Genomic DNA, 107944 nt, shown 5'->3' on the forward strand with positions numbered 1-107944 from the left:
TAACCATGTTTGAGTAAACTGTGAAGTTCCTTCAGTTAGAATAGTTAACTGATCACATAAGACATTTATTTTTCATGCATTGAAGCCCAGAATGAAAATCCTCGTCTTGCCTGAGCATTAATAATAACAGTAATAATAATTGGCACATGCTAATGATGTTAATGTCAGAGTAAAAGCACTTATTTAAACACAACTTAAGAAATTCCTGCCAGCAGAGATGAAAGTCTCCTTTAAAAGGTGAAATGAACCACAATGCAGAAATACATCCTAATAATAGTGTCTCATAATCTCATACAATCCTTATGGTGCTATTTCCTATTGTTCCTGGTTGGTTTTATAAATAGATTTGTTTAGCTGATAAGTCACTGGAGAAGAATGTTCTGGTCAGAATCATTGCTGCTTTTACACTATTTCTAAACACCTTATTTGATGATGCAACACCAGTTGTAAAGTGAGGAAAGGCTGTAAGAAATACCTGAATTTTTCCACACTTTCTTTCCAAGATGAAGTATCCCATATGTAGTTTCTCTCATTGGTGAAAGAGCATTTAGATGTTATCTGTGTTCCTTTTTTAACTGAATTTTCACACAGTCCTACAGAGTTTGGATGCAACTTGAAAAAGGTAACAGAAAACAGAACTAGCTTAATGCCTCTGTAAACAAAACCATTGACCGATGCTGTGAAAAGTTTATGTAGATTTGTGTTATGTAAGGTGAAATAAAGTAGCTGATAGTTATGTAAGGAAGACTTGTTCTCCTGCCCAGCTGAATTCTGCTTTTTTATAAAACAGAAGAAGGGTGCAAGTGCCTCATAGTGAGCATTTTGGTCTGGTGCCATTCCCTGGTTCTTTGAGATACAGCTTTCAACCTGGACATCTTGCTTTTGTCATCTTTAATTAGGCTAGTATTTTCTCAGAATACTCTACCTCCATTTCTCCTGCCTGGAAGGCACGGGAAGCGTTCTGGCTGCAGTAGGATGGAGCTCTGCATGTGTTAATATATTCTGCTGAGCAGCTGACTGCAGTGTAGACTTTTGGAAACACGAAAACAAAGTGAAAAATTTCAACTCAGAAGTCTGAGTGCCTAAGAAACTGTTCTCTTTTTTCTATAATTAAATTGTTATCTAAGTGTTCCAGTGCCTCTTTAATGTGCAGATAAAACCTTTCTCCATCTGCTGGAATTTTGACCCTGTAATCCTCCTAGTTTAGATCTCTGCTGGGAGACTGGTTCCTAACATGAGGTTACCTGCTTTCCATTTGTAACCTTCTCAGGAAGAAGCCAGCTGTTTAGAAAGGGACTCATTCGATGTGGATGTAACATGCTGTACTTTCATATAAAGCCTCCCAGATACCTCTTAAACAACAAATCCGGCGTACGGAAACTGATACAGAGAAATGATCACCTGTTTCCACGCATCAAAACACACCACCATTTCACTGCTGATGTGTTTGCTTTTATGTCGGTTTAATTGAAGTTTTGGCTATTTTTATTTTTACTACACTCCTAAGAGTGAAAATGTTTTAATCACTTTCATAGGTTGGATGCTGACTAAGCCTTTATTAAGTTGTCCGCTTTAGCTTCCAAAAACGAGGCTTTTTGTGGATTACAAAGATGAAAAGAAGTAATTTTTTACACTGTCTTCTTTTGTAAATTGCTCTTTTAAAGTCTTATTTAAACATGGAATTTTAGAAAGTGTTTTCTCAGCTTAAACTGATTTAACAATCATCTTGTAATTAAAGTCACTTGAATGAACTTAGCCTTATCCACAGTATTTTTTTAGTTGTGAGTCTAACTGTATTATTTTATTTAACTCAAAGGCAATTTTTGCTATCCCTTTTCCCAGCCTCCAAGTATGAGAGAATTACTTGGAATTGTTTCATTTTACCCAAATTAAAAATATTAAGCCAAAGAAAAGAAAATGTGGATTGAACTGTGTTTACTCTTGTATCGACTGGTCAGAATACTTCTTCTAGAAAGGGCATGATTTGAACAACTTCCAACAAAGATTTCTTTGAGGAGCTGATATTAAGCTGTGTGAGCACTAGATTTTCTGGCTAGTGGCAGGATGTAGGATAAATTCTCTTGCTTGGCTGTACAGTTATGTTGTTTCATGTGTATCTTTCAGTTGTAGCCTGGTTTCCAGTTGTTGATCTGGAGTTTTCTTTCTAGTGTCTGGTAGCATTTTCCACCAGCCATTTTTCTCCATCCTAGCCATGCAGCTTGGGATGGATTTCATGCTGCTTCACACCTGATCGATGGGGGAGTGCCCACTGAAAGGAGCAGCTGCTCATGCAGACCTTCACTCTTCCTAGCAGTGGGTTTGGCGATAACTAGCCCAGCTCAGTGAATCAACTTGCTAAACTGTCAGGAGGTTTCTTTTCTGCTGAGTTCTTGTGTTTTCTGCCAGGCAGGTCTGTAGAACTGCATTACTGGCCATGTGAGCATCAGAGCCAGCTCAGTACTAGTTGGTGTGGTCATGACCTGGGGGACATCAGGGAAGGGTGATCTCTTTGGCAGAGGTAAACATTGACTTGGCTTGCTTTTGAAAACTTACCCTGACCATACAGAAAGAAGTGAATAGTTTTCTAGTGGTATAGCTGCCTGAACTGGCACATTGAAAAGTCATCTGTGCCTTGAGGTGGTGCAGGGGAAAACAGAGGTGGAGCAGGACAGATCCTGTATATGGCAGCAAGTTTTAGCTCAGCTCTGATACGAAGCTGCAGCCTGAGGAATGTGTTAAACATGAGATGGTGACTTTCCTATGAAGTCATGGGTATTTATTTCTCAGCCAGTAGGCACGAGGTCCTCGGTGTCAGCCCATTCCAGCAGAGTGCTTTTGTTTAACAGATTTAGACTGCTAATCAAGCTCCCTGGGTGGTGTTGAATGTATAGAGATTGTTAGATGGGAATGATTGAGAAGATGATTTGTGTCTGATAAATGTTCTTTCAATTTTTTCTGTGAGAGGTTTAATGTCTTACACTCGTGAAACTTCAGCAGGCTATTCTAATGCTCAGGAACTTGCCTGTGGCTTGACTTGGAAATGCTTCTTTCAGAGCAATGTGACTAATACCTACTGTTGCCTAGTGATGCCCTTTGACTTGAGCTGGGGTTTTTTAATACTTGTCTGGACATGAAAGAGCTGCAAACTGGTATTGATTACTAGCTTGTATCTTTAATTGCTTTAAAACTCCTGGGCATTCTGAGGAATTATATAAGCTAAGTAGTTGGGAAAATAACATAAAATTAAGTATGCTGAAATGATTCTCTGATACAAAACCTTTTTATTTAAAAAAAAAATCCTTTGGTAAGATTTTATTGTTTCTTAAGGTTGTTGGTAGTTGATTTTAAAGGATATTTTTATGCTTTAAAAGCCTATGAATCTTAGTTTACTGCGCTGATACTTGGAAGAAATCAGTTATTAAAGTGGAAACTTAACTTCAGAAACTGTTTTTTGTTATGGTTCTGTGTTAGGTTTTTTTTCCATTAAGGCTTAGTCTTGAAAAAATGAGAAGTGGTAGATCCAGTTTACCAACAAATGTAACTTCATGTCTCTGGGTTATGTTGAAATTTTCTGGGAAGCAGTAGCATTCATGCAGTTATTGTTAGTCATGGAATCATATCCACGTTGTATTTTTTATTTATTGTAAATTAAATAAAATCTTACAAAACAGTGGAGTATTAACTAACATACCTTCTTTTTTATATCATATGACTTAGATTATATCTCATATTGTTTCATGCTTTTCCTGTTCTTTGCAAGATACCTCACTTCAGAATATAACTGTGGAAGTGAGGTGCTAATCTTAGCCTGGTAATTTGGCAGTTTTCTGATTTTTTTTCTTTCATCGAGTGTAGAGATGTGTGATAAACATTCTGTACAGGACAGGTTCTTGCAATAAGACTCATTGATCTTATGATAAATCCATTTTTGGAAAATCTACATGAATGCTGAAGGAGCACTCTCATTTTCAACATGTAAAGGAAATAAACATTAGGGTTTTGGTAACAGCAGTACCAGCCCTTTTGTTCAGGTGGTTAGTATTTAGGGTTCGTGTGCTTGGTTGGGGGGGGTGTAATTTTGAGCTCTAGAATCATGCTATAGCTGTTGATCCCGTGTTGGTTCTGATCATGTTTACTGCCTGCAGCTTTGAGGTTTGTTTATTGGTATAGAATAAGATAACTGTATTTAAACTGCATGAGCTTGCTATCTCCTAGTCTTTGTTTTCAGCTTAAAATAAACTGCTACTTGGACTATGCTATAGTTGTGAAGGGAGGAGTATGTCCCAGAGAAGATAAAGAAGAGTCAAGCCAAACTGTTGGGGCTAAAACATGGTTTGTTTGGGGTTTTTTTCCCTTTTCTTGTTTTTCCCTCTCAAAAGTAACTGGAAGAAGCTCAAATGCCAAAATCACACTTTTGCAATTTAAAATTGACCCTGGGCAGCTTGTGCATTTCCAGATTCACACCTGATAACGTTCAGGGGTTTCTCCTGTCTTGAAGGCAAATTAATCTGTGTTGATTTAAGGGAAACTGTTAAGTTAGACTCTGAAAGGTATCTTTCTTTAAGTAAAGATAGATGTTTCACATTTTTCTTAGAGGATATCTCAATGTATATTAACCATTAACACAACTTGAGTTATTACTCCTCTTCTATACCCACCTCACTACACTATGTATGTCAGATTGGTAATTTGTCTTTTGGATTGAATTTTCTGTATTGTTTCTCTCAGTACAGGTTTTCCTGGTGATTAGGAAAGGAAATGAGAATATTCTTCCTTTGGAAAAAAATGCAAAATGCCTACTGTCACTGTGAGAAGCATTGGTGATCATTTACAGCATCATGTCCGATGATGAAACAAGAGGCTTAAATAACAAGGACAGAAATAGCGGAGTGTTAGTTACTGACTAAAAATGTTTGCGCTATTCTTCCCAACAGTTCTGTGAATTGCCTTGGGATGTAGATGGTGTTCCTCTTTGCTTCTTGGAACTTATACCAGTGCTTTATTGAACATAGATAGTCTAATGTAAAAAGTTCATGGTTTCATAGAACTGCAGATTTTTGGCCCAAATATGTTTGGATTCTTAAATCAGCCTTCTGAAAATGACTGGGACACGTTCTTATGTTGGGACTAACTACATCTAGATCAACCTAGTGGGAGAACATAGGATACAGGCTCTTGCAGTACCTACAGTAAATACATTTAATCCCGTAGTAACCTCCTATATTTTAAAAAAAGTTAAATTGATGAAGGCTAAACTTTCAAATTATAGTTTCAGGAAAATATGTAAGTTTTGTAACAGTCCAGCTATGTATAAGTGGGCCGATATACCGAAGATGTACATTGCAGTGGTCTATATGTAACAACGAATGGAAATCAATGTAGAGGGGAGCAACTTTCAAGTCAGCAAGTTGACTTGACAGGCCTGTGGTTTTTAAGGAGGGTTGACACTTTCAGAAATGTTTGTGCTTATGGTGAAGGATAGCGAACCCAAACTAAAGTGTTGTAGAGATAAAATGGTCAGCTTCCAGAATAAACACACGGGATCCTTAACCCCCATGAACTACAGGCAGTCAGTCTAGCGTGAAATCTGTCTCAAGCAAAAAATCTGTCTATTCACCCAATGAGGGTGTATAAGGCCCGTTATAGTCCCTGTGAGTATTTATGGTAGGTTTGTAAAAGATTCCAGAAATGTGTTGTACAGTGAAAACACTAACTCAGCCTTGACCTGTCACTGTGTGACTAGGCATTGCTATAAAAACAAAGATTTATTTGTTTCAGGTAAAAGGGGGGGGATCAGATTCCTTGAGAAAATAAGTTTGCTTTTTCTTAAGTAGGATGTGCAACTAAAGCATGCTTGGGAAGAGGAAGATGGACAAGTATTTTCAGTGAAAATAAAGGAATTTGTTACTAGCCGTTCTCTTAAAGTTATCAAGACAAATTGGTCTTCATTTCAGCACCCAGGGAAGTGTGCAGTTACAGGATGTGCCTGGTCACTGTCAGTATTAATTTCAGGTCTGTACTGAAACTTTTCCAAGAATTTACAGAACGAGCCAGCCAGCAGCAACACAGCTGCCATATGGGCAGGTTTTGAATAGGGTCCATCAGAGCCCAGAGCGAGGAATGCAGCATTACAACAGGTAGCAAATTCTGGCACCCAGTCCATTTCTGTGAGCTCGTTTAACCTTCGGTTTAGGAAAGAGAAGTCCAGCTGAGCACAGCACCCTTAAGGCATTGCTATCTGCTGAGTCAAAGTATTCCAATGTGGGATTATATTTTAGCTAAACTCAAGAGCACTTCCTTCTCTTGCAGTCATGTTTAGTCATGGATGGTGGGATATACATAGAGAATATATTGATTTCTATCTTGACAACCAGCTGACTTGATCTGGCTGCCCTTAACTCTGTAGACATGTTGGATAGGATGTTGCTGTAAATAAAAAAGTTTGATGGGTATTAAAATACCCATGTCTGAGTTTAAATATACTTAATTGCAATGGGATGAAAAAATTATGGGGCAGGGGAATGAATATTCAAGGATAGCAGGAGTTGTCCTATATTGGCTGAATGAGATTCAGAGTTTTTTGCAACTAACTGCCCCTGTTCTTATCACAGGAGTAACATCTGTGCATCTATTTAGGTTATTTATGGTGCTTGTCTGGTTGATAATTAGGTTTGTGTCTGCTGTAACCATTTAGATAATGCTTTCCCACGATCTCCACTGCAGGTGGCTGGTTTTCTGCTTTTGGAATAGAATGCAGTAGAAAGCTCCTTCAGAAGGGTCCCTTCCTGCCCTTCAGGTGATGGTGCTGCAGTCAGCTCAGTCCCCTGAGCTGTATTTTCCCATGATCTAAGTGGACTACATTTTCTTTTGGAAGCAGCTCATTCACAATTGCCTTGGGTGGAGGCTTTTCTGTTGTGAGCTGAATGATACTGCTATTTGCATAGTAGTGGCAGAGCACAAAGAATTCAGAGCGAAGACCTGGAAGTTTCATATCAGAGCTATTGTTAAGGACCTTGTCAACAGCTCTGGGAAACTCTTCAGAACTGTTAATTGCTGTAATTGCAGGTATGGTTAGGCATATAGCTGTGTGCTGGGTTGTAAGACACTTGCATCAGTGCATCATTTTAGATTCACTGTGAATTAACTGGAGATAATATCAGCATGGACTTTGCTTAAACAACCGGCATTTTGATAGTATTTTTAAATACTTTCTTCCTTCTGAAGAAAACCTTGCTTAGATTACTAGAGAATCAACTAGAGAATATTGATGGGCTTTTCTTTGCTAAGAAAGAGATGCTGTGCTCTGTTGATGAGAACATTTCACTAATCTGTGGATATGTTACCCTTTTACAAATCCTGTTTGATCTCTCGGAACTAAATAGGATTATTCTGGCTCTCAGACTTTCTCAGACACTAAATCTGGAGTCGCTGCTGGCATGTAGCAGGCAGCACCGTGTATGTGGTTGTCTGTCTTAAGATTTAGTCCTTCCATAGCATGACATTACTAGATCCTGGGGAAAACTAACTCTGTGAATGCTGCACTGCCAGTTTGAAGACTTGAGTAATTTTCTAATTTGGCACTTTACTGGACTTTAGGGCTGCCATTTTCCGTAGTTATTTACTACCTCTCCTGTATTTTTAAATTTTAGGACAACTTTCCGTTTAGTTAGCCAGCAAAGTTTTTGAGTAAGCAGGATAATCTGAGCTTTTTCAAGTCACTTAAATGTCCTTAATACATCTGACAATGACATTTGTTAAAGGCAATTCTGGATTTACATCATGTGAGTTATATAAATGTGTAATGTGTTGTGGTTGCAGTATGTTTATTAGAAATACTTACACCTCTGCATAAGTCACGTAGCTCTGTGGAGCAGCGTTTTTAAATGTGATTTCTGTCTCTGAATTTATTTGCAAGGGATTCACACGATGTAACTAAGAAAAGCTGGCCGGTTGTGAATAGGCTTATGTCGGATGCAGACGAGCTAATACTGCTGTTTAAGAATTGAGGCTGCAGATTGGAAAAGGTTGAGAGCGTGGACTTGGACGCTTGACACAGTTCATAGTCTTGTCTGTAGTACTGGATATCACAGTAATTTGCATCTGCAATACACTTGGCTGCATAGAAAGTACAATTCTCAGATAAACGGGAAGGAAGCCTTTTTAAGGGAAGAAATTATTTTGAGGCATGTTTCATAAACTCCTTTTGAGCCTATCTTTATCCCCCTTCTTTTTGCCTTCCTTTCACTACATCTTACTAAATCTCTTCAGACGTTCCTAGGCCAAACAGGTGGTTGTTGTTACACATCATCCAAGGTGTGCTGGCAGATCAGCTACTATTGCGGGGGAGCTAGAAATGAGAGCTCAAGTTTTTTGACACAGTTAATCAAACAAGGTGTAATATTTGAGTTGAGGATCTCTGGGAGCAGTTTAAGACATGCATTGCATGCTGCAGGGCCGAACTCTGAGCAAACACGCTTTTTTTTTCCGCAGACTGTGATTTCAAAAGACAGTACAGCTTTCAAAAGTTATTAGAGATTTTAAGTAAATTGGCTTTTTGAAGGCCTTTGATCTTGAGGGGGTCCGGCTTTTAGATGTTTCTTAAATCAGGTTGTATAGGTGTTTCAAAAACCTGAAAAGCTTTAAAATTAAAGGAAGTCTGAAATAGATGGAATAGATGGAAAAAAAAAATTCTGTTGTTTTGCAAGCAGAGAAATGGCAGAACTCTTGGCAGATGTTCAATCTAGCAGAGGAGCTCTGTTGGATGAAGCTTTGGCTGCCTGAATCTGCAGGGCTTGCAGGCACTCTGCCTGTCCTGGGAAGCCACCTCCCCTGGGGCAGAGCTGTGCGGGACCACGCAAAATGTGCAGAAGGTGTAGGGGGGAACGAAGGCACAAGTCACAGTCATTTGTAGCGTATCTTGGCCTTCTACACAAGGGTTTGTTGCAGCTGAGTGTGAGGGAGGCAGAACGTTACTTCTTGCTCTTTGGGAGATGTGGTAATTAAGAGTGGGCTCACAAATAAAAAAAACCCAATCATGCCCTGTCTTTCTATAAACACCCACTAATTACTCAGAAGTACACAAGTTGTCTGCCAGAAGGATGTGTTTTTCAGGACGTGATTCCAGATGGTTCTTTCTAAACCATATAAATATATGTATTTTAAAACTGGTAACAAAGATGACTGTAAAATAAACTGAAAACTTGCATTAAAAAGCCCATTTAGAACACTGTTTCTGCTCTCGCGAGACAGGGCTGCACTTTTCTACGTATGAAATGTTTGGCTGTTGCATAAGTTACAGTATTTTCACTGTTTTTCAGACAAGGTGCAATTTTATTCTGCTCCAGGATGGTCAGTTTATGGGAAGAATCCTGTGAGTGTGCGGCTGTTGATAGCACTGGGGTTTAGCCTGCGTGTGAAGCCTCTCTGAGGCTCGGTTTGTGAGTTTAGGGTCATGGTGTGATGTGTCAGGGGAGAACCAGGTGGTTGGTTCTGTTGGATGGATGGGAGCATAGCTTATAAATCCTATAAAGCGTTTACTTTTACATTTAGAAAGCAAGAAAATGTTTGCTGAGATGTATAGAGTAGCAAATATCTAAAGCCAAAATTCTGACGTACAGAATACTGAGTGCTTTGGTTCTTGGGTTGCTTGTCATGAAACACCAGTCAGTTTAGGTTCATAGAAAAATAGGTTTGGACATGGACCTCCATGCTCTGAGACAGGATAAACTTGATGTAAGCCTTCCTGACAGATTTTAAGCTGTACATTCCAAGTGATGATTGTGCTGCTTAGCTGTCTCCAGTTTTCCAAAGGTTTTCTGAGTCTCAGCTCACCTTTTGCTACAACTTCACTTGGTACATTTTCTACTCTTAGTAGACAAGCACAAGCTGTAGTTTTCATAGGTGCTTCGTGGGCTTTTTTCCTAAATGTGGTGGGGTCTCTCTCATTCAATTGTGGACCACCAAGCTCTTGCCAGCTCCCATTTGCTTGAACTTCTGGATTATTCCTGTTTCTGGAAAAAAAACGTGTCTTAAGGCCTTACAAGTTAAAGGTTTGTTGTCAGTCTGTGTGGGGGGAGTCCATTTTGTGAAGATGAAGCAAGGCTGCACATTGCGTGAGGTCATTTGGAGGTGGCAGGTGAAATACCTTTGTGCTTTGGTGTGACCCTTGATAATGCATTGGCAGAGCTTTGATGTGAAAAGCTTAGATTGCTGCTTTGGGCTGGCTGTAACTAGTCCACGTCACCGTTCATCAGTTTTAAGGTTTCAGAAGGGAACAGGGCAGATTAGGAGAGAGCAGCAGACGAAATTCTTGGTTTTGGGCAGCTTTTTGGTTCTTGTGACCGGTTTCCATAGCAGGAAAATATGCAGCTTTGGTTAAACCTGTTATGTGTGACTTTGTTGTTGTGCTCTAAAATGGTTCCTGTATTTAACAGCAGAGTTGAGCAGTGTAAAATCTGCTGTTGCCAGATAGCGAGTGGGTGTTATGGCAGTGTGGTTGTGCAGATAGGAACTGCTCCGGCAGCTGAAGGGCAGCTGGCAGCTTTCCTGCCTTGTCATGCGTGCTGGCGCGCTCTCCGCTGCCTGGTGAACTGATTCACCACACCAAAATAATGTCCTAGTCCAGGGCGTTCTTGTGAGCCCTGCTGGCATCTCAGCATGATCAAGGGTAGAAAATAAAATTGCCTTCTGCATGCAGCTGGTAGTTGGCAGTTTGTGTATTATTAATACCAAATATGAGGAGAATTTGTATTTTGACCTGAAGATCCCAGCATATGCTGGGATTCCTCTTGTCCAAAGCCACGCACCTTTGCGAAAACAAACTAAGCAGTGATATTTTGCTGCCAGATCTACCAAGGTGATCCCGCAAGTGTGTTTCCATGGAGTTTGGTGTAAGTATGGGGGCTTGCGTACCATGCGTGATTTTCCACTAGCAAAAGAAGTCTCATGATCCCAGTGCTGATCAAATTGTCATCTGTTCAACAGCAACGCCTTGTGGTGGTTTTTCTTTATTTTTCTGAAAATCTGTGGACTCTGTACAACACGAGTGGTTCACAGCTGCTATTTGGAGAAAGGTGGCGGCAAGGAAGGATTTCAGATTTTGTAGGAGGGATGTCCCCGGGGAAAGTTTGTAGTAAAAACCTGATAATTTCCCCCCCAGCAAATCCCTGGTGCTACATTCTGAAGTGGAGGGATAGCTCACATAAATCCCATTCCCATGTTGGACGTGGGCAGCCTGGTGTGCCACACCAGCTCTCTGAGCAGCCTCGGGGAGGTACCAGGGCAGCTGTGCAGACCATCCTCTTGACAGGGCACTTTCTGTGCTTCACTGCTGCATTGCCCTCCTCTGCTTTGGGTCCTGATATCTCTACAGAAGTCAATACTGTTGTCTTCTTTCTGCTTGCAGTAAATTCTGAATCGAAGTCTGCATTTAGCAATGGTTTTAATCTCTTAAAAAAAAAATGTTGTCATGTTTATTTCTGATTTCAAGAACAGCTAAACACCTTGTTTCTCTCCAACCTTCTTCCATTTCCCCAGCCCTCAGTTGCAGGCTGCTGAGGTGCAGAATCGCTCTGTCCATGACTGCTTTTAACCGATAATAGTTAATCATCACCTTTTGCAAAATGGCCTGCAATGTATTTTCTTTCTCTTGCTCTTCTGCTGGCCCGCTCTGTTTCATTTTGATTTATAGCTCTACACGTGGGTATGTTAATGGAAAAACCTCGAAGGGACAGATTGTGTATGCTCAGACAGCCACTTCAGGAAGAGTACGCATTTAGCTGCTTGGATTTCCATGTATGTACTGCATTATGGCTTAGCGGAGCAAGTGGGGTGTGTATTTAATTTAGTAAATGTCTTTCCTAACCTGTCACAGTGTTGCTTGTTTTTGCTAGAGCATATGCTCTGATGGGAGCTGTCGATTCAGCAAAAATAATGATAGCCAGTAGAGCTGATCAAATGCTCCAGAAATGGTTTATCACATAAATTATTCAGCAACCGTTGCAGTTTCTTATCACATAATGTGTTTGACCACTTGCCCACCAGTTGGACACTGCAACAGTTGTGCTTGTAGAAGGGATCACTGAACGTGCACTGGGTGGTGACGGGAGGCAGCGTGGCTGGCTGTGCCTGAAGCTGGGCTTGCACAGCCTCTGGGGCTGACGGAGCCGTGGGAGGGGTAGGTAACCTCCCGCAGAAGCCAGCGGGTCCACTGGTTGTTCAGGCAGCAGGCATCTGGCCATGTTGCAGCGTAGGGTTGCACACAGCTCTGCCAGCAAACAACCCGGTTTAGTAAGTTCTCATGCACTCCAGTAATTCATTCTTGCCCCTGCCACCGCAGCTGGAGATAACAGGAAATTTAAGTTCAAAAGTGTGGCATGTCTTTTTGTTTGGGTGAAGAGATTGTCTGTGTCATGTTTTTCTACAGAAAGTTCATTTGCTGTCTGATGTGACACATTTATACTTGGGTCAGGGCTTGAGAGGGGTTGTGGGTTTTTTTGTTTTCTGGGCCAGGTAAGTTATTCACTTAATGCTTAGGTTAATTGTACAAGTATAAACCTTCTATGATACCTATAAATGGATTCTATATCACATACCGAGGGCACTGTGTAAAACTGCACTGAAGAAAGATCTTTTGTTATCTTCCACCTGTGGTTGTCCCTGTCACCTGCCTGATTTGACATGGTCTCCCCATGGGAGCAGCCTTTTCCCTTCCCCAGTGCTGGAGTCAACTTGCTGGGGATATTGAACATCAAAACACCTTCTGATGTTGGTGGGTGACTTGGGTGTTGATCTTGGTAAATGTAGGCAGTAACAGGGATGAGTACGTTGGCAGTGGCAGGGAGACCCCCAAGCCTTTGGATTTTTTTCCAGAGAAATCTTTGTTGAATTGCATTTGAAATAGTTGGCTTATCCCTCCTCTAGTAGTAGACTGCTGGGCAGTGCTTTTACTGCATGAACATCAGTGGTGGAAATCCCAGTTTCCCTTTCAGAAGTGAAAGATCAGGCAAATCTGTCTAGGCTGATAATGTGCCTGTGCACGGTCAGTTTGCATTGCAGGTGTGGTTTCCTCACAAGCCAGGGGCTGGAAGGCAGGCTGTTCTCCAGAGGCGTCTCGCCGTCCCCACACCTATCCTTGCCTGTTGTGCACCACCTTGTCCCTCAAGCACTACAGCTTCTCTGGGCAGCCTCTGCAGTAATTTAACCCAGCGCTTCATGGGATGGTGAGTGGCCAAAGCAGCCGGTTAACCCCTGCTCTGCCAGCCCAGCATGGTTTCATTGGTGCTGAGATGCCTCCTAGTTGGTGTCTGGTGGAAATGTTGGTTTCTGCAGTAGATAGATCCACTCTTGCATCCTTTTTGAAACAGTCATTAAGGAGGTGTAGGTCCCCTTAGATCTGTGAAGAAAGGTTGTGGCAAACAGAGAACTTGAAGCTGTGATCCTGGCCACGATCCAGGATGCTGTTGGCGTGCGCAGCTTAGGAGGCACCATCAACAGGATCACTCCCCGTGATGGTGTTCTTTTCCATGGCCACTTATTTCACGTGGAAGAAGAGAGGAGAGGAGGCTTCCCTAGAAGGGGTCTGGGATGTGCTGAGGTCTGAAGGCTTAGCTTCACTGCCCAGCTTGGGAGGGCTCTCAGGGTTCTTGTTCAGCAGGGGACCTGCGAAGCAGCCTGCTCCTCAGCCTGGTCAGTACTGCTGTCGTGGTGGTTCAGTGGGAAGTTGTGGGGTGACGGACAGAGCTGTTCTTGCAGTGGGCTGGTGTGGGTGTAGTTTCATGGTGCAGGCACTTTGGTAGCAATGTTCCCCACTCCACCCTTGGCTTCTCATCCCAGCTTCTGGAACTGAGTGAACCTCCCCTCGTGACGCAACTGTGCGTGGGACTCTGCGCCAAGCAGGTCTGCATTTAAAGCAAACACAAAACTGATTTTATCTTTCTTGCTTTTAATATCGTTAATTTTAAGACCTAGGTCTGTTCCTCAGTGAAGCTCCATAAAAAGCTCTGTCACTGACAGCCCAAGGGACAACCTGATGTGAGGTGAGAAGGAGATGTAAGCTGCTCTGCTGCCCGAGTGGGCTGAACTCCACCTTGCTGCAGAACCAGGCAAGATTTTAATCTTCTTCGGGACTGATCATCCCTAGGTTAGGTGGACCTCATGGTAGGTGGACCTCACAGTGCGATTTTCTGTGGCAGTTTGTGCTGCTCATGCCATCCTGTGCACCGAGAATTCAACAAATTGTTTGGAGAAGGAAGGATTTAAAAGTCACAAGCCAAGAGCTAAATGTCTCCTAATGTTATGTCAGTGCCTGTAACCACCACCCATCACATGCCTCTTGGCTCTTAGTGGGGTGGGATTCAGCCTGCTCTTAATACATTGGCCTGTGTAGGGAGAGCAAGGGGGAACTGCAGCCTGTGAGAATATTTCACGTACCAAAATGTGACTCAAGGTGCAGCTCAGTGCCATGTTTTCTTTAGCGACAAAACAAACCAGTCACTTGACAAAACTATTCATGCTCCAACACCCTGGACTTTCCCTCATGCCACTTTGCTAATAGACCTACCTGTGAGGCCACAGTGTAAGTGAGAGTACCAAAATAATCAGAGTTTATTTTAAAAAAAAAATCCTTTAAAAAGAGGAAGATTTGTTCCTGAACTAAAACTCCTTCATTTGTGAACTGCATCATCCCTCAGCATCTGGTAACACTGTAAAGCAGTAGAGCACCTTACTGGTCTTGCAAGTGTGTGTCTGAGGAATCTCTCTCCACCCTGAAACTGGGGGGGAGGAGAGGAGGCACTGTATTTTTGGCTAAGGTCCCTTCACATATTTACATTTTCTGCTGAGACGTGTTGCCTGTAATGGCCAAATCTGAGTGATTCTTTTCATTTGGGTTTGTTGTTTTTCCCTCCAGCCTTGTGGTAGTTCTGCAGTGCTGCCCAGGGATGTAGATCTGAGGCTGTTTAAATATTGCTTACTTTCACAGCTTATCACAATCCTTCTTAATCTTTCTTCCTGCCAGTGAAGCGATGCTTAGATATGTGTCACATGGCAAGCATTCAAGTTAATTGTTATGGTCAATTTGTTGTTAATAGCTGAGGAGACCATGCTGGGCTACCTCAGCATCCTCAGAGCGGTGGTACTGTGTTGGTCATACTACAGTTGGGAAAACCCCTCTCAAAGGCAGCTGTGATACCAGTCTATCCTTGAGAGTGGTGAATGAGGCAGGTAGGCTTAGGTGAGCACCACGGTGGTGGTTCATCAGGGCTGGAGCTGATGCCCTGCTTCCTCAGGTACAGTCTTGTCCCACCCCGCAGTGCCAAGTCTCCCTCTCCCAAGGCAGCAGCATGTGTGGAGTGAGGGCAGTAGGTGCATCAGTGGTTCTCCTCTGGTTCCGCTGGCTTCTCCCACAGCCTTTACATTAGGGTGGCTCAGCCAGTCCCAAAGGCTGCCCGAAATCAAACGCCTGGGGACAAAGCGTGACGCGTGGAGCGCAGCAGCACGCTGTGCCAATAATCGATGTGCTGTGGTGGGTTAAAATAGCTGATGCCCCTGGGGCTGCTTGAGGAAGGATGGTGCTAGGAACCTGGGCTGCCTTCCCACAAACCTTCCTGCTGCCCAGATGTGCCAGGCGAGCCGGCGTGGAGGCTCCTAAGCGGGATTTGGCGCCTCGTGAGAAACCGTGCCTGAGGAGAGAGCTGCTTGCAAGACTGGACTTTACAGGACTAGGTGTGAAGCGCATTGGCAGACATCATTGTAGACGTCCAAAGTCATGCTCCAGAAGGTATGTTGTTATTCTGACTTGCAATTTACTTCCAAGATGTTACTCTGACCAGGATTTTATTTTTATTTGCTGAATGAACATCTTTGTCTCACGAGAATGTACTGTAGTAGGCAGAAAGGAGTTACCTCTCTGGAGTGATACTAATTTGGGCAGTGCCAGGCTTTTCATTGCCAAAGCAAAGGGTCTTATGTGGCATGAAAGAAAGATGAAATCTGCTACGTTCCCTGTCATCAACTTCAGCATCCACCAAGGACTGCGAGTCCTGGCATTCATTCTGTGAAAAGTGGTGACGCTGCAAGGCCATACCAGATAGGTTACGCACAGGTAATTTAACCCAGCAATAGTAAGGGGAAACTGGCTTGAACATGAGAAGGTCATGTTGTGCTGCTTCTCTGGTTTCCCAAGCTAAGACCCACTGTGTGTCCCTGAAAGACCTAGGTAAAGCTAAAATTAAGCCAGATAAATATTTATAGTAGATACGTTAGGATATAATCCTCAAGGGGTCTGATTGCTCTCTCTGTACTCCAAAATGTACTAAAGGGGAAATAATAGCACTATAAATACAGTCATGTTTAGCTAGGTCATTACCTTAGGGGTGTTCATGGTCATTCTCTAGGGACTAGAGTTGCAGCAGTGAAAAAATTACCAGGGAACTGAAAAACCCGTAGAGGGTGATCCCTTTGCAAACGGTACTTTGGTTGCAAGGCTTCAGTTACGCAATGATTCATCGTTACAGTAGCAATCAGGTTGAAAGTCCTTGTATGTGCAAGTCATGGCAGCAATTATTGCAGCATTTGTACAGGCTGGTCAGACCATTTTGTTGCAGATTCCTTTGGAGAAACCTCAGCCATCAGCTCTTTTGGTTTGTTTGTGGTGGGGTTTTTTCAATTTCTTTTTCTTTACGTTAGAAAATAGAACACTGCACAAGATTTTGAGGATTTAGACAAAAATAATAGAATTATGTTATTTTTCAACTGTCAGTTTTCCACACCAATTTACTTAGACATCTTCCAAAGTATTTAATATCTATACACAGACAAAGTGCAACTTTCTGTAGTAAATGAGTTTCTTTGATTTGGTTTTGTCCTTTCCCTTTATAGGAGCAAAACTTGGTGCGCTGCTGAGTTTGTGCTTCCCCTGGAACAGGTTGCTCCAGTAATGAAGTGGGTAGAGTTCACAAGAATTAAAAACGACTTGCACAGAAAGTAAAAGGACCTAACTTTCATAAACCCACAATCCCCAGCTTCTGTGGGAAAAAAACTTCAAGGTTAATGTGCTGCTCCTTTGACCAAGCAGTTCCTGGTATGTGAAAGTCTTGCTGGGAAATGTTTAGTCTTTCATTTGGTCGGATGATCCCCCCACGGAGGGAGGGAGGCAGGCTAGCTCCCCCCGGTTAGGAATGTGCGGGTGTGCCTCCTGCCAGCGGCTGCACGAGCCTTTCTGCTTATGTATTGGGAAGCGTTCTCTAGAAGTCAGGAGGGAGTTGTGCAAAATGATGCTTGCTTTTATTTTCCAGGGGAGAAGCCAGCGTACATGCAGGGTCTCTTTATCCATCCTCTTTCCTGTCTGGTAACTTGAGCCCATGTTATCTCCTTAATGTCATTTAGTCTGTACTTGTTAGACCTCAGCAACCTCGACACTTGAATTCCTATTTCTCTAGAGTTAACTCTGAAATTACATTTCTGCAGTATAGCAGCCTTTATAGCAGTGTAGCAGTTTTGGATAAGCATGTATTGCTTATCCTACATGACACCAATACTGAATAAATCTGTCTAGCTGATCCATGCATAGTGTTTTACCCTATACAGACAGTACGTGGGGTATATTTAGCATCATGACTATACTTAGTATGTTGTTCTGAAACATCTGACAGCCGAAAGGTCTGGGTTGTGAGGACTTTGGCTTTTGAGTATCAACAGCAAGCTGAAACTTTCTCCTGTGTCATCGGTGTTTGGGCAGTAATGAATTGGCTCCACTTGAATTTATGTCATTGCTCTGTTGTTGATTTTCAGCTTCTCTGTGACAATAGGAGCTCTGGAAGAAAAGGAATAAAATCTCTTTCCTTTGCTGAATGTAGTAGCAATGATGTGGAAGAAGTAAGTGGACAAAGTGTGCTGTGAGCTGTGTTCCGGCCTGGGATTCCTGGGGTCTTCAACCAGGTGTCTCAGTATATGTGAATATGCATAGACCTGTGATTGTCAGCGTGATGGAGAAGTACCCTGTAACAGGGACCAGTTGACTTGCCCTCACTCAGAAAGACAATTTCATTTCTCTACTGTAAATCATGTTCAGCACAAGTTTTACCCAGTTTTATCATTCATCTTCACACATAACTTCCTACGCTCTTTTTCCTTTGACCTCTGTTTCAGATCTTTCTCTTGTGGTTGTGCATTGCTGTGTTGAATGGGTGGCTGCAGTCACTCCCCAAACACCTGCTGAGCTCTGGAAATTTTATCACAGTTCAGTCAGCATCACGTGGTAGGACTAGATTATACTGAAACAAAATCCTCTTTATTTATCTTTTTTTTTTTTTTTCCAGGTGGATAGCTGAAAATAACCTTGTTCAAACAGACCTCCCACAGAAGCCTGTATGAGTCTGCCAGACACTAGAGATTGAATTAAGTGCTTCATGATTTGGTTTTGACTTAATAGTTCATATCAGCATTAAAAAAAAAAAACCACAACACTATCCCATCTTCACTGAAGAGCTTTCAGCTTTGTGCTTGATGGCTGCGTTTATCTGATCATGTACAAGGAGACTGATTTTCGTGCGATTTCCTTCTAATGTCAAGCCATACAGCAGCCTGGAGTCTGCTCCCAGAAGACCTTACCCAGCACTGTCTGCCGGCTGCAGCAAACGGTGATTTCTTGTGAATAATTAAATCCCTGGGGAGCATCAATAGCTGGTTGCTAATATTGCATTTAGATAAGAAGGAGGAACTGTAGGTGATGCGGGAGAATTACTTTGAAGAATCTGCTGTCTCTCTAAAGCACTTTCTAACTGAGGGCAGATGTCTATCAAATCTTCCTCTTGCCAATTAAATTTAGGGCTGAAATTGCTGCAGCTATAGAGCTTCAGGAGGTCCAGCCCTTCATGAGCACATCAGCTTGTTGCTCCAGTCGTGTTCTGGATCGGTGCAGGCTAAGGCTGTGATCAGACATGTCCCAGAGTTCCCCAGGCCTGGCGTGTTCTCCCCACTCCTGGCTGCCTTTATTTGCAGGTACCAGGGCAAGAGCTGGAGACAAACCTTTCTTGGCAGGTGCAGCCTATTCCCATCACTGCTCAGGGCAGCCCCAATCTCAAAGCCCGTGGACACGGTGTGTAACAGGCTTCCTCGAGCATGTACTTGCACTTGTCCCTCACATCAGGAGTGGAAACTTACTCGATGCATCTTGAGCCTTCAGCCGAGCAGGGGTGCTTAGCCCCCCTCTGCACATCACACTGTTGTGTTTCAAAGAGCTAAACACTCACAGCTTCTGCCACAGCTAATGGGAGCTGCAGTAAGAGCTCAGCAATCATGGAAATCAAGCCTTCAATTGCTCTCTTGGGAATGAGAGGAGATGGCTTATCCTGCCATGAGCCTTTAAAAGCCCTGGTAGTACAGTGGAAGTGGTTTGTAATAGCAGGAATTCGTTTGTTAATAAATTTCCCCTTGCTTGTCCTATCACTAATTCAGCAGGCTTCCAATGCGAGCCTCTGTTGCAAGGTGGCTGATGCTCAAGCTGGGGAAAAGAGCTCAGTGCTTCAGAGATCTTGGTAGTATCATGGTTCTGAAAAAAAGCTTCCTAGCTCATTTCAGTATAGATGGGGCAACAGATGTACCTATTTACTAGCTTGATTAGCAGCTTGTTTCCTTCTGGAGTATATGCTGTACATAAAGAATGGCAACTAATATTTTTAGGAGAGTAAGTTTAAAGAAAATACATAGGAAAGAGGGATTGACTATATAAAACACTAACAGGCAACAGCCTTGCACTGGCAGGGAGAAGAAAAATGTTTTAATGTGTTTCCCTGATGACTGAGAAAATCCCAAATTGTGTGTTTTGCTATTTTATATATCAAAAATGCAAAGGCATGGATCTGGAAGGCAAGAGGCCCACTGGCATTCTTCAGCCTCACCCATGCCTCCAGGAAGAGTGCTCGTTGCTGCTGCAGCCCAGTGCTCAGTGGCAGTGTCCAGCACGTGTCCCCTCGCGCTCGGCACCACTGCCCAGGGCCTCGGGCTCCAACTCTGTGCAGCTGCAGCTGCACGGTGCCACCTCGGGCCATCCCTCGGGCTTCTCGGGGCAGCAGGGACGTGTGTCCACATCTCGGGGACTTCAGTTCCCGGGCCAGTGTCGTAGTGCAAACCTGTCTTTGGTGGCAGTTGCCTGCTGAACTGGGAACTGAGCTGACCCAGCTGCAGACCCACGAGTGGCATTTTCCAGGAGGGACCAGGAGGTGGCTAAGGAGGGTAACGTGTCTCTGTGGGGCTGCAGCCAGCTCTGCTGGAGCTCATCGGCTGGAGCCCAGTCAGGCTGCTTCCCCTCACTTCTGGCTCCTGCTGCTGCACCTTCTGTTCTTGAATTTTCCTGTAACTTATTTCTCCTACCTATTTTTGGTCTCTTTATCATGTGCCACAATCCCACTGCAGCCTGGCTGTTTGCCGCAGGGGGTCCCCTCACCTAACCATCACTGCATTTGGGAACATTGTGGAAATTGTTTGCTCTGGCAGGAGGCAGAGTTTGCTGCTTGGTCTGTCACAGTGGTGGCTTTTGCGCAACATGAACGATGGCTGGCCTTTCTGCTCTGCCACGCAGCGCGGGATTGACTGGAAGTTGCTTTGTAATTGTAAAACAAGACGTGCCATGTGTTTCTGGGTAACTGAAACATGCTGTGGGTGATGGGAGTTCTGAGACAAAAGGGTAAAGCGACTTCAATGTAATACCTGAAGTGCGTTGCCAGAGCCTGCAGTATTTTTATAATAATCATGCTTAATGCTGAGTACTTAGCACTCTTCATCTTCAAAGCACCTTGCAAGCATTAACTAATTAATCGACACAACAGCCCAGTGAGGGAGGCGAGACCAGGGAGAGGACGTTAAAAGCAGAGCGGGTCCTCAGGGGGAGAATTAAGTGGGGAAGAGAGGTAATGTTTTGTTGCACAACCATTTTAGCACAATGGAAGAACCCAAAGTGAAATGTGTGGGTGCCTTTTGCATGTCACTCAGGTAGGGAGGAGAAGATCCCCGTTCCAGGAGGGCGAGCTCTGCCCCGAGTGCCAAACCATGGAAGACCACCCAGCGCCACCGTCTTTGCAGGCTATCACTCCAGGGCTGTTTGTGCACATCAGGGCTGTGTTTTATAGTGCGCATCTAGAACAGCCACAACATAAACAGGTCTGTTTACAAAATGAGGCTGTGACTTTCACTGAATTCTGTAGCTCTTCTGACTTGGTAGAACCCTCTACTTAATGAGAAATAGCTGGTCTCCTGACTTTAGGAGTGACCTAATCATGTCATCTTTGCTTGAGGCAGAGGAAGGTAGAGCAGGACTGGTGTTCCTGGAACAGGTGGGGGTATTCAGTTATTTATGGTTAAGTCTTTTGAAAGAAATGAAACGGTGCTATACCAGAATAAGTTATTGCATCTCACCTGGTTTTTATCCCATCCTGACAATAAAAAGTTAAATGTGTAATCAGAAATTTCAGAAGTGGTGTTTCTTTTGTTAGTATTGAGTAAGTCTTGCTCTTAAAAACTAGAGAGGGTTAGGAGATTGGTGGTGTTTTCAGAATGGTTTGTCTATTTGAAATATGGAGAGGTGCTGCAGAGCCTCTCCAACAGGCAACAGGATCCCTCTGGGAAAGGATGGCAAGGCAGAGGCACTGGCGTTGAAATCTTGTGCTGCGTCATGGTTGCAAGTGGAAATCAAGTAAGTTTTGTAAATGGAAATCAACTCCAAAGCAAAGTAGGGCATAACCCTGTTTTTCCTCATGATTTCTGTTTGTACAGAATTAGTGCCAGGCCATCAGACCAGGGCTCTGTCACACACGGAGCGCTGCAGGCACGACTGCAGGGCTTTGGCTGGGGAGAGCTGTCAGCTGTGCCTGATTCAGGTACAGCTTGTTTTCATGATCCACATTCAAGAGAAAAGCATCAACATCTTTTTTTGTTGCTGCGATTAGACTGCTGCCATGTGCTTTATTAGGACTGACCTTAAATTTGGCTTCAAACAGCGCCTTCTGCTCAGCACCACTGGTGCCTGCAGGGCCAGGTCTAAGGCAGGGGCCGCAGCCAGAGCTCTCTGCCGCTGGCTGAAGTCCAGACACGGTGCAGCGTGGCCCTGCCAGTGCCCGCACCGGGGCTGCTTTGCTGCCTGTAGGCAGGGAAAACCGGTGGCGTGATTTCTCCAAAAGGTGTCAGAGTGGGAATGCAGCACTTTGGGGGAGAAAATACGGGGATCCTCCTGACATTAGGGAAGTTTTGCAAAAGTCACCTCTGGTGTGGAAAAGAGGAGAGGTGGTGAGGAGGGGTGTACATGGGAGAGAACTTGGTGTTTCACAGTTGATCTTGTCAGTAAGTTCCTGTGTGTGCATGATTATTAGTCAGTATTTACATTTAAACATTGACGAGATGGCTCTTACAGTCAAAGAAAATGGAATTCTCTGCAGGCCCTTATGCCCAGCACTTCAGAAGCCCTTTGGCCCTGGGTTCTTTACACAGGTGAAGGAAGGTAGCCTCCCACATCCCCTGCAGTCAGACTTATGGTTGAAGGGAAACACCAGCATGGTTTGTCCATGCAGTTATAGAAAGTCCAGAGCTTCTCATCTTGGAGTAAATCCAAGAGCTCTTGTGCTTTATGCACAAGCCCATCCTTGGAAAGACGTGCTGTTTCCTGATACTCCTGGAAAAGTTTCCTGCTCTGAGATAACCAGAAGTCATTAACCTTAGCTAGGATTTATCCAGACATCCTATTTACTACCAATACCCATGCGGGAGTTGTGGGAACAGATGAGGCTGTTGATGTGCCAAATTCTTCCATGGGGCTTTTCAAGGCAGAGTAGGAGAGGCAGTCTCTGCTTAGCTCGTGTTATTTGAGGGAAGAAAGGAGGAAGAGGGGGAAAACAGAATGCAAAGTCTGTGTTTTTTTCATTTGCATGTATTTTCTGGACAGATTTTCCTGCTCTGACTCAACATTAGTAAGCCCTTGTTTCCCAGTGTGTAATTGTTCTCTGCTGATAGAGGAGGAAGGCGGCTGTCGTCACATGCAGTTGGTGAAATGGCCTCTGACATTTCTGTTAACTTGTTTAAACAAATACATCTCAAAACCAGTTCTGTTTAAGAGGGCAACGCACAGATGTTAACTCTGTGTGTGCTAGTAAGTACTTGTATATGATGTTCGACTTTTTCAAGGAGGCATAGACATATTTTCATAGAGCTTGAGCTCCAGGCAGCAGCTAATTTTGGGTTGTTTAGCAAGATGTAGCTCCACTGCAAATAAATTAATGTGAATGCATTTTCTGCTGGTTGTGGAGTTTATCTTGCTCTTTAGATGAATATAATGAAAATATTCTCTTTGCCTATCCAGGCTTTCAGGTATTCTCTTAAGTGTGGTCTTGTCCATGAAACTGGTAAGATTACATCATGATAATATTTTCTGGGTTTTAAGAGGGCTACAACACAGAGCTATCATGAATAGACAAACATTACCAAAGAAGCCTGTGACAGTGTTTAACAGCCATCTCTTTATGGCCTTCATTACTGCAGGCATGTAGTCTGCTTTTTCCCAACAAATTCATTGCATCCTTTGGTTAATCCCTTGGACTGCACACGTTTTAGTCTCATGTTCATGCATGTCTCAGAGGGTGAAAGAAGCACAGTCTGTGAAGAAGCAGCTGGAAATCAGGAGGGATTTTGAGTTGTTTTCCATCATTTTTGTTTCACTGACCAGTTCCAGTCTACCCAAGGGAGCCGCTGCCACCTCTCCAGGACCACATAAAGCCTGGATGTGAGGAGCAGTGTGCTCTGGCTGAAGCCCCCCATTTTTCATGCTCACAGAACAATGTGATGAGTTTCCAGATGACTGGCAAAAGGTTTCAAAGTGAAATAATGCCCAGACTTGTTCTGTTCCTGACATCCAAACCCCCACTTCTCACTCTGGCATCTCAGACATTTTGTGATATTCAGAAGCCTGTACTATACCCTGTGTGCAGCAGGTTTGCCGAGGGCTTTTGGAAATTCCCTGACAAAGACCTTCGTTGGTGTGCTGAGATAGAGAAGTCTTTTAAGGATTGGGGTTAGCTAAATTGTGATAAGCTGCCGGAAGAGATTTTTAGGTTGCGTTGAGCTCAAAGGAAAAAACTTTAATCCACAAATCATACCTCCTGAAGGAGGTTTTGTTTTGTGTAACTGGTCAAATGGCAATTTGTTTTAATTTCTGTTTAGAGCTTAGGAAAAGCACTGGCCTATTTGGACCCTGGAAAGGGTTGTACAGAGGCTGACAAAAGGAAAGACCGTCTCCCTTAGAGCAAGGAGCCACCAGAGTTGGAGCTGCATTGTGTGAAGGACAAAAAATGACCCAGTAAAGGTGTGAATTCAGCCCGTGAATTGGGAGCTGGAAAAGAAAATGGCACAGAGAGCTGCTGGTGATAGCCAGTGGTCCAAGAGGAGATTCCTGTCCAGGTTTATGCTTGCTTTTGGACTAAGAGTATTACTAATCACTGAAAGTCCCACTTGCATTTCCACTGAAGTTCCTGTCCTTGCTCCTCTGCCCTCAGGGGAAGCCCGCAGAGATGTGGGTAGCAGCTGTAAATATCCCAGTGTTCAGGGAGACACTGTGGGAAACACTCTCCTGAAGCACATCAGACAGTGCAGGTGTCCTTAGCCTGTCACCTCTCCGCTGAGACCACCAGTGTGAATCCAGTTTCTGAACCCAGCATGCTAGTGGCTATGTGGCACATTGCGTAGGTCTTGGACAGGTTGTAGTCAGCCTGTGGGCCTTAGAGAGCTCTAGCTTGCATTTTTGCAAATGTTTAGCATTTAGCAGCTGTGTTTGTGCCCATAGGATCCATTTAGGTAAAGTGTTCAGCAGTCAGCATGCTTTGCTCCTGTAGGAATCTGTCTCTTTGATTCCTCTCCAGTGCCCACCGGCATAACCGGAGAATCTATCCAGCAATCTCCTTGTGTTACCATTCTTTTTAGCGCTAAATTGCACTTTCTTCTCTGTCAGTTCAGTAATCCTTCCCAGAATGCATCCTCATTCTTGCTGCTTTTTTTTCCCCCATGCAAACATGACCAGCAAGCTCTCTAGCTAACAGACATAACTTAGGTGGCTTCAGATGACCTCAACATCAGAAAGAAGTGCTTGTGTTGCTGGTCATCGTGCACATAAGTGTTTGACACAGTTATTCAGATGTTTGCGATTAGAAGAAATCCTGGGAGTGGAGCCTTTGTAGATACAGTTTGGATAAATTCACTTCTCTGCAGGGAACTGCCTGGGGGGAGCTAGGCACATCTGCAGAGATCTCCTCACCCCTCAGTGGTGCACCTGAGGTGGCTTGCTGACGAGCATCAGGCAGGAGCGATGCTCCTGTCCCCGTTTCTGACTGCGTGGTGTCATGCAGACACTTGAAGCTGATTATGTTTCACCACCTAAGCGCACTTCCACAGTCCAAACCTCAGCTGATGGGAACAGGCTTCAGTTCCATGCATGTGTCTTCCCGTTCCCAACATGATCTCTGTGCCAGGGTTGGGAGAACCACCCTCAGAAAACTGGCTGCTGGCTGACAGTCATCCCTGCAAACTGCTGGTGAAGATCAACCCCTCTCTGAAGCAATATGAGCCCCATGGAGATTTAGATGAAGAACAGCTGACCATCAGGACCTGGGCAGTCTGCTCCTCATGGACACTGTGAGGAGGCATGCTCCTGTCAAGGCTGTGCCTGTTGGGAACAGAAATTGTGGGGGTCTAAAGGAGCTTGAAAAGCCCTGGGTGCAGTTGGAGGAGCTGGTGTGGAGGTGCAGTTGCAGGCTGTACTCTGAGGGCTCCTTGGCAGCCCTAATAACAGGAATAAGGCAGTAGAGCTTCAGGGATTAGGAGTACCATCTTCCAATGGAGCATGGTGCTGTAAATCCCAGTTTCCTGGCTCTTCAGGTGAAACTGCACTTTAGAAATACTTTTTCTGAGACTTGACCTGCAAACAGCTTTGCACCAGTGTAGCTGAAAGAGTGGCTTTAAACCAATACACCACCAATTGTCTCTGGTCACTCATCTATTGAGAACTGGTATACTTCTCTTTGGCTTGGACTGGGAGGGGCTTGGATATGGTTCATGAATAAATGCCTTCTCTCCAGCTCCTGCCTTTATAGCAGAACCATCTGCTTTTGCAGAGGTTTCCTTAGATCTGCTGCTGGAGGTACCCAACCTCCTCCAGTCAAAATGAATTTATTTTGAAGCTACTGTTTATATGTTTATACATATAACTTCTGTGTACAGATGGATTTGTAAAGTTTACAGCAATGGTTTTCCTATAAATGTTCCTTGAAAGCTTCTCTAAGAAAGATTAATCCTTGACAAGTGTTTCACACCCCCCTAATAATATCATAGCTTGAAGGGCCACATGGTGGAGGCCTCTTCTGTGGCAACAAGTTTTGAAATTTGTGCTTTAATGTCTCATTTCTGGTTGCTGGAATGAGGTTTCCTGCTCAGTGCCACAGGAACAATCATGGCTTGTATTTGATCCACGCTTCAAAGCGAGCCTTGTGCTGCCAGCCTTGCTGGTCCAACTGAGCCCACTCAGGAGCCCGGCACTGACCTCCATCTAGGAACGGCCGTTCCACCTGTGGCAAACATCTGCAGCAGGGACATTTTCAGGGGTAATGCATGGTGGTGAGATTTTCTGACAAAATTATTTGTGAGGGAGTCTTCTAATTTGCGTGGAGGGCCGGCAGCATGCCTTCTCCTTTATTGTCACTGGGACTCAGCATGTGCTTGAAGCTCCACTCTTGCCAGGAGAACGGTCACTGGTTTCAGTAGATGGCCCTTGGGGGAGAGACCTCATGGCTCTGTGTTTTGGTTTCCCTTTCTGTAAAATACGGTTAGTGATGCCTCCCTCATTGTTGTGCTGAATCCATCTTGTAGATAATGATGTACTTCGAGGCAACAGTTAGTAAGCACAGCCTCACCGTGGGATGAAGTCACATGAAGATCTTTAGAAATGCAAAGGAAAGGGAAATAGCTTAATTTCTGATTTCTCCATTGCGAACAATCTATTTAGAATATATATGAAATCAGGAGCATTGCACTGAGACTACTGTCTTTGGTCCCAGGTATTACTAAATTCCTTTTTTTTGCTGTTACAGCCCCATCTGAAGTGGTACAAAATGCAGCAAGTCACTTATAACGTGTCTGAGCAGGCAACAGAAATAAAAAGACTAGTATTTTGGTAAGTCAGCAGATGTAAAGTCTGGCTGTTAAGTATGTCAGGCGTACCTCGACTGGCTCTGTGCTGGTTAGTTCGGGTAAGATAGCACTCCAGTTCATCAGGACAACATGGCATTCAACACAGATTATGGTAATTGGCTAAATAAGTTCATACACACTTAGTCCATGGTAAGGCCTTATATTGCTGCAGGTAAATTTCTGCGGTAACCCCAGCAGCTGTGCTTTAGTGAGCGGTGTCGCAGCGTGAGCCCTAGTGCATCATGTCCTGTAAAACACTGTTATTTTGAAATTACTGCTCCTGCAGTTGCCTTTGCATCCAGTTATATTGGTGCCTGAGAATCTTCTTATGATTTGTCTGCTGTGTTTTCTTCTGGTAGATGTTTCAATTTCTGGTTTTATGATTTTAACTGTGTTTAAACAGAAAACTTAAATGCGTAGACATATTATTTAGACACTGTGAAAGGTAAAAGTATGAAATAAGGCAGTTTATTTTTCCTGTCCTAGCTAGCCAACCATTAGCCTACTCCATCAGCCCTCCCAGCCATGACTGGATCCAGCCCAGCGCTCCCACCCCAGACTGCCATTCCAGGACATACCCATTGTTCCCAGCTAATTACTTTCTCCTGTACAGAAGCCGACTTCCTTTGAACTGCAGCACAATGTGACACCAAGCATCACGTTGCCTTCTACCTCACTCTCCTGTGGCATGTAGCAACCTGATACAGCTACCACCAAGATAAATGCAGGTGTCTGTTAAAGTTAACGTGACTTTCCCATGTTTTATGAGAGCGTTGAACAGAGAAATGCTGATGTGATGTGGTCTTGCACGAGACTTCACTGTGGTTTGAATTAAGTAGACTGGCCTTCTTCCCTGCTTTCAAACAAGCTAACCTGTATTAATCACTTTATAAAGAAATAACAGTGCGATGGGGTAGGATTTCTGTAGACTCACGAACATGGGAGAAGAAGCAGTGTAAATATTAGTCTAAAGCGAAGACTTAGCTTCATCTGAGCTTTAACTGGGCTGACCAAGTTCTGCTGCAGGCAGCTTGTTTCAGTTTTCTGCCTTACCCCATAACTTGTTAACTCCGAGGCTTTCTCGGTTTCTCCTCCAGTTCCCTGTGCAGACAGCTGCTCAGTGGTGAGGCTCCCTCTGGACTTTCAAGTCTTAACATCTCCAAGTTATCCTTGAGAAACTCTTCCCTCTGGTTGCTTTCACTGCCATCCTAGTCCCTTGCTTGGCTGCAGCATGTCAGGATGTAAATTAATATCCCATTGTCCAGCACTTTCCTTGGGCTCTGGTGATGTATTTGCAATGTGAAAGCAGCTGGAAGATTCAGAGTTCCTCCCAGCATCAAGCCTTACCCCACTGTGACACGGTGGTGTAACTCAGCAGTGTCCCGTCTGCGTCCCAGCCTGCTCTGGCATGCACAGGTGAGATTAAAGCATTTTCATTGCAAGTCCTAGTTTGGTGGGGTTTTTGGTTTTGTTTTGAAGGATTATAACACAGGATTATTACATGGTTATACTGTGGGTTGTTCTTCTCCACAGCAGAAGAACAAACACTGCTGCAAGTCACTCCCTCCGCAGGGTAAATAACTTGCAGATGGGCCCACAGTCTTCTGAAATCCATTTGCATCTCACAGCTCATGACATGCATCAATAGTTGGTATTTGTTCAAATGAAAGAGGGAGTGTTATTTCCTAGCTCAGGTCCCTTTTATGTGTCTGTATGCAAATCCATTACTCTCTAATCAAAGAAGTTCTGGGGATTCCCTGGTGCGCTTTAGGTGACTCACAGCAAATTTTTCATTTTGGTATTGCTTTGTTTTTAGGCTAGGTTTGTGGGGTTTTTTTCTGTTTGTTTTTAAAAGCAAAAATAAATTTGCCCCATTTTCTGTGAAATGACAGTAGCAATGGAAGTTCCTTACATAAGAAACTTGTTCCAGCTTCTTCCTTATAAGGATGAATTTGGACGTGTAGAATAATGTTTCACTGCTTGGGTAGGGAGTGATTGGACAATAGTCTCATAGCAAGTGTGTGTGACAAGGATCCTTAACCTTGTGAATGAAACTGAAAAAGCAAGAAGAAATGTGTGTCTCTGTACCACTACCAGCTTTTCCCCAGACGGTTCTGGGTCATCAGGTCTGGGCAGCATTTTTCTTTCCAGCCTCTACAAGATGACCTGGCTTCACGGCTTCAGCTCTCAACTCTTCTAAGGCTGGTTGTAAGGAAGTTCTCAGTCAACTCTGTGCTGTCTGCCCAACTGGATGTGTCTGATTTTAAGATGTGCTAAGCTAGGGTTTTGTGTTACTGGTGCTTTTAGATACTAGCAGGGTCCTCATTCTGTATTCTGGTATGTACATATGCTACTATTCAGGATTTACGCCGTGTTAAATTAATTTCATCGTGAATTATTCCCGAATGCTTCAATATCTCACAAGAAAGTTGATTTGAAAGCAAAAATTAATTCATACCTTTGAGAGACGGGAATTAAGGCGAGTAACTTGTTGATTTAAAGTATTTACCGAGGAACCAAGATACGAAGGTACTAATCCTGTTTGACGTCAATTTGTTGTGTCACTTTATCTAAATTGAGTCCCAATATCTCTGTTTCCTTCTGTTAAAGCTGGGACACTGCTACCGCTGGGGCTCCAGAGAAGCCCTGCTGGGCTGGACGGCATTGCCTATTAAGAAGGTTGTCAGAAACAGTTTAAGTCCTGTATGAAGTAGTAGTTGATCCCCCTACCAAACACACATCACCACACAAAAATCAGGGCATGTTGGTGAAAAGGATTTGTTGGGTCTTGTTTATATGCATATTGTGTGTGCTTGAAGGAGACAGAGCAACAGAGAAAAGAGAGAGGGAGCAGAAGAGTAATCACAGCTGTAGCAGGAGTTCAAAGGGTTATTCTGGAATGGCTGTCCCACTAAAACTATTTCTGATTAACTTGTCTTATAAACATATTCCAGGTTGAGAGAGTTTTTTTTATTGTGGATTAGCTTAATGAATTTCCAAAGGCATTTTTGCTCTAAAACAGCAGTTTCTATAGCATCCGTCCAAAATAGCTATTTCACTTTAAAATTGTAGTATTTCTTGGTTTGAATTAACTTTCCCCAAAAAAAAGAGACAGAACCTCTGAGGGTAAGTGATAACTCTCAGGAAGAAAATTAGTGCAAAGAACCTGGCTGCTGCTAGCGGGCTCCCTTAGCATGCAGGGAAACAGAACTTTGCATGTTCCTTGTGAATAAGTCCACTCAGGGATTTTAAGTTTTAAAGTAAAATTAAATTCTCACAGAGTTACTTTGTTGCTTTCATGGGTGACCTGTAAATTAACCAAAAAAAAAAAAAAAAATTTTATCAGTTTCACTCCTGCCTCATTTTAATAGGAGGTATACTCAGATCTGTTTCACTTGGGAGTAAACAGGGATGGAAAGGTTACTGAACAGAGGAAGACAGAGACATTTCGAGGCAGTCCAAGAAAGAGAACGGTGGATTTCCATATTTCTTCACACATAGCATGGTTGGGGCGTGGAGCACTGCTGCTTCATCATCTGCTTATTAACGTAAATTTTGAACTTCCTCTTTTCTCTCAATGAGTGGATACCATTGGATTTATGAGCCTGGATTCCACAGATTAAAATTGTATGTGGATTAATTTTATGAAAGTTAATGACCATAAAATAGGTTGCATAAATAAGTTCATTAGAATAAGTCCTTTGTAGTAATGTTTGTCTGCTCAAATAAAGAAGACTCAAGAGTTGGTAAGATAATTTTCAACAACAGTCGATGAATGGTGGAGTCTTCAGTCCCCAGCTTGAGCTACCACCAATTTTATAAATAATTACCCATGGACATGGTCTGTTAGAACAAGCAGCGTTCTTGCTGCGCTCTGCTTATGCTGAAAGTTGTAATAACTCCAGAGTGGTTATGTTATGGCTGTTGACAGCTGCAGAGGATCCCTTTTTTCTCGGTGTCCCTACAGTGATGATCTTTAGTCAGTGTTGCAAATAATCTACTGGCAATGCTAATCTGTGTAACTTGAAGCAAACAAAGGGAAGCAGAAGTACAAAGCAGGCAGGATGTCCCGCTTCTTACAGAAACCCACCGTGAGACTTGAAAATATCCTGAATCTTTTCTCTCCGCTGAAATAAAAAACCCTGGATGGTCAAATAGCTGATTAAGAAGTTGGTGTTTTCTAATGATAGATGTCTGTGCCCTGGTGAGGAAACCCAATTCCTGTCACATTTGTTTGCTAGTTAGACATGGTGGTGGCTTTTTTAAAATTCTGTTTGTACGGGATTTTTTTTCAATAGCTCTGCAGAGAGCTGATGTACTTTGACTAGAGCTGTGTGTCATCGACCAAACTGCCAACTGAAGTTTGATTCTTGATTGTGGCTGGTCAGGGCTGAAGTCAGAATATATGGAGAGATTTTGTCTTCCCCCAGTGCTGGTTCTCATGTGCTGCAGCAAGTAACTCCCCGAAAGGGAATTCTCTTGGGGCAAATACTACACTTGATAGTTATAGCTGGTGTTATGTTCCCTCAGCAAAGCCTTGGCCATGGGACAAAGGGAGCTACCGAGCACGAGACCCTTGATCTCTGCGTGGAAAGAATACAAAATGCCTTATGAACTTGGCCACGGATCCTATTAGCTGTTCCCCAGAAGTGCCCTTTGATGTAAGATATTTGAGCATGAGGGTGAAACCTCTACCAATAACGTCTCTTTGCCCATTATAAAACTATCCAAATGTCAGGATCAGACACTATCCTCTCTGCTCAGAAAGCAGGTGAGAGAAATCCAGTGATTTTTGTGTTGTTTTAAATGTAAAGCTATCCATAGAGAGCCTTTAGGATAGCTTACCAAGCCAGCCTGGACCTTCTGATTCCACCCATTCTCAGCGTGGGGACATCTGTTGTAAAGCCTGGTCACAATTTATGTGTTAGAGATAAATGAACATGCAAGTTTGAACCTTCAAACTGAAACTGTGAAGCAAGTCCTGTGGCCTGTGGAAATCAAGGTGAATGATCACAGAGGGGTCTCCAGTCTTACACTCCCATCCTCTGTGGAAGCAACATTGGCTTTGGCTTCAAAATGTGGCTAGCAGTATGAGGCAGTCTTAAAATTATTGAAATGCTTCACAGATATCAATCAGATTGGTTAAACTGAGTCTTTGTGAATAGATTTTTTTTTTTTCCTGGTGAAAAACATAAATGTGTTCTTACTGAAAACTAAAGTCAGCCTATAAGTATGTACTGGTTATTAACAAGAAAAACAAATGTGATCCAGAGAGAGAGGTAGTTCTGGGTTGAAGTTTAACAACAAATAGAAAGCTCTGATCTGGAAGTTCATAATTTTTCACAAATAATTTGATCTATGACTTCCTATTGCTCCCCTCATCTGGGAGTGTGCTACATGAGGATATATTTTTAACTATCTTTACTGTGGACCTTATGTATTTTTGGGAAATGTGTCTCTTGCAGCGTGCTTCATGAGCCTTACCTGGTGAAGAGTAAGGGGGCTGCAAGACAAGAGATGTGGCAGTCAACAGCAAGTGGTGCAGGTAGACAAGGCTCTCCAGCTCTTGCTGCCACTTCTTCCGGAGGTATGTAGACCAAAATAGGGAGGACTGTGGCTTTTGTGCGGTTGGTAGTGTAGCTTTTGCATCTGATGCAAGAGGAGGCTATTTCAACACAGGCATATAAAAATGTTGGTGGGTGGGGTCTGGGACAATGTCTGGCAGTGAAAGGGCTGCTCGTGCTTGGTGGGTGTGTGGGAGGACAGTGAAGTGGCGTCAAATTTAAAGCTCCTTTTGATCCTTTATAATGAATTTTTGTAATCTTAGATATTTAGTGGTTTTCTTTTTTTAAACTCTTTTTTTCAGCTTTGAAATATCATAGTGTTTTAATGTTCTGCTATGTAACTGGTTATATACAACAGTGATTAGTTTGGGAATTTCTTCAGATCTTTAGGGATGCCGCAGTTTTTTCCTTGACAATATAATAATATATGAGAGCCCATCTTGGATGCAAACTGTGGTAATTAGCTTGTTTTGGTATAAAGTTGTTCTAACAGTGCTTTGAAGGTATGCCAGCTGACAGAGCCCTTCAACTCCACTATGGCCATGCAAGATGCTGAGAACTGCACGTTACTTTTATTGATGTTAGTCTCTAAAACTACGTATGGCAAATGTCGCAGACAGCAGAGATCCAGCTGGATTCTGTGGGTTCAAAGACTGTATCAAGAAGCCCTGTGTAAACACTGCATTTTTGTAAAAATATTCCAGATCAGTCTTCTCCCAGAAGGCAATATGAGTGAATAAGCTAGTCAAAAATGGTCTAAATAAAAGTGATAAAACTCATCTGTGCAGTGAATGTGAGGTTGATTCTTACCTAAATCAGACATTGATAGGCTCTGGTTTTATTTTCCTTTGTCTGTAACTGCTCCTGTGGTGACCAAAAAAAATGGATTATTTGCAAAAGTATATCATTCAGAGGCTTTGAATCATTACTTGAAGTTTATTTTTAAAGAAATATAGAAGGATGCTGCTCAGAAGATACTTTACATAGAAAAAAATATACTTGGAAAAGGCAGTGAAGAAGGGAAGCCAAATCTAATGGAACAGTCCAAGCATAGGATTTCTGAATGATCAGATGCATTTGTCTGTATGCATGCTTCTAAGAAGCTTTCAGAAATTACTTCAAGTCCTTTTTCATCTAGTAATGCAAGTCTTTGCTAACACTTCAGCTATATTTCCTTTATTTATTATTTGTAACACAGGGCTTTCTTTACTATGCATGCCTTCTCCTTGTAAGTAACACCTCATAAGCATTCAAGATTATATATTTACATGAAAATACAATATTCCATGTTTGTTCTAAAGAACAAACAGCTATAGCACAACATATTATTTACCTCTCTGTGTCTGAAACAACAAAGCTGCAAAAGAGCTCTGATGTTTAACAGTGACTACAGTTGAATACAAGTAGTTTTTAAGACTGCTGCTTTCTTGACTTTTGTTATATCTGCTTATCTTTTTTACATTATGTTTCTTCAGAAAAGTTTGACTTTAATAGTCAGCATTCATCTCCTCAAAATGTTGTAAAAGTACTTACCAGCTCCTTCTCACATCAGTGACTTTAGAAGCTGTGTTACTTTTTAGCATCCCCATCAGCCACTAGCTGAACTGGTGTGGAGATCTTCGCCCAAATGCCAGTCAGATCACAATGAGAGATTGCGGTGCCTGTTCTTCATTATGTCTGACCACATCACAACCTCCAGTGAGGCTACAGCTTGCATGAGATCAGCTCATGGAGGAAAACCAGCTGCCATGGCAGACAAAAAGCATTCTCAAGGACAGAAGAAAGCATTATGAAGAGTCTTAAGACAAGGTGTGGTATCCTTGATTGAAAGTACAGAGCAGTAATTGTCCAGTTCCATCTGCAATTTAGGAGTAGTGTTGGATTTCACAGTGCTGCTAAGCTTTCTCACAACAGCACCCATTTGTCACTCTTCCCAGTACCACAGATTGGCTTGAAGTCTTGGGTCATTTCATCATTTTGTCAAAATGTTCCCACAAACGGGCAGAGAGCTATGAAGTCATACTGTTCAATGTCTGCTGGGCATTTTTCAGTCAGGTCTAATAACAAGATTCTACCCCTTCTCTAAGCAGGAGCCTTCCCTGTAGACGTGTCCTTTCTTCTACCTACGAGTTTTATCCAAAGGGAAGCTGGACGTTTTGCACATTTGTTGGAATTCCTGGATGTCTGGAAATCCAGGATATGCAAGTGCTCACCTGGTTTTCCGTGTTTTCTGGCTGCTTTGGACCTCTTGTACCTTTCTGGCAGAGACAGGCTATAGGTATTAAATCCGATGCATTTGGTATGTCGAGCCATTTGAACTTTTGCAATCTGTGCAAGCACCTTCTCAGTAAGTTGGGTACCTCCCAAACACACTGGTGCTTTGAGGCAAGTTATGCCTCAAAGAGACAAGGAAGGTGAGCTGCAGGTGCTTTGCTGTCTGTGACAAAAAGAGCATTGGATGCAGGCGAGGTGAAAATGGAGGCTTTGACTAGCTCCACAGCTCGTGTTCTTCTGTCATGCACCTTGGTCTGTGGCCCAGTCCTGGTCTTCTCCATCATCTCCAAGGGAATGATGAAACTTGCCACTGAATTCCTCCTGATTTCATCCTCTTCTGCTCTTTCGTTGATGTTCTGTATTGGCCAGCATCAGAAACAGCGTTAGGCTAGACTGACTGTTGGTCTGATCCTGTCTGACCCACTATGGTGGTTCTCTTTTTAAAGAGTGATGTTAAGATCATTAAGCCTTTGCTCTTGTGCTGGAAGTCCTCACTCATTAGTATTGTAACACTTGAAAGGTGGAAGGATTTGAGTTGGGTTTTTTTTCTTTAATGTGAACCTAACCCTGCAGAAACTAATGGGTGCAAATGGCCCCACACAGTAAACAGGATTGTGAGGACTGCTGGGAGGAGAGAGCACCAGGAGGGAGAGTTTGCCTGGCGTAACAGCACTGGGCACCAGGCACTCTGTATTTTGGGGATTCAGGTCTCAAAGCCTACTGCTATAGGAGGTACTCTGAAATCATGTAGTCTGGTGCCTTTGGGCTTTAGGAAAAAATATGATTCTCTTAATAACTTTTTGTTACACTTTTCCTACTACCTCCCATCAAGCAAAACATATCGGCCCGGTGCTGGGCAGGCACTGCCATTCCATCTCCCATTTCCCATCTCCGCTTCTTCAGCGTGGGCTTTCCCTGACTTGCTCCACTGTGTGGGTTTTGCACAGAGCTCCAGGGATGTTTGCTGGCTCTTGACCTGCTTCACAGTGGAAAATTCTTCCACAAGCATTACAGGAAGTGAATTAACATCTCCTCTAAATGGTCTTGGCCGCATGGGGAGGAAACGGGTCACTTTGTGAAGTATACTGTTTACCGGATAGTAAATGGACAGTCTCCAAAATATATACTTAGCCCAAAGGAAAAAAAATATCTGAGGCAGTTCAGATTTTGTCAGTGTTTAAATATTATGCAGTTCATAGCTAATGAAAATGTGCATTTTTATGTGGGCTAAAAACGTCCTATCCTGTACCAGGAAATTGGTAAAACCAGGTTTTAAATTTCTTTTAAGTAAAAAAACCTGGGTGTGTATGGCTTGCCAAGTTTTATTTTACTGTAACACTTTATAGCTTCATTATAATGGTTTGTGGTAGAGGTATGAAACAAAGGTAATGTCTCCCAGTGATCTGATAAATTTTGTACTTGTTTTTACTCAGTAATTCTAATGCAGCAGCCAGCTCAAGGCTGGAGCATGATCTCGGTTTTATGCAGGGCTGGTTTCGTGATGTCTTCATTTATAATTACAGTTTCTGCCAGCGTCTCTTTGGTATTTTTGGTCCAACCTCAGGCTGAAGGGAAAGTGCTACATTCCCTAACCCAGGAGACATGAGTAAGCGTGTTGACATGGATTCGGTGCAAGATTAGCGCTGCTTTGGCTTCAGATTATCTAGATCAGACACTGTCCTGTAATGTGATACTCATTCATCCAAATTCAAAGCATTGTAATCTGGCAAAAACAAAATGCAGCTGAACACGGTGTTTAATGAGGAGCTAAGGCCAGTTTTTTGCCGTGGCACGGATACTGAACAGTTGCCAGGGAAGGCAACAACGAGTGAACATGTGTAAATGAGTGCAGCACCAGGCTGTTGATGGTGCTTTTGGGGAAACTGCCTGTCACAGAAATGCCTGTAACATTCATTATGTGGGTGCTCATTGCTTCATACTGTTAAATAGCTATCTTCTTTTGAGAACTGGCAAATGTAAAAGAAAATAGAAAAAAAGCAGCAGAAATCTCGAAGTATAAAGGCTGACCCCCATGAAAGTGAGCAGGACATTTTGAGCTTCTCTAAAGGTTAGTAGTTGGTGAAACACCCAAGGGTCATCCAAAGCTTCATGGCCAACATTTGAAACTGTGTCAGAGCACAGAAAGGATCCTGCATGTGTCTGTGCCTCTGGATCAGCTCCGTGATCTCTATCAGATTTGGCATTATCAGTTACATGACTCCTCATGTTTCCAACAAGTAGGTGTTTGCACAGTGGATAAGAGCTTTCATTTTCAATCCAAAACCATTCATCAAGTCTGCTCCAGAGGTCAAATCCTCAAACAGTTTGGTAATTCTACCATCATCTTCTTCATGTGATTCCAGCACAACCTGGTTATGACTTTTGCCTGGAAGTATGTCCAGGGCTACAGCAAACTTCTCTGAACTGTTTTGTTAAGCAAACTCCTATATCTGTAGACTTTGCTTAACAATTGCAAAATGGTTAACCAGTTAATATTTATCCTTTTGATACTAAAACTCACAATTCAGTGTGTCTTACCTCAGAGAGCAGTATATATGTCAGTAATAATTACAAGCTGTTCCTTGAGTTAGAGCCTCCCAAGCTAAATTAAAAGCAACTGTGGCTTGAGCTAAATGACTAAAGGACATGTTTTCAAAGGCAGCCAATCCCTGAAAGGTGCAGTTACATTCAGTTTTGTTTTTTAAGGTGGGTAGATATCACCTATCCTTTTGGATGGGAATTTCATTCCTAATGTACTGTAGGATCTTTGTGAGTCCCTGGGGATGATATCTACCTTAATTTTTTTTTTTTTTTTTAAAGTTCTGTTTGAAATCTCCCAGCTGATGACTGTTTCAGTCTAGCATCTTCTGTGGATGACATGCAGAATGGCACAAACCACATCCTGTCTGGAGGCTGCATCACTTCACGAACAGCAAAAAACCCAGCAGTGATCAAGGAGAAAAATAGTTGTAGAGTTGTTCCACGAGCTGTAGGTTTTACCAGGTTTTGAGAGTTTTTTAGCGCTTTGAATTAGGATGCCTCGAAGGGACAAGATGTGTGTGAAGCTGGGACATGATACAAAGGAGGGAAAGGTTGTTTTAATCTGTCTGCCTTGGCTCTCTGCAAGAGCCGCAGCTGGTGTCTGCCTCCTTTTGACTCCTCGGGAGCTGTGCTGCCCCTTGTACCCCATAAAGCATCACAGCCACCTCCGCTGCTTTCTGGACCATGAGCAGCACCTGCGAGATGTTGAGAGGTGCCAGGTGGGGACATTAAGAAACTCCCTCCTTTTTGCGTTGGGCAGGTCTCCATTGGCCAGAATCACTCTCTCAAAATGCAGTAGTGTGCTCTTGAGAGGGCTGCTAGTAGATGAAATGCGCTGGATTGCCAGTGTGGGTTCAGTATAAAATTGGCTGGAAGTTCTTGTCACAAGGACTTGTTTTCACGAGGACTTGTTTCCTCGTGTAGAAGGAGCAACTTCGGTCCAGTTTGGAGTAAGCTGGCTGCCAGCAGGCTGGCTGGGAGAGGTGATTCAGCACAGCCAGCTGCTGCCTGGGAAGCTGTACCCGACCACACGGTTCCTGTGCCGAGCAACTGGAAAAAATGACTTGCTTAATGGGATGCAGGCTCACGAGCTGAATCAGCCTCGGCAGGGTTTTTGTTGTTTCAACTGTTTCTTGTATTGAAAACTCCACTCTGCGGCCATCTGTGAAGGCTGGCTGGTGTGGAACCAGCGCTGATGATCGGTGTTAACTGGGAAGGGCAAGCCCTACGCCTGGGCAGCGAGGGGAGGTGGAGATGGGCAGGTTAAACCTTGACCCTTTGCTCTGGGGCAGCTCAGCTGAGGGGAGGGAAGGCATATAACCTGGCCAGAAGTCTATATCCTCTGCCCCGGGCAGCAAAGCACAAACTGTAGAGAGGAGAGAGGCAGCGAGAGGGTGGCAGCTGTGTCAACCCACGCTGTGTGCTTAGTCTATTAAGGTTTTGTCAAATGCATGCGGGTCCTGCTGCCTCCAAACATTGTTTTCAGCCACAGCCATTGCTGCCCTTTGTTTGGTGCAGGCAACTGTGCTAGGGCTGTGCTTGCCAGGGGACCTTCAGGACCCGGTGGCTTGCAAAGGGGTATGCATTTCAAACCTCTTTCCCTGCCATGTAGAAACAGGCACGGAGAGAAACGGGGATACAATCCAGAGGATCCCTTGCACTTGCCTTCCCGAGTTCCTGACTGCCTTTGCCTTGCCTAGATGGAGTGAAACTGTACTTTTGCATTACCTAGTGGGGGCTATGCAAGGGGACTGTCACACTGGCTCAGAAAAACAGCAGTTTAGCCAGCAAGACCCAGACAAGTGATTCTCTGGCCACTTTCAGCAGAGGCACAGCTATAGCTGAAATTCTGGGTCTGGGTTTTGCATGCTCTAGTTGAAGAAAGTGGTGGCTCACGCTAGAGAAGAGCAGCAAAAATAATAGTGGCAAACCCCAGCAAAAGTAATAGCAGCACTACTCCCCCACCCCCTGTTCTGTATGGAACAACCTGGTAAGGGTTATCCAGCTTAAACTACGAAGAATTAAAGAGGGAGAGAACAAGCTTCAAGTATGAAGTCAGAGCCGTACAAAAGGACCTGCTCCCCAGGTCTGTGGTGGATCGCACAAAAAGAAATGGGTGGAATCTGCATCGAGAAGGGTTGGCGTGAGGCAGGAGGAGCCTGGGGCTGGATTCCTGCCTTTCTGCTGCAGGGAATGCACAGTATGTGCAAAGCATTGAGTTCCTTTACCTGAGAAATGGGGATAATAATGCTTCCCTCCTTGCATGCATGTCTTTATCACACATGGGGGCCCCATGGGAAAGAGCACTATGCAAATGTCAGGTATGAACCCTGCGGGAGCAGGTCTGCAGCAGAAGAAATAATGGCTGGTTGCTTTTATCCCAGAAATCTGCTTGTTTCTGAACTACTCAAGTACTGTAGAGGTGGAAGGGAGCTCAGCCAAGCACTGTGCTTGAGCAGCAGCTTGTGTTTACGGTGTAAGGCTGTAGCGGATGAGCATGTGCACACATGAGGAGTGTGTGTGTGTGTGTGTGTGCCCAAGCCGATGACACTCCCTGCACACACAGCAGATGCTCCCTGCATGTACAGCCACACAAGCCTGGTGGCTGCATCCTGGAGAGCAAATGGAGAGCAGACGGTGTTTTGTCTTGTGACTATATCAGTGTGGCTGCTGGCATTTTCAGGTCTGTTTTAAAGCGTGGCAGAGGGTTGGTGCTGTATACCAGAAGATTTTGGTTTTGCTCCTGCACTGAGCTCCTCAGGGCCTTGAGAATTTATGCAGCCAATGTTGTCTCTTGTGCGAGACTTGTGGATGGTAGAAATAAGGCCCAAAGCAGGGATGTGGCTTGCCTTTCATCTCCCAGAGCCTCCTCAACCACGTGCATGGGCAGTTTCATCAGCTCTTGAGACTCCATCATGAGTCTCAAGATACTTGGTAGCTTGGCAAAGAGACAGCTGCTTGATGCACAATATTTCAGGGAAGGTTAAGGGTTTTTTTAAAGGGAGATGAGGAAGGAGAGATGTTTCTAGCTCCTGTGCTTGCAGAAAGAGGCTTGAAAATGTGAAGGGGTGATAATCTTTTTTTCATGCTGAGCATCGGTTTTAAGTTCGGATCTGTGCAAAGTTTCATACTGGTATTACTGATTCTTGAAAAGCACCTAATTCAGACTATTCCACTCCCAGGCATCATGCAAGACTAATGAACAGCAAAGAAATTACTTCTAAAAGAAGAGCCCTTCGTTAGGCTTGTCCAGCAAGCTGAAGAAGGTGCTTTACCTGCCTCATAGACTGGCTGCGGGGTAGAGAAGTGTGATGGGAGAAGTATGGTGCTGGGGAGAGGCTGGGAGGGAAAAAACTGCCACTCTAGGTTCCCTTGCAATCGCCACTGGTTTAGAGAACCAGCAGCACGCCTGCAGCAAGGTTTGTCTGTGTGGGGCTAAGTGCAGTCCTCACAAGGTGAGATGCTGTTTGCCTACGCGTTCGCTCTCTTTGTCTTTACCTGGGTGCTTGGGGTTGGCTCCAGTTCCCAGCAAAGCCCCTAAAGTCCTTTCAAGGCGGCTGGATTGAGTGCTTCTACCATTCTCTTCATGAGGGTATCTGAGCACCTCGGGTCTGAGGGAGTGCTGAGGTTTAAGCATTATGGCAGTGCCTCCAGTTTGCACTTTTGCGGCATTTTATAAACAGCAGGAAATATGGTCATTTTCAGTATGCTTTTCTAAAACCCTGATTAATCACCCTGCAGCGCAGCGTCTTCTACAGTTAAGGCTGTCTATAATTCCTAGCCTTGACAGCCTTGACCGTGACCTGGCTGGAGTCAGACCTCTCTGAGCACTGCAGGGCATCTTGGAAGGATACTTCAGCACAGATCTGCTTCTGCCTGGATCTGATGTGCAGAGGAGCTGAAAGCTCTCTGTGCAGATTGCTCATTGAAATGCAAAGCTCATCCCAGTAAAGCTTCTGTCTGCCAGCATCCCCTTTGACAAACTGATAATCCATGATAACAGAGAATTTTATCTCCATTCTTAAACATCGTCAGGCATGATTATTAATGTCTTCCTATTGCACAATAAACAACACAGAGCCCTCAGCTTTTCTGAAAGCGAGAAGCATGCAAGTTACATCTGCACTGTGGGTGAGCTGTGCATTTGCTGCTACTGCAATCAGCCAACAAACCCCTCCAGATTTCCGAGGCCAGACTGTTGCTGCTGGCAGCTTATCTCCTTACTCAACAGCAGAGCAGACTCTCCAGGTGAAAAGCTGGGCCTGTTGAAATCAGAGGCAAAGTCCTGCTCATTTTACTTGAGTCAGGATTTCTCACTTGATCTTTTCATTTCTGAGTAGGCAGAGGAAAAAGTCCTTTCTTTTCTAAGACCCTTTTTTGGAGCACAGACTGTGTAGATGTTCTGCTTTTGGTCGTGCAGAAGGTGTGCAAGGTGTTAGAGATCCTGCAGTCCTACCCTGCCCCAAGTGAGCTGTGCTTAGGAAGGCAAGAGCGGGAGGGCTGGGTCTGTCTGTGCCCTCCACACATGGCTTGCCAACCTGAATACAGTACCTGATTTTCACCCCGTCAGGACTGAAATACATCACAACAACATAACCTGAAGAATTCTGGATAGGGTATAGGCCAGGAACTTCTCTTTTTGGATCCTTTGGTAACTTGTGTGACCCTCTCGTCTGATTAGGTAAATGGTTTGTTTAGTGCTGCTAGAATCAAACTTGTAATTCTCTTTGCCAAGCACGAATGTCCCTACAGGCAGCCTCGACTTGTTTGGAGGTACATGTGTAGAGTTGCCTGTAATGAAAGTACAAGGGTTTGTGCCAGCTTCCCCCCTTTGACAGCTGAGAGGTCCACAACAGAGTCTCTGAGATACCCAGAGGCTGCAACCTGACCATATACAGGTTTATGGTCAATTTTTAATCAGAAAAAGGCCTGGAACTAGCAGTTCAAAGATGATTTCTGACCAAGTATAGGTTGAACAGTCACTATGCTAGATCTAATTGGGAATAGAAACTTATATAACTCTCAACTCTGTTGCTCATAACGACGCACTAATGGCATGTGCACTGCAAGGCGCTGTGGCAAGCACCTTGCTGCTTTCCAGAGAATACTCTGACCTGCCAACTGGCTGCCTCCAGCTTCTGTGAACAGAGCAAAGTCACGGGAGCCAACTGCCCCAGAGGGCAAAGACCCCGTGCCTCACCTCTCAGGCACTGCAGCAGAATTGGCTTTTCTTTTGCAGTTCCTGAAACCTGCCCTGATTTGCTGTCTGAAGAGCAATAAAACAAGCCTTTATCTCATCTGTTATTTTTTGCTGAAGACCTCAACCGCACCTGGGGGTTTTTTTTGATTGAGTTTTTTTTCTCCCCTTTATCTCCTGGAGACTTTGATGTGTCTGGCCCCTTGTTCTTAAGACAACACCTTGATCACAGAGCACCTTACAGATAATTCTGATTCTGTTGTTTCGAGGCATTTCCTCTTTCTCTCTCTCTTTGTGGTAAACATCGGTAGAGCTCCACTGAAACACTGGCTGAACCTCTAGACCAGTATGAGTTTTTGCTTTTGGAGAAATCCTTCTAAGATGGCTCTCCTTGTGCTCTAAATGTGCCTGTAACAAAATCCCAAATAAGGTGGAGGTAGAAGGAATTCAGGTGTGAGTAACCGTGCTTGCAGTGATGCGGGGCTTGCTGGTTTTGACCTGAATGCTGCCCCAGTGCCTACACGCCTGTGCTGCACCTCTGTAGAGCTGACGTGTGCTTGAGTCACCATTAAAACCTGCTTCTGGCACAGCCTTTGTCAAACTTGATCAAATAAGGAAAAATTAGAGGTAGAGGACAGAGGCTGGCTTCTCTGCAGCTGAGACATTGCTGGGCTCTAGACTGCAACTGCAGACATTTTCTGGCAGCCGTCTGCAGAGGGAGAATTTTGCAGCTCTGTTTACCAGTGCCACAGAATGTGGCACTGCTGGTTCACATTTTCTATTTTTCATTTTTATACCATTAAAATAAGCATCTCCCCTGGGGAGATGACTCAGTTTGAAAAGGTGACAGGAGGGTTCCCAGCTCTTCTCTCCATGCTGCGAGGGCCTGGTCTGTTCATCCCTATCCACCTACTGCTGGAGGCTGGACAGAGGTCCCCAGGAGCTCAGCCACTGAAACCTGGGGTTTTTTGTGCCTCCTCCTGGGCACTGGCTCGGGTGCCATGCTGGCCATCAGTGGCAGGCTCCTGATGCAGATGAGACATTGGCCATGAATCAGAAGGCAAGAAAGAGTGAATTATAAGCAAAATGGTTGCTAGCTCCTCTGTAGTACAGCCTGTTCAGCAGCTGGAACGGCAAGGTCTGGTCTATTGTCTCCAACCTCCCTGTACAGGACAGACAGCACCCTCCATTCCCACTCCAGGCAGCCAGGCAGGGATCTTTCCTGGCCAGGCAGGGCTGGGCAGGGCAGGGAGGGGTGCTCCTGGGAGCTGCTCCAGGCTTGTCTCAACCCCATGGAGCCGCACGGTGTGAGGGACCCAGGCTTTCAGGCTGAGGACATGAGGAAGAGAGGATGGATCTTGGTTAGCATCCCTCCTTGCCAAGGGAATTGATTTAGCAGTTGCATGTTATGATGGGCCTGGTTGTCCCCAGTGGAAAACTCTCGGGAAGCAGCAGGTGCCCACACAGAGCATTTCCTCCCCATCCAGCCAGGAGGGTGCCAGGCCTGAGCTCCCCAGGACCAGCAGCATCCCAAGGCCCTGCCTGTCCAGGCTCAACAAGGCTGCCTACGCAGCACTCTGGTGCTAAGCTGGGCTGCCCGTCCTCCACTGCGCTGCCCCGGGAGCAGGAGCTGCTCCCACTGCCCCCTCGCCTGCTGTCCCAGAGGGGTGGTGGGGTGCAAGAAAGCCCATCCAGCAGCTTCAGACCTGCTGCTGCGAGGGAGTGCAGGGAAGGAGCTGCTTTACCAGCTCTGCCCTCATCCATGGTGTGGCTTCCTCCAGGGGGGCATGCAGAGACATGGCCCCGGGTAGGGGCTCCAGCCAGGCCTGGCACTCCCTCTCTCCCTGTACATGGCCATGGACATTGCCACATATGTTTGGGCACACGCAGTTGCCTAGTGAGCTTTCCCTGAGCCCTCTCCCCTTCTCAGAGCACCCAGCCTTGTCCCCAGCCAACTCTTTTGCCTAGCTCTGTGCTGTCAGGTTTGTATTTTACCCAGTGCTGTTCACGTGCATGACAGCTCTGGCTTAGTGTTCTGTCTTGAAGTTTCATCAGGCACTTTCCCCAACATGAGGTACCCCAACCTCACTGAAAGCCACTGACGCTTCAAGAATTGAAGGGTCTGTGCATTTGCCCTCCAGTTGTGGTTGCAGGGGGGAAAGAGAAGGAACCATGAACATTCATAGGGTGGGAGCAATAAAAATAAAGGATCGGCCTCCTTAGACTCTCCTCTGGGCCCACAATAAAAGCATGCAAACAGCCTTGCAGAAAGCAGTTCTCACCATGGGTCGTGGTTTGGGTCTGAGCCCAGGACTGTGCTCAGGTGCTGTGGCAGACTTTAGTGATGGGAAGGTAATACCTGGGATCCTGGGGTACACAGGGGAAAAAGACCCGAAAACAAGCTCAGTTGAAGGCCTCATTTTGATACCTTTCTTTTTTTTCCTTAGAAAAACTGATACTGGAAGCTATGGGACATACCAGTTCTCAGTCACTTGTGGCTTGATGCAGTTCACACAAACTCATCTGGTCTTTGGCTGCAAGTGAAGCTTCTTTGTGCTCCCAGCAGTGATTGCATACACCCCTCGCCCCTGGTATTCACAGCAATATGGGCTCACCAACTATGAAACCCAAGTAATCACTGGATTGTAGGAAAATCTTTGCGGTATTTCATTTTTGTGGGCAACATGGAGAAGTGCACTTGCCCCGTCCTTTCATCTTTCACAATGGCCTGTGTTAAGCTGCTGTCTGTCTGAAGGAGCAGGGCTGGACAGGACTCTAGAGAGACAGTTTCTGTTGCTTCTCACTCAGCTGGAGGCATTGGTGTTGTGCAACCCTGGGCACACCTTCCCCCCAAACCCAAACACGCTGCCTGGGCACATGTTGGCACCCAACCCCAGCAGAGCCCTGCCACCGGCCCCATGGTGCCCGTGAGGCAGGTCCCAGCAGAAACAGGAGCAGTGGTGCTGAGTCCCTGCCTGGATTACAGATCTGGGGATGTAAATCCACAGCTGCTCCCGTGCTAAGGCAACCAAACCCTTAACACTGGGGCTGGATCCAATGCCAAGCCTCTGCTGGAGCGGTGCTAGGAACGGCTGGAAGCGGGAGCTCCCTTTGCAGTGAAATGTGGGTATTCATGTGTGTCTGTGTGTGCACTTGCATGCCCAAGACATCAAATTGATTCATTTATATTTGGATTACCACCTATTTTCATGCATTTAAACATTGCCAGCTGTGTTAATGATGGCTGCAGCACAGCAACTGCTTCTGTTCTCTCTGACTTGTTTTTTTCCGCACTGGTTGTTCTATGTATTTCATGAGAGCGATGCAGTGCAGTTTCTTTCACAGAAACAGTCCCAGGTAGGAAATTGTAGTGTAGACCATATATTTTTAGCATTACTTAATTTGGACTGGCAGGATCCTGTGTTTGTTAGAGCAGAGAGAGACCTTATAGCTGGGATCAGCTAGCTACAGAGACTGAGGCAGACTGAAAAAAAAGAGTGTATTATCATCTTCGGGAGATTTAAAAACCATATGCCTCCCCTCCAGTACTCCAGACTATTGAGCTTTATCAGTTTTACTGCAAACTACAAGTGCTTTTTGTGTAATGACAGCTCTTTAATTAGAACTTGGAAGCAATAGCATCTGCTGATTATAGCATGGTCCAGCATGTTCATATTCCTCAGTTTTATTTCCAGCTCTGCAACTAAATTGTTGCATGCCTCAAGGCAAGTGACTTCACCTCTTAGTGTCTTTAATTCCACAGATGGGTTTAAAACCTCCACTGGAGATCCCTGGACAGAACCTACTCAAATGGCACAGTCTTGGGTTACTTTTCCATCCTGTGCATGTTTGGGAACCCATGTATCAGTCCAGTGGTTGAGGGTTTGGGATTTGTCTCGTCCAGGCATACCCTATGAGATACTCCAGGTTTGAACAATGGAAATTTTATAGGCTCCAATTAACTGGCTGGGCAAGAAACAACAGCTTCACAGTAATGAGTCCTCACTTGCATGGAATGCCATTTAGTGTCTGATCTCTCCTCGCCAAAAGAGAGATATTAAAATCTGTCGATTCAGAGTGCATTTCTAGAATTTTGAAAAAGGGGAAAAAACCCTCTCCATTTGAAGTGATCCTCAGTTCTGTTACTAAAAGGATTTGTTTCCCAAGAGGGATATTATATACTAGTGATTTTGGAAAAAATGAAACAACGCAGTTCAGAGAGAGACAGCAGGGCTAATTCCGCTGTCTGCAGTCTTTTCCCCCACCTCAGTGGGGATACCAGTGTAGATGAAGGAAGATGACAGTGGTTGCTGTGATGCCTCTCTATAAACCCTTCATTTGGGATTGCCAGTTTGAACAACAGAAATAGAATATTTATCCTTACAACCAAAGGCAGCAGAGTGCTGCACAGTCCCACACCAAGTCACTGCAGTCCCTTTCGCTAGGGATCTCAAATGCAGGAGATGGAGGATTGTTTTAAAGTAGCCCCAGTCACTAGATCAAACTGGGGCAAAGTTGGAAGGGAAGTACCCAAGGAAACGGAAGTCAGATCAGTACTGAGAAGTGGCAGAAAGGACAGTAAATTAGTGTTACATGTGCTTACGGGCAAGCAGTGATGTAAATCGCAATGAGCAAGTTGCAATTTTTTTATGGTCTTACTTAAAAATGTTCCCAAAATCTGTGAGTAGAGTGTCGCAGAACGCCTGATATTTCGTAATGCCGCAAACACTGACCTTAAAAGACACCAGAAACCTCACTGGGAGTTTTGTACATTTGCAGTGGAAACATGAGGCCTTTAATAGTAAGAATGTTTCAATAACTTTCCGGGATTTTTTTCCACTTTGGCACAGCTGTTCCCTGACAGATTGCAAAAGAGAGGAATTCGGTAGTAACAGCTTGATCCTGCAGGATGCTGAAGCCTTTCTGCCCCAGGCCGCATGCCCTCAGCCCCTACCCAGAGCCGCTCTGAGTCTCATAGGATTACTCAGCTTTTTGCAATGTGGAGCCTTTCTTACCCACTTGGCCTTGACACCAACTTTTCTATTTCTGTTTCTGTGGAAATGAGCCAAAACTGGTGCCATTCTCTGAAGGGACTCATTAGCCTTTCTGTCTAGGAAAGGGCTCGATGTTGTCGTAGGAACGCTGCGGAACGATGATGCGACTTGAAAATTTATGCCTGAATTTTTCCCTCTTAGAAAAGCAGTGTCTCGATGCTAGATTTAGTAACAATGGCAGCAAAACGGAATTGTTTATTATGTTGTATTAAGGTTATGTAAAGGAAATGCAAAGGGAAATGGCTTCCTCCCCCTGTTTCTAAAACAAAGTATAGACTCCAAATGGGGGTTTATTCTGATAGAATGTAATGGTTTGGGAAGGGATAGGTTTTTTTAGTTGATTAAACAAAAAAAATATGGTATCTTTGCTATGACTGGCATGATCAATGCTAATTAAACCCGTTGTTCAGATATAAAATACCCACTATTGCATAAACACTCCCTGGGCTCTACCCATACAGCACTAATAGGGTAAATGGTAAAGTTCTTGCCAGCTTCAGCAGGCCAAAGGGGTTTCACGCTGTTCTGACTGTTCCTGGTATTTGCTGCCTTGCAGAGCAGTGCATTGCAGAATCCTCTGTTGTTCAAAAGAAGGCAGGAAACATGTTTTCCCTCTTTTTGCCTTGGCCTTTCCTTCTCAGAACAAGGGAAAAAAGCAGGAGACTGAAGCAAAACAAGCATGAGCAAGGCAGGATGATATTTGGTTACTTGGGGGCGACTTAGCTGGAGTGAACTGCTCACTGGTTTTAATAGAGCTGTGGTAGTCTGTGTAACAGGAGGACATCCCACTTCCCACGGAGCACCCCCAGGCTGCTGCCACTCTGCTCTGGGAAGGGCTCTGTCCTGTGCAAGAGGATGCTTTCCCCAGAAAGAGATGCAAATTGCTGCATTGTGTTGTAGCTGGGAACGGGGATTTAGCTCTTTAATGTATGGGAATAGCGATTTTGCTCTTTAACCGGTCCAACACCCAGAAATACCACCTCCTTGCAGCACAGCATGTTGATGGTTGCTTTGGCACTGATGCCAAATCCACTGCTGCCAGAGCACAGCCAAGTGGAGAGCAGAAAGCCAAACCCCTCTCTGTCTATCTCTGAAGTCCTGTATCTTATGTTATAGCATAAAAGGGCTCCCTAGGAGAGCCTATGCTTCAGGCAGAAAGGGTGGCCAGACCATCACGGGTGAACCAGCTGTGGTCATAGGGAAGTGTTGACTCCCTCAACAGGGACATGTGAAGTGGCATTGTTGTGTTCACAGACAGGACACCTCCAGCCACCTGCTGCGGCGACTTTAAAATGATCAGGGTGGTACTTTTCAGCCACTGGAATGGTAATTTTTTTTAATTGCTCCAACTTGATTGCATGCAATCATCTGCCCTTCAAGGAGAAAATGCAAGGAAGGATGTCTTAACACTGAGGCGGACCTCTTCCAATTACTCCTCTAGGCCTACTTTGCAAACTTTGTATTTGACTAGTGTTGAGACTCAGACAAGCATTTATCCGAATGGAGGCTGCTTTTGCTATCCTTCACTAACCTCTTGGTCATTAACTGTAGAAATCAGTGTAGGGTTTCAGCTCATACATATATAAAAAATAGATACATGACACAATGTTAGATTACAGTCCACTGAAGTATATGCGTAACTAAGTGAATCATATCCTACGGTACTATCGTTCCTGCAAGGATTTTTACAACATAAAGCCATGTGTAAGTAACTTCAAATGTAAGCCTTGCTTTGGTTATGGGGGGTTTTTTGATAACAAAAAGCTTTTCAGAACAGATCCACAAAGCCTGCCTTTGAAGCTCTTGGTCCGACGGGACACAACGTTGCACTGATTCAGCGAGCATGGGGCAGGGAGCAGCGGGCCCTGGCTCGGGTGCTCCCAGGGACCTGCCATCCTCACCGTGGGGCTTCCCGCTCCCCCAGCACTCATTTCCTGCCTCCCAGAAGCAGAGCTGGTTCTTTCCCTCCTCCCCACAGCAGCGTGACCTTGCGTGTTTATTTTGAAAAGCTGCCTGCAAAACTCTTTAGGGTTGTTCTCTATTGTAAGGGGAAAAAATAAAATCGAGTGAACAGTCGCCTCTTTAAAAAAAACCCAGAGCAAGAGATTTTGCTTTGTATAGCAGGGTGCACTGGCTTCTGCATCTGCAAAGGATAATGGTTACAGACTTTTCCAGCACAAAGTGATTTATGGCTTAAATTTGTCCCACAAGTCCCTAAGGCCAGGCCTACATTAGAAGCTTATGATAATAAGGAAATGCTGGTTAAATAAAAGATTTCTTTTATGCCATTAATGTATCATTAAAATCCCATTGTAGGTGTATAATTAAATCAACATGATTTTTTTCCTGTTTAGGTTATTTTACTTACTGAACTGGGAGATGCTCTGCCAGCAAAAGTACCCTTACTAGGAAAGTTTGTCATTTTTACTGCATTGAGAAAATCTGGTGTTAGAGACAGAGCTGTTATGTCAAGGCTTTTTCAGTCTAGACTGTATCTTCAGACCAGAGATTTAAGAGTATTTTGGATAGCATGTAACTGCCAAACTGCCTTTAGCAGCCTGACTCCTGGGGACCAAAGCCCGTTGACTGTCAGTGTCACTTCTGACAAGGTGACTGCCTGTTTGTACCACCCTGCAGCGTCAGTCTTGCCGACGAAAAACTAATTTCTGTTAGTGACTGGATATGCAGTCTTTCCTACAGAAATATCGGCATCAAAAGCACAAGAAAAAACAAAACCAAATATATTTTACTTACGTGTACTGCTTAAATGAATAGCATAACTGAAGTATCAAAGCAACTTTTGAGTGGAAAATCTGAGTACTCTTTTGATTCTGATTCAGCAAACTGTTTAAGCATATGCTTATCTCTGCTATAGATCTGCCTGGTTAAAAAAATAAAAGAGAGAACTGAAGTGTAGTAGCCAAATCTCCAATGCTGATTTAAGGCTTTTCTTCCCTCTGTGGTTTTCTTCTGTCTGTGGTTTATAGGGGGAAAAAAAAAAGCAGAGAGCAGCTTCTGGCTGTTCTGGCAGCCCTGAATGGCAGCTGAAAGGCACAGAATGGCCTTTATCCATGGACAAGAGCAGCAGATCCAACACACAGGAGGGAAGAGTTGTTCCCACATTCTCCAAGGCTTGCAATGGTGTTTGTCAGGCGAGGTTTGTCAAGCCACAGTCCCGCTCAGGGAGCCAGGGGAGCTATTCTTGACATCTGGCATCCCATCCAAGTGCTATTGTGTCCTACGTTTTTAGCATTGCTGAGTTTGTAACAGATAAAGAGAATAGGTTGCTAAAAAGAGTAAGTGAAGTAGGCTTCCAGCCTGGATTACAACAGAGAGGGAAGGCACAAAGTCACAGCTGGAGCACGGGCAGACCGTGGGGTGCTCAACCCACAGAGTGGCCACAAAGTTGGGGAAGCAGAAAGCTCGTCAAGCGCCCATGCAGGCATTGGAAAGGTTTATGGTCCTTATTCCTGGTGGGCAGCAAACAGATGTGGTAATTAAGGCAAATAACCTCATCATCACATAGAAGGATTTATGTTCAGAAATGCCGACAGCTCAGGAACAGGTTTGATGTTTCAAGCCATAGATATGCAGAGCTGCTGGGCTGCACCGAGCATGGTCTGCTGCTCGGACAAGCAGGGCTGGGTTCGGCTCCTGACTTGCCCGTTCTCTCTCTGCCTTAGTCCTCCCCCCTGGGGCCCCTAGCCACTGTTTTCCTCACCAGCCTGAAACCCTGGGCCCTGCCTACAAGAGAGATTTGAATTTTGAGCAAACCTGCACTAAGCTAGTTATTTTGGGCAGAGAGTCTGTAAAAGCCTGTGGTGTCAGCAGTTTTGCTTTGAGTTTTGGGTGGAAACCTGCACTCAAAGCAAGATTCTCATGCTGCAAAAGAACCAAGCAGAAGTGTTAGCACAAACTTCTGAAAGTTAAAGTTTCAGATTTGTTCAGACCCAGCACGCCCTCTTGTCAGTTCCCAGGGCACTGGAGTGTAAAGGTGTCTCTCAGCAAGAGCGGAGGCAACGCACATCCTTCTGGTTCTTACCCTTCTCCCTCTCCAGCCTTATCTCCAGGAGGTCTTATCTGGGGGGCTTCTGGCCAGCATTTGGCTGGATCATTCCCCCAGTGAAGGCACACTAACCTTGTCTACTGTGCTTGGCAGTGAGACCCTGCTGCATGTGCTGCCTGCCTGGTAATGCATTGACCATCAGCCCTCACAGGGTGCCCTGGCTGAGGAGATGGGGGTGACAGGACCTGCTGCTCAGCCTCTGGAGGGCTGGTGGAGGAGAGAAACAGGGTAGAGCACAGGTGATCCTGCTGCGGGAGTGTTCAAATCTGAGGGCCTGCTGAAGACCAGGGGAATTGCATGGCTAGGTGCTTTAATGGTAAAAAGGGTGGGAGCCTGGGATTTCGGTCCCAGACTTCCCTCTGACTGTGAGAGCCATGAACAATAAAGATGGACATCTGAGAAACATGGAAATGATCAACCCTCTTTAATGGGGATGATGATATGGAGCGGTAGCATGGCCTGCTGCAGTCCTGATGCTTATCTGTACGGTCCTGCAGACTTTTTGGCCCTTTTGGTTGTGTGTGTTGAATATAGTGGTTGCACCTTAGAGACTCTTGACCTGTTTCTCTTTGACTGTGGGCCTGTTGATGGCTCCCAGGTAAGTACTGGTCCTGCTGCATGGGTAGTATCTGGGCTCCTATCAAGCCTCAGTTTTGAGAGGGCTGTATATCATTAAGCTTGATCTTTATTTAAATGCTAATCCACTGGCAGGTCACAGATGTAGTTTTCTTTCCTTTCCCTTGTCCTGTAGTCCCAGGTGGATGCCTTGGCTGCATGCTGGAGGATGTCTCCGTGTCCTGTGAAGGACGAGGTTGTGGCTGTGCCCTTTATTCTATGACAAGCTCAGTATCTTTTGAAAGTGCCTGGGATGAAGTTTGTAAGTAAGAAAAGACACAGGTGCAGGCAGTGGGCTCCCAGCCCTCCCTCCCTTCCCTGCCTTCCCAGCCCCAAGGGAGAAGCAGTACCAGTCTCAGGACTCGGTGCACCATCTGAATTCATGTAATAGCTCTGTCCTGTAATGGGTTAAATGAAGAGCCAACTATTAATACCACAAAATGTTGGGGAAGCCCGTCTGATTTGAGATCCAAATGTGTGGCATGTTTCTAATTGTCATTGTGTGTGTCCATCCCTATAGCCACCCCCTCTCCAAATACACAAATGGAGCATCTAGCAGAAAGGAGCTCTGTGACTTCCCAAGCTCAGGACAGACACTGCTCCATTTGTCCTCCTCCAGTGTGCTCTCCATGCTGGAGCTGGAAGTCATTAACTGGCATGTTTCCACCTACTCTGGACTCTGATCTAAGCTTATTATGGCAGAATTTCCTCTATGGATCTGTGCAGCACCGGTTTTGCTGCTGCTCTGGTGAAAGAATAGCTGTTTGGCGGCTTAAACACGACCTCTTTGCTTCCAATATGCCCTTGTGACCTGCTCAGAAGATATGGGCTTAATAAGGCAGGATTGTAGGTGCTTACAGTCCCACCTGCATGGTGGGAAGGAAGTGTGTGCCTGTTTAAATGGGAAGCTGTCTGGGATACAGGAAATCTGCTCCAGAACAGGCAGCACTGGAAGACTCGGGCAGTATATCTGAGCCATATGTAACCTGGAGCATTATTAAGTATGTTTCTTGTCCCAAGGGACAAAATGAGGAAATGAGCCCCATTCATCTTTTCGATCAGTGAGATTTTGTCTGAGCAAGTGGGGTAGGACTCAAGATGTTGACTAAGCTTCTGGCAAAAGCAAGGATTAAAACAAAAAAATGTAATGCTGCACCAACTCTGCTTGTAGTGAATGCAGTAGACAGCAACAAAAAGTTTTAAAAGTAGGATATCAAAAGCAAATCTGTGACTAGGTGATCCTGGAGAGATTTAATTGAGGGATATCTAAACTGTTTATCCTTTCCCAGGGGTAAGGAAAGCCATGAATAAACTGATGTGTGCTTTGATTGACAGTTAATGGCTGCTTTCAGTCCTGTCCCTTATCTCACCATGAGAAATGTTATTGAACAAAGCCCTATCCAGCCTGGGTATATAAATGTATTAAACTGTTTCCATTTGAACTTGATATGCTCATCTAAAGTATTCTGTAAGTATACAGGTGGATGCCACTAGTGACAGCATCTCATTCAAAAAGGAAAAAATACTGCATCCTTCTGGCTGTTGTAATAATCACTGAGGGTAGCTACGGTTTCCCGGAGAATAGCTGCTTTTTGTTTTACTTCAAGAACATTTGTATAAAGGATTTTATGGCACTTTAAGCTGCCTGATCCTCATGCACAATACAACCTCTGTTGAATATTTTCCCTTCCTTCTTTCCCTTTCCTCTTTCCCTTGTTCCCTATCCCTGTAACAGTTGTTTGTTCTGGAGTTTGAGCTCCTGAGAGAGATTTTTCTACCTTCTTCACCAGCCTTAGGCATTCTTCATTTACAGGGGTCAAGGCTAAGCCAGCTACAGTGAGGATGTGGCAGGAATATTTCCATGTTTGGGGTGGTGTATCTGTTGTGGATGTTATGCTTCTAGACTCTGAATATACACATCCAAACCTCTTGGGTCAAGTCAGTAGGCAGCAGGGTGAATTGCTCCTTATGGATTCACCTCGCATGGCTGGGCATGTACAGCAGGCACTAACACCATCTCTTACCGCAGAAATTGTAGGACTGTATAAGGATGGTCGTGTCTATGCTGCCCTGTTACAGCTTTGTCCCAGCTGTGACCTTAAGGCTAAATGTTTTACCATCCAAGTTGCTGAGATGACTTTAGCTGGGCCAAGGAAGGGCTGTAAGGGAGGCTGAACAGGTAAAGCAGGTAGAGCAGAGAGCTGGCTTTCTCAAGTAATATCTCAGTCTGCTTTAGCATCTCTGTTGAAAGTATAAGAGCTGCTGGTGCTGAAGACAAAATAATGAGAGTTCAGCCACAAGCTCTGGAGGGAGATATCAGCCAAGAGAGTATCCCATAGATAGCTCCACTGACAACTCCTTCATGCTGAGCGGGAAGGGGCTGAGGACTCACCGGGTGGCCGGCACCCAGCAGGCAGAGCAGTCCACACAGGTGGCAGTGTGGAGGCCCAGGTGCCAAATCTGCAGCATTATCAACCTCAGTGGTGGGCACTCCAGGCTGAGGCACTTGGCCTGGCAGTAGCAGCTCTCATAAGTAGACGTGCTAATTGGACATCAAGATAACCGAGGCCCGTATGGCTTTTCCTTTGGTTTTCTTCTGCTGAGCCTTGCAGATTGGTACTGGACACCTCTTAATGAGCACGCTAATGAGCAGCCCAAAACCAGAGTCTCACATCCAGAAGCACAGGGCAGCTTAGGGCCCTTTGTTACCTTGTGCCTGGCAGAGCTTGGCCAGGACTTGGCATCTACTTTGTTCCCTGTGTCCCTTGGGATCTGCCCAGGGCCTCTGGGAGCAAAGCTCTAAAGAGAAGCCAAGGCATAAGGGGAGAGAGGACCTGCCTGTGTCAGACTTGGCCAGCCCTGGTGAAAGCGCGGGGCCCTCCAGGGAGCTGTGGACTCTGAGCTGTGTGAGCTTGTTCCTGTAAATTGACCTAATCGCTCCTTGGCTGTCCTGGTTGTGCTGTGACTAGCGTGTGCAGGTTGCAGGCAGAGGGCTGACTTCTGAGTAAGAGTGGGGTTTTTGTTTGTTTGTTTTGGCGTTTTTCTTTCTCCTAGTGCAGCACTGTCAAGTCTGGGCCAGCTAGCAGGGCTGTAACAGCCTTTATGCAGGAGGCTCTGCAGTCTACCTGCACTGAAGGAAAAGTGGGTTTGGTTTTGTTTTTTAATGAAAAGAAATATATTTTCCTTTTCTTTTTTCTGGATCAGTGCTCTTTGTGAGAACATTAAACTGCCTTGTTTTTCCTTACCCAGCCCTTTCCACAAACATTCTTCTATACTTGTCTCTCTTAACAACTTCTCTTGCTCGAGTGGAGCATCCTAATTACAAAACAGCTCTGGGCTGCTGGCACAGGCTTGGCAAAGCCTTGCAGCCCTCCTGAAATGGACACCTGTGCAGGACAATGCCACCAGGCATAAAGCTCCTCTGGATATGAGTCAGGAAGGGAGATCTGGTGCTCTGCTTGGTTTGTACCCCAAGAGTAGGGGCTTGAGCAAGGCTTCCTTTTCTGGGCTTGCTAGCAAGATTGAATAGTGTGGCGTGGGCTTGTCAGCACAGTGAGGCTGCATATCATGACAGGTGGAGGAGAGAGAATTGTGGGTGTGGAGATATGTGGGTGTAAAGAAACTGCTCAGTGCAGGGGTGAGGTTGGAAGGAGTGCATAGGGAAGAGCCAGAGGCATAGGTGTCAATTAGGATACTGGTGAGGTGGCTTCTGCCCATGTGCTGCTCTGGCATCGTGCATGACCTTCTTCTGGGCAAACCCTCTCTGGTGGGATTGTTGGAGTGACAGGGGTCTCCCAGAGCATCTCACACTCTGAAACCCTCAAGAATTATCACAAGGTCCTGGAGCTCCATGGAACAATAGCCCTGGTGTCTCCAGTGTCACGGTTCCTGCCCAGCAGCAATGGGTACAAATTTGTGCCCTGTCTCGCTGCAGGCACAACCGAAAGTGTAATGGCATTCAAGTATGTGCCACCCATGTCACTCAGCCTCAGGGACCTCTGAGGTGACAGTGGTGCTACTGAACTTGCTGGTGCTGCCCAACTGTGCTACCAACTGCTGGGCATGGCTGTGTCCAAGGAGCTCTGTCAGGGACACGTGTTGTGTCACAGCAGAGTGGCCCCTATGGTCCCATATCCATCTGGTTCTGCAGTGGGCATCTGCCCTTGCTCTCCTTGGCAGCATATTTCTTCTCTTCCTCCCCAGCCCTCAGAGCCACAGCTCTTCTGAGTGTGCTGGAGCAGCAAGATCCCCAGGTGATGGCAGGCAGAGCCCCTTACATCAGGCAGCACTACTGCCAGGCTGTGTGGGGGGGTGTGTGTCAGGGAAACCAAGCATCCTTGGGTGAGGAACAGGTGGTCCTGGTATTATCTGCCCCCTCTCACTGTATATAATGCCCAGTAGAGACAAGGAAGAAATCAAAGTTGCTTTTTCTCATCTGCTGCTTTAAATGTAGGTGCCATGTAACTCAATCCCGAACCTCAGGGAGGTGTGCTGAAAATACAGGAGTCCACAATGAGGTCAGACATGGGTCATGAAGCAGCAAAACACAGTCTCTGCCACCACGGGGCAGGGAAGGAGGTTAATGTTTCATGGTATAGTTAGCTGAGTGGAGTAGCTCTGTCAGTGTTTCACTTGGTAGAAATTATTTATTGACAAAGGAGGGTTTCCAGACTGTCCCAAGGAAAATTCTTTGGGAAACTGTTGGGATTTCTTCCAAGTTAAGAGGAGCTATTTGGTTCATGAGTTGAAAACTGACCCAGGGATGCACACTCCGGTCAATCAATTACATTTAGGAAAGGAAAGATTAAAAAACTCTGAGGCAGAGCCAAGCTCTTAAAAGGCAGAAGTCTTTGCATCGATTCCAGCAGTAAAATGCCAAGCCTTGTGATTTCCTGGACAGAGGGGGGGCAGAGAAATTAAAAATATGAACAGGCCAAATACTGAGATCCTCATTACAGAAAAGGGCCACTTGAGAGTACCTAAGATTGGGCCTCTCATTAGGGTAATATAATAATTGAGGAAGCTCTCATTGCAGTCCTCAGCCATAGCCTTGTGCTCAGCATCCTCAGCAGCCATCTTTTTCTTCATCTACTGCTTTCTTTTTGTTTCCATTCCAATGAAAAAGAAAAAAAAAAAAAAAAGAGACGAAACTACCTGCTCTATTTTTAATCCTATTTGTCTGTAGATAAACTGCATGTTAGATGATTCATAGATCTTTATCACTTCATAAAGTTTAGACTATAAAAAGCCTACCCCTCTTTTTTTGACTGATAAACAACTATGTAAGCCTTGCTGCTGTTACTCGAAATCTAAGTTAGACACAGCACTTCTGAGAGCATTTGTTAGTTCCTCAAGTGAGCCACATGGCCTTTGCAGAGCCAGAGGGGAGTTTGTCCACTTGTGTGGCCTTCAGGAAGCATGACTGCCTGGTTTCATCTAGAAAGACCAAACTATGGAGCCCATCTGGTTAGGGAGAAGTTGGTCATGGGTGCAGGCTGTGTTTGACCATGCCAGGGGCTGGGCCCAGCAGTCTGCATGTGGTGGTCATACCTTTAAACCCTAGTGCTGCTAATTAAATTAGAATTTGCATGTGATGAGGGTTTGGGGTTTTTGGTGTCAGCATGGCTCTTCACATTGATCCCTCTGTTCCTAGGGCAAGTGCAGCAGCCAGCCTTACAGTGAACTCTTCTGTGTCCATGAGTTTCCCTGTGACTGTGGTGGGGGCCTGATGCTTGCTTATAAGAAGAATGAATGAGTGGTGTGATACCTCCTGAGTTAGGAGTTAGGTTACTTCTCTTGAAATGAGACTCACCAATGGAACTAACTGCCACTGACCAATCTTTGAATTTGGTATTCATTCCTTCTCTAACTGGCACATGTCTTCTCCAAGGTGAATGGAGGCTACCCCTGAATCCACAGGAGAGGAATTTCAGCACAAAAGGACATCCAAGGGCACTTGAGGAATTAGTGGTAGCCTCCTCAGGCAGGATTCCCTTGTTAATATTGTATTTTAGAAACAAAAAGAATTGGGTGAATTTGCCTTTTCTTTTTTCTTTTTTTCTTTTTAACTAAGAGCATAGGCTGGAATGGTGTGGCATTTGGGCAGACATTGGACAAAGCCTGAAAAGTCTTGACCTCAAAGGTATTTGTCAGCAGAGGCTGGAGCCTCTTCTGAACCAAGACTATGGATTTGGATTAAACTAGCAACTACTGTTACTGGAAGAAGAGCAAGAACTGAGCCTGGGCTTCTGGGCCTCCTCAAACTTTGCACATTGATTTGGTTGCCACCAAGCCCAGATGGAAATTGATGGTCACCCATAAAGACAGTATAAAAGCTGTTGCAATGTGGTATTTTATGGAAGCTATTAAATCTGTCAGCTGACCCTGAAAATGTTTATCTTCTATCACACATTCACCTTCAATTAACAATTCAGTGGTTGCAAAGGCTTTTTAACCTTTGTCCACAGTTTTTCTTGATTTAAAGTGATACATTAGCCTTCTCCTCTTGTTAATGTGTATTACTGTGCTTCATGCAGTTGCATTTTAAAATGCACACTAAAAGGAAGGAGGGAATAGTAGTGAGACCTCTTTGGCTTGTTAACCTTTTCAGGCTACTGAAGATCAATGGGAAAACTGGAGGCTGCTCTGCAGATTATTTTAGCAATTGTCCATGAATGTTTTGAAATCTGGACAACTGCTTGCACAAGGAGGATTTTGGTTCTGAAATAGTATGTGTGTATATAGTGTGGAGGAGGACGTACAAGGAGGAAGGGAGCAAGTTTCACTTATCTTAAATGATGTTTGGTACTACTAGTATAGAGAGCAGCAAATATTTTGCATTCCTGTGGACCAGATCCAACCCCTTCACTTAGAAAGAGATGTTTGCAATGTTAAGGACTCCTGCTTCTTCCAACATTTTTCCTCAACTCTTCTGTGGCCAGAGACACAAGTCAGCATCCAAGCTGGTTGAAGACTGAGCCCTTGCTGAGATACTAGTGAGGGTGCAGCTTTGGGAATGCAAATGGTCTTCAAACTCACAGTAGTCAGATACTTGTTGGAGCTAGAGCTGTCACTAGAGGCTGATGCAGAAGCTCAAGGAATTGGAGGATGGCTTCTGCCTCTGCATGTGACTGAAAACATATGAGTCCCAGCTGGGAGTGCTAACAGGGTAGGTGGCTAATTCCAGCCTTGTGTATCTGTCCTACCCATGAGGCAGCAAGTGGTGGTGGAGCTGGAGGGAGGGCTCTGCCAGAGATTAAAGCCAGTGTGGCAGGTCTGTTCCTCCAGCACTCCCAAAATCCAAGGAGGAAGAGCCCAACCTCTCCTGCATTAGTGTAATTACTAATACAGAGAAGAGGGTATCTTCCTGCAGACCCTTGTCATCCAGTCTTGTGAGCAGTCAAGATCAATACTCCCCATTCCTCCAATGTGCCCAGGGGTCTGATTTTGCTTCATGTACAAACCCTTGTAGCAAGTTATGAAGATCAGTTTTAAATGGTCACTGTACTGGGACGCTGACAACAGATACGTAGAAGATCTGATGAGTGGTGTTTTCTGCAATTTATTAATAACACAGATCCTGTTGTACAGGATGCAGTGAATAAAACCTTCATATCAGTCAGCTAAAAATAATATCAACATTAATTCAGGCTGTTTGCAAACTTGATCTTGAAGGATTAGACTAATGAAAAGAAGGGGAGGAGAATGTCTCTGTCTGAATAGGAAAAAATAGAAAATTTCTGGAGAAGAATTTACCTTTGTGTGCTGAGAACTGATGTTAACTGCATGAGTTTGGCATCTCTCAATGGTTGTACTTTGTGTACCTTGTATTTTCCTGCCGAGCACTAAGCTGAATGCTTCTCTTTGGGTTTGTTCCGTTACAAACTATTTGTTATTTAGCCTCATGGCCATTTCTGGAGTCTGTGTCTGTATTTCTGGTTAAATGGCTGCTTATTACTTTTATAGAGTTATATAGTCAACAAGGTGATGCTCAGCCAGGGGTGTCATAGTAACACTCTTTCATCTAACAAGGAGGAGTTGTACAGAATTAAAAAGAAAAACCCAGCCCCCCCAAAAAAAACTAGCATGTGAGCGGTGTGTTTATATTGAATTGTTGGATAAAGTTGTGCAACCCTATATGCAACCAAGCGTGGTCAGGCTGCCTCTGCTGCCAGGGATGCCACCCACATCTGTCTGGGTTATGCCTGCATCAGCTGTTTCCTCCAGCCCTCCACCTTGTGCTGAGCCTGCTGTTGCTGGGTGTTGCTGCTCTACCTCCTGAAGCTCCCCCAGGCTCCCCGGGGCTGAGGCTCTGCTCCTCGCAACACCTTCTCCTGCAGGCAGCCACTCCTGCTCCAGCTCAGGTGCCACAGGTCTCCTCAGGTGCCACAGGTTTCCTAAGCCTGCCCATGCCAGAGACCCCGATGGCCCAAGATAATGAAACAAGCCTGGAGGTAAGTAAGCACTGATTAAAGAAATGGGTTCTATTGACGTGTCTGTAGATAAATGGCAAAGTACAGCAGCAATTCAGCAATTCCCTGTGAGGAACTGCTAGGTGAGGCTCCTGTGGGCAGCTCTTTGCAGGAAGTGAACTCTAAGAAACACCAGGTACAGACCTAGAGCACTGGTTTGTTAGGTAATGGCTGCTTCTGAGAGTAGAAACAGAATTTAACTTGCAATAGTAAAACCAGGATAACTTCTAGATGTCTTTGGGGACCAGTTTGCCTGCTTTTATTCATGAGGTAATGAAAACAAACCTTCCCACTCTATAGCTCCTAATGCTGTTTCTGTATTGGTGGCCTATTTTTCTGCTTAAGGACAGGGAGGGACTGTTGAGTCACACACAATCTCATGCCCTCCTCCTCTTCTCATTTAAATATTAATATAATGAATTATTACTGGAGTAACAGCTGTGCACTACTCATATCACAGCAACATAACCTTCCCCTCCTCATCGGAGCACAGCTATTCCTGACTTGCATTTTCTGGTCGACCTTCTCACTTCTTCTGGATGACTTTTTAAAAATTACTTTGTTAGTTCTGGTGTGGTATCATTAGTGTAATAGTTTGTTCTGTTCTTTCTGCTTAAATATTAATGATACTGAGGAAGTCAAAAGATAGCTTCAGTAATGGTAAGTTAAATGTCTGTGTGTATTCTATAAGATGTTTGTTTAGAGAGAAAGAAGTATAAAGAATTAAGATCAATCTTTCTAACTAACACTTAAAAACATATCTCTCTCTTTGAGAGTTACCAAAATAACAATATATAAATAATCATTGTATATTAGTCAGCTAGTCTCTCTAGATAATGCAGAGGAACACTTAACATTGTACCTAGAAGTACTAATGCATTGCGTTCTCTGTAGATAAAGGATTATAAGAGAGACTGCTAATAAATTCATGAGACAACTCTGTATAGACTGCTGAAAATAAATATTTGGCATCAAACAAAGAAGGGGAGGGAATATGAAGAAAAGATAAAACATCACGAGTTAGCTCAATGCAATTGAAAATATCAAGGCAAAGCATTCCCGTGCAGATTTGGAAATGTTAGTAGATGTTAAGTTTTGTGGGTAAAGGTCCTCCTCTGCTGAGCACCTTTTGCATGGTTCTTGTGCTTGTGCATGTGTGTCTGTGTGGTTTACAAGCCCACAGGTTTTTTCTCCTTGAAAATGTCATTCCTTGGAGTACCTTCATGCTGCAGAAGGGGTGGCTGGGTTTGTTGATTTCTGGACCACTGTTGTGGAGAACTCAATGCCAGCAGGAGTGTGTAGAAATGGGGTTTACTGTATTTGCTCGGTTGTTCATATTTATCTTGGACGAAACTTTTAACTCATTGCTCCCTGCTACTTAGGGAGAAAAAAATCTGAAAGGCTCTTACAAAGGTTTTAAAATGAAATGTCCATATTTTGATTTGAAACTTTTCATTTTAAAGTTTTGTTTTAGCAAATCAGTTTTCTTAAAGTAAAATGAAATGCTTTCCATTTGAATAAAATATTGGTTTATTGCTTTGTTGGGGTTTTTAAATAGCTCATAAATATAATGGGGAACCTAAAAAATTATTTCCAATTTATAAATGATGCCCTCCTTTTCCCACCCCTGAAGAAATCAGTAGAAACTTTTTTTCCCAATCAGCCTTACCAGTGATGAGAGAAAGGGAGGCAGGAGGCTTTTACTGCCTGAGAATTCTTCCCATTCAAAATCACTGTCTAATCCTATGCCTGGTTAGGGGTTGTAGAGAAGAAAAGAGTGAAGAGAGAGTACTTCAAAATGTGTTTCTAAGTCACTGACTGCTCTGATGTAACAGCACTACTTCTAGCATTACTTCTTGAATAATTTTTCCACTCTGCTTTTTTCTGAACAAGTACTTGGTGGAAACAAAGAGCCCAATCCCAACTGCAATTCTCACTGTGGTTAACAAGAGTAAACTCATGGATTGAGATATGCTCAGTACCACCTATATACATACATATATATATGCTGGGGTTTTTTGCCCTCTGTTCTGTTCCTCCTAAAGCTTTTGGGAGTTGGAATTTTTTTTTCCTCTATTTACTATTCGCATCAGGGATTTTTTAATTCTCGTGCAGGTTACTGTATTGCAAATTATTTGGCAAAAATGCTGCTTTCATAAAAAGCCTCGATAAACTCATAGCATAGCCCCCAGACAAAATCTCATTTCCAACAGTCCCTTCAGATGGTTATCTGCAGTGATTGCGAATGAACCTTGTAGCAATCTCATAACAACTGTCCCAGTGGACAGAAGAGAAACCTGCTGTTAGAACTACAAATAATTTACGTAACCCAATTTAAAGCTCTAACAAAATGTTCTCTTGTTAAGAGGATTGTTATACTTAACGTGTGAGATGAAAATACTTTCTGAAGGTCAGGAGTGCACAGAAGATAGATCAGATCTCTCAAAGACAAAAAATAGTTTACCAGAAGTTTTTCCTCTGTCAGACGTTCAACTTGGCATTCTCAGAAGCTTATATAAGCACAGCTTTATTCCTGCAAATGCTGTGTTTGCTCTGCAGAGGGAGAGGAGCCTCAGAGCTTCGGCTCTGCACGTGATAAAACAAGGTAGACTGGGGACTCAGGCTATTTTTTGCCACCCCCAGCAGCATATATAAATGTTTGTTTTAAAGTACACAAGGGTGGATTTGGGGATGTGTTTCGTAGATTCTGCCTGCTGCAGCTGCCACCATTCTGCTGAAGTTTGTGTACAGTTTGTGTACCTGCTGCAGGTGAGACAGCCACCCCACAGCAGCGGGTGCCCAGCCACCCGCGTGGGGCCAGCCCGAGAGGTCCCGCAGGCGGCGGTGGCGTGGGAGTGGGTGGGCTCGCTGGTGCACTTGCGGCCTTAACCCATGTGAGCAGCAGCAGTGGGATGGAGCCATCTCTCTTTGAGGTCTTCTGCTCGTGCTTGGTAAAGGTCCTGGGAGCTGACCTGCCGGCTGCTGAATGACAGAGGGGTGGGACAGACTCTGCTGAGGCCAGAGATGGGGGCTCCGAGAAGTACATCTAACCCAGGCGAGGCACCGGGGTACTGAGTTGTGCGCTCCTGGTGTTCAGTGACCTGGTTGCTTATGCACAGTCGGGGGTTAATGCTGTCTTCATAAAACTGTCAATCAGAGCCACAAAATCTGAATTTGACACGTTGGAAAACAGCTTTCTGAGATCCAGCTTTCCATAATAGGGTCTGGGGGGGTGGGGCAGGTCTTGAAATGCTTTTCACGTAGGATACAGTGGAAATAAAAAGAAATTACAGCCTCTGTAGCCATCAGAAAGTCAAACTAATGTTGCTGTTGTCCCCATCCCCTGCACAGTTACATGTGGTTTGTCTCTCCCTCCAACCAGCCAAAAACTGAGATTACGGAGAAACTGATGATGATGGAGATTATTTAAACACTTATCTGTTCACCTCCTTCACTGTGCATTCCCCTAATTCCTGGGGTCACTCGGTAACCCCGGGTCTCCTGGCTGCCCCACAGCCCGGTAATGGCAGTGAGGGGGTGCGGGGTCTGTGCCCAGAATGCAGAGGAAGCAGCAGGGGTTGGGTGGTCGAGAGGCTGCATGACTGCTTGTCAGCAAAATAATGAGAAGAAACTTTGTGCTGGGGAGTGGGGTATTTTCTTACAGGAAGCAGCCTCTGGCTTTCCACTGCTGAGAGCCTTTTCCCAAAATACCTTTGCGAAGGGGAAGAGAAGCTTGAATAGGGCCCTCCGCATCCCAGCAGCGAGTGCCCCTGTGGGGCTTCCCTGTGCCCCCCAGCAACCTCTCACAGACCCATGGGGAGGACACTGACAGGGCCATATCTTTCTCAGAAACTCTCTGGTTCACCTTTTTTCCTCCCTAATGTGTTCCTGTGTAGGAAGACCTTCTTAGCACCACCTTCCCTGACAGCTAGCAGCTTTCCGGCCCGGGGGGATGACCGGAGAAGGCTGCATGGAGAGGTGACACAGCCAGAGTTAGCTTTCTGAATACCTTCTGCCAGCGGAGGAGAAGGTGTGAATGTGCCTGTTCCTTTGCTCAGGCAGAGGAGCTGTGATGGAGAGGCGTGGGGAGCAGCGGCGTAGCAAAGCAGAACGTGGCACTTGCAGTCCCTCGGTGGCTCGGGCAAGGCTGGGAAGCTCTGGTGTTGGGATTGCTTTAGTCTCAGTGCTTGCCTCAGTTTCAATAGACTGTGACTGCTGACAGGTAATTCTTTGGATGGAAACATTTTTGTGTCAGGTATATTTCCAAACCTGAACTTTGCTGGAACATTTAGCTCAAATATTTTATTATTTTACATGAACTAGGGTGGAGGAGAGCATTGATTTTGCCCTACTTAAAAAGAGGGAAACAAAAAAAGTTTTTAAAAGGTTCTTGCCTGTTCCAGTAGAGGAGAGCACTCTTGAAATCCAGAATCAAAGATGCGGGTTTTATCTCTGTGGAAAATCTCTTGATGTCTATGAACTGGAGACCTCAGGTTTTGCAGACTGGATAGATGTGGTGGCAGATAAATTCCCACACTGTCTGTCGGTCCTGGGTGTGCTCCAGCCCAGTCAACTTCTGAACAGAAATTTTCCTGTGACTGCTCCGCAGGCTGCTGCAAGCTGTGATGGGTTTGGGTGCCTTCACTGAATATAACTGGAATATTCTTCCCATGCACTGCTTTTAGAGGCTCCTGTTGGCTCCAGTTAAGAAGCTGGAGGTAGCTACCTGACTCACATGCAGAAGAAACAAGGACCAAATAGGTAGGAGATTTTTAAGGAGTAGGTTGAAAGAAAAAGCTTGTAAAAATGAGATTTGAATTGGAAAGGAGAAAACAGAAACTGGGAAAAGGGAGGAGCCTTGAAGAAACTAGATGAGCAGATGAGAAGCAGTGGAGAGACTGGTGTGGGGGGGTGTGCAGACACATCTACTCAGGGCGTACAAGCACAGCTACTTGGGGGCTTCTGGTGCTGGGGAAAATCAGAACTGCTTGAACAAAGCCTAGAATAACTTGCAAAAACTGGTAATTCAGAGCTTTGGGAATCTGCAGTTGGTGCAAGAAGTACCAATGACTTTGAAAAGTGGATTGAAAAGTTGAACAGTGGAATAAAGTACAAATTCTTTGCAAAATTCAGTTCTAGCAGTCTTAAATTGTGCATCTGCTATTAAGGGCTACTGTGACCTTGATGTTTGTGACTCAGTATAGGAGAGTGGAAATGATAATATCCTGACATTCTTGCAGATTGTAGAAATTAATGGGTATTTGCAGAGCCCTTAAGCTCTGGCGGCTCTGTCCTCAGACTGGAGCAATATGTGATGAATAGGACATAGGGCAGTACACTGATTTTATTTTTTGTGGTATCCAATTACTGGTAATCAGGTGAGCACTATCTGTCTTGTGCAATGAATGAAGCAGAGCACTAAGCACTTGTGAGGAGAAAAAGGAGTATCTTCTCATGCAGTGAAGCTGTACCAGAGCAGATAGACCTTGCTCTGATTACTGTGATTGTCATGTCACATGGAGTTTCCTTCAAAGGTCAGAGAAGTTTACTAGCTGACATTAAGGCCCATGTTCTCCTGCTATCTGAAACATTAGAGCAATCAGGAAGATAAATCTTCTTGTTCCTCTGTGTGAAAAGGTTCAAAAGTTTCCATTACTACCCTGCTGTTTCATTTGATTTCAGCATTTACCACGGGTTCTTGGTTGAAGTTTTCCTACTTGACAACAGCTGTTCAAGCCTTGCCACTGATTTACCATCACTTAGCAATGATTACTTTTGTATTTACTAACAAATGTCACTGGACCTAGGATGATAAATATGGGCTATAGGGTAGTACTTTGATCACAAATTCTACATGTAGTCCTTGAATCATATTTGCTACGAGCAAATGAATTGCCTTAATTATTTAAACAGGGATATTATCACAAACCATAATAATCTCACTTTACTCTGGATTTGTAGGAAGTATTTAGATAGTCACTCCTCGTCCAGCCCCAGCAGGATGGTTCAACTCTGAAAGCAGGAGCCAAGCCTTGTGTCCATCCTTGATTTCTGGGATATAACTCTTCCAAAACAAGTCTGTAGCTAGAGAGGCTGTCTGTCCTGGAAAAGTTGTCAGCAAGGAAAAGCTGAGAGGTTTGTGAGCTGCAGTCTTACCTCTCTTGGCCACCATTTCAAGACACAGACTACCAGGAAGAGTTTTCACACTGCTGTCTGGTGGCTGAAGCCTGATTCTTCATTGCTTTGGGTGGCCAAGTGAGATCTCCAACTGCACTGCCTGACCCTGTCACAAATAGTCTCCCACTACTGAACACGAGTGAATGGATTTGTGCACCTAACTTCTATGATAATGGATGCAAGGGAACAGAAGAAGGTCTTTCAGCTGGTTTGTGGTGCTGTGAGCCACTGGGGACATCAGATTACAGATAGGAACCACGTGGTAGCTCTTGCTGTCATCCAGGGCAATGCTGGAGCGAGTAGGTCACAGACCACACATGAAGGCTATGCTCATGTTGGAGTCTGTTGAATTGCAGCAATCATGAGAACGAAGTATTGCAATTAGAGCTGGTCCAAAGGTTGAAACTCCTCTTTGAATCATCTTGACGGCTTTTGTTTTGGGAGTGTCCAGATTAAACAATAAGAAATTTGAGATAATGATTAGCAACTTTTTGTGTTTACTAAAATAGTTAAAATCAATCCCTGATAAACCTGAGGCTTAAATGGCTCTTCAGTGTTTCATAGAACACAAAGAATGAGGGAGGAATACCTTTCCCCTGTCACGAAATACATCTTTAGATGTATGTGGTATCTCTTAAGTTTTCATTTAACAATTTTTGACTGAATGTGATTGAAAACTGTTCAGAGACATGCTGGAGATAAGAGAATGCTAATGCACTAAAAGCAGGTTTCTCTACCTCTTTATCTTTCTTAATTCCAGCTCGCTTGCAAAGTAAATATCACTATTCAGATTGTTAAAGAACCTCTAGGCATAACTATACAGTGAAATGTTTACCTATACAAGATAACTTTCTGGTTCTAGGACTGCTTCTCAGTGATTCTTCAGCACCGGGTTATCCTATGGAGGTATTTCTGAGAAACAGTCTGCACGAGCCCTGTACAAGAAGAGAATGTCTCTGTGGAGGAGGTTATCCAGTGGTGCAGTGAGTAGGCATGTGAGACACATTTCCTCATAGGTCAAGAAGCGAAAAAGATACACAAGATCTCTTTCCAAGTGCAGAAAAGAATGAAGTCTGGGTTTATATGTTAGGGGTTTTTATGCTTGTGGTCATTAAGGACACAGTTGGATCTCATGCACTGGAGCTCTCACTGAGCTCTGCAAAGGCTGACAGCCTTGTCCACCTTTTCTTGTACCCTTCTCTCCTGCACACATGTAGAGTGTGAACACCCACTAATGAGTGGATTTGCTTTTATGTCCTGCAGTGTATAGATGGACAGATGTATCCCATTACTGTTTGCACAGCCTTTAACTGAGAAAGTTTGGGATGGCCCAGCTTTAGCACTGTTGTACCTCTAATAGAGGTAATAAATCTTACGTTTCTAAAATAACAAAGATTCAGTCATATTTAATGAAAAAAAAAATTCAAGTTCTTCTTTAGACTTACAGAAATTTAGATCATGGGTAAAATCAGTACAAAAGCCCCAAAAATGTGTCATGTGTTATTTACTCCTTTCACAGGTAAGAGTGCTTCTAGGCTTTTCTGTCTGTCTTGGGAACAGATAGCTTACAAATGATGAGTAGAAACCATCCACTCCTGAAAGTAGGATGGATGCCTCTGAGGTATGGTTGCAAGAGGGATCAGATATGCAATTCTCTGTTAAAGTAAAGTCTCAGGCTAGGCTCCCCGATGCTGGGTCTGTGGGAGAAAGCACTGTGGGTGGTTATGACGATGCCCTTGTACAGACGAGTTGGGTGCTTACATGCTCACACGCTTCTAGTACCCAATGCAGAAAGGAGACTGGTCCATGGTTGCTTCGAGGCCAGCTCTTCTAGCCCTGCGTGATGCTTAACTGCAACATGGGAACGTAGAGGACTTCAATGCATCACTCTCTGGGTGAATGACTCAAAAAGCACATCTGCTGGGGAGGTACACTCTATTTCTCACTAATACTTGTAGTCTTCCATATATAGCACACTGTTCAGTCATCGGTGGTTTTAAAGTGTGGTAAGGAGTGGGCTGAGAGGTGCTTGCTGCTGTTAGGAAGAGGAGGCAGCTTGGTAGTGGAAGAGGGCTGGAGTCACTGCATTGAAGTTAAATCTGTTGAGTTTTGCCATGAACTTAAGAATGCTGAGAGTCTGCCTCTATTCCAAATAAAGCATTTATTTGGGGTTAAATTACTGTGCTTTATCTTCATGGAAGCTGACAGAAACAAAACGAGACAGTGAGTTGATGCTCCATTCTGTATTACTATTGCAAAAAGGAACAGATAGTTCTTGGGATCAGATGAATAGACACAGATTAACCTCTAAGCAGCTATTATTGGAGCCCATTTAAAGCAGTTTGGGTTGGAAGAGCCTTTGCTGAAGCTGATGGGAAATACCAGGGTAAGAAGATGATCCCACTGTTTGGGCACCATCAGAGCCTGCAGAATGTCCAATGCATGTGTTGGCATTTATAGCATGTTAGGAGGTGAAAGCTCCTCCTTGAGAGTAAAAGACAAAGCAAATTTAGACAATTCTGGTCAGTTTTTCTTCTTCAAAGGAAAATTTAATTTTTCTATTTTTCATTGTAGTGTAGTTGCAAGCAAATGGCCTTCTTACTTGAGCTGTAATAAGATAGAGATCTTGTGTTCCAGAAGTCTGATACCCTCTGTAGTAAATGATGCTTCTGTGCATTTTTTCCCCTGTGTAGTAGTCAATGGTACAAGTCCCTCTTCCCTGAGCACTTCAGACAGTTGCCCTCTGTGGAGTGGCCTGAGATGTTGCATCATTTCCTGTCATCTGTCCAAAGCTATTTATAAAATGTCTGCTGATTCTGGCACACAGGCAAAACCCAGTTTTCATGAGAAAACAAATAGTTTGGAAATGTATTCCCTCCCAGCAAGTGTCTCAAAACTGTGGAGAAAACCTGAAATGTCTTAGAAAATCTTAATGAAAGCTAAGATATAATGGGGTTGGGGAATATGGGGTATTGAATAGTCCTATACATTTGTAGTGGAAATCTTTAGAAATAGATGGTGCAACATGCACTGAGAAAAAGTTACAGAGTATTAACGCTGTATTGAGGAGGTAATTAAGGGAGAGGAGGTGGTTCCAAAATCTGTTTGTTAGCAAAACAAAAACTTTGGGTTTTGATGTCTGAAGATATAGCAAAAGTAAGTCAAGGTAGCTTTTGCAATGCTGAATATTTGTCATATAATTTGATTGTAGATGTTTTATAAAAAGATTCTACTTTTTGATATTTCTTAGGTTTTCCATCTTTAACTTCAAGAGACTGTCTGGGGTAGGAGTCTGACAGGGACAGTAGGAGGCATTAAGTGAAGCAGTGTGCTTCCCAGTCAATCTGCTGTTTATGATAAGTGCTACTTTGGGAATCGTGAAAAAGCATGTTGGCCACAGACAAAAACGCACCCTGAGCAACAGCACTCACATCAGCTTCCCACTGGCCTGCCTCGACTCTGCTGGCACTGTGCTTCTTGCCTCTTTATCTTTAGCCATCCAGTATGCTGCTTGCTTATGAAACAGCTGCATCTGTGAGCTCTGGGCACACTGGAGACCACTGTGTGCAGGGCAAAGTGAATGGGGGACGGCCTTTGCCTGAGCAGTCACAAAGACATGATTTCTTAATGTGTCTCCCAACCCAGCTTGTTTCATCCTGTTTTCACCGTAAGAAGTACCAGAGTGCTGCAGATGGCCTAGGCGGGATTGGAATCTGTGGCCTGCTCATGAAGGCCTCTGCAGGGTACAAATCTAAGTATCAGCAGAGGTCTGAGACTCTTCTGCTACGACCAATTAATATCACTTTTCCGACCCCCAAATTTCTCATAGCAGCAATGGATCATCTTCTTGATGGCTGACAACAATTCACTTCTGGCCATGCCGTTCATATGTAGTTTATTGCAAAATAATATTTGAAAGTGTTTGAAATGCCTCAACTCACTGCGCTTCCCTTCTCCCCTTGTAAGCTTGTAGCTAACGTTTGTTGCTATTTGACATGTAAAAGTCGTGTAGCCTCAGGCTGCTAAAGCAGTGTATTAGCTGATGCCCGTGTATTTGTATTGAGCTTCACCCTCTGTAAATGTATTTCAAGAGGATTCTGGTGTTGGTGAAAATGTTAGCGAATGTTAGTCTGATTCTTTTTTTCTGTGTAAATGACAAGCTCTGCAGCACCAGCTGTATTTACAATTGCACAGCAGAGGCTTTATCTCTGTAATGCAATAGCAATCAAAATGCTGCATGTAGGAAGGTTTCCTGTTCTGTAGGAATGAACAAGAACAGTTCTACATGGCAATATGTCTAATTCTGCAATTAAATGCAATAGTTCTACAAAAACATATAAATGCTCCACATAAATTCATCATCAGGCCTTTATAACTTCTGCTCAAGAGCTGATATATTTTCCAGCAGGGATCCAAAACCAAATCCATTTTTTGCTGAGAGCAGCCCACCCTGCTTCCAGGGCATCTCTCCACACTGGAGTACTCATGGTTTTACAGATATTTAAATAATATCTGTACAGTAATATGCTGCCTTACAACCCTAGCAGTACTGCAGCCAGTGCGGTAACTAGCACAGAGATGCCTTAGACAGTTGCTCTGGTGCCACTTCGGTGGTCAGATGCGTTCTCCTAACTACTTCACTTGAGGTCTTGGAGGTTGGGAGGAGAGAAATGCCTTCATGCAGGTCTGAATGGGGGAGAACTGTCACACATGGAATTCTCTTGTACCTGAAGTGCTGGGGAAAAAAACATTTGGTGCTTCTTGTTTCCACTTCATCCTATGCTTTTCCTTGTCACAGCAGCCCGGTTCCTCTTTCTGTAGAATGTTTTTTCAGCTGTAGATTCACCCACTGACTGGATCTACATCCTGGCTCCAGCACACCTCCAGTGTCCCATGCTGGGAAGTTAGAAGCAACTCAGGTCACTTGGAGCACCCAAGTGTGAAAATGTTGGTACTAGTCATCCTTTAAAAGGTGATTAAACTTAACGCATACTGCCTTAACTGCTTACCTTGGTAACTTTTTCTACATGTTTGCTATCTGTGTGTAAAATACTGATAGCTATCTCTATGCAAGGTTAACTAACAAGGAATTAATGAAAGGCTGAGAAATCTGGGAGAGCTTCAGCCCTACAAGTGAATTTCACATACAGAGGGCTGATGCTTTCAGTGGTGACCCAGTTACAAGGCAACTTTTCTAAGCTTTCCTCTTCTCCCGGTATTGCCATGGCTTTGCCAACTCCTGCTTTAGGCAGCTGCTCTGTCCCCTGTGCTAAGTGTTGGTTAAGACATAGGAAAAGTAGGCAGTGGAATTGCCTGACTTAATAAAAACATGTGATATTAAGCAGAGAGCCTGCATGCAGCTAGCTGTACCGAAGTGTCCTAGATTGCTTGTGATCTACCAAGGGGGAAGAATGACTTGTTCTGTTTTAAGTGTTTAATGACTTTTTTCCTGCAGATTCACAGAATTTCCAAAGTATGTCACAGAACCCATTTATTTCTAACCTCAAAGTTAAACATCTTCTGTGATTTCTTTTTCCACCTTCATTTACCCTTTGTACTTTGCCTTTAGTTTGAATTGGTCTCTGTTAACGGTCTGTTCTTTTCCAGTCTTTCTATTGTTTCACACAGGGATGAAGATCTTATGGTCTGCTTTTTTCCTTTCTTCTAAGTCCCCTAATATTGTGATAGCTTCTTTCCTGATCAGAATGTAGGTGGTACAAAGCTTGCTCTAGCAAAGTCAGTTCCACCAAGAGAGTTCAAATGAGGTAATAGCATGCTGTCTGTGCCCAGGTAGCTTTGGCTACCAGCAAGTAGACTTTAACTAAAAGAGGATTTTGACACAAAAAATTGTTAGAAGTTTTTAAGACGGCAACTTCTCTGTGGTTACCTGCTAATAATGCTGGCATGAAGTCTACTTTAAGATTTATTGGGAAAACTTTAAAGTTCTGCAAACCCAGAGAGCATTTGTTAGGAAAATGTGTCTATGTTAAAAAGAACAAATTAAAAAACCCTACATCCAGTATGGAAAGGTGTAGTCTGACCTCTTCCAGGAAATGGAGGTGCCTGAGAAGTGAAGCTGCCTGAGCTGTTGGGTTGTCAGTGAAACTGAAATTTGTCTGGACTGTTTGTGCTGAACGTCAGCACTATGAAACTGTAAGAGCAAGTGATTTGTAAAGGCTTTGCTTAACACCTGCAGAGAACTAAGCTAATTGGAGAAGGCAGCAGTTACAGGAGACCCAGACAAACTATTAGAAACTCTCGGGAGCTGTGCCAGGAAAATCAAATTGCACTTCAGGGCCCAGATGACCCTGCAGAACATAGGTAAGCAGGAACAGGCCAAGGAGGCAGCAGAAACTGTTTCTTGAACTTCTCCACATCCCCTTTTAGTAAGTTGGATTTTCTCTCTAAACTCATCCCTATCCCCATGCCAAATGAATCCTAGACTTTGGAAAGAAGCATGGTCAGTCCTTAAAAATGTATCCTAGGGTACATTTCCCTTCCTCTGGGAAGATGTGTCGGCCAAGCAGGAGCCATGTGGCGGGCGCCTCAGGTACTGTCTGCTGTCAGAGTGTTCCCCTGCATGTCTTAGCAAATTCGGCTGCTCAGGGGATTGATCCTGCAGGACAGGCCAAGAACCGGGTATCACCTTAGATACGTTAATCTTCAGTGAGGGTGGAGGCTGACTGATGTGAGGTACACACTTAAAGTTAAGCCTCTTCTAAAAATACCTGGAATCGTTAGAGAGTGCTGCATAACACCAGAAAACACAGATTTCCCACAGAAAAAGGAAAGCGGTGAAACAGACAAAAGCCTGGAACTGCCAAGTCACCTTGGGCAACCTTTTCAAACCATCTCCAAATCTTTCTTCCCTTTGCCAATCGTGATGGGTGTGGGCACTTAAAAATACTTCATTCCCTTTTATGCCACAAGTAACAACTCACATGCAGGACTGAAATGTTACATTGCAATTTACTGTTTGATCTTTTTGAACTTGGATATAATAAATTAATTGTTGCTTCAGTTCTAATTATTTTTGAACTGCCGGTCTTTATGACCTTCGAAGTCCAGTTCTTTTCTTACTCTGCATTTTACTGACAGTTAGTATCTGCAAATGTTTTAGAATGGGTTGGTATCTTATAGCATATCATCTACATGCTATGTAATTGCATTCTTGTGGGGAATGGGGAAACAATTTCACACAGTAATTTATAGCCTAATCAATAGGGTATTAAAAATCTGAGAACAGATTAGCAATTTTCTGGATTAGGTTGCTATAAATTGCCATGTGACACAGAAATTCTGAGCAACTCTCTCGCATGCATCATAATTCTATAAATAGTGAGGCTGAAGAACATTCCTGCACCATGCTCTTCCTTGTTGCGTGATTTTCACCTAGATTGAAGGATCTCATTCACTAGATCCTACCACAGACTATTCTCTTAGAATGGCAGAAAAGAATTTGGAGGGGAGGGGGGGAAAAAAAAGTAAGTAGCTCTTGATTTATTAATTGGCCACCCAGAAAAATGGTGGTATTTCTGCACTATGTGAGACTTATGACTGAGCGTGTGCTACCCAGGCAAGGAAGCTTGCCACTTACTGTAAGCCTCCTCTGTGTGTGTTCAACTATTTTTCAAACAGCCTGTGCTGCTGCAGAGCGAACTCCATGGATGTGCTTCTCCACCTGGCTGAAATGGCAATGAGGGTACAAGGCAGAGAGTCCCCATGGACACAGGATTACAACTGGCTCTCCAGATGCTGTTGCAAGTCTGTAATATAAAATTTTTTCTTACTGCGGTACCCTAGGATCAGCTTCCTCTTTTGTCTCTCATAATGAAAATACCTTGTATGGGTGGAAGGATTCTTTAATTAACTAAATAGCTCTGGATTTAGACATACAACCACTGCTGCTCCTGCCTTTTTTGTGTCCCAAATCTCTTCCTTTAATGCAAGTAAATACTCCTCTGTGGCTTGGCTCTGGTTGCCGTCCTAACATCACCTCTTCCAAATACGCACTCCTGCAGTTTCTTTTATAGACTGTATTTAAATACAGGCCTTCTGGAGCAGCCAGTGCTGTAATCTTCCAACTCTGTTTTACTCAGTGGGCAAAACAACTGCAACTTTGTTTCTGACTTTTCTCCACTGCTGGCAGCAGGGTTAGCTGCCTATAAATTAGCAAATATTGTAAAGTGTCAGTTTAGTTACTGGCTCTTCTGTATGTGCGCTGTACTATCAAATGCCCAAGTCACCTCTCCTGCTAGTGGGAGCAATGTCAGAGTTAGCAATGCATCTGACTAAATTAAAACAGTTAATCCTTGGCTTCATAATTGAAGGGGTTTTAAAAGTTATTTTAATAACTTCAGAGAAGCTGGGTATGGAGCTCCTTGGGCATTGATGTATGATACGTTTATTAAAACAATGAAGTTCTGTGATTTAAAAGTGCAAGGGTCAATTGGATGCTTCTGTCCAGATGGCAGCAGAGCAGGCCGTAGAGCCCTATGCAATGTAACTTCTATCCTAGTACTAACTATAAATAACCTCTTTTTAACTAGTAAAAATGAGTATTAATTGTTTTATCTTCGAGTCATCCTGCACTGAAAAGGCATATGAGGGACCTAGGGGAAGCGCACCCTGTCTTGAGAGTTGTACTAAAACTGTGTTGGTGGAAGCATAAGGCTCTTCTGATACCCACAGGCCTGGTGTTTTCACGCCTCTCTCTCCCCACTAAGACTGTTGTAGAAAATTCTCACGGGGAGAAAAAATGTTTTAACTATTTTGCTTTATTTTGTTGTATCAGTTGTGGTTTTCAGGAAAAAGCAGACTTTTACTGTCTCTGCCAATGTCCGCTAAGGGAGATGCAATAGCACGAGAGAAATCCTTTCTGGTGTTTACAGAGGTGATGGCAATGGCAAGTGATTTGTAGATGACTGTGGTGAGAACATTCAGGTCCCCCGTGACCCAAAGACTGCAGAGCCAAAATGTCCCCTTTGGAGAAGGCAAGCCGGCCACCATTGTTCCCACCTGCTGCTTTCCAACTGTGTTTTTGTTTCTCTACCATGAGGGATGCTTAAAGCCTGGAGGGTTGCGCTGGGCCCACACGACCACTTCCCTGGCTGTCGTTGTTCGGAGCGCCACACGCTGACATCAGCAGGATCAGTGCTTGCCTGATGCTGGGCCTCCCTGTCCCGCTCCTCCCCTTCCTCGGCCATCGCAGGACCAGTAACCAGAGCACGGAGAACCGGCCTGGCTCTCCTCCGCACATCCTCCCAGCTGCAGAAAAGCCGCATTCCCACTCCCTTCTCTGCCTGGGGGGTTTCCTTTGGTGTGCTGTGTTGTGGCCGAGGGGAATGCTGAAGAACCCAAGCCCTAGGCCTTCCGAGTGAGGCACCGCCAGGGCTCAGGTCAAACGCAGGATTCAAAGGCAGGCGGGAGTCAGCGGAGATCAAATCGGAGGAGGAAGCAGCAATCATAACTGAAGGTTTGCCTATTAACGCTGTACTAGAGGGCCGCCATTAGTGCCTGTAGGCCTCTAGCTCGCGTCGCTTTGGTGTCACCTCCGCACACAGCTCCGCTAGGCCCATTTCTTTGAAGTGTTTGACTCAACTGGACATTTGAGACTCTGTTAAACTCCCGCTAACCGGCCCTACGGGGAGCTGCCGTGTCCCACGAAGACAGCCCTAGGCTGTGAGGTGACACGCTCAGCCTGAGGGTGTCCCGCCCTGGCCCCCCGGGCCAGCCCCGCTGGGGGAAGGGGGTTGGGTGCTCCTCCGGGCTCGAGAGCGCGGGCAGGCCTCGGGGGTGGCCGCGCCCCCCGCCCGGAGCCCCCGACGGCGCTGGGGCTAGCACGGCCGGGCGCTGCTGGCCTGCCCGCCCGCCCCCCTTCCCTGAGGCCCGCCCCGGGCCCGGCCACGGCCTCGCCCCGCCCCTGGGAGGCGGAGCCTCCGTCGGGCCCGCCCCTCCCTGCCCTCCGCGCCGGGTTACATGGCGGCGGCTGCGGCAGCGGCAACTGCGGCGAGGCGGGCGGGCGCCGGGCGGGAGCCGGTGGCGGGGCCGCGGGGCCCGGCCGTGTGAGCAGCGCAGCCCCCGATGAGCCTGGGAAGGCCCGTGAGTGCGGTGGGGTGTCCGGTGAGGCGGCGGGGCGGGGGGGGGGGTCTCGGGCCGCACGCGCGGGCCCGGCCCCGCCGCACAAAGGCGCTTTGTTCCCTCCCGCCGGCCGGCGGCGGCGCCCCCCCTCCCCGGCCCGCTCCGCTCCGCCGGGGCCCGGCCCGGCCTCTCCGCAGTGCGGCGGCTGCGGCCCGGGGGCAGCGGCGGCCCCGGGGCTGGGGGGGGCGAGCGGCCGCTGACGGGGCAGGCGGGGGCGGCCGCGCGGCGCCGCGAGGCGGGCGCTGCCCACGGCCAACGGCTGCGGCCCGGGCGGCGCCGCGCCGGGTCCTGCGGGTCGCCCCTCCCGCCGGAGCGGGGCCCGCGGGGCCGGGGGCGGCGGCCGCACCCTGAAGGGCGTTTGAAGGTAGGGCTCCGCCGCGCTGCGGGGCGCCGGGGCAGGGCGCCGCCGGGGCCGGGGGCCGCGGTGCGGCCGGGGCCGGACTGCTCTTTCCCCCCCCCCCCTCCCCCCCCACTCTGCTGCGGCGGGGGGGGGTCTCCTCTCCCTGAGCGGTCGCCGGTGCCTGGAGGGGGTGTGCGGGAGGGGCGGCGCCGGCGAGTGAGGCTGGCTCGTCCCGGAGGGGCGGCGGGAGGAAGGATGTCCTTTGCCGGGACGGCTGCGGGCTGGCGGCTGCCGGCGGGCCCGGCCGGCGCGGGGGCGGGGGGGGAGCCCGGCCTCTCCGAAGTCTGCGGAAGTTTTGCTGCTGAATTCGGTGCCGGCGGGGCCTCGCCGGCGGCTCCCCGCGGGGGATTCGGCGCCGCTTTGCAGCCGCCGTGCCGGGAGACGTGGGGGCAGGTACCGCTGGCTCCTGCTGCCAGGGCGCCCGCAGGCTCCCCTGTACCCTCGAGCACCTTTTGTGGAATAAGTGACAGAACGCTTTTCGGAAGTAGCTTGAGACACCCGAAGAAAATAGGTTGAGGAGAGGCTGCTTGAGTTTCAGGATTTGGAAGAACCGGTGCCCTTGGCTAGGCAGGCAGGATGCACACACCTGGCTTCTGTATGATGAGTATCTCTTTCTCTGGCTAATTCAGTGCCATATTGGATCAGCCTGACAGTGGCGAAGTTCACTGTGTCGAGAAAAAAGACACGGTGGTTCTCGTGTTGTCGTATGGCCAGTGCAAACGTTGATAAAAGCACTGTTTTCAGCAAGCATTTTTATATCTATATATGAATATATATGTATGTGTGTATATAAAAACAACCTTGCGATAGCATGATGTGTTTATAAACGCGTTACAAATTCCAGAAGATGGTGGCTTAAAACAGAGGTAGATTTTAGTTTGGTAATCGGTTCAGAAAATGTGTGCGGTAAAGGTAAAATGGGAACTTTCATTTCAACGTCTTACTCAGGCTCAGTCCTTGCTTGTGCAGTCGTTAGCTTTAATTCACTCTTGACTGGTTAACTGTTCAGTGGAACAGCAGACGGTAGCGGATCTGCCGAGGTGCAGAAGGCTGTGGTTAGCCGGCGGTAGGCTGCTTCAGTGGTGAGTTTTCATTGAATTACCCGGAGGGAGGACTGAGCTATTTTTATTTATGATACAGAAAAACCCAGTGGATTTTTGTGTGCTTTTACAGATTCTTCAGAAGATTGATAAACTACTAGTAACATTTGCTGACTGCCAGCACAGAGTTCCCTAAACAGTGTGGGGAGCAAGTAGGAGGCTTTAGAAAAGCGGCAGTTTCGTGAGTTGGACGATGACTCACTCTGCCTACTGACTGCAACGTGGCTGATCTAAAAAAAATACTTCTGTGCCCTGTATTTTTATAGTCAAAGGGATAGTACTTAGCAGGTTGTATAATATGTCATTAGTCATTCTTGGTCTTTCTCTTATGAGTAATGATTTGATCATTATGTGGTCTACATAATCAAATTAACTGGTATCTTTCTGTCTTATTTGTATTTCTGAAAAAGTAAATGTCTCATACTTGATTGTGTTGCAGTGTACATCCTGTTTCCTGAAAACTGTGATAAATCCACGTGCAGAAGTTGAGCACAAATTGAAGGGGCTGCTTGCGTAAAACGGGAAGCTGGTCGTGTGTGATGATGTCTGCCAGCACTAGGAATAATTTCAAAAGACGACAGCCCTTCTGTGGGTCACTTCTGTTGCCCTCTCCCAAGAACTGATCTATTTTAAAAGCATAGTTGTAAACCACTTAAGAAACTAGTATCTTTGTGTTTCCTTCTTTAAACTTTGTGGGAGGAAGGAATTAAAATACCGTTTAAAAAAAACAGTAGTCTTGAAAAGGTGGCAGTTAGCCTAAATGAAAACATCGGTGCCTGCGTGAATAGCCTATTCGGCACAAATTGGGGTGATAAACGCCCATTTTTCTATACTATAGTCCTTTGTGTTTCAAGTGGTTAGAGCATGTTACACAACTGAAGAGGAATTTGTCGGTTTTGTTTATTTAGTGTGTATTTTCAGGACAGTTGGACTGATGGTTATGACTTTCATTGAAGCTGAACACATACAAACTTAACGGATGTTGGTATCACTCTTTGTAAGTATTAGTGTTTAAAAAATCCACCTCATTATTTATCAAAGGTAAAAACGACTATAAAATGCAAAGAAGAAAATTTGTTACTTTGAGCTCATTTTGGCTTGAGAAAAGCCTTGACTACTTCTAGTTGATTACCCTTTAAGTAAATATTATCTTAGTCAGAGTGAAAGAAAGTTTGGGGTTAACTTTTTCATCCCTCCTATCTGCTTCTGGTCCACAGGACTGTTTGTCTTAAATGTCTGTTTGCTATTAACTCGTGGACGGGGAAACTAGTTCAGCTGCTTCCGTGGCATGAGCGATGCTCGGGGAGCTGCAGTCCTGGCAGAGGGGCCAGCTCACGAGCGATGGCAGCGAAGGGGCTGCGGCATGTGAGCAAAGGGCTGTGCAAGGTGGGAGATCGAACTGGCATAGTGAAAGAAGTATGTCTTTAATGTGAAAGAGAAGATGAGTGTAGTTAATGTGTGGGGTTGTTTTAGAAGCATTTCTTTTTGTCTAGGCAAGGATAGATGAGCCTGCTACAGCATTGTCATCTGTTACATTTCCAAAGCAGAATTTTCAGTGGCAGTAAATGAAAGATCACTCTCAATTACTGAATCTTAATTTGTTTTAATAATGGGGCATTTCTGCTAGGACAATCTCTAATTGCGCTCACCGTACTCATGTGAGGTACTGTATCTGTTTGGTAGATAGGCTGCCTTCTGGTCAGCTTCCTAGAACTAGATCCTGCTTTGAATGATAGCCGGGACCTGCTTTTTGTGGGTTTCAGATTAAGTCATTTGCCCACGGTTACACAGGAAGTTTGTAGCAGGATCAGGTCAAATCGAAGGCTGTAATGGGGTGCTTATGTTATCAACATTTGTTTTCTTAGCTAAATCACTCTTGATTCTGAAAATCATTACATACCTTCTGAAAACATTGTAATTAGTGGTCACCTAGTGGAAGGATATAGTATAAGCAGATGATTAAAACCACGTAATTTCAGAGATAACAATGAAAATTTTAGGGCTCCTACTTCAGTAAGCAAGTGGGTCATAATTCCCTTTCTCCTTGAAGCAGTAATGTCACTACTGCTTTCAGGTTGTAGTTCTGCTGCTACCTTCGTTTAGTTGTGGCAGTTACGGTGAAGAGATCAGCAGATCTTACTCCTCGTTGCTGATGGGCATCGCTTTGAATCTCTTCCTGTGCTGTTTAGTGGAACTAGCTAAAAGAGAGGTTCCAGATGTGTCACCCAGCTGGTGCAAACCGATTCGGTATGGCTGCATGTTGAAGACATCAGCAATGTGAAACAATAAGCCTAATTATGGGGAAGAATACAACTGGGTTTAGATGGTCCCAGGGATCTAAACTACAGCTTATTGCAGGGTATTTGAACAGAGGCCTTGGACCTTGAGTTAACATGAAATCTAAAGTGTTAGAAATTCATTTTTGTAGCTTATACTGTAACAATTTCTTGGGGAATGAAAGGAAAATGGTCTGAGGTGATGTAAACTTTTTTATAGGCAGCAGCTCGGGAAGAGTGAGCCTGAAAGTGGTGCCTGTGAATGAGAAAATATTTTTAGGTTTAAAAAAAAGTTAAAAATCAAGAGGCTAGGCTTCTGGGTTTTATAATTGTGAACAGAGTTGAATAGTCACTGATGCTATCCTAATGAACTTTAGGATAAATTTTATATTTGTTCTTTAAGCAAATTAATGGGTATTATAAGAAGGGTCCTCACACTGATGTCTTAATACTGATATAAATTCAAGATCTTTTTGGGAAAACTAACAGTGTTGCTCATTATGTTTGTACTAAGTTGTAATAACTCTTACAAAACACTCTAAAATTAGGACTCTTGGCAGTACGCAAAGAAAGGAATCTCAAGGCAATAGTTACACATGCTGAGTGAAGAAAGCTCTGAAGATCACCCTTCTGGCAGGGTACTATACATGGAGGGCAGCTCAACGCCGTTCAGTTTAGAAATCCTACATTTGGTGATCTTTATTTAAAAAGAAAAACCCAGCAGAGGATAACATGTGTTTCCTTCTTTCCTGTGTTTGTCATGTGGCAGTACAGATACCTGGAGGCAGGTGGTGTGTGGCAGGAGGGAGGGAGCCAGGGCACTGGGGCTGGGTGTCTTGGTGGCAGTCAGGCTTGAGCCTAAGGAATGGTAATATTTAAATGTGTTGAAACAGTCTTGTTTCTGTTTGCCACTGTGCCTTTTTTTTTTTTTTCCCCTGCATGCAATTCTGATTTACTTTAGTGAATTGAGGCCATTATTTAGAATATGTTAATAATTTGTCAGCTGCTCTTGCTGCCCTCTTAGGAGTGGGGAGACTTGTTTTGCTTGGTCCCAGTTGTCCCACTGAAGTGCTAGCACAGTTTTAAGGGAAAACACTAGTACAATTAATTCTAAAGTGTTGGGAGAGTTTGGAGAACTTCACATTTTTTTAGAGCTGGATGAAGAGCTGAAATGTGCTCATCTAAGATCGAAGAGAAGACATTTAGTGGTTTGATGTGACCTATAGTTGTTGAGGAAGAACGTAGAAGTGACTTGTAACGGAATTGCCCAAACCTTACCACACTGTATGAGGTACACCTTTGACTCTTCTCTTTGTGGCATCTTTGAGCTTTTAAAAGAAAAGAGGATGTTGTGCAAAAATGCAACATGCGGTCTTTATGACTGCGTTCCGCTGCTGCATACAGGGAAACTTACTGAAAAAATTACCGCTTTTGTTTTCATAAATAGTAGTTGCATTCATTAGGCTATTAAATACCAAATGATGTCCAAAAGTGCCCATATGTTTGGGAACTGTCAATGTTAGGTTAAAGGTTGGACTGGATGATCTTCAAGGTCTTTTCCAACCTAGACGATTCTGTGATTCTGTGAAAATAGTTATAGAATATAACAGTTACTGTGTAAAAGGCACTTGCTGTTAGATTTTCTCTGTAATCTAGGTTGGATAAGTGTAGAAGTAATTGATAAAGTAATAATAGTTGTCTAATATATAAGAATTACCTCTACGATTCCTGTAATGATGAATCTATAGAGGCAAAATAATGATTTGAGATATTAGTAGACTTTATCCTAAATCACAAGGATTTAAGCTTTATAAGTGGCATTGGTTGTGTGCTGTATATTCTGGAAAGCCAATAAATACTGGGAGTGCACAAACCTTACCCTTTTCGTGTGAATGGTACCCAGTTATCTCTTATTATGGTGAAATACTTTAAACTCTAATTTTGTCTTTGAATAAAAGCTTAGTGGAAAGAATTACTCCAAAATTTAGTGACCGAGGTGTAGGATATTACTGGTTTTGACTTGTCTTGGAGAATTACCAAGTTTTCTGTGATATTCCCTTCTTTATTAAGATTCAGCAGGATTTTTCATTGTGTGCCTTATATTCTCAATAGGTTATATCTAAAATTTTCACAATATCTGTTTAGAAATGGTGGTTGATGATTATTGTCAGTTTTCCTTCACAAGTAGAAAAGTATATGTCATTTTTGGTTTGGCTTTTATGATGGTTTCTTATTTTGTAACTGGTCACTAAATAAGTTGCATATTTAGGACAACTTAAGGAGTTGGGGAAGGAGGAAGACTTCTGTATGTGCTGGAATACTGATGTATTTTTCTTTCCCTTTCAGGTTGTCACGGAGTAAAATGGATGGTAGCTTTGATTGTGATTGTGGTGAGCTGGAGCCACCTGATCATTAACAGAAGGCATCTTTTGTAAATCAAGAGCTGCCAGTTTCACGTTTAACTAGACTGTAAACAAAGGAGAGAAAAAGGAGGAAGAAGGAAAAAAAAAAATAGTGCTTACCAGCACCATAGAATGACGCTGCTCAGGACCAGTCCAACACTGAATGTATCTGCACTGTGAGGAGGAGGATGTTAATAGAAGCCTATTATGTGCATATTTATTCACATTTTTGTTAAATGTTAACCAGTTTAGCACAGTAGAGCTGAGTGCATAGTATGTCATTTCATTCCGTTTGAGTTTCTTGTGAGTATTTTCTTTAATGTCTGCAGAAATGCTGCACCTTTCTTGAACTATGAATGCTGCAATCTTTCTATCTTATGCTCGGTTTGAGTTCTAGAGCTTACGGGCTCTAAATTCAAGGGGACACAACAGGCCTGGCTGGCTCATAATGAAATGAGAGTGTCAAGAAACCATCTTGCAGTCAAAGCCAAGTGTTTCTTCTCCCTTTCTGTAAGACCTTTCCTTCAGATACCAGTGGAAGTGTCTCTGCTTGTTTACAGAAGCTTAGTAGTTTGAGAAAAAAGAAACGTAAAGAATTTTAAAATGGCAGAAAAATTTGAAAGTCTCATGAACATTCATGGTTTTGATCTGGGCTCTCGGTATATGGACTTAAAACCACTGGGCTGTGGTGGAAATGGCTTAGTTTTTTCTGCTGTCGATAATGACTGTGACAAAAGAGTGGCTGTCAAGAAGATTGTCCTTACAGATCCCCAGAGTGTTAAACATGCTCTACGTGAGATCAAAATTATTAGAAGACTTGACCACGATAACATTGTCAAAGTATTTGAAATTCTTGGTCCTAGTGGAAGCCAGTTAACAGATGATGTGGGCTCCCTTACAGAATTGAACTGTGTTTACATTGTCCAGGAATACATGGAGACAGATCTGGCTAATCTGCTAGAGCAAGGCCCTTTACTGGAAGATCATGCCAGACTTTTCATGTACCAGCTGCTACGTGGCCTCAAGTATATTCACTCTGCAAATGTTCTGCATAGAGATCTCAAACCAGCTAATCTTTTCATTAATACTGAAGACTTGGTGCTGAAGATTGGTGACTTTGGTCTTGCACGAATCATGGATCCTCATTATTCCCACAAGGTATGTGAAGATTGGGAATATTTAAGTGATACACTGACAACCATGCCTTTGTAAGATAACATCTTTCTCCCTTTCGCAGAGGTAAATAGTCTGTGGAAGGCCTCGTTAGCAGGTGGGTTATCATGTTAGGGATCTTATAGTAGAACTGGAATGCTTGCAAATAGAGTAAAACACATCTCTGGATGACGTGTTTTGTCTCAGGACTACTGCAAGCATAAACCAAAACTTTTTTTACTAGATGTGTTCAGAAAAGCAGATTTTTAATAGTGAATACAGAACCTAAGATGAAGACCAACATTTAGAGGTGTGGCTATAGAAGCGTTGGATAAGTCTGTAAGTGTTGCATTCATAGTGTGCAAGTGTAGCTACTTCCTGGGATTAGATGTCTTCCTGGTTTAGATGATGTTTCGCAGAGAGTTCATTATCATGTCTGCATTTATTTGACATCTGGGAATAAGAAAGTTTTGCTGCAGTACCTCATTTGACTAATAAATAGTGTCACACTTCTATATTGTTGCTGTTCACTCATAAAGATATTGCTGTTCCATTTTAAACGGTAGAGGGGCTTAGTAGGGGGCACATGGTACTATCCCTAGGACCGTGAGACCAAAAAATCTTGTAGTAGTGTGTTAAAAAATAAAAAGTAATTAAAATAATGTACCTCTTAAAAATCTAAGTAAGCTTTTTTCTTTTTTTTTTAAATTAATTTCATTAGGGCCATCTTTCTGAAGGATTGGTTACTAAATGGTACAGATCGCCCCGTCTTTTGCTTTCTCCTAACAACTACACTAAAGCCATTGACATGTGGGCAGCAGGTTGCATCTTTGCTGAAATGCTGACTGGGAAAACCCTCTTTGCAGGTGGGTAGAATAAAAATGTGTGTGTGTATTCCTAAAAGGAGTGATACGGCTTAATTATCTTCCTAAAGAAAGATTGATTCTCATGACTAGTATCAATAGTCATTGACCATCAGGATATGCTCTATTATTGTGCAATTATATAAGCAAACTATAAATCAATGTATTTGTAAAACAGCTGACGTTTCAATTTTTGTTACTCATGCTGCTGTGTATTTAGATAAATACCACACTTTAGTACTCATATATGGTAAATCTGTTTGTAATTAGGTTAAGCTAAATTTGTTGGATGCCTAAGAAGTGTTCTAAATACATGTATTTTAGTGAATCGATGTCTCCAGGGAGTATTTGAGAATTACAAATGCCCCGAGTATCATATTCATAAAGATTTTTTTTTTATGTAGTCAACCTAATCACTTCTCACTTCTTTATGTTTTAAAATATGAAAGCGTAGCCCTTTTTTCCCCATTCCCATTTTCTTTTGTCATCTACAGGGTGTTTTGACCTGAACTTTGTTTCAGTGGTATAGGGAGGACTCTTAAAGTTTAGCGTGGCATGCCAAGGAAATGTGTAACTCCAGATGTTTCTGGTAAGGTAGGACGCAATGCTCTGGTCTCATTGGGTGCATCTACATTAGTGCTTTGGTTAGGATCAGGAGCAAATTTTTAAAGCAAATCTCTTGATGGCCATCCTGTACCACTGCTCAGTGCATGGGCTTCTAGATGTCTTTTTAGATAAAGTGAAACTGCCATTTGCACTGTAGGAGATCACCCAATGTGCTCCACCTGCTGATAGGCTTTCAGTCCATGGGAGTAGATGAGCTGGTCTAGAGTAAACCCCTGAAATGCTTATTTTGTGTGCACCCTGGGGTCTCAGCAGAAGTTGTCTCATCCAAGCTTGCTCTTGGATTTGCCTCTGTTGGTGTAATTTACTGGAGTAATACCAATAAAACCTCTAAGAACCGAGCTTGCATGTCAACGTTCACATTCCTTTAAATATATGTGGCCTAAAAGCCCACTTCTGCAGTAATTCTTAGTACTGTACATCAAGGTAATGAAATTGAGAGCTTTTTCCCATTAAGTGCTATTAATGGAGTACTGTCACCTTGAAATCATTATTTTGTAGAAATCAGCAATTAATATGCGAAGAGGCTTTTCTTAACTCCTAGTGAGTTGCCAGCTCTTTGAGATACTAACTATTGGAATAATGTCCCCAGTGTGTATTAAATACTCGGCTGATAAGAGATTTATTAGGTTTCCATTGCTTCAAGCACTTCTACTGGGAAATAGTGAAATAGTGGGAGAAAGTCTGCAGGTTGCAGCATTCAGCATAAATTGCTTGCAACTGCTGGTGTTTTGGGGTTTTTTGAGTAGCATTGGTATTTGCCAAAAGTTTTTATTGGTCTAATAGCTGTGCAGTGAGTTAGAATTTTTTTTTTTAAACTCAGTAACCAAAATCCTAAGTTTGTAGGCTCATTCATATGCCCTAATTGCATTGTGTAGATACCTAGAAAATATTTTTAGATATGGATGTGTCCCTCTGACAACTTAGCACTGCCATGGTTTTCTACTCTAAAGAAGATTGGACTTCTTAACGTCATGCATTTGGAAAGGGAAAATGGTTGGAGATACATCAGCCTGTCCTGAGACTCTGAGTAAAATTCTTTTGCAAAATTGTTTGGAGGGCTTGATGTGGTTAATTTGCAACTTTCTGTCTACTTCTGAGCCATCCCTTAGGAATCCTGTGGTCTGAAAAGCTGACAGGAAGGGGAAGGAAGAATGCAGATTAAAACTGCAGAATACCTGGGATGAGGGAGGGAAGTTGAGGCAGAGGAGTTCAATAGTGGTTCAAAACAACTTCTCTAACTCTTTCTTCTAAATGAATATTTTAAAACACACGTTTCACTTACAGTGGAAAGAAAGCTGATTAATTTTTAGGATGGAAATAATGATACAGTAGAATCTGTTTTCCAGCAAATTACAGACAGTATAACATCTGATAGATTATATTAAGTAATTTGTAGTAGTCTGAAGTAGGAAGACAAAACAGCTTTTTCAATCTAACAAATAAGTTAACACAAGGCAGCACTTAGGGAACCTAGGTCTCGGTCAGATTTTCTGTAGTGACTTTGCCTCAGCTTTTCTTTAAGTCACATGGCAGATGTGTTGTAGGATATCCAGTGCAGACTGCCATGCAAACTGCTGAAGTGAGCTGATAGTGCATAGATTTTGAGATAGTACAATCTCTTTCTGGCCCCATTTATTTTTGTATTTAATGTTGCATGTATCAGTATTGCTGATGGTTGCCCAGAGCTGCTTGTGAGGTAGGGAAACACTGGCATGCAAATAACCCTATATAGTTTAATCTGCTAGTTGAATCTCTAGGGTGCTACATACTTCTTGGAGCTGAACAATAAATTGAGGTAGGCAAGCTGTATTTCTGGGTACTCCAGCTACACAGGTACTGAATATAGATGCTGTTTGTTCTTCAAAACTGACCTGCTGTATAGGGCCTTATATTTCTTACCCAGGGAAAAGTCAGCTAGTGTTAAAAGTGTATTATAATTTCAATCATCATACAGTACTTTTTTTTTTTTTTTTTTTAAACAAGATTATACTGCTTAACTGGCAGGTGATTTTTGTCTTGCACCTGACAGTAATACAGGATTTCAGAGTAGAATATTAATACAAATGGTTGTGGCCTCTAAGATCTCTTGCTGAGCTAAACCACTACTGTTTTTATTAATAAGGGACATATAATTCAAAGTGACGTCAAATATTGAATTAAGTGGATCAGTTGAAAGGGGACAATTGCAGTATAGAGCATATAACAAAAAGATAGGGTGTTACTGTAGAGTACCTCATCCACAGTGAAAACATCCTTGCAGAAGCTTAAGGTTAGGTCGCTTTATCTGTGTGTAGCAGCTCTGTAATTCTTCAAACACTACAGCATTTTTGAGAGCTCTTCAGATTTATTATCATTCAAATTTAGAACTTCAGCCTTTACTCTGTAGGAGATAATAGCCTTCTACAGAAAATAGCTGCTTAGAGCACAAAATTTTGACATGCCTTTCATATACAGGGATCAGAAGCACTTGAAGTTGAAATAGCAGCTTGTATTTTCTCTTGGTGCTTAGGTGCGCATGAACTTGAACAGATGCAGTTGATTCTAGAATCAATTCCTGTTGTACATGAGGAGGACCGTCAGGAGCTTCTCAATGTAATTCCAGTTTACATTAGAAATGACATGACTGAGCCACACAAACCTTTAACTCAGTTGCTTCCGGGCATCAGTCCCGAAGGTAAGTAATTGAGAAAAAACACTTCCCGTATTTCAAAATCACAAAATAGTGAACAATTTCACAGTGCGTATGTGTGATTGCTAAAAGCAAGTTTCAGTTAAAAGAGTCTGTGTGTTCTCTGAAGGATTGTCTTCTGCTGTAATAAAAAAAATTGCTTACACAACAGCTACTTGGTCATCTTTGGAATAGAATTGTGAATCTCTGCTGGACCTGTTTGCACTGAAATTGCTCTATTTTGAGACATTGGCCTTCTAAATATAAGGGAACATTGGAATGGAGTCAGTGGCAAACAATTGGCTTTCAAATGTTTTTTAAAAAAAGTCCCCCAACCAAACCGACAGCAGTGTTTCCTGATAGCTGTTGGTGGATACTGATTCAGCTTGAAGCATTCTGTCTCTTAGTGGTTTTTTTCTGCTGTGTTTTAAATTATTGTTGATCTTAGATTGGACCTCTACTCTTCTAGCTTTCCTGTGGCTACAGAATATATTTGGCAGTGTACTGTCAGTAGCTGATGCTTCACAGGTAGCTACTTTTAAGAAAATGCATACCTCTAAGACAAAGCACTGCACCTTAACCTTAAATTCTAGAGGTCTGAAATGTAATTTTTCTCCTGTTTAATGATAACTTTTTCTCCACAGCGCTGGACTTTCTGGAGCAAATTTTGACGTTTAGTCCCATGGATCGATTGACAGCAGAAGAAGCTTTGTCCCATCCTTATATGAGCATTTATTCCTTCCCAACGGATGAGCCTATTTCAAGTCATCCTTTTCACATTGAAGATGAGGTTGATGATATTCTGCTGATGGATGAAAGTCACAGCCATATTTATAATTGGGAAAGGTAAATTTATCACTTACTGTGGCATGTAAAATAACTGAATGGTTGTGTGCTTGAAGTAAAGTTGCTTCATGGGCATCATTTCCTTTTCTGTTTCTTCTTAAGTTGACCTGAGAATAAACATTTCCCTTATAGGCAGTGTATTATCTTTGGATTTATAATTCATTAGACTGACTTGGATATGATGATGCATTCCTGAGATGCACTCAAGACTCTAGAATCTAAAATTACTCCCTCCATTACTTTTTTCCCAAAAAAATATTTCTCTAAAAAATAAACTTTAAATGAAAAGAGTTTTAAATACGATTGTCTTGTCCAATGCTTAGTGTATATAATAGTAAAGAGATTGACAGTAGTTACTTAAAGTAAATTAAACACACTTTAAGGAAGAGCTCTGTAAATAGAGTGAGCTATTGTACATAATTCTGGACTTAAATCTTTCAGATGTGGATATGAGGATTGCTTTATGCCAGATTAAATTAAAAACCTGGAAGCGGTACTCAGTTGGATTGAGGAAAAACTTTTATCTGTGAATTGTCATTATTCTGTAAGGGAATTTCTAAACTTAACTGTCTTGGGAGCTAGAAGACTGTTTTTAGCTGCTAACACTTAGGAAATTGTTTTACAGATACCATGAAAGTCAGTTTTCAGACCATGACTGGCCTATTCATAATAACTATGAAGCTGATGAAGTTCAGCGTGATCCAAGGGCTCTTTCTGATGTTACTGATGAGGAAGAAGTGCAAGTAGATCCTCGCAAATATTTGGATGGAGATCGTGAAAAGTATCTGGAGGATCCTGCCTTTGACACCCACTTCTCTACTGAGCCTTGCTGGCAGTATTCAGATCACCATGAAAACAAGTATTGTGATCTGGAATGTAGTCACACTTGTAATTACAAAATGAGGTCATCTTCATACCTAGATAATTTAGTTTGGCGAGACAGTGAAGTTAACCATTACTATGAGCCCAAGCTTATTATAGATCTTTCAAACTGGAAGGAACAGAGCAAAGAAAAGTCTGATAAGAAAGGCAAGTCTAAATGTGAAAAGAATGGGTTGGTGAAAGCTCAGATAGCACTTGAGGAAGCATCACAGCAACTTGTTGAAAAAGAAAGGGAGAAGAATCAAGGATTTGACTTTGATTCATTTATAGCAGAAACCATTCAGCTTAGTTTACAACACGAGTCTACTGATGTTGATAAATTAAATGACTTGAATAGCTCGGTGTCTCAAATAGAGTTGAAAGGATTAATATCAAAGTCAGTAAGCAGAGAGAAGCAGGAGAAAGGAATGGCTAATTTGGCACAGTTAGAAGCTCTGTACCAAACTTCTTGGGACAGTCAGTTTGTAAGTAGCGGGGAGGAGTGCTTCCTCATAGACCAGTTTTGTTGCGAAGTAAGGAAAGATGAACAAGTTGAAAAAGAAAATACTTACACCAGTTATTTGGACAAATTTTTTAGTAAGAAAGAAGATGCTGAAATGCTAGAACCTGAGCCAGTAGAAGAGGGGAAGCTTGGGGAGAAGGAAAGAGAAGAGAGCTTTCTCAGTAACAGTGGAGAACTCCTCTTCAACAAGCAGCTTGAGGCTATAGGTATTCCTCAGTTTCACAGCCCTGTTGGTTCGCCACTGAAATCAATACAGGCCACGTTAACGCCTTCTGCTATGAAATCATCTCCCCAAATTCCCCACAAAACGTACAGCAGCATTCTGAAACATCTAAATTAAAACACTCAGCAGACATTTCTTTTATATTCATGAGATGTGTTTGTCTTTTTTTATTACTAGTGTAAGTAATTTTTTTACTTGAATCAGATGGTGTAATTTTGGTATGGATTTCATTAGTTTTCTGTTTACCATTGTTTTTACAATCCAGAATTACTTTCTATACATGAGTTAGTTTTGTTTTTAAACTGGCATGTCGTTTGCACACAAAATTAAAGAATCGAGCAAAATAATGCAAAATGCAGGAGGTAACAAAAAATGCACTAAACCAAGTAAAAAAAACATTCTCTCAGTAAAACAGTGTCCATGTTTTGCAGAAAAAGAACCTTGCCTTGAAATGTACACAGTGAGACTGTACATAATTGCATGAAAATATCTATTTTTCCCAAAACATTTTTTTCATTCATGCGTATTTTAGAGTTTTTCATACTGTACACATTTCTTAGACACATGATACCAGCAGCAACTGAAATGAATGCAGAATTTGGTACGCATGTGTTATCTACCTCAAGGTAACAGCAGTATGTGGCAAAACATTAACCACCCATAGTGCTTCTCATTATGCACTTCTATTTAGCCAGCATTATTGTAGTAGCTATTCTTATTGAAAATCATTCAATATTTATAAATGTTCTGGTATGCATTCTTTATAGTGAAGTGTTAATATGCAGCACTTTTATTTATTTTAGCAAATAAGTATATTTCTGTAATTATAGAAAGTCAACTTAATTTTTGAGTTACTTTTCAGATAAAAGTTTTTGTTTAGCACTATGGTTTTATTGCCTACATAGCTGGATATATATTAACATCGGCTTATTCTGAGGCTATCCAATACACTTTTTATTTTTTAGTTTTCATTTCAAGTAAAGCACTCACTGTGTATAGGAATTTGTAATTGGAGGTGCTTGATCTCTACAAAAGAAATTAGGAATTGCTTTATTATCAAATGCTCCTAGAAGTCTTAATTGTGTTCATTTTTTAAAAATTTTGTAACGTTAGTTGTGTGCATGGAAATAATTAAGGTACAACATTACTGTAGGTTAAAGTTCTATATGGTGAGACATTTTGTTTTTACTGTATGTTTTTACTGAATGATTCCTGTCCCATTCCCAACCCCCCTCAAAAGCAAGCATGAATAAAATTAGGTTAAATATAGCATGTAGCATCTCGGTCTTCTGAAAATTTGTTTTACCTTCTGATTTTTTGAAATACTGGATGTATCATTGGCTCCCCTGTTTAAAACGAAAAACAAATAAAAACATGGCCAGCAAAAATGACTTGTTTTTTGATGCTTTGTGCAATGAAAGGTGAAGAGCTGCTACTGTAACGCAGCTGGCTGTACTGTGAAGGCAGGCCGGCCTGCCTGCACTCCTAATACAAGGGGCTCGAGGAAGCATGAGGAATTTTCTTGCCATCTACCCTAGAAGTGCTGCTGCTGGGGATGCAGCGCCCTGGAAGGAGGCTCCAGAAGCCTGCTTCTGTGCCAGTGCCTGCGGCCTTGTGTAATGGTATGGCTATGAGTGTGCAGTACTGTCAGTAACCATTTTTGTTGAAAATACAATTGACTTCCAGAGTATAAATGAGCATTACTGTTTTATCAGCTTTTTAGACAGTGTTAAAGTGGAAAAGCTGCTGCAAGTGTGTGTGAGCACCTTCGTGTTGCTGACAACCTGGGGTGAAGGTAATCGTGCAGGTCCCTCAGTCAAGAGCCTGTCTGGAGCACTTGCACAAGGAGATTTTGGAGCAGGACCAGGTAACTCCTATGGGATGTTTCAAAATGTGCAGATTGGATCTCTGTTGCAGCAAGCCCTAAGAACAGTATGTATTTCTCTTCCAATTCCTCCTGTCAGAACCATTCCTGAGGGAGCTAATTAGCCCTACAATAAAGCTACATCTTTTGGCAAACTCCTGTAACTTTTTCCATGACAGTGTCTTAGTTTCCCCAAGTTTTTCCATCTCTGCTCCTCTGGCAGGTAGCACAGCTGCAACTTAGCCTAAGACAAGGAGCTGCCCCTTCAACATGGCAGGAATGGTTACCTGGGGAAACAGGACACAGTGCATGTCCTTGGGCCTGGTGTGTGAATGTTTACGTAGCCACATCACTTTGTTTGTATGGGGCTGTAGGGAGGAGGAAAGGGCTGCTTGCCCTCTCTCCTAGGCAAGGGACTGTTTTCAAGTGGTGTGGTAATTTTTTGAGACTGGATGAAAGCAGTTGGTGGGAAGTGCTGAGGAACGAAACAAAATTCAGCTTAAAAGCATCTTGTGTAAATGGAAGTTTTTGGGTTTTTTGAGAACACCAATGAAACTCGACAGTATTTAAGAAGCCTGTGATGGTAGAAAGGAACATTTGACACTCAAAAAGGAAGAGGGGAGTCAAGTGGTGAGCCTAAATCTAGCATGGTGCATCGCTGCCTTTGGCTTCTAGTTGTGCCTGGGGGCACGATGCTGTACAGGCACTGCTGGCTGCTTTGGTGAAAACCCTGCTCTCGTAACAGGCTCCATCCATGGGTCATGGAGGGTGCAGCTAGGCACTCTGGCTTATTAAGTAGAAGCAATTCCCTATATGGAAGACAAAGTGGAAGTGCTTTGTAAGGACCATGCAAAGTGAAATCTACTGCTAGAAAGTGAATATGCTCCAAACGTGGTGTCGGGTTCTCCCTTGGTTGGGAGAGCAGTCTGCAGAAAGTGCAGGGTTTCATGGGGTGTTCCCAGCAGGTGGAAGATGGTTTCTGTCCCACACTCATCAGCCGTGCCCATCCTTGCAAGAAAAAATAGGACAGGTACATGTTTGTACCCTTTGGCTGTGACCTAGCAACTGAATTGTCTTTAAAAACAAATTATGGAAGAGACTTAAGTTATAAACAAGGTAACGGGACCACTGGTTCCTGCCAAGTTCATGCCAAGTAAAATGGAACGTCCTTATCTGACAAAAAAGCAAATAAGAAATGAGGATGCTGACCACCTTTTCTTCTCTATGTGGTCTTTGCTTAAAAGGCAGCATTTTACAGTATATCTGTCAACTTCAGCTAGAAGAGCTGATGTTTCCCCTTACTGAACAGACCAGGACAGAGCATTTTGCATGTACTGTCATCACACGAGATCTAGTAAGTGCAAACTGGCACAATGGTGAACAGTTTGTTCTGATCAGGAGTTCTCAGTCATGGTCAGTTTAACTTTCTCACAATTGTATTTAATTTTAATTAAATAAGAGTTGCTATATATAATCTCAGCTATTTATATAAGACTTTGCCCACGCTGATATTACTGGTATGATTACAGCATGAGTAACGTGTCTTAGCTAGTCTTTGTCTTGGGCACAGCTGGTCTGCTGGGGCTGCAGGCTGGACATCAGGTTCTGCAAACCAGCTGGGAACTGGGCAGCTGGGCAGTCCCTGCTGCTGCACCTTCTCTGCCCCTGGTCAGCAGCAGGGACTACGCAGCAGTGAGCGCGCTGCCTGCAGCTACATTTGTATGCCTTGATTTACTTTGTTTTCCTGTCACCTTGCTATTGCTTTTTCTGTGCTGTAGAAATTCTTAGAAGCGTGCCTGGTCCATACATTTAAAGCCCTGCTACGTTCTCACTTTGGTCTGGCTTTATTGCCTGGAGGCGTTAGGTTATGAACAGGTTTTTACTGCCTTTCTTACAGGGGGAGGCTCCCTTCTGGAGAGCTTTTCTTCCATATGGGGGTAATGTTGCTCTGGAGCTATTTTTTCTTTTTTTTTCTGTCCCCTTCTAAACTCTGCAATAGTCAGAGGTAGCAAGTTTTTCCATGTGTGGACTTTCATCCCGTACTCTACAGGTGTGTATACTGCAAAACACAGAGAATTGTACTTGAGAGTCCTGAGGGATTCAGTGACACACTGTGGGCCCGATTATTTCTGGGTATTGATAGAGGAGAAAAGCATTCTTGAACTAAATCTGCTCTCACGAGTCTTATTTATACTCACGTTGCTTTTCTGTTGCTGAGATTTGAAAGTGCTTGTTGAGCCTTCAGTCAGGTTTTACATGTAATTAAACAGTAAACTGTCCTCATTCTTCCAAAGATGCCATCCTGTGCAACAGCGGCCATGAACTAATTCATTCCTTATTCCTTGAATTGTTTCAGTGCTTACAAAATCCTGCAAATTCTCGTTTGTTGTTCTGCCACTGTTTGCGTCAGACTTGAGCTGAACAACCTGGGAAGTAATGCTGTGGGGTATTTAGTAACAAGCAAATAATCCAGATCACCGCTGGCACCCAGCACTCTTGGGCTTCCATTCCAGTGTCTCTATATTTAAAATGGTTATCTGCTTACTCTGAGTGGTATTTGAGAGCTCCTTAAAATATTGACTGATGAAAAGTTCAATGACTTCTTTTGACTGAGAATTAGCATCAGTGATAATATGATTTGCATGCACCAGACCACATGTAGAGAGAGCTCTGCCCTGGTAGCCCATGTGAACGTGGTGATAGCCAGGTACAGCCGTGCTCTGCAAATAGCCCTGTCAAGAGCTGACAGCAGTCCCCTGATGTCATTGGCTTTCCTCTGGAATGTGTCTGTTGCATCCTGACTGCAAAGCAGCCCTTCTATAGTGAACTCTGGTAATAAAATTCCTCTTGTAATCTATGTGCTGGTCTACCGCAGCCAAAATTACTTTTAACCTTTATGTCACCCAGCCTGGGTGTTATGCGTGGTATGAAATATGAAAGTGTGCTTTCTGCAGTTGGGTGTGGGACAGGGAGCTTAGGCTTCGCCGGCTTTGAAGGCAGCAATGCCATTGCCTTTCACAACACGCTCACCCTCCCCGCCTTTGGTTTTTGTTGATAAAGGAAAGGTGCTGGGCTGTGATTACCCGCAGGACTGCAGGCGATGTGGCAGGGCTCCCGCTCTGGCTAGTGCATCCTGCGCTGCCATAGGGGCAGGGGTCCCTTGCTGTCCCCTGGGATGGACGGCCGCTGAGTAAGAGCACGGCTTTACGGAAAGGGCCGTGGGAAGGACTTCTCCTTCTGCGTTAGTGGGGGACTTGGGTTAATCTGCCCTTGCTGGTAATACACTTAATCAGTGTTTCTAGGGTAGGGAGTCATTACTAAATTGGTGGCTGATGGTTTGTTGTTTTTTTTCAGTTTTAACATTTGTTTCCTAATTGGTAGAAGGTTGATATATTTTGTCCTAATTTGGTTTAGTTCCACATTAATTGTGTCTTTGCTTACACTATTTTTCCAAATTCCTTGTAATTTCTGGTTTAGGCTTATTATTCCTCTAGCAACCATTCATGGCTGAGTATGGTCCAAGATGTGTGGATGATCTCCTGCCTGCTTGGTTAAAGGTTACTGGCCACTCTCAGAATAGAGGTGAGGCCTAATAAAATACAGTCTTTCCTTTATATCTGAATTTTGCCATGTTCCTCAAGCCATACCCCAAGGCTCTGGTGCTGTGCAGCGTGGAAGCTTCTTTGCCACACCGATCCCACCGTGACTGGTGCAAGGTAAGTATAAACCTGGCCATTTTTCTGTGTCATCATCTCCACGGCATCCTCCCAAAAAGGTGTCTCCATACGACAAGTGTAGCCAGGGTAGAGTTTCTGCTTTACAAGGTGGTTGATCCTTAGACACACTTTTGGTTTGCAGCTCAGGCTTCAGCTGTGGATGCTTCAACCCCAGACTCTGGCAAGAAAAGGACATTTTCTCATACTTGTTCTTGGGGATGCCATTCAGACTGGATTAGAGCTTAAATCTTCAGTACTAGAGGCTGTAGAGAAACAACATTTCCATTTAATATCTGTCTTGAATTTTATCATTTTTTGTCATTTAAAGCTGAAGACCTGAATAACTGAATGTCAGGTTTATTGTGACTTCTGTGTTTGAATATAGATTTAAACAGTACAGCTCTTGAAATAGCTGGATAACTAGCAGAGACATTTTTAAAGCCTATGATTAAGAAAGCAGATGGGTTTGTTTTTTATTTTGTGTTTGGTCTGCCTCAGATTTTTTTCTGTGAATGCTAGAGTCTCTTAGCAAATTTGATGTTGACACATACTGAAAGATTAAGTTACTTCTACATACTAAATTATCTTTTGGACCCTTATACGTGATATTTCACTGATTTTCCATGATTCTTTGTTTTCTTTATACTTGCTTTATGCAAAGACACCCTCAACTGTTTGAGTCTCTCAATTTTACATCACACTAGCCTTTTGAAGCAGCAAGGTGCCAGTCTATACAGCTATTGGAGTGCAGAACAGACGGGAATGTCCTTTGGGTGTTGCTGGTGCTTATATCCGTATTTCTATTGACCTCACTAACTGCATCACCTAGAGTACAGCATCGATTTCCAGTGAGACAAGGTACAAAACCTCACCGTGACTGATTTAGGGACCTGTAAAGGGCGAGGAGATTCATAATCCAGGACAGAGGAAATCCAAGAGTAAAGCAAACCCTGAAAGCTCAAGTGGAGCCACGGCAATCTGGGCAGCCACCAAGCAGCTCAGAGTTTTCAGCTGCCAAAAATTCACCACTAGCTAGGAAGAACATGAAGGAGTCTGGCTGTCCATACCTGTACGGCTCTTGGGTAGTTAATCACTGCCTTGCATCATTTCTCTTTTCCTGATAAAAGCATGATTATGTCAGCAGTGAAGCAGAGTTTTTGGTTCTTTAGCCGTCATGGAGCAAAATATGGAAGCACAGAGTTGCTCCAGTGGCTGCGTGAACTCCAAATGACGGGATGTGAAGCGGGTGGTTGGCTGTGGTGGGGGTTTGGAGCCAGCAGCAGGTACCAACGCCGGCAGCGGAGGAGAGCCAGGCGCAGCCAGGGGAGAGTCCGGCTCATCCTCCAAAATGCTGGCGCAGCCCAGGGAGGAGATTTCCGTCCTTCCTGCCAGGAATTACAGTTTGCGCTGGCATGGGCAGGAGGAAAAATACGATGGGAAACAGGGAGATTAAAATAACCCCAGTGAAAACAGGATGTTGGAAAGCTGGTAGCAGAGCAGGGCTGCAGGGCTGGCTGGCTGTGGAGGGCTGCCGGGAGCAGGGAGGCTCTCACACAGGGGCTGTTTGGGGGAAAAACACCCAGTTCTCATGTTTGTAGGCCCACACCAAACCCCTGAGGCAGAGGCAGCATAGCTCTGCTGGCAGCAGGCTGGTGTCTTGTGTTCCCCAAAATATGACTAATTATGGCTATTTACACAAATGTGTTCACTCACCTTCTCACAACACCTGCCTGCTCTCTTTCATTGGATGAGGGTCATAAACCATTCCCTACAACACATCAGCCTGGCATCATATTTATTTAACTAATATGACCTCACAGGCACTGCCAAGCAGTGAAACGAAGCTGTATTTCACAGCTCGGCTGTCACTCGGGAGCTGTATTTCTCTCAGCTGATCAGAGCCTGCTCTCTGAGCTGTGATCCATGGCTTCCTTCCAGCCCAAGACAAAATAAAAACCAAGCAGTGTTTTTCTCTTGCTAACTGGCTTTTCCTTTCAGGGGCTGACAGCAGCAGTCACTGGTGTGGATTGACAGCAGGGGTGGCGAGTCCGTGCAGACAGGGGAGCTGGTTCCCATCACCAGTAGCCAGTTTGTGAACTGTCAGAGGTTTTTGCTGCAGCTGGCGATGGGCTGCTGATCCGTGCTCAGCCAGCTCATTGAATCCCTCACACACCCATCGCTGAGACATTTCTTCTCCTTCGTGAGTGGGGAGAGCTTGGGTGCCAGAGGCTGGTTTCAGCCTGGGAGAACGTGGTGGGCTCATGAGAGGGCTTTACATAGCAAAGTCCCGGTCCCCAGCATGAGTAGACCACGCTCAGAAGCAAGCATGAACTCAGCCTTAATCCCATAATTGATGAGTTCAGTAAGCCATTAGAAAATGCATACTAAGATCTCTGAGGCTAAGCCGAACTGGTTTATTCTTTAAGATAAAATAAAAATTGCTGTTTTCCATGAGTCCGAACTGCTGTCCAGTTATTAACTTTCCATGGTCAATTTGAACCTGCTGTGTACATTGCAAGTTGCCAGTGTTTGTCAATGCAGTGCAGAATCAAATGGACGCAAACCAGTCCTTGGATGAAGACCATGTCATCAGTTTTAATCAGCTGGTTAACACAGAGCAAATCTTCTCGGTCATCTGGTCTTCTCCCAGTTAGGCATCACAGCTAGACAGGCATCACTGTAGTGCTCTGTAGCCTTTCAGCAGAGAAAGACAAGAAATGGTGGGCTCCCCAGGCTCTGCCCAGCACCGTGCAAGCCCCAGAGCGGTGAAGCTGGACTCCACTGGCTTTTCCTGGTGTATCTGCAAATTACTTTTCTCATCAGTGTTGCAGATTATTTGGGTCCTTAGGATAGCAGTGTGACTTGCATTTCCTACAGCCTCTGTTTCTCTTCTTCCATATTCAAGAAATGAGACAGATTTGCCTTTCAGATCCATAAAACAGTTGAAATGCTATGTTCATCCATGAACATCTGTGATGTTCGCTACAACACTTGATTTTTATGACAGGTGAGAAATAATAGAAGGTGATGGAGTGCTTAAAGTGAAACAGTTAGCTGGAGTTAGCAGCCTGCCTGCTCTGGGAGCTCGGGCAGTTCCCCGGAGCAAGGGGGTGCCCAGCTCCTTTAACAATCAGCCCCTGTACAATTTTTGTCCAAGCAGAAATTAAATAATATATTCTTAAGCTGAACTTCTTCACTGTTGCAGGTTTTGACATGAATTTTGGCATCTGCGGGCAGTGTCACAGGAGAGCTGGCTTCAAACTTGTGAAGCTGGAGCTGGGGAGCCTCCTGTACACCGGGACACACACACACACACACACACAGCCCCTGTGGCAGCCCAGAAAACAGTTCAAATTCATGTTAGCCTTAAATATTTGGCTCTAGAAATCTCTCCAGGCACCACTTTAATCCAATTTACAGTGTCTGGCTCAAGTGAAGTATGAGAATTTGCTTAAGCTCTTTGAGCGGTGATGTGCAGTGGTGGGGCAAGCAGGCAGGGCGGTTGCCTGGCCCCGGGGGCCCTGGCCCTTGGGACTGTGGTGCTGAGGGCTCGGGCAGCCTGGGGCTGGGAAAGGTCGCGCTCCCCAGCACAGGCACCCTGTGCACTGCCAGCGCGGACAGCGGCAGGAGGTTGGCAGCAGATCATCTTGATCCTTCCCCACCTTCTCCTTAAAATACTCGTGAGGCTGCTGTGAAAACCAAGCTGGAGACCCCACTGCTGATGCCCTTGGGTAATTTGCCAGCGGGACATCTTGCCTTCAGGTGCCAGGGCACCCTGTTGCCATCTCCCTGCCATGCACCTCCCCAGCCCCATCACCCGCCCAGCTGAGCTCACAAAAATTTGGAAATGAGATCATTTTCAAACGATTTAAGCCACCTTTGCTTCCTGGTGAGGGAAAGAGTCTCAGAAGGCTTTGCAGCATGCTCAGATGTTAATTGCTTTCCTCCTGCACCGCTAAGAAATCTGTGTGTTGTCTTTTCCACTTTACAGCAGGGAAAATGGAAGATGGAGTTGTTAAGCATCGCTCTGCCAGAGCAGGGTGCTGGCTGGGGTGGGACAAACTGGGCTCTACTAGATGCTGGAGTTCAAGTCACCTTGCAAGAAGCCTTAAGGTAAGGAGAAAAAGTCATTTACAGCTTTAGCTCTTACTTTGTCCCTGAAATCTGTGCAAAGTAAGTCCTGGCCATTTATAGAAACTAATGAACCATGTCATCTGAATATGGAGCAGTTGCAGGGAGAATTGGAGCGGTGATGATGATTAAAGGCAGTGTCCCCATGAGAAAGCGGTGGGAGAGCTCAGTGCTGCTCCTTTCGGACAGCAAAGTGTGCCAGTGCTGGGGAGCAGTGTCATCTGACAGAGGTAGCCTGGAGATAGCACTCTGGCCGTGCTGCCTTGGAAAGGCGAGTGAGGATGCTGGGCTGTGCTGGGGTTTGCTTTGCAGTGGCAAATGAGCAGGGCTCGCTGGGACACGTGCTGTGAGGCTGGGGCAGCACCCGGCCTCGGGGTGGACGGTGCCCCCAGTGCACGCTGTGCCCAGCCATGGGGGTGATGCTGGATGGGACAGCGGTGACTGCGTCTCTGCCCAGGCTCTCAGAGCTGCTCGGCATCTCCCAGGAGTCCTGCAGGAAATCCCACCTGCCTCTTCTCCCCCAAGCTCTTGCAGTCTGGGTTCGTGGGGTTCCCTCGCCCAGCCAAAGAGGTTTGTCAGGAGTGTGAACCCGGGATGCACAGCTGGCTGCCCAGACCAAGTGACTGGGTACTGTCATGGTGGTGTTTACCAAAGCTGCTCTCTATCTTCCTTGTGGCATTTCTGTGCCTCTGCCTGGGGCTCTGCTGCACACAGCTGCTGCTCCCACCCTTCCCCTGGGCTGAGGAGTGATTCCTGACCTTGCTTTCAGAGACAGTGTGGAGAGGAAAAAAGAGACATAAGATTTGGTCCAGACTGAATGGAAGGGAGGGAAGATCAGTTAAGTCTGTTATTACTGAAGCTGTGCTGTTTACCATGGTAGCATTCATGACTTGGACCAACAGAGAGGCCTAGGGGATGGCATCATCACTGTGAGGTGGGATCCTCCACTTCTCTGTTTTTGGAGTTTCACACACCAGGAAACTAAGGTGGGACTGGCATCCAACTGCTGCTTAAGGACTTGTTTGCCACAGCAGTGCTGGAGCCCACCACACGTTGCTGGTGGTGGCCAGCACAGCACCTCTGCCTGTGTGGGCAGAGGCTGCCTTCACCCAAGAGCCGTGTTGTAATGCCATGATGAAGCTGTAACATACAGACCCCGATAACGCAGTGCAGTGCAGTCTTACCCCAACCCTCTAGTAAGGCTGTTTGTTCTGGCATACGATGGGAAACAAATCTCACAGCCATGGCAGAGCAGCATGAGCTGGCTCTAGGGCCAACTTCTGCAGTGACCTGACTGTGCCTCCAAAGTGGTTCAACGGCCTCCGGTGCAGTTGTACATGTATTTTACAGCCATCGTCACCACCTTTCCTGCCTTCCCCTCAGTGGAGGGCTTGGGGAATAGTTAATTCATTAGAAAATATTGTTGCAGAAATGCCAAGGTAAGTCATTTTATATTGCTAAATAGTCAGTTCCAGTCAATGCTTTTTTTAATTTCTGAGAATGATGCCGCAGTCACTCGGGTGATGTCAGTAGTGTTCCCGCCCACTGTAACAGCCTGGACTTCAGGAGGTTGGCTGGGCAGTGCTGAGCTGCTGTCTCTGCTATGTTGGCAACACATCCTGAGCATTACAAATGAAAATTTCCAAACACGAAGGCAACACTGAGGGAGAGGAAAATTTCCCTCCAGCGAAGTATTCTGCTATTGTCGGGGCAGTGTGGAGAGAAAGCAAAAAGGATTTAAAGACCAGCTTTCAGCTGCCCATTGAGGCTCTGATTATAAAATGTAGCCTGAATGCACCATGCCTGAACCAACCCCTCCCCCTGCCCAAACCTTAAGCCAAAGGATTTAAACAAGCTCTTACGTAATATGGTTTTAGTGTTTCCAGTAGAAATAGGTGTTCTAAATATAAATGATTTGCAGATAAAATAGGCTTATATAAAATGCTTGTAGGTTTATATAACCCTATATTGGCATTGCACCCAACAACTCCATCAGCCACGAGCCCGGCAGCAGGGAAGCGTGCACAGTGCCGCCAGTGCCCAGTTCGGGTGCCTGCTGTGCCCAGTTCGGGTGCCTGCTGTGCCCAGTTCAGGTGCCTGCTGTGCCCAGTTTGGGTGCCTGCTTGCCAGGGCACAGGCTCAGGACTGTGCTGTCATCTGTGGTCACAGACCAATCCCCATCCTGTCCCCAACCCGCCAGCCAGTGCCCCTCCAGGGATGGTGCCTGCTGGAAGAGACATACTTAGGTTGATACTTCTCATGTTTAACTCCCTTCCTTCTCCCTGCCAGGGGTTTCATTTGCAGCAGCAATCACAGGATACTCCCGTGGTGTTCCTGTTAGTGTCAGCCCCTGGAGCAGTGGGGACACCCCCAGTTTCTAGCAGCAGTGCCATCGTAGCGGTGATCATCCAGACTCAGCAGTAGGATGCTGCAGATACTGCCCCTTGGGGTCAACTGCTTTGGTCCTTTGGGCAATGAAAGTTGTTTTGAACACTGAGAGCTTGAATTCTCCTTCATCCCAATGTGCACACAGGAATGTGTATGCATATCTGTGTGTGTATATATATGTATATATTTATATATACAGATGACATAGTAAAAGAGCAGACGGCCACCAGCTCAGGGTTTGCAGTATGGCCTGAGGCTGTGGGGTCTTCCCGAGCCGTGGCCACAAGCCTGGCCAGCAGCCAGGCGCAGCTTGCTGTCACAGCAAGGCCATCTGAACGCTGCCGGCTCTTAAGCCCCAGAGTGTGCCACCAAAGGGTGAGCCCTCATTTGTGATGCCTCCTCTCCATGGCCAGCTTCATCCAGATTGTGGTTGATCAAAGCCCTGCGCTTCTTCTCTGGCTCAGTAGTGCCTCAGGAGCCGTGACAGCAGCCACTAATAAGGTTAACAGCAATTATCTAAGAAATAGTGTCTTCTGAGCAGAAAACAATGGTTGCTACGTTGCAATGTTTATGTATGCGAAAGATACTTAGTCAAAGCTTGCACTACAGCCTTCAGTGCATCACACCAACCATTCACTCTTAGGGGAAGGACTGATTACTAAGTATTTTTAGCTACCGACATGTACGACACATGCATAGAATTATACATAAATATATAGAGATATGAATAGATATGCATATCTTGTTTATACACACACATATTTTCATATATATGAGAAACAAGAATCTATTTTTCAGCTACAGTGTATTTTTACAACAAGCCAATATGATTTATATCTCTTTGCCATTAGCATTTCCATTCAAATAATGCCTTATTTATGCCCATACCAGAGAAGCTCTTTTGACAACGTGGGAAGATGCTTTTTATTGTGCAGCCAGAACTGTCAGCAGCCTCTATTATTTCTGGTGGGACTGTCAGTTCTCCAAGTAACATGACTTCATTTGTAATCCAGGTCTGTTGGAAGACATTTGATCTGTCCTGTTTTTGTCAGTCACAGAAGGCAAACTTGCCAGAAAGAAATGGTATGTGTGACCTTCGAAAATGACTGTCACCCTTTCCATCTTGGTCTGTGCTCTATTTTTCATAAAAGCCTGTTTCTGTGGTGCATTACGGGGGAAATGAACCATTCACCTTTGTCTCTGCTGCTCTCATTTCTGCTGGGGAGTCACTCCCTGCAGGCACGTGGAGAACACTGGGTCAAGCAGCACTTGGGCATCTTCTAGAGCTGGCCCTGCAGCGATTCATCAGTCGCTTCCCGTTTGGAAATCAATAGTTGTCTGTAGTACAAGTACTTCTGACCCCTGAAAGTTATTAAATAAAGTCATGCACAGGTAAAAAACAGAAAAACAAGGCAAAAAAATAGACCTACAAAATGGTCACAGAAGGTTTTATGCCTCCCAGCACTGAGACCACCTTAGCAGCTCTGCTGAGGAGGCTGTGTTCAAGCCTCAGGTCTACCTTCAGATGCAGCGATGTAGCTGGGGTGCAGCAGCATTTTATATTTAAATTAATGGCTGTCATAAGTACACAGAAGGTTTGGGGGAGCTTAAATAGGAGTGTCTACGTAAGGTATGGTTGTGTGAAGAACAGCACAGCAGCATGAGCTCCAGAGATCACCTTTTGCTCAGGATTCTGACAACATGGTCATGTCGATGCAGTGGCAGTTTGCTCCGGGGAGCTCAGCAAATTGCCTCTTTCCTCTGGTTTAGCACACAGACAGGTCAGATGCTGCTGCAGGGGGCAAAGCCACAGGTTGTCATGAATACGGTGCTGAGCACATGGAGTCTGTTCCTTCATGAGGGAGGAAAGAAGATAGAGCAGCATAAGCCATTGCTCTCATAATGGAACTGGAACCACCTTCAAGTTATAATACCTCTATATTAGTATTGAAGAATTCCCAGTGCAGCCAAGGTAGAGAGTTATAATGGGAGAAATAAATACACTCCTGTGTACGACCAGGGCCACAGAGAAACCTTCTCTCCTCCCCAAATGCCAGATAATATGCCAAAAGCAAGTTGGGAGCAAAACTCAGTTTGCTCTTCGTACAATGAAGCGCTGGCTCCCAGTTGATGCAGCAAAGCATGAAGAAATGATGATCCTTGGCCTAAATGCTTGGTGCTGGCACTGCTGTTTAAACCAAGGGCTCTGGCAGTTTCCACGTGCTGTGGCAGTCAGTAAGATACTGCAACCCTTCTGCCAAACATGATGGGGCTGAAGAATGAGATACAGAAACCCCACAGCTGCAGAGAGGGCTGCAAACCAGTTACATCCCTCTAAAACTCCTTAGGGATGGTTTGAGCTCAACAACCAAAAAAGTTGTATTACATATATAATCTATAACATTATATATACATATATATAATATAGCATTATATTATACATAGCTATTATATATACACACATATATGTATATATAAACATTACATATGTATAACATGCACATATATGTATATAGATGTGTGATATGTGATGTATAGGTATATGTGTGTCTATACATACATGTATAATGTTAATATATACAGATATATGTATATAAAATATATATACATATATAACATGTCTATGTGTCTATGTATATGTATACATATATATGTATGTGTATATAGGCTCTATTCTATATGTGTACATAGAATCACGTATAGCATATGTGTATACACATAGATGTGTATATAGAATACATACACATAGATATGTAAGGTGTCCATACACATCTATGTGTATGTACTACACATGCACACATATATAATGTATATATACACATCTACAGGTATGTATATATACACATCCACACGCAGAGACCTGTGGGGGAAGCTCACCTTGTGCCGAGCACTCGCTGGCTGTAAGCAGTGACCCAAGCATGGCACAAGGCTCTTGCACTGCCAGTGCTTGTTCCTTCAGGAGCTCAACGGTGCGGCTTAACCCAGGGCCCCTGCAATGGAAAGCGAGTCCCAGTACCTCGAGTCGACATCAACCTGCGTTGGCACTGACACTTTTCTCCCAAGCTCGTGTGAACGCAGCGAGAAGCCACTGTGTCTTCAGGACCGTGCCTGGGGGACGAGCTGCAGAGCCCTGCGGGGTGAGAGTGGCCGTGTTTGCCCTGACGAATCAAGGGAATACAGTGTATTTCCCACTTCATGGCCTTGACTGTTCAGTGCCCCAGTATACAGCAGTACATATTTGGTTGCTTTTCCGGAGGTAGCTGTCACTTTTCTCTGTGGCTTTTAAAATAAGGTAAAAAAAGGCAGCCTGCAGTATTGTGCTTGCAAACATTTCCCTACTGGGATTTGTGCTTATCATTCATTAAGGAAACTAAATTTTTGTTACAGTGATTGGCACACAAAACCCAAGCCCATCCCTTCCCCTTATACTGTTTTGCTATATTTCTGAGAAGATGGTTAATAATATGCCACTTTATTTTTCCAGTAAGTATAAAAAAAAAATGCTAAGAAAACTGCTGGAAGAATTTTGCTTATTTTTCCTCGTTCGAAGCTGGGTGATAAGGACTTGACATGAAGCTGTACATAAGACTGAGCCATGCTCATTAAACTTAAGCCAGCTTAAGCAGCAGCTCCTGGCAGAAGCCCTTGGCAAGCCTTGGTCTGAGTGGGGTAGCACCATTTCTTCAGCTGCCTTGGAGACTCGGCTAGAGCCCTTCATTTGGCCACTGTGTGAGCGCTGCTGGGTGACAGCTCAGGTTCCTCAGCACACTCTTCCTACTGTGCTCTATTATCTTATTTTTAATGCTGTGCTCCTTCCCCAGCTGTCTTTCTATCCATACTCCTGAACTTAAAAGAAATGATACCTATTTGCATCAGAAAGGCTGAGTGCTGGAGGGAGCATAGTGTGCAGCAGCAGCTGTAGGGCTGGTTTGAGGGCTTCTGTTAGCGACCTACATCAAGTGTGCATGAAACCAAGACAGGGCAAAAATCCTGCTGAGCTGGAGTCAGAAAGATGCCATCCTACCCCTGCATGCATCTGGTGTCATCAGAGTGGCACTGCCTGCCGATGTCAGAAGGGCTTGTCTGAACAGTGCAGGAAAGTAACCCCCTTCCCACCACAGCAGGGACCCCAGCGCATGGAGAGGAAGGCATGCCTGTCCCTGCCTGCGCCTGAGCTTGAGCTCACCAGCTGTGTGACTGCAGCCACTCGCACTGCCCATGTTGGGGTCCAGCTCAGGCTGCTGTGGGCTCCCCAGGCACAGGCTGACTCGGCAAGTGCTGCAGACTGCACAGGGCAGAGAAAAAAACTGAGCCAAAACACAACGGTGAGGCTGGAGCCAGGAGAATCACACCCCTGCAGCACGCATGAAGGCAGGGACCTCCTTTCCAGTTTAAACTTGATTTTAAATGCAGAAAGCCCATATCTTCAGGTACCACATTTCTTTTTCTAGCAAAGGTCTCCCACAATCTCTACACATGTAGCATGAAATCATCAAATGCCCAGCACATTTCCCACATTTCTGTTACTTTCCCATGGAATTAACCCATTTGTGCTGGTCTCTCCACCTGCACCCATACATATAGGTATA

At 44.3% G+C, this 107944-nt stretch overlaps 1 protein-coding gene and 3 long non-coding RNA genes across 6 annotated transcripts; all 4 read left to right on the forward strand.

The window, feature by feature from the left end:
* The first annotated feature begins 4226 nt into the window (after nt 1-4226).
* Nucleotides 4227-21461, forward strand: LOC141948477 (uncharacterized). Its single transcript, XR_012630484.1, has 2 exons — nt 4227-15778; nt 16879-21461. It is a non-coding gene; the product is annotated as an uncharacterized LOC141948477 (long non-coding RNA).
* Nucleotides 21462-27182: 5721 nt separating this feature from the next.
* On the forward strand, nt 27183-28332 carry LOC141948504 (uncharacterized). The gene is made up of 3 exons (XR_012630492.1): nt 27183-27199; nt 27830-27944; nt 28314-28332. It is a non-coding gene; the product is annotated as an uncharacterized LOC141948504 (long non-coding RNA).
* Nucleotides 28333-61490: 33158 nt separating this feature from the next.
* MAPK6 (mitogen-activated protein kinase 6) lies at nt 61491-92644 on the forward strand. 3 transcript variants are annotated; one of them, XM_074880002.1, is made up of 6 exons: nt 61491-61658; nt 83438-84651; nt 85367-85511; nt 88645-88809; nt 89448-89649; nt 90275-92644. In XM_074880002.1, the coding sequence occupies exons 2-6, from the start codon at nt 84097-84099 to the stop codon at nt 91371-91373; spliced, it is 2166 nt and encodes a 721-aa protein (XP_074736103.1). In that variant the 5' UTR covers nt 61491-61658; nt 83438-84096; the 3' UTR covers nt 91374-92644. The 3 variants fall into 3 exon arrangements, with proteins under 3 accessions (XP_074736103.1, XP_074736102.1, XP_074736104.1); XM_074880001.1 differs by lacking the exon at nt 61491-61658 and adding an exon at nt 77146-77276; XM_074880003.1 differs by lacking the exon at nt 61491-61658 and adding an exon at nt 79798-79812.
* Nucleotides 92645-96101: 3457 nt separating this feature from the next.
* LOC141948201 (uncharacterized) lies at nt 96102-99290 on the forward strand. Its single transcript, XR_012630388.1, has 2 exons — nt 96102-96836; nt 98835-99290. It is a non-coding gene; the product is annotated as an uncharacterized LOC141948201 (long non-coding RNA).
* Nucleotides 99291-107944: the final 8654 nt, after the last annotated feature.

This window comes from Strix uralensis, chromosome 11 (assembly GCF_047716275.1).
Source record: "Strix uralensis isolate ZFMK-TIS-50842 chromosome 11, bStrUra1, whole genome shotgun sequence".
In the NCBI taxonomy this organism is placed as follows: domain Eukaryota; kingdom Metazoa; phylum Chordata; class Aves; order Strigiformes; family Strigidae; genus Strix; species Strix uralensis.

What these genes read in the sequence shown, in the direction of transcription:
- MAPK6 (XM_074880002.1), top strand. Translation starts at nt 84,097, where the DNA reads ATGGCAGAAAAATTTGAAAGTCTCATGAACATTCATGGTTTTGATCTG. An exon ending in TGGGAAAACCCTCTTTGCAG is followed by an intron (nt 85,512 to 88,644) that starts GTGGGTAGAATA and finishes CTTGGTGCTTAG; the next exon opens with GTGCGCATGAACTTGAACAG. An exon ending in TCCGGGCATCAGTCCCGAAG is followed by an intron (nt 88,810 to 89,447) that starts GTAAGTAATTGA and finishes TTTTCTCCACAG; the next exon opens with CGCTGGACTTTCTGGAGCAA.